Below are 144,179 nucleotides of genomic sequence, written 5' to 3' on the forward strand. Positions count from 1 at the left end.
TAATTATCTCAATGACAAGTTATGCCGCCAACTTTCAATTGAGAGACGAGTTACAACTGCCTACCATCCCCAAGCAAATGGATTGACAAAACCCTGCGCCATGCTATCGTGAAATATGTCAACAACACACAGGAAGAATGTAAGTACATATTTACAGCAAACTGCGTTTGCAACAAGGACTTGTGTTCAAGCTTCTACAAAGGAAACTCCTTTCCAACTGAGATATGGCAGGAACGCAGTCCTCCAAGTACAACTTTACCATCAGAACCAGCGGGGACTACTTATTAACGACAGAAATGCCTCATTTGCCGAACTGATGGATCTTCAGCACATTGCAAAAGAACGGATAAAGGAAGCTCAAATCAAACAGAAAGATCATTATGATAAGAAAAACAGTGGGAAAGAGCATGTAGTTGGAGACAGCGCCCTCATCCTGAACAAGAAACGGATAAATAGGAAACGGGACAAGTTCCAGTCCAAATGGGTAACCCATACATAAATTGTAGAATTAAACTATAGCAATCAAGCTTTTACTATGTTGTTCAGCATGACACAAAAAACCCGATGGGATGATATCAGGGAGTTCACCAAACTTGGCAGAAAATAAGCTCCAGATATCGCCGGCCTTCAATGCAGAAGGATGTGAAACAGTTTGTAGAAGAATGCGATCCATGCCAACGACAAAGCAGGCTAGCCATCGATCCTACATCCCATACTTCTGAAGGACAAAGCATTCACTGTGCTAGGAATGGATCTGGTTGGTCCACTTAGAATGACATCCAAGGGAAATGTTTATATAGCTGTTCTGATAGACTACATGACAAAGTGGCCGAAAGTGAAGGCAATTCCAACAATGGAAGCTTTCGAAATTGCAACTTTCATAATAGAAACTGTTTGAAGGCATGGATGTCTGGGGATGATCCTCACAGACAAAGGGATCGAATTGTGTAATGATCTCAATGACAAGTTATGACGCCAACTTTCAATTGAGAGACGAGTTACAACTTCCTACCATCCCCAAACAATATGTCAACAACATACAGGATGACTGCGATACGTATTTACAGCAAATAGCGTTTGCAACAAGGACTTGTGTCCAAGCTTCTACAAAGGAAACCCCAACAGACATATGGCAGAAAAACAGACCGTTCTCCTGGTATAACCAGATATACCGACGACATTACCATCAGAACCAGCCCTTAATGAGGAGAATTACCAAGAGCTTATTAACGACAGAGGTGCCTCCTTTGCCGAACTGATGAGCCTTCAGCACATTGCAAAAGAGCGGATAAAGAAAGCTCAAGTCGAGATCATTATGATAAGAAAAACAGAAAGAGCACGAAGTTGCAGACCCCAAAATTGTCTAATTACAGACCAATCTCGATATTGCCTGTTTAATCCAAGTTAGAAAAACACATACATGTTCATTTTTGTAAGTTTTTGACTGTAAACAATTTGATTACAGTCTGGTTTCAGACCTGAACATTCATGTCAGTCTGCACTTACCAACATTACAAATTCTTGGTTTGATGCAATAGATAAAGGAAAGCTAATTGGTGTACTATTTTTAGATTTCCGTAAGGCTTCCGATCTTGTTAATCATCAGATTTTGCTTTCAAAACTTGAATTGTATGGATGTTCATCCAGAACAGTACATGTTTTAAAAAGTTATTTGAGCGGGGGATTTCAAGTTCTAAATTTTAGTGATTATCTCCCCCTTTCAGTTAGGGTCCCTCAGGGATCAATATTGGGGCCATTGTTGTTTATTCTGTGTGTAAATGATCTCCCCCTAGTTAATAATCAGAGTGTATGCAGATGACACTGCAGCTCAGACCCATGCAAAATCTATTGATGATGTAAATAAAAACCTCAACGAGGATGCCAAGTCAGTTTCATCATGGTGTGATGTTAACAAAATGTGTATTGATACTGACAAAACTAAAGCTGTGCTTGTTTCTACCTCACAGTGGAAATGTAAATTAAAAAGTGAAACTATCTGTCGTCACCCACAATGTCAATATTGAAACTATAAAACATGAAAAGCTGTTAGGAGTATCAGTTGATGATTGTATATCTTGGGATTACTAGTTCTCAAATGTATGTAGAAAAATATCATGTCAAATTTTTCAGATGAAAAAGCTAAGATCATTTTTAAGCGGACTTCCTGTATTACGTTTATAACTGTTTCATCAATCCTCATATTGACTAACTGTGCTTCTGTCTGGGGAAATAGTACCAAAAGAATATTGTTAAGTTGGGGCGCCTTCAGAAGAAAGCATCCAAATTATTTTAAATTGTGACTTTTTAACTCCATCTAATAACATGTTTAAATCACTTAGATGGCTGCCTTTTAGCAAAAGGATTTTATATAGTCAGTCTATTTTTTATGTACGAGATACTTAACAATCAAACTCATCATCCGGAACAAGAAACAGATAAATAGGAAAGGGGACAAGCTCCAGTCCAAATGGGAAGGACCGTTAACTGTATCGCTCAACATAGGAAAAGGTGTCTACGAGGTAGAGGGAAGGAAAGCTAAAGTGAATATCAAATATACCGACATCCGACGTTAACCCAACAAAAGATTCGTGGAGATTCTACTGATGAGACAAAGACTGCAACCACAAAATCAAAGACAAAGACAGTAACAAAAAGGAATGCCAGCCACAAGATTCTCAGACAAACAACAAAAACACCCAAACTCATACCATCAAAAAAGAAAAAGACCAACAAAGTTAAGAAAAAAGGACCATTTACCAACTGCTGTGCAGGATAGGTGACCATGTGAGGAAAATGGACAGCAATATCAAGAGGAAGGTTTTCAGTGTATGCAGCAATACAACCATACAACAGCCAACCAACCCAACAAAGGCTGCAATAGGGAGCTCGCCGACACTATCCATTATCATGGAAGCTGACAGAAGATTTGGAAATGACGTGGAAATTTGCACCAAGGATTTTCGTTCATAGTACATGACAGCAGGGCTCGAAGTTCAACTGGTTGTGGCAGTGGATGTATTCGTGTTGGCTTCATCCCTTGTTACCACGTCAATCCATGACAACAACTCGATAGAAGAAATCTTTTAGACTATAAGGAATGTGCCAATTTCATCAATGAGTGCTGATTCACCATGTAAGATCCTCAGGACAACAGCAAAGATGACAATAGGGAGCACAACCATTGATAGAAAAGATCTCTGAATTTAATTAGATTGTATATGTTAGGTCAGTTATTCGCTACCGGCCAGGAGTAATTTGCAACGCGCATGTCTTTTCATGTGATTACACGCGAGAAATAAATAATCGTGCGCGTGCACGACGTGCTCGCCACGTTGCCTTACTGGGGAAAAATGAAAAATAATAAAGGTAATATTCGTCAAAGAAAAACTGAAAGTTAGAATTCACTATTTTTTGTTTTTTCCCAACGACACATTTGATCGCGTAGAAATTGACAGCAGACTGGAACAAGAGGTGATGGTTCTTCGTCAACAGATGGACGATTTAAAGATTCTACTTAAGCAGCAAAAGATCGATAAGCAGCGATTCACTGGCCAATGCTATAACTGCGGAAAGCGCGGTCATATCAGCTGAGATTGCAGAGCTGAAAGGAAACGGCAACAGTCAAAGCAAGAGGATGAGCGGTCTTACAAAACCGCGGAAAACTAGATGGTATAGTCAATGGGGGTCGTTTGATTACAACGACTGAAGGACCAAAAACGAACACGTGTTATGAAGAGTGTTTTATTCCATCAACCGTCATGGACACCGGAGGTGATTTTTTAATCGATACGGGTGCAAGTATCTCCATTTTATCCACAAAAGTTTTAGAAAGAATGTGTCACAAGCTTCTAGATCTGGACCCTTTATCTATGATAATCTCAGGAGGACTGCTTTCAAGAAGGGTAAGAATTGTACCTGCTTCCCCCATTGCATGATCGTAAGAGGCGACTAAATTTGGGATCTTATATTTTCTCTTCTTTCTGAACAACTTTCTTCTTCCTAATGTCTCCCTTGACAATTCCTCACTTTTGGCCTTTAATTGAGCGTTCGCCCCTGTGAGGAAGGCTTTGGGTTCTGTCCCCTCGCCGAGACATACCACAGTCATTAAAAATGGTAGTTGCTGCTCCTGCTTAGCGCTCAGCATTTGGGAGTGGGACGCCTGGTTGGCCCGTTGTCAGTATAATGTGAACGGGTGGGGTTTCCTGCTGAGTGTCTTCGGCAGTATGCTTCAGTGAGGTAGCACTATAAATCGGCAAAAGTTCCGGCCTATCACAAGGAGACATAACACCTACATACCGCAGCCTCCCAAAACACAAACGCACCCACCACACGCATGCATGTCGCACGCACGGGAGGCCGTCCTTAAATGACCTTAGCTGTTAATAGGACGTTAAACAAAATAAACCAAACCAAATTATGCTTAAAAACAAGTATAGCCGTACAAAAACACCCTCAAACTCGGAAGCCTATCGAAAGCAACGTAATTATGTTGAAAAACTTCGTAGACAATCTCTCAGACAGTATTTTCAGGAACGCTGTGATGGTTGCCCAGCCTCTAAAGGTTTTTGGCCCACAGTCAAACCATTTTTATCCAACAAGTGTAAAAATAACCAGAACATTACATCAATAATATATATAAGATAAAAGAGCTGTGTCAAATCAAAATTAAGTTTGCAATGTTTTTTTAAATATTTTTTCTCAAATTCTGCGAATAATATAGGAAATGACCTTGAGGGGGTATCCTCATTTACAGAACACCCCAGTGTAGTCAATATCAAAACATCCATCTGTCCTCGTGATGAGGAAAATGAGAATTTTACTTTAAAACGTGTGACAGAGAAAGACGTTAAGAAACTTTTTTCGAAGTTGAATATTAAAAAAGCAACAGGCTTTGATGGTATTTCTGTTAGGATTTTAAAAGCGAGTACAGAAGTTTTTACTCCTGTTTTTACCTCACTTTATAATCACTGTGCTACTGTATAACATTTCCCTGATGCTTAAAAAAAAGCACAGGTTATACCAATTTTTAAGAAAAATAAACCAATGGACAAAGGCAATTTCAAACCTGTTAGCATTTTACCGTCGTTGTCAAAAATCTTTGAACGCAATATGCATGACCAGCTCAGTGAATGTTTAGACCATTGTTTAATCCTTCTTTAACTGCGTTCAGGAGTGGTTAAAGACTGTCTTGCTGCGAGCTCTTGAAGACTGGAGGAAGGCCTTGGACAAGTGTCAAAATGTTGGAGCTGTTCTGATGGACCTGTCCAAGGCCTTCCACACATTTCCTCATAATCTGCTGCTTGGGAAGCTGCGAGCCTACGGACTAGGTGAGTCGGCAATAGAATAGGCTGCAGAGGCCCGAGACCAGCGAATGGGCCAAAATAAAGAAAGGTGTTCCCCAGGGTTCTATTATGGGACCGCTGATTTTTAATATTTTTATTAATATTTTTACCTTTGAAAAGCAATGTGATCTCTATAATTATGCAGACGACAATACTCTCTCAAAAATTTGTGATAATTTTGAAGCTTAAAAAAATTGTTTAGAAGAAGAGAGTACAATTTTAATAAATTGGTTTAGTTTTAATGGCATGAAGGCCAATCCAGAAAAAAATTCCAGGCAATGAGTATTGGCAAAAAAACAAACCATAGTATAAAATCTTTTCCATAGACAATTTCGAAGGTGTAGATATTGACTTTATACTCAAATTTAATTTACATATATCTCGTATATGTAGAAATGCCTCTAAACAACTGGCTGTCTTAAAAAGATTAATAACCTGACAAAAAAGGAAAACTTAATTACTGCCCTTTAACCTGGCATTTTTGTACTTTATCAAATACAAGGAACATGGAGAAGGTGCAGGAACCAGCGTTGCATTTTATTGAAAATTATTGTGTCCCCAGTTCAAGATATTTTAGGATGACATTTATGGCCTCAGAAGTTTTTAATATCTTAAATGATATTTCTCCCTCTCTTTTACAGAATCTTATCGAGAGAAAAGAAGTTTTTTTATAACCTGAGGCATGACTCCAAAGGTAAATACCTCGACATATGGTAAAAAAAAATCTTAAGATTTGAGACGTCCCGGGTGTGGAATTGTCTGCCAAACGAATTAAGGTTGGCAGAAAATTATGGTTCGTTTCGCAGGTTGATCCGCTCCTGGGAGTGTCAGATATGCTCATGTACCATATGCACCACCAGTAAGTGCGAATTGCCCTCCCCCCTCCCCCCTTTGACATTTCATTATTATAGACTTATATGTATGTATGTTATTTGCTGTAAGTAATAAATATGTATGAAACTTTGTGTACGGGTCGTGGGACGAGATGTGTGTGCCCTGTAGGAAGGGGATGCCCAATCACCTGTGCACACGTATCTCGTTCAGCGACTTTGACACTGTGGTATGCAACATATTTCTCTTAAACTGCTTGTTTTTCTCTATATTTAATTTACACTGTGATACTCAATTGTTATATGATCATGTATATTAAAATCATAAAATATTTCTTGTACCTTTGTATTTCTATGTAATAATAATGTCTGTGATATTTGTTGATCATTTCCTGTTTTTATACTTATGTTTGTCGCAAGAATAGCACTACAGTGCTCAGGTTTTCAGGTTTTTGTAATATGCGACGTTAAATAAAGCTTCTTAAATCTTGAGCCCTCCACTTCTGGGTTACCAGTTCAAAACCTACACGGGGCAGTTGCCAGGTACTGACCGTAGGCCGGTGGTTTTTCTCCGGGTACTCCGGCTTTCCTCCACCTCCACCCTGGCTGTTAATAGGACATTAAACAAAAACAAACCAAACTAAACCTAAAAACAGCGAAACTTTGAAACGGCTTTTGTCACCAGGCGGGGACTCTTCCAGTTTAATGTGATGCTGTTTGGTCTTTCGAATAGCGGCAGCACTTTTGAACGTCTCTAGCGGGATTTCACTAGTCACCTCCTCGATGATATATCATTATCTTTGGCAAAATAGTCCAGTCATTTTATAGTAAAAATATGGCTAACCTCAAACTAATTGCAAAAGAATTTATTTTTGAGTTTCTATTATCTGTAACATGTCTTGCTTAATATTTAAAAAGTCTAAAGCCATCACCGAAAGGGAAAAGTTATTTTTTCACCTTTTTTTATACCTTACTTGAATACAAATCATTTAAAGAAAATATGGGGGGTAGGTGTATAATTTTCGAAATAAAAAATAAAGTCTTTCAGATAGAACAACTATATATACATTAGAATAAGCACAGATAGTGCACCTTTCAGGACATATCACACTATATTGATTTAGATAAATCATGACGTCATAAAGACCCGATAATTACCTCCCCTTATAAAAAAAAATCAAAAATTCAAAGTGGAAATGATTTCATTGATTTTTTTCTGTCTCTTTCAAATTTGTATTGCTTTAAAATTAAAGATTAAGCAACGGACGAGAAATGTTACAACTCTTTGTTAAATCTTTCAAGCAAATTTCGGAAATTTATACCATATTTTTTGATAATCGTGATTTAGGTTAAGTAAAGATAATAGAGTATAGAGGTAAACTTTTGGTTATCAAAAGAAAATCCCTTATGGTAGAACAACTGATTGTATATTAAAGTTAGAAGTGATAATGCTGATCAAATTGAGTGTCATTGCATATTATTTTGCATGTCTATTGACGTCACAGCCTTAGAATTATCTCCACTTGTAAATAATCTCATCATTTCAAGAAATGTGAGTATAAAAATGATTTCCCTGTGTTTTGCATGTTGTTTTTATCATATATAATCTCAAACCTACTACATATATATAAAGAAACCAATTCAGGGCAGTTATTAAGCATGCTTTTGTCATTTAAGCATAATGATTGACCTTTGGGGGCTCACATGTAGCAAGGAAATGGGGGCTAAACGTATTTTTATACAAGTCTATTGCAGGTTAACCATATATTTGTATTTGCATATACAGTTATATTTAGTGTCTTTTAAAAGCATGGTAATGTTCATTTATAAGTTTTTGGGATATTACAGTAATGAAGTACAAACCAGTCATTTACAAGTCCTCGTTCAAATCTGCATGCGTCACTGGTAATGAATTCGAACAGCTTGTACCCCTACACTCGCCGCAACCCACAGAACACGACAAACCGTTTTTACGGCACGTGCATCTTTTCGTGTCGCAATTCAATTTGCATCCACATTTAACCACTTTAAGCAGCTGTTCTGGAGCTGGAGGCATTGTACATTTCACGGGTAATAGGTAGTTCTCTTTGACAAACCATCCCCAGTTTTGTGGAACAAAGTTACACCCATTACCAATCCAACACTGACACTGAAGAAACGACCGCATACAGTGGAACCTGGCCGCATTTGAAGTTGGAGGCAAGGTGTGTACTTTTACAGATGTGACGCCTGTGTGCGTTTTAGCTGCAAATCTTCTGAAACGCAGGAGATCTAAGGTCTCAAATGGTTGTCCGCCATACCAGGCCGTGAGAATCTCTTCTCCTGCCGATGCAACTGCATCTACATCAGATGTACTATCCAGGAAGACACGAGCATGGACTTGGAGGACGTCAGATGATTGTAGCTTCTTGAACGCTGGCCCTTTGCCGATACCAAAGATTCGAGATGTTGTATCACATCCGCTCAAAGCATGTAACACGGGTAACAGGCTGCATTGATTTCCAAGAACCTCTTTTGTCTTACCGATGTCCCATATCTTAATTTCTTTCCCAAGAGATCTTTTACAATCGGATTTGAAGTAAATTGCATGATTCTGACGACCTGCGTGATAGCAGAGCAGAACAAGAAGATCTGTGTCCTCTCCAACTACAACAACATCTTTAATTGCGGCACAATTGACAGCAGTCTGTGTGATAAGAAGATCTGCATCTTCATCTGAGTGCACAGTCGTACAACCACTTTGCTGCAGTTTAGAACCTAACAGGTCTATGAAGTGCTGCTTATTTTCTATGTTGGACAGGAATCGTTCTTTCTTCATTCGACAGGGCATTTCCTCGGTGAAGTCTACTTTCTGTGCTGTTGCACCATTTGAGCGCCTGATATGGGTAACATCCTTCGTTGACAATTTACTGGTATAACCATCGAAGACAACAACAGAATCTGCGTACTTCATTGTAACGTGTTGTACGTACGTTTGACAAATGTTCGCAAATGAATCACCAACATTCCATGGGATTCTTTGCAACAGGGAACCACCGTCTAGTACAGTTAGTAAGTCGTCTGGAAGTTTTGCAATTCCACAATCCCCCATACTCCAAATGCAATCTGCTAGAGATGCTTTCTGTGCTGCCCTAGGGAGACCCGATGCCTCAAACAATGATGAAGGGTAGCTACACAGCTCATACTTAAACACCGTAGGAAGGTCTTCTAAGAGTCCCGTAGCGGCAATCGTGAGGCGCTGGAAAAGGAGTTGAGGGTCAATTAGCACACTCTCCCCATCTACCTTGACACAGGATTTATCCCCTTGGGTTTGGACTTGATTGGATCGTTTGAATGAGAATTCAAGAACCCTTTTCCCTTCCATGGATGCTATAATACGTTCACCCACCTCCTTTGCGTGGTCTTGGTTTACGCTATCATCCGCTACCTCGCCTGTTTCAATGTTCCGTAAAGACACAGAACCTGAAAAGGGATTTCGGTCGCTCAAGAAACCCAGGACTTTTGTTATATCCTTATGGTCTCGTTCCTTCCTTGCAGCAGTGGCCTCCTTATGTTGGTCGCTAGTTTGAAATCCCACGCCTGTCAAAACTTGCAGAGCGTTATTCATGTCTGCACATGCAGGCATTGACAATAGCCACTGACTCCTCTGGACATCACCCATTCCACGACCTCTGGTTAGTCCTCCTGATGTCTTTACACTTCTCATAAGTTCTTGCTCTATAACAAGGTCGCATGATAGACCAGCCCAGAAACGATCACTCCTTCGAAAGACATGATATCCAGACAGAAACTGTTGGTAAACATCTGGATGTTCAGTTTCCAGGTTCTGCATCTGTGTGAGGTAAGTATATCCAGACTTCGTGTAAAGATTGTGCCCTGCAGCGGCGAAGTATGGTAGCATATCCCGTATACATTTCAAATGCATTTCCCAATCACCTGTTCTCTCGGCCTTTATGAATGATCTGAGAATTTGTATCATTTCAGAATACTGAATCCAAAGCCTTGCTGTGCGCATTTGTTCATATCTCTTTGAGTTCTCAGCAAGCAAGTCAAATGCTTCAGTTAAAACCGAGTTGTTACACAGTGTTTCAATAGAAATGTCTCCAGCTACGAGCTGATCATACAAGTTTGCTGCTTGAGATAAGATGTGAGATCCATGATTCGAAAACGTTGGCGCATCTTCATCTTGAAGATTCTCTTCTGTCTCCATGTTCTCCGCTACGTCGACTGGAAGCTTTACTCCAAACACTTCAGACACAAGAAGAGCATGAAGAGCAACGTCAACTAGCATGTGACCTCGAAGTGCTCTTGCAACGGCTTTCCCTGTGATCATATGAGAAACTGCATTGGGGGAATACACTGTCTCTAAAAGCTGATGTAGACCCGATCCACACATAAGATGGCCAACAGCTCCAAGAAAGCTCATTTCTAAGTGAAATCCTCCTAAGCGTAGGACGATTGATTTGAGGTTGCTCCCTGGCTCATCATTGGATATGATGGTAAATGCTTTCCAGTAGAGTGGTTGGTCAAATGTGATGATCGGGGTTTTGTTGTAGAGTCTGGCCTGCTCACTTATAAATCTCAGTGTTGAAAAAACGCATGATAGATCACTTGGGTTTAGATCAATCATTGGTAGAAATGTAAATGATGATTTACCTGGATGTGACCCTGATGCAATCATTTGCATAAGACCTGACCATCCTGGCGTAGGCGATCTTAAAGGCCATACAATCTGAGTCAATGCATCCAGTTTCCAGGTGGAATCCATCTTCTGCATCTGTTTGAGCGACGCGAATGTCATGCTTCCCATCTTATTGGTAGGTTGCCTGTAGTTATGGATCTCTATCTTTCCAAGTTCAATCAGGTCATTGGTTGTCACAAGAGTTCTGGAAACAGGTCTAGCAGTGAACATGCCAGGAGTTACCCCGGCGATGATTCCAATACCATGAAATGTATTGTAGCCATCCAAAGTTCGGATGTTGTGGTCGACGTTGTCGGCAACAAACTGGATACAGCTATGGGGAGAAATACCATAGACAGACGTACCTTGTGACGCAGCAGCACAGGACGCATACCTCTGCACTTCTGCATAGGACGAACAAAATCCCAAGCTATGGCATGTATCTATTAGAAATTTGGAACCAAAATGATGGTGGAGCTGCACACCTAGGCCAATCTGAAGAGGTGGAAGCAGAGATCGAGGTCTACTGGCCTGCATGATGGCTTGTCCAATTGATACCGTTTTCAAAGCACTATTCTTTTCACTGAAGACAGAAGTCAGCAACGTTAAAAGACTGCCAGGAACATATCTCTTGTTGGATTCAATATCAGATATATCCGATGATGACGGGTAGAACTCCCTACTGAAATTTAAGGACTTTATGTCAGCTCTTATGAGTTTCGCTGCCGTGTCAAGTATAGCTGTTTTTTGTTCCTCTGAGTTTTTTTTAGGTGTACAGTAAAATTCCTGAAGGATGGATTCGGCTGTTCGACGCAGAGTCACGACATTTGATCTCCCGTTAATTTCAGTAATCAAAACACTATCCCCAAAATGTTCCAGCAGTCTCTTTTTCATATACACGGTACTATATGCTAATTCGCCACATGATTCGGTCATCTTTCTCACAAGGTCAGAAACTGTTAATTGTTCATCCTCATTGCTGATTAAATAGTTAATAACCTCCTGGAAGTAATCTGTGGTAATACTCGGCCTGCCTTTTTTCTTTTGTTTTGTGCCGCTCTGTGGTTCAAATGAAAAAGCATGTGGAATGAATTTCCCAGTCCTGAAATTGACATTACAGGACTGGTGATAAACCGCATCTGCTGCATGCAAATCGTTCACCGATTCTATACGACCACGGACGTCAGCTGCCCAATTATCATCCCTTTCAGCACAAATCTGAATCACCCTCGTCTGGAAATCGTCCGTCCGCACTGGGAATACATCGTTTCCACGTTTTTTACTTTGTGATTTTGCAGTTTGTCCGCAAAAGAGGCAATGACATGAAAAGTTGAAGACATGATGTGATCGTAATACAGGTATTTGGTCTGTGGTTTTTACGGTTTCAGCTTCATTTTCCTTTTTCACTTTGTTTATGACATTTGGATTGGTATATACTTTCCGGCAATGGATGTGGACGAAGTCACCCGATTTGGATCGCAGGGTATCACCCCTTTCAATACTAGCTTCGTTAATACGTTGGCTTCCTTTGTCTTGTATGTGTACCCCTTTCTCATTAATTTCGCCTTGACACAGCAGACAGTTCCGTACTTGATTATTCATTATTTCTGAAAAAAGAATTGTGCCCCTGTTTCAGACGCGTTATAGGCAAATACCGTAGAAATCATAGTAAAAAAAACAACAACAAAAAAACAAAAACAAAAAAAACCAAAAAAAAAACCAAAGAAAAACAAATATAAGGCACTAGAAGTTTAATTTATTAACTTATAGGAAAACAAATTACAATTTCCCAAACATAAAAAAAAACAAATAAGTGAAACACAAATAAAAGGTAACTATTCACCAAACTTAACTAGTAGAATATTTGATCTGCTATTCTTTTCAACTGAAATTAAGAAAAATACATGTATAATAAAGTAAAATAATAAAAGAAATAAATAAAACCTAAAAATCAACGCAATATTAAAAAAAGATAGCAGTATTTTATTAAATAAGCACAAACAAACAAATATTCAATTCATGTATTAATGCATTTAAAAACTGAGGAGTAGAAGAATGAGAAGAATCCATCAATGATTAAAAAATACGTCCACACTAGGAAATACTCGTGTGTGAAATTGGTTTACGATGTATTATAATCTCCGTTTTTGTAGCACTACACGGCTTCCATACTTTGAATTTTTTATCGAGGCCGTCTTCCGTTATTTTAGCATAAAAAATTAAAAAGGGTAGCCTTAGCACATCTATATTCAAGACATTATACACAATATGGAAAAATCAATGTAATTTGTAAGACGTTAGTCTGAAATACAAGAAATATGCGCCCGGTGAAAGCAGACGTCGTCGTACGTAGAATGTAAACAAACCCGAACTCACTTCACTTTACGCTGTCCGACATTCAGAAATGGCATAACATTATCATTCTTGTATGAAAAGACCACAATTTTACATACAACATTTCATTTTCAAACTGGAATTATAACTTACTTGCGAATATATTTGTATATAATGATGTATTCTGCTTCGTAACATCGCGGTACCGGTGGGGCGAATCGTCTCAAATCTCACTACGGCGGCCCATACTCGCAAAACACCGTATTGACAATATTTGACTATTTCAATGCCATTATTTTTCATTTTCCCCAACTTAGATTTTTCTAGACTTTTGGTATGATTTAAAGGGTGTCGTATTCTATTTAAAACCAATAAAGTTAATTCTTTTGCAATTAGTTTGAGGTCAAATCTTTAAATGACTGGACTAGTCCAGTCATTTTATAGTAAAAATATGGCTAACCTCAAACTAATTGCAAAAGAATTTATTTTTGAGTTTCTATTATCTGTAACATGTCTTGCTTAATATTTAAAAAGTCTAAAGCCATCACCGAAAGGGAAAAGTTATTTTTTCACCTTTTTTATACCTTACTTGAATACAAATCATTTAAAGAAAATATGGGGGGTAGGTGTATAATTTTCGAAATAAAAAATAAAGTCTTTCAGATAGAACAACTATATATACATTAGAATAAGCACAGATAGTGCACCTTTCAGGACATATCACACTATATTGATTTAGATAAATCATGACGTCATAAAGACCCGATAATTACCTCCCCTTATAAAAAAAAATCAAAAATTCAAAGTGGAAATGATTTCATTGATTTTTTTCTGTCTCTTTCAAATTTGTATTGCTTTAAAATTAAAGATTAAGCAACGGACGAGAAATGTTACAACTCTTTGTTAAATCTTTCAAGCAAATTTCGGAAATTTATACCATATTTTTTGATAATCGTGATTTAGGTTAAGTAAAGATAATAGAGTATAGAGGTAAACTTTTGGTTATCAAAAGAAAATCCCTTATGGTAGAACAACTGATTGTATATTAAAGTTAGAAGTGATAATGCTGATCAAATTGAGTGTCATTGCATATTATTTTGCATGTCTATTGACGTCACAGCCTTAGAATTATCTCCACTTGTAAATAATCTCATCATTTCAAGAAATGTGAGTATAAAAATGATTTCCCTGTGTTTTGCATGTTGTTTTTATCATATATAATCTCAAACCTACTACATATATATAAAGAAACCAATTCAGGGCAGTTATTAAGCATGCTTTTGTCATTTAAGCATAATGATTGACCTTTGGGGGCTCACATGTAGCAAGGAAATGGGGGCTAAACGTATTTTTATACAAGTCTATTGCAGGTTAACCATATATTTGTATTTGCATATACAGTTATATTTAGTGTCTTTTAAAAGCATGGTAATGTTCATTTATAAGTTTTTGGGATATTACAGTAATGAAGTACAAACCAGTCATTTACAAGTCCTCGTTCAAATCTGCATGCGTCACTGGTAATGAATTCGAACAGCTTGTACCCCTACACTCGCCGCAACCCACAGAACACGACAAACCGTTTTTACGGCACGTGCATCTTTTCGTGTCGCAATTCAATTTGCATCCACATTTAACCACTTTAAGCAGCTGTTCTGGAGCTGGAGGCATTGTACATTTCACGGGTAATAGGTAGTTCTCTTTGACAAACCATCCCCAGTTTTGTGGAACAAAGTTACACCCATTACCAATCCAACACTGACACTGAAGAAACGACCGCATACAGTGGAACCTGGCCGCATTTGAAGTTGGAGGCAAGGTGTGTACTTTTACAGATGTGACGCCTGTGTGCGTTTTAGCTGCAAATCTTCTGAAACGCAGGAGATCTAAGGTCTCAAATGGTTGTCCGCCATACCAGGCCGTGAGAATCTCTTCTCCTGCCGATGCAACTGCATCTACATCAGATGTACTATCCAGGAAGACACGAGCATGGACTTGGAGGACGTCAGATGATTGTAGCTTCTTGAACGCTGGCCCTTTGCCGATACCAAAGATTCGAGATGTTGTATCACATCCGCTCAAAGCATGTAACACGGGTAACAGGCTGCATTGATTTCCAAGAACCTCTTTTGTCTTACCGATGTCCCATATCTTAATTTCTTTCCCAAGAGATCTTTTACAATCGGATTTGAAGTAAATTGCATGATTCTGACGACCTGCGTGATAGCAGAGCAGAACAAGAAGATCTGTGTCCTCTCCAACTACAACAACATCTTTAATTGCGGCACAATTGACAGCAGTCTGTGTGATAAGAAGATCTGCATCTTCATCTGAGTGCACAGTCGTACAACCACTTTGCTGCAGTTTAGAACCTAACAGGTCTATGAAGTGCTGCTTATTTTCTATGTTGGACAGGAATCGTTCTTTCTTCATTCGACAGGGCATTTCCTCGGTGAAGTCTACTTTCTGTGCTGTTGCACCATTTGAGCGCCTGATATGGGTAACATCCTTCGTTGACAATTTACTGGTATAACCATCGAAGACAACAACAGAATCTGCGTACTTCATTGTAACGTGTTGTACGTACGTTTGACAAATGTTCGCAAATGAATCACCAACATTCCATGGGATTCTTTGCAACAGGGAACCACCGTCTAGTACAGTTAGTAAGTCGTCTGGAAGTTTTGCAATTCCACAATCCCCCATACTCCAAATGCAATCTGCTAGAGATGCTTTCTGTGCTGCCCTAGGGAGACCCGATGCCTCAAACAATGATGAAGGGTAGCTACACAGCTCATACTTAAACACCGTAGGAAGGTCTTCTAAGAGTCCCGTAGCGGCAATCGTGAGGCGCTGGAAAAGGAGTTGAGGGTCAATTAGCACACTCTCCCCATCTACCTTGACACAGGATTTATCCCCTTGGGTTTGGACTTGATTGGATCGTTTGAATGAGAATTCAAGAACCCTTTTCCCTTCCATGGATGCTATAATACGTTCACCCACCTCCTTTGCGTGGTCTTGGTTTACGCTATCATCCGCTACCTCGCCTGTTTCAATGTTCCGTAAAGACACAGAACCTGAAAAGGGATTTCGGTCGCTCAAGAAACCCAGGACTTTTGTTATATCCTTATGGTCTCGTTCCTTCCTTGCAGCAGTGGCCTCCTTATGTTGGTCGCTAGTTTGAAATCCCACGCCTGTCAAAACTTGCAGAGCGTTATTCATGTCTGCACATGCAGGCATTGACAATAGCCACTGACTCCTCTGGACATCACCCATTCCACGACCTCTGGTTAGTCCTCCTGATGTCTTTACACTTCTCATAAGTTCTTGCTCTATAACAAGGTCGCATGATAGACCAGCCCAGAAACGATCACTCCTTCGAAAGACATGATATCCAGACAGAAACTGTTGGTAAACATCTGGATGTTCAGTTTCCAGGTTCTGCATCTGTGTGAGGTAAGTATATCCAGACTTCGTGTAAAGATTGTGCCCTGCAGCGGCGAAGTATGGTAGCATATCCCGTATACATTTCAAATGCATTTCCCAATCACCTGTTCTCTCGGCCTTTATGAATGATCTGAGAATTTGTATCATTTCAGAATACTGAATCCAAAGCCTTGCTGTGCGCATTTGTTCATATCTCTTTGAGTTCTCAGCAAGCAAGTCAAATGCTTCAGTTAAAACCGAGTTGTTACACAGTGTTTCAATAGAAATGTCTCCAGCTACGAGCTGATCATACAAGTTTGCTGCTTGAGATAAGATGTGAGATCCATGATTCGAAAACGTTGGCGCATCTTCATCTTGAAGATTCTCTTCTGTCTCCATGTTCTCCGCTACGTCGACTGGAAGCTTTACTCCAAACACTTCAGACACAAGAAGAGCATGAAGAGCAACGTCAACTAGCATGTGACCTCGAAGTGCTCTTGCAACGGCTTTCCCTGTGATCATATGAGAAACTGCATTGGGGGAATACACTGTCTCTAAAAGCTGATGTAGACCCGATCCACACATAAGATGGCCAACAGCTCCAAGAAAGCTCATTTCTAAGTGAAATCCTCCTAAGCGTAGGACGATTGATTTGAGGTTGCTCCCTGGCTCATCATTGGATATGATGGTAAATGCTTTCCAGTAGAGTGGTTGGTCAAATGTGATGATCGGGGTTTTGTTGTAGAGTCTGGCCTGCTCACTTATAAATCTCAGTGTTGAAAAAACGCATGATAGATCACTTGGGTTTAGATCAATCATTGGTAGAAATGTAAATGATGATTTACCTGGATGTGACCCTGATGCAATCATTTGCATAAGACCTGACCATCCTGGCGTAGGCGATCTTAAAGGCCATACAATCTGAGTCAATGCATCCAGTTTCCAGGTGGAATCCATCTTCTGCATCTGTTTGAGCGACGCGAATGTCATGCTTCCCATCTTATTGGTAGGTTGCCTGTAGTTATGGATCTCTATCTTTCCAAGTTCAATCAGGTCATTGGTTGTCACAAGAGTTCTGGAAACAGGTCTAGCAGTGAACATGCCAGGAGTTACCCCGGCGATGATTCCAATACCATGAAATGTATTGTAGCCATCCAAAGTTCGGATGTTGTGGTCGACGTTGTCGGCAACAAACTGGATACAGCTATGGGGAGAAATACCATAGACAGACGTACCTTGTGACGCAGCAGCACAGGACGCATACCTCTGCACTTCTGCATAGGACGAACAAAATCCCAAGCTATGGCATGTATCTATTAGAAATTTGGAACCAAAATGATGGTGGAGCTGCACACCTAGGCCAATCTGAAGAGGTGGAAGCAGAGATCGAGGTCTACTGGCCTGCATGATGGCTTGTCCAATTGATACCGTTTTCAAAGCACTATTCTTTTCACTGAAGACAGAAGTCAGCAACGTTAAAAGACTGCCAGGAACATATCTCTTGTTGGATTCAATATCAGATATATCCGATGATGACGGGTAGAACTCCCTACTGAAATTTAAGGACTTTATGTCAGCTCTTATGAGTTTCGCTGCCGTGTCAAGTATAGCTGTTTTTTGTTCCTCTGAGTTTTTTTTAGGTGTACAGTAAAATTCCTGAAGGATGGATTCGGCTGTTCGACGCAGAGTCACGACATTTGATCTCCCGTTAATTTCAGTAATCAAAACACTATCCCCAAAATGTTCCAGCAGTCTCTTTTTCATATACACGGTACTATATGCTAATTCGCCACATGATTCGGTCATCTTTCTCACAAGGTCAGAAACTGTTAATTGTTCATCCTCATTGCTGATTAAATAGTTAATAACCTCCTGGAAGTAATCTGTGGTAATACTCGGCCTGCCTTTTTTCTTTTGTTTTGTGCCGCTCTGTGGTTCAAATGAAAAAGCATGTGGAATGAATTTCCCAGTCCTGAAATTGACATTACAGGACTGGTGATAAACCGCATCTGCTGCATGCAAATCGTTCACCGATTCTATACGACCACGGACGTCAGCTGCCCAATTATCATCCCTTTCAGCACAAATCTGAATCACCCTCGTCTGGAAATCGTCCGTCCGCACTGGGAATACATCGTTTCCACGTTTTTTACTTTGTGATTTTGCAGTTTGTCCGCAAAAGAGGCAATGACATGAAAAGTTGAAGACATGATGTGATCGTAATACAGGTATTTGGTCTGTGGTTTTTACGGTTTCAGCTTCATTTTCCTTTTTCACTTTGTTTATGACATTTGGATTGGTATATACTTTCCGGCAATGGATGTGGACGAAGTCACCCGATTTGGATCGCAGGGTATCACCCCTTTCAATACTAGCTTCGTTAATACGTTGGCTTCCTTTGTCTTGTATGTGTACCCCTTTCTCATTAATTTCGCCTTGACACAGCAGACAGTTCCGTACTTGATTATTCATTATTTCTGAAAAAAGAATTGTGCCCCTGTTTCAGACGCGTTATAGGCAAATACCGTAGAAATCATAGTAAAAAAACAACAACAAAAAAACAAAAACAAAAAAACCAAAAAAAAAACCAAAGAAAAATAAATATAAGGCACTAGAAGTTTAATTTATTAACTTATAGGAAAACAAATTACAATTTCCCAAACATAAAAAAAAACAAATAAGTGAAACACAAATAAAAGGTAACTATTCACCAAACTTAACTAGTAGAATATTTGATCTGCTATTCTTTTCAACTGAAATTAAGAAAAATACATGTATAATAAAGTAAAATAATAAAAGAAATAAATAAAACCTAAAAATCAACGCAATATTAAAAAAAGATAGCAGTATTTTATTAAATAAGCACAAACAAACAAATATTCAATTCATGTATTAATGCATTTAAAAACTGAGGAGTAGAAGAATGAGAAGAATCCATCAATGATTAAAAAATACGTCCACACTAGGAAATACTCGTGTGTGAAATTGGTTTACGATGTATTATAATCTCCGTTTTTGTAGCACTACACGGCTTCCATACTTTGAATTTTTTATCGAGGCCGTCTTCCGTTATTTTAGCATAAAAAATTAAAAAGGGTAGCCTTAGCACATCTATATTCAAGACATTATACACAATATGGAAAAATCAATGTAATTTGTAAGACGTTAGTCTGAAATACAAGAAATATGCGCCCGGTGAAAGCAGACGTCGTCGTACGTAGAATGTAAACAAACCCGAACTCACTTCACTTTACGCTGTCCGACATTCAGAAATGGCATAACATTATCATTCTTGTATGAAAAGACCACAATTTTACATACAACATTTCATTTTCAAACTGGAATTATAACTTACTTGCGAATATATTTGTATATAATGATGTATTCTGCTTCGTAACATCGCGGTACCGGTGGGGCGAATCGTCTCAAATCTCACTACGGCGGCCCATACTCGCAAAACACCGTATTGACAATATTTGACTATTTCAATGCCATTATTTTTCATTTTCCCCAACTTAGATTTTTCTAGACTTTTGGTATGATTTAAAGGGTGTCGTATTCTATTTAAAACCAATAAAGTTAATTCTTTTGCAATTAGTTTGAGGTCAAATCTTTAAATGACTGGACTAAAACGTTTCAGGAGCACATTGACAGACCGAGACAGGTATATGAGAATTTCTGTCTTAGTCTGTAAAATACCGTGGTCATTTTGTATCGGAGCATGGTGCCATTACCGATCCGGACAAAACGAAAGCAGTATCCGACCGGCCGACACCAAATGATGTCAAGGAACTTCGTAGTTCCCTAGGTCTTTGTTCTTATTATCGGCGGTTTGTGAAAAGATGTTCAGCGATAGCCGGTTGCTTCTTTCAGCTTACAGAGTCAAACCGACCACTTTTGTGGACTGAGGATCGTGATCCAGAGTTTTTGCAATTAAAGACAAAACTCACGAGCTCAGAGACTTTTTGGTATCCGGATCCACAATGATCATTCATACTTGTTACTGACGCTAACAACACGGCGATTGGCGCGGTTTTGTCGCAACATCAGTTGTACAACGGCAAACTTATGGAGCGACCGATAGCAGGACTTTGACAAAACCTGAACGTAAATACTGCGTTACGCGAAGAGAACTGCTTGCTGATGTTTACTTTATAAAACATTTTCGTCACTACCTTTGTGGTAGAACGTTCAAGCTACGAGTTGATCACTCGGCGCTCAGGTGGCTTCTTTCCACACGTGATCCTGAAGGTCAAATCGCCCGTTGGATAGATACTTTGGTTTGGTTTGGTTTATTTTATTTAACGTCCTATTAACAGCTAAGGTCATTTAAGGACGGCCTCCCGTGCGTGCGACATGTATGCGTGTGGTAAGTGCGTATGTGTGTTTTGGGAGGCTGCGGTATGTTCGTGTTAAGTCTCCTTGTGATAGGCCGGAACTTTTGCCGATTTAGAGTGCTACCTCACTGAAGCATACTGCCGAAGACACCCAGCAGCACACCCCACCCGGTCACATTATACTGACAATGGGTCAACCAGTCGTTTGGTTTGGTTTGGTTTATTTTGTTAAACGTCCTATTAACAGCTAAGGTCATAATATGCTGAGCGCTAAGCAGGAGTAGCAACTACCGTTTTTTAAAGACTCTGGTATGTCTCGGCTAGGGGACAGAACCCAAAACTTTCCTCACAGCGGCGAACGCTCAACTAAAGGCCAAAAGTGAGGCATTGTCAAGGGAGACATTAGGAAGAAGAAAGTTGTTCAGAAAGAAGAAAAAAGATAAGATCCCAAATTTAGTCGCCTCTTACGATCATGCAATGGTGGCAGCAGGTACAATTCTTACGCCCTACCTGCAGGGCAGTGGATAGATACACTGAATACGTAACAGCTCACAATTGAACACCGGGCAGGGAAGGCATTCAAACGCAGACACATTCACGACATGCAAGCAGTGGGGCTGCAAGAAAACAGACAACATGATGGTGATGGCTTAAACAACAATAGTCGCGTTAATCAAGGTAAAAGATTTGGGTTTTGAACATTTACATCCTGTAAACCAGAGTGCGTGTTGCTGTGATCATCGGTCCATATTGTTTATCCGGGGTATTCTCGTTGGGGAATCCCTTCCGGTTGTATTTGTCGACGTTTCTGATTGGCTTATGTTCGGGGTATGTGTTTATTTATAATCATCTTGCCTGTACATTACTCTACGCTCAGGTATGGTCTATCTATAGTCTTAGGACAAACTGTACGTGTATTTCGAGGCATACAATTAAATTTAGCTATATAGCTGGGAATTTTAGTATAATACGACAGTCTGGCAGAGGCTTACATGTTGCTGGCTGGCTCGTCTTTCTCTTTCATAGAGTCAGGTATGTAGTATATTTCGGACTTAGACCTCTAAATTATCCAGGGTTGGGTGGTATTTTTCTCTCAATTATAGGCATGATATAGTCAGTAATTCCGTTGTTATTTCTGGTGGTCATTTCCCGTTGTAGGCATGTTATAGTCGTTGTATTTTTGTGTACATTTATCCCCAGGGAGGGACAGGGGTGGATATTTTTCATACGAGATATTGGCCGGACGCACGGTTAGGTTACGTGAGCATTGTGTAAATATTCACTCATCATGTTTCATCACTTCTACATTCTTCATATGATAAAATGTTGAACTTTATAAACTGGGTTGCCATTTCATTGATCTGTAGCCAGCCATTAAAGTCGAGACAGAACCACAGAGTTGACGAACTAAAAATCACTATACGAGGATACACTGGTCTTAGGAGCCAGAACATTTACATTGGTGCCGTGACTCCTTTGAACTTTTACACAAGAATATCTTTATTGTCCCAAAATCACTCCGTAAAGCAATTCTTTGGGAGTTGCATGACGCGAAAACTGCAGTTCATTTAGGATACAAAAAGACCGTCAGGAAAATGACGTCGCAAAATGTCCCATTTGTGCTGCTATGAGCCTGTATCTGAGCGGGGAACCAATGGAAATTGTGGCTGATGATATTTTGGGTCCGTTACCTGCAACTGACACAGGAAATCGTTATGTGTTGGTCGTTTCTGACTGTTTTACAAAGTTGGTAGAAGTGTACGTGATCCCGAACAAGGCAGCAAGTAAGGAATGCAGTTGGAGTTCCATCCTGATCAGGGTAGAAATATATATAACCAGAGGAATACTACAAGGAAGTGTTTTAGGCCCAATATTGTTTGTTATTCATATAAATGATTTACCAGAGCACACAACATCTACAACATTTTTATTTGCGGACGATATACAGTAATATCAAATGTGAAAATGATAAGGAATTATTTCTAAAAGATCTAAATATACTAAAACCTTGGTCTGATTTATGGCTGTTAAAGTTACATCCACAAAAATGCAAAGTACTTTCAGTCAATGGCAAAAACACGAGGAGTTATTTAGTACTTCATGGAAGGATCTGGTGAGGAGAAGATTTACATGAAAAAAATATAACACAAGGAAAAGACATCGGTATGCTGGTAGACGGAGATCTTACTTTCGCCGCTCACATTCAACAAGCAGTAAATAAAGCGAAAAGTATACTTGGGCTTATTCGCAGATCGTTCGTGTACTGAGATCAGACAACATTTAAGAATTTATTCAAGGGGTTAGTTAGACCACATATCGAATGCGGCGCTATTGTATGGTGCCCCTATAAAATAAAAGATATCGAAATGTTGGAAAATATGCAAAGAAGAGTGAATAAGTTAATTCCAGGAGTAAATGAGTTACCATACAGCGATAGACTAAAAAAGTTTGGACTCTCAACGTTGGCCTATCAGCGAGATTCAGGGGACATCATAAATGTATTTAAAATTACATACAAGGGACACGACCACAGGGTGACAAATGGAATTTTTGAAATTGATGAATCAAACCGAACAAGAGGACATACATTGAATATTAAGAAGAAATACTGCAAGCGCGAGGTCAGAAAACATTCATTCAGCTTTAGAATCGTGGACATCTGGAACAGTCTTCCCTAACGTGTTGTTGTTTCTACAACGATAAACGGCTTTGAAATCAACCTTGATAACCACTGGAAGGACCTTGAACTATAATACAACCTTTTGGCGGGTTATAACACAATATCCGGAAGAGACACTAACATTTTAATCCAATAATAGGGATATGGATAAAGAGGCTTATTATCTGCATCCACTAATTATCATAGCATATCATCATTGGGGTATCAAAAGTAAATATGAATAGGCCCTTGGGTCTTTCCTCACCCCTGAAGACTTTGTTATATCTTTGAAACCGTTTAGATTCCCACCCAATAACCATATGCAGCATTGCCGGTCATCAAGGAATAAACACAATCCTGATGTAAAAATAGGCCCAGGGATCTTTCCCCACCCTAAAGGACTTAAGATTCTTTATGCATAAACATGTTAAGTCTGGACTTCATTTCTAGGATATATCTTAAAAGCAGTTGAGATCCTCGCCCCATACTATATATAGTATTGTTAGACATCAACAATTAACTCTTAATGAATTGAACATGAACATTATTAACATTTAGTCAAATCAACCAGGTCAGCGATAAAGTGTTGGAGTGGTATACTTAAAACGTTTGACATTAGTCAATGGTTAGTATGTGTATATTTGTTCTTTTTTGCCACTGACGGTGTAGGCTTTTGGCGCAGGGCTGTGAGGTAGAGGGAAATATTTTGAAAATAGTTCAGATAAGGCATCGAAAGAAAGAAAGTCGATTGTATTTTTTGTTTCTTTATAGCCTCTTTGTCTGACAGAATTTCTGGACAATCTTGTTAGGTCATCTGACCATAGGTGACTTATTGCGATAGCATTCTGTTCGTCGTCGTTCGTCGTGCATTAAGTTTTCCTTGTGAACACAATAACTTGGGTAAAAGTTAACTGAGATATATGAAACTTGGTATGCAGTCTTATATCAGTACGACATGTACATGTGAACACGATAACTGGAGTAAATTATCAACCAAATTCAATGGAACTTGTATGAAGCCATACATATTATATATCGACACGATCTCAGACGAGTTCGAAAATGGAAATTATTCAAATGTAACTTACAGAGTTATTGCCCTTTGTAATAATATTATTATTGAAATTTGTGAACACGATAACTGGAGCAAATATCAACCAAATTTAATGGACCTTTGTGTGCAGCCAAATATTAACAAGATCTCGCATGAGTTCGAAAAGTTCGACAGTTTGATTTATGCACATATTTGTCATAGTTGACTGACCCTCGGGGCTGATGGGCGGGGCCAAAAACGAAATGAAATGTAAAAGATGATCAATTCATTTAGCGTCAATGAAAACACATTTAGAAGAACAGTAAAGGAAATAGAAGATAAATATATACCGACAAATATAAGCACTGTTTGTAGGAACAACAGGCACAGCTTTCTAGCAGACCAGGTAAGGTTGGACGTCATTAAAAAGAAACACTCATTTGTTTAGAAAAGCTTCAAGAAGCACATACATGGAAGTAAGAAATCAATATAATAAGGCGAGAAACAAAGTAAGAAAAATAACTCGTAAAACAAGGAAAAAGGTACGAACACAGCATTGCAGTTAAAGCCAAAACTGACCCTAAATCCGTTAGGAATTTTATAAAATCTAAATCAACATCAAAGTCAGACATCGGAGACCTTCATTCAAATCCAAAAGATAAAGACTCACCAAAATACTCCTCAGATACAGGAAAAGCTAATGTACCCTCAAAGTTTTTCGGTAGCGTGTTTGTGAAGGAAGAGACAGGGGAAACACCTCAACGAAAACAAGAGGAGATAATCGAGGAAATGCCAATGCTTAAAGTCAACGTCGATATGGTGTTTAAATTGCTTACTAGCCTGAAACCATGAAAGTCATCTGGATTGGACGAACTCCATCCAATGTTTCTCATAAACACTGCTGCATATTCAACCAATCACTTTCAACAGGAACACTACCAGACGATTGGAAGGCTCGAGTCTCTGTTATCTTATGAAGGGAGGTAAAAGTGCAGCAGGTAACTACAGGCCAGTTAGCCTTACGTCTGTGGTATGTAAAGTTCTGGAGTCTTTAGGACGGGAACATATAGCTAAATTCATGAGGAATAACAAATACTTCTCGGACAAGCAATACGGTTTTATATCAGGGAGATCAACATGTCTACAGCTATTAGAAGAATTGGATAAATGGACAGAAGCGTTGCATGGTTAGCACGGACCTTGTGAAATCCTTGATTTTCACCTTGGGTCTTGAAAAGCCTTGAATTTCATTCTGGGCCTTGAAAAGCCTTAAAAATGGGTCTACAGCCTTGAAAAATCCTTGAATATTAGGATAAATGAAACACTGGCCACTGATCATTTGGATTCAACTTTGTCTTTACTGCCTTCCCTACAGACGTTACTGTTTTAATAAATGTTTGATACGAATAATTACCAAGTCAAGTTGTATTTTGATCAAGTGGACAGTTATATGTTGCTTTTTTGTTCTCTTGTTCCCTCACAAGCTGACTTAGATCACGGGTAAAATAGGGCTTGGATATTTAATTAAGACATTGAAAAAGCCTTGAATTTTGTTTGACATAATTCGTATGAACCCTGCTTTGGATAATTAAAAGGACAACTCATAGATTGTATTTACATGGACTACCAAAAAGCCTTTGATACGGTTCCACACAACAGACTCATCAATAAATTATGTTCATATATCTTTTTAAGCCAAATGTTTCCTTGGATATCATCATTCTTGATAGGCCGACAACAAAACGTAACTGTAAATGGTGCAGATTCCGAATAGTTCAACGTTACATCAGGAATCCCACAAGGCTCAGTATTATGACCTCTGATGTTTGTAATTTACGTAAATGACCAACCAGGGGCGGTTAACTCTGATGTGTACTTATTTGCAGACGATACAAAACTATTTAGAATAATAGAAAGCAAATAAGACAGTTTAGTTAACGGAAAAAAGTGTTCAGAGGTCAAACCAAGAAAAAGACATCGGTGTAATTATCGACTCATATCTTACATTTGATGAGCATATTTCAGAAAATTTAAAAAGCAAAATCTATATTTGCATTTCTTAGAAGAACATTTCAGTTCGTGAACATAAAGTCCTTCATTCCAATTTTTAAATGTTTAGTAAGATCGCAGCTCGACTATGCTAGTTCTGTGAGGACACCACACCTACAAAAACAATCTGATAAAATAGAGGGTGTTCAGAGAACGACAAAGTGTCTACCAGGAATGAAGAACCTGACCTTGAGTCAGAGGCTGGAGAAACTAAAGCTACCAACTCTGGCCTTTAGGAGGACTAGAGGAGATATGATAAAACTATACGAAATAACAAGTCAGATTTATGAGGAATGTTTTACTGCCATATCACTTTAGAAAGATGCATCCGATCGCCACCGCTGTAGAGGACACACAAAAAGAATATTCGCTAAACGAGCAACAATGATGCTAAGAAAAAAACTATTTTTCGATCAGAACAGTAATGATTTGGAATGAACTGCCAGAACATGTAGTGTAAGCAATAAATATTAATTCTTTTAAAAATAAGTTTGACAACTACTTGAAAAATCAAGAATTTTATTTCGTTTATAAAGCTACAATCAGAACATAGATAACAATATACATGCAACCAGATAAAGTATCTAATATATTAATTTATTATCTATCTGTTGTGAGTCTGGTATAGAGGACTTTATGTAATCCTGAATCAGAATAAACTGATCTTATATTATTTATCTTATCTTAAAAAAGGTCTAATTAACTGAAATTTCAAAAATCTCCTTCTCGAGGCCAAAATAATGTAGAATCAAATACTCTTCATAGATGGAAGGATCTTAAAGGTGCTTTACCACAATTGTGAATTTCATGACCTGGTGTCTCCCATTTGTCCCAGAGGAGGGGGTAAACTTTTCTATTTAGGGTAACCACATTTTCGACTATCATTTGTTGGATTTCTTTTGGAATTAACTCTAACTTGGTTAGAATTAGCAGTTTAGGAAGGCACTTTAATGGTTCGCAAATGTTGGCCCCGACTGACTCCCCAGGGCTGATGGGCGGGGTCAAAAAGAGTCAAATTGACAGAAATATTTCAAAACTCAAGTGATCGTTATGGCCCATGGGCTTCTTGTCAAGGTATACCAAACACCTTGAGGGAATCAAAGAAATTTCTAAGACTTCGATATGTGCCATATTCCGTAATTAATTTGCAAGTTCGTGATTACTCGTCATTTTCACACAACATGTACGTGAAACTTCATCATTTGAGAAAAATCAAGATAAATTGTATTTTAAGTCTATTTTTACAATTTATGTCTTATCATTTGGTGACTATTGAACAAGTTTGAATATGTACTCTAACTTATTCAGGCAGTACTTGGTGTCAAAGCAAGTTTTTGTCGTGGGAAATACAAAAAATCGCATGAAAATATCGGCAATAGCTGAAGTTTGTAGAAGTATTTGGGAAAATGAAGGGGAGTTGTATAGTAATTCAAAAATCAAAAGATACAGAAACAGTGTCCGGAAGACATGGCTATCTCTAGATTTGAGATGTTGTATTTTACCTGCGTTTTCTCTGCTTTCCCCCCTCGAATTGACCATTGACTCTATCTTGGACTATCGTGTACCACCAACTTATGTCACGTGATATTCTAACGTGATTTTGCGGTTTCATTTCAATTTTCCTTGCGTGTAATTTGGATTTTCAAAGGTCAAAAGCTGCCGTTAGAGCAAACATCGTATGTTGACTTTATTATCTGTGATATGGATGGAATTTTTGCAAATGTTTATCTTTCCGCACAAATATTACTGGTATTCGGTGCATAATTTTGAAGAAGTCGTTAATATTAAGATAGCCAAATTGCCCAATTTTGGCCTCACCTCTCAGCTCCCTGGTTGGTCAGTCCCACCATATTTACAATTTTGAATCCTCACCACCAAAAGTGCGCCCACTTATATCAGGTTAAATCCAAATTAGCGGTGGAAGAAGAGGTTAGAATAAATTGTTCACGTACAAATCGAAGACGGCTGGACGATACGATATGCCATAAAACTTCAAATATTACTATTGGGCACGTGCACAGGGGCCGCGAGTGAAATATCGACCTTAACATTACCTGTCATGTAATGTCGGTAATTCCCTTTTATTGGCACCTGTGGGCACGTGCCTCCATGGTTACCCACATATTCTGACTGGAGTTTGTTCCATTTTGGTTGTTCAAGATTGCAGACGAACAGAAACACAAACGTCGAAGGAGCAGTCAGATAAAATAATGCTGAACGGAATACTCCGAGCACAAAAATATCACAAATGTACTGGTCAACTGTTTCTGAGAGTTTCTTAAGGTGCTTCAGAATACTTGTGCCAAGTAAGATTTGAAAAATAACCAAACAGTTAGTAGTCAATGATGAATCCCTCCACCAATGTTTTAATGTGGTATATTTGTTAAGAGATAGTTACAGAAATATTAAAAACAGAACTTTCAATACAAAATTATTTGGATTATATAAAATGACCTGGCTTATAAATTCAGAGGGGTCATCTAAAATATTTTTTGTGAAACAGTTACAATAATATCATTGTATTAGTGTTTGTCTATGTCGTGTCAGCCTTTTTTTGTTCAAATGATCAAACTGGTGATGTATTGATAATTTTCATAATAAAAATGTTTTTTTATATTCATGTTAAATCATAAAAACTGTCTAATTTGAGCTTTTTCACATTTTTTTACAATGCCTGGCACGACATAGATACTCACTAATACAATTGTATTATTATATTCTTTAGTTTTACATTACACGCACAAAAAAGATGTGTAAGTTAACCAGACATAGGTTAGCGTGTGGCTAACACCTTGGATAAGTGTGTCTCGACACAGACGACCCGGTTACCTGTGCACGTGCGTTGCCATTCAGACCAAACGTTCGTCGGCTAGTCAACTTTTCTCAAATGCCATAAAAAAGTTTTTGACCAATTACTGATCAGCACCAGCCATTTATTGATATTAACTAGTTGGCATTTATATAATTATATACTCTTTTATGATTTTGTTACTATATTTGATGATATTAAATATTTATGATGACGTAATATGGGGAGTACAAGTGTCATGATCCACCTTAAGTAAACTTGTTATAATACCTGTACCTCGAATGCTATCGATCGACTTTAAATAAAAGTTATAACTTATGTATCGAACCTATCTTTTAGTATCGTCAATTTTTATTGTTTTTCGGTTTAATAAACAATTTATGACCCTGGTTGCTGAGTTATACACAGGTTTTCTATCCCAAGCTAGGTGGCATATGTGTATTTCTTTCAGGTAATTCCTCGGGAAATATGATACCTTTGGATAAATAAACCTTCATATCATCTTGCAACCATCACAGCCATAAAAAGTGGAATGAACTCATTTCACTGGATGTCGAAAATATATAAATGTTGTCACATGTTTTTATTGGGGCATCGAACGATCCAAATCACCTCGCGTGTCAAGTCCAGCATGCATAGCGCAAATCACAGGGGCCCTGTGGCGCAAATGCCATGCAATGATCCCAGAGGGGCAATACTAAAATGCTATGTGCCAATAAGGTTGAGATTAGTTGTCATTTTCACTGAACTGCAAATGGGTTGGCTTATTTCCAGGCAAACGCTTATTGCCCGATAAATACAGGTATATCTTGCTGTCCATACTAAAGTATATTATGATACATCACTCAAGCTACTTAATTTTTATGAGTACATGTAATATAACTGAAAGAAAAATATAATAGAAAGATGTCAAGGATGTTCCCTATACCTATACACTATCATAAATGTGACCTTCACCATGCCAACTTGAAACACGACCTAGTTCGAGGTACACTCCATCCTCGATACTCTGTGTGCAATAAGCAAAATTGAACGTTACCCATGGAGTGTCGAGGACGAGCATTCTTATACAAACTGATATGTTAAGTAAGCCAATTCATACATAGTTCATATATAGTACTTTCTTTTCAATAAACTCAAACACGAAGCTTCACAAAATAACTCCTGTTGACAGTAAAGGAATCGTTTTCCCTGCAGAACTACGTGGGTGAGGGATTTTAATTTTGATAAAATTTAAGAAAATTTAATGTAAAAATTCGCCGCAAGCACTGTGACAGTGTGATACCTAAGTAGAAACTTTAAACGAGGGTAAAATAACAAATCCGTTTAGCGGCATGTTACATGTGGTTGCCGTCAGTTCATTTTCAAGTTGTTTTTTTATTTCATAAAATAGACTTAATTTAGTGTGAAACCTTTATGTTGCGGTTGATGCAACTTGAAAGTGCTAGTTGGTGATTATCTGATAACCGCAAACAAAAAAAACAAAACAAAAAAACAAAAAAACAAAAAAAAAACTACTTCTTTACTGTTACTAATTATATTATTCAGCCGCAATAAACTTCACGCAAAACTGTCACAACATCTGTGATATATAATCAATTAACACTGTTGTCAAAATTCTGAAAACTGTGCTATATAACTGTGGTATTTTTTATATGAATTGGTCGTCTGTGTTTACCAAACGATATACGAAAAAACCGAGAGAGAAAAACTGTTGAGAAAGAATACTTGCACGTGCATGTAAAACTGTTTCTTTCAGGTTATGCAAATGTATAAATTCCAAAGCAAAACGCCCACAGAAACACATTAAATTCAAGATCATGTCTGACCTTTTGAGAATTTTGCACAACATTTCTCAACCGCTAATTAATTACTCAACCGCACATGTTACACAAAAAGTGTACATAATAATATCCTGTCTGCATGCCAACTAATGTAAGGGAAGTAACTCCCAAACAAGATTTGATCACTTCTGTCATTCAAACTCAACTCCGTAAACTGTTTTTTTTTCTAATCCGACAACGAGCTGGTGTACAATCCATTGTGAACAGGGCGTCGGTTTAGACAGGCTTTAATATGATTGATAGGTTTTGTACGTGTATGCAAGAATGGAAACGGCACTATCGACAATGGGATGACCGATAAATATGTATTAACAGTAACAGAGAATTCAACATCAGCATTTACATCGTCAGATTTCTCATGCTCTTTTATTATTTATTTATTCGGAAGGTTTGATTCACGGAAAACACTTTTTAAAAACTTTACAGAGACTGACATTTCCAGCATTGATAGAAATTTCCTTTGAAATCATATTTTTGGCAATAACATATTTTAAGCTGCTGTTGAAATCCTGCATTTCCCCAACAATTCGTCTGTTTTTTCCCTAGTTTTCGTTCCAGGAAAGATTCCTGTGTAATCCCAGATCTTTGATGAGACATTTCGGAGGAGTTGGTTGAAATCTTGCTTTTCACAATTTCATTGTTAAATATCTGCCGATTCATTCTCTCTTAGATTTATGTTATCCCAGAAATAAATGATAATCAATTTCTTGAAACAGATACATCAAATTATTCAAATTGAATTAATTTCAGTATTGAATGCTGATGCTCAAAATGTACATGGAATATGAAACACACTTTTAGTAAGATAAATCCCAACCTGCCTATGATGTAAAATATACTCAGACTGTTCAATATTTTACGGTAATAAATAGTTTCAGGTTTATATCGTTTTTATCTATTGAGGTTTTCGCGAAATATTTAATTAGTTCGTACAATTTTATTGGAAAAATGGTTAAACGTGACGTTTGATGACCAGCAGAATCAGATGAGATGAAGAAAGATCTGTCGTGGGGGTTCTCGGGATATGTCGGGATGCAGTACGGGCCACTAACAGGATGCGGGGGAAAAAAAGAAGAAAAAAACCTGCCTTCAACTAAACCACACAGAATTATTGGTTCAAATCCTCGTCCCCCGGGGTCGGGTTACTGTAACTGTAGACAAAAGTTTGTTTCTATTTTTTTTATTATAATATATGTACCTTTGGGCTTTTGCATAGCTACTCTGACCCCCATAGGAGATTTAAAAGCAAATCCATCAAATCGAAAGATTTTGCATAAATGGTGAATCTGGACACACTGGGGCCAGAGGGGCGGGGCCCAATAGGGGAAATGTGAAAATAAGTTAAATCGCTACATGTCATGAAGTACTGAATGGATATGAACCGAATAGGGTCAGAAACTTTTTTGGGGAAGGGAAACAGATTTTGCTTACATGGTGACACTGACTTATAACAGCCTCATCTGGAGACCAAAGAAGATATGATCATAACTTATAAGCTTCATGCAGAAAGATTTCAGCAGATAAAAGTGAAAAGCTGTGGCATTCAGTTTTTGTTTTTAATTTTATAAATTTTCTCTTTGGACGATGCTGTTCCATACAGCACTGAAGCCTACATTTGCCAAAATATATCTATAAATTAAGCCCCCTTCCTGATCACATGGGTTTTCTCTGGGTACTCTGGGTTTCCTCCTGCAGTAAGACACCTCGCACACTCCCATCCGAGCCAACAGGGTAATTAATATCAGTAAATATAACTTGTTTCACAATTAAATCAAGTATGTATTCTATATTTTTATTGTAAAAGTCTCCTATCAAAGTTTAGATAGGGCTTATTTGTGATCTACAGGTAGCTTGCTATTTTCAAATTTATGATTCTGCAAACTGAAGAAGGGGCTGATTTGTGGTGGGCATGACCTTAATTGCAGATAGATATAGTAAGATCAAATTCAGTTGAACTTCTTCATTTAGTTTTTTAAAAGTAGTGGAAAGAAAATATAGCAATGGATGAAAATGAACACATTACTAATGAGCATTTGGCTTGGACGGTTTTTAACTCACAAGCTTGGACGATTTTTAACTCACAAGCTTGGACAATTTTTAACTCACAAACAACACAACACACTATAGAAGTTGTACCTCTTTTACTTTTTGTAACCTCACATCTAAGCAAAATAACATTAGCATCATACTCAACATACTAGTTAGCACTGTGGACAAAACCGCTGGTCACTACTGCATGGCCAGGCACTCGAGACAAAATTGCTCGTCTCTTAACTGCTGGCCAGGCACTCCGGACAAAACCGCCTGGACAAGGAAGTCGGAACAAAACTGTTAGTTCCGAATACCTGGACCAGGCAAGCTAAAGCTACAGTTCAACAGGCATCCATTGCAAGTATGAATTATCAAACAATACAGGGAATCAACTGGCCACATTTACTGTTGGGGAAATACCAAGATCTTTTGAACACATCTGGATTATCATGATCTCGTTTCAAATATCAATGAAAAATGACATTTTATGAAATCTGAAGAAGTAGTGAAAAAGTTAAAAAAAATTGTCAATGATTGAACGCTTTCTCACAACGATTCCTCCCTCAGTACTTTGTACTATCAGGTCAGCTTAAAAATGTACATCAGACTTAATGAGCTTGAAAATATGCATCAGATTTAAAATATTAACTTAATTCTTAAAATTTCTTGTCGCTGGCTGCCTGTTGAACTGCTTTAAGAGGAGACGCCACAATCTAGTAACATATGGCATATATATATATATGTATATATCAGTAAAAACATTAGTTTTTCTTATAATCGTAAATTCTTTACATTATTCTACATATTAATAACATGTTAATAATCATCATTAATCTAGCCATGAATAAATATAGATTCTCAAAATGGATGACAACAGGTAGGTCTAACAGCCAAGCTTAATTCTAGGAAGACAAAGCAAGAAATTGTTGGTATTTTACCTCTGATAAGCCCAGACGCCTACCCCTAAAATATGGGGTATGTTGGGTCATTCTCAAATTCAAAATATGGGGTATGTTGGGTCATTCTCAAATTCAAAATATGGGGTATGTGGGCTCATTCTCAAATTCAAAATATGGGGTATGTGGGCTCATTCTCAAATTCAAAATATGGGATATATGTGCTCATTCTCAAATTAAATCATTTCTATTATATTTGAAGACATAATTCCCACCGACGTCCAGTTAAACAATTGGTGTGGGCTTATCACAGATGAAATATGTACCTACCTTGGTAGGTAATGAAAAATAGCAACAGTAAAAAATAACTACATTTTAACAGATAAAATAGAGTTATAATAAAAATAGTAAACTCTACCAGCAGACAAAAACTGCAGATATATGAACCTAATCAGATTATATTGAGTATTGATATCATGTCGTGGTTGTGTTTGGTTTAATTTCATTGCAAGATCATTAACATAATCCATTTCTTGAAATTGATTTCGTGATACAGTAAAAATCCTTTCTCACTTCACCTTCAATTTTATTGTTTGTAGCATGTTCATTCATATATAAACCTTGTTATGAATAAATTTATTCCAAATTTGCATAATCAAACAGAATCTACAACATCAAAACAGCAGTTTCAAAGTAAGGAAGAGATTTTTTTCAGAAACAGGAAGAGTGAGTATTGGACTAAACAGGATAACGATATCACAACAGCTTTGTTTGTCTCCAATTAAGAGTACTAATTACCTCCCTAATTTGTACGCATTACCTCCCTTTATTGGCCTGGTTACTTCCCCTTATTGTCCTGGTTACCTCCCTTTATTGTACGGATTACCTCCCTTTATTGTCCTGGTTACTTCCTTTATTGTCCTGGTTACCTCCCTTTATTGTCCTGGTTACCTCCCTTTATTGTCCTGGTTACCTCCCTTTTTTGTCCTGGTTATTTCCCTTTATTGTCCTGGTTACCTCCCTTTATTGTCCTGGTTACTTCCCTTTATCTTTATTGGTTACCTCCCTTTATCTTTATTGGTTACCTCCCTAAATAGCTGAACTTAAACACAAGTGATCCAATAGATTGGATGTTTGATTTTTTGACGAACAGTGTCATTAATTTCCAGAAACAGAGACAATGCCCTGAGTTGAGAATTTACCTTCATAAGCTATCTTGATAAAGGTTGTTATACAATCTGGAACACAAGATTCTGGTTGGTGGCCATTAATGTCAAATATATCCCGACAGTGCTAGAAGGATGTCAAAAGGAATAGCTTTAAATTGCAGTTTTTTTCCAAAAAAAAAAAAAGTTTAGTATTCATTGTGTGCATTTCATTTAAAGTTTGGTGTCTGCAGATAAAAAAAAAAAAAAAAACAGAAGAAAAAAAGATTTTCTGACAAATAGTATAAAAATTGAAGGAAGCCAAGCAGAGCTACCGGCCATTTGAGTACAACATGTTCACAACACAGCTAGCAGCATCTATTAATATTGGAATATTATAAAAGATTTAAATACATGCGACACAAAACCACAAACTGGACATATAAATAACAAATAAGTTGGCTGTCTTTTAAGTCGTTACACAATAAAACGTTATAGTCGCTTCAGACACCACAGAGGAATATCAATCACATAAAATGCTTTTTATCTATTATCTATCAAAATAAATAATTCACTTAATTTTGGTTAAAGATAAATATAGAATATAAAAATTATTTTAAGTGCTTTCATTTATTTCAACATTTCCTTTTTCTTTATTTGAATTGATTAAAGATTTAAATGAAATATTGTAAAAGTAAAGTGATGTATACTGAAACACAACGAAAGGGAGAATTGGTTGATGGTAGTATTCCTAGCTCTTGTGATTGTAATATCACTCTAGTTTGGTGTTAATGACATTTTCAGCAATATGGCTAAGTGTAATAGGCAATTCTATTTTTATCAGTGCTCATTAAAAGCCGTAAATGTTTTAACCTCGGATGATACAACCACAATTGTTTAATATAACTGTGCATGAGAACATTTTGGAAAGTTAAAAGGATCCAAGATGACTTGGTACACTTACAGCGAAAAACTTCGACAGCAATTAAAAAAAAAAATAATCTACCACATTATTAAATGTTATAGAAACTGGATTTAGCATAACATTTAATTCCAGTAATACAAAGAAACTTTGGTTAAGAAAATACATAGAAAAAAATTTGTGAAAAATTTAAGGAAATAATGATTTTTAAGTAAAGACTGTGTATTTTATGACAATATGGGGATAAAGGAGGACTATCAACAGGATCACCCTAAACATGTTGTACATACATAATTAGTCTAGTTATTTAACAACAATATAGATATATAATACCTATCATCAAAGTCTCCGTAGTTATAACTGTACAAGTTACCTCCCTTCCTTACAAGACATGTTTCAACAGATCAAATTCAATTCCAGGATAAATCATATTTAAGCTTCGGAACCTGGATTTGTAATTCAGTCTAACTGAACTTAATTAATGTTAACTTTGGCCCTAAAACCAAGACGGATGCAGCCAAGAGAAAATTTCAAAATCATAACAAGGGTTGGTTTTTGTTTCTAATAAAACACTTTTTTTTTTAAAAAATCAATTTAAAGTGATTTTCATATATGTGGTTTGATCTGAAATACAGGATTATTAAATACTGATTTCTATGATTCATCTGAAATTGACAAAAAAAAACCCTTTGTTCAAAAGGAAAGTAACTTGTAAAGGCCAACATTGATTTTACTACAATGGCAATGATATCATGAATTGAGATATCAAAATTTACAAAATTAATTAAAAATGAATAAATTGATGTACAGATGTAGTCACCGACATTTTCAATCTTCCTAAACAATTTTAGTGAAGTCTCCGCTGAATTACTCAGTTCCAACACTGACAAAGAACACTAGAGTTATCCCCCTTGATGACAGGCCAGACTTAGATATATATTTATTAAAGACACGGAAAATATCAATATTTATTGGAAAAGAAAAGACAGGACAGAAATATTCAAGGGTGATGATTATACAAGGCACAATATCATACAGCAAGTGTCTCCCTATGTACCAAGTCAATGAAGATATGATACCTCTGTACAGAATTATTTCAAAAATTCTTATAATCAATATATTTTTTTTTTTGAAAATACCAGTTTTGAAGCAATATATATATGGAATCCAGTGATTCTATTGTGAATATTCAGGACATATTTTAACAGTGCTACTTGGTTCATCAATAAAATGCGTTATTTCTGAGTCGTCAGTACACAGGGAACACCCACCAGGTAAAGTAAAGTTTTACTGTAGCGTTACCACATAACTAACACACTGTAAATGCTCCGTAATTATGATAATATTATGTTATTCCCTATGGAATAATTTTTCACAATGTGGCCATCCTTGAAATTTCCATGGGTTACATTCATATATGGTATATAGATAACTTACCCTACGCTACCCTTGAATCTCATAGATGCAATGTATGTGTGCAAATTTGAATTTTGTGCATAAGATGATATTATTAGCAATTTATGTAAAATATTCAGCCACGAAAAAAAATACAGATTGATTACAACACTTTTATTAAGGTTTCTATATATATACTGGTGCATGAACATCAAATATAGATGAAAACATTTTCTATATCTTTGATCTATAAGCTAACATTTTAAATATCAAGAAAATTTAATATCATCATTATTCAAGGACATTTACCACACTATAATGCTATACAAACTCACAAACACAGATGATGTTTCTGTCTGGACCAGGAGACTTTCTGGTAGGTATTGGTTTGTTGTGTATCAATATACAAAGATGATACCAATACAATGTACCATGGTATTACACCATTACAACAACATCGTATTATAAATTACAGCTAATCCTGTTATTTATTCTTACCCAAACTCTCCTGCAAACATAAACTCTCACCCAAACTCTCATGCAAACATAAACTCTCACCCAAACTCTCATGCAAACCACGTAAACCTTTTGTCTTGCAATCTCTCATGCAAACATAAGTTATCGCGTAAACTTGACCCAAATCTTACTTCTTGCGCAAACTTTCATGCAAACCCAACCTCTTGCTCAAAATGTATACTATATGTACAATTATTCAATATGTACAAGGGTTAACTGAAACAAATTCATCAATATTTCAATAAATAAGTGTTATATATATCTGTACTCAGAAGCTTGTGTGTCCACCAACAACACTTTCTCACAACATTCCTCAGACAACTAAACTTACTAAAACAGTAAAAATGCTATATTTTATATCAAATCACTTATATTTTATATTCTATTAATGCACACTGAAATATGAAAATTTTCCATAGTAATTTATTTTCCGATCAAACAATCATAACTAATTATTTTGATCAGACTGCATTCTGGTATTTAAAATGTTGCCATTTTAAATTTCATGACAGAAAATTCTCCATAGATATACAGTATTTCTGCAAGTTTAAAAACAGTGAAACCCTGTAAGTAATGTTTTCGAAACAAATCATGAACAACATTAAGCTATTTTCCATTCCTTCATTCCAGGATTATAAAATGCTTGATTTTTTTTCAAGGGTAATATACATTTTACACATGTCCAGCAATATTCAGATTCTGTTTTAAAAGAGGTTCCACTTTGAAATATGCACGTAAAACACAAACATGCTACTGTTAAAAAAGGTTATTTTTGGTTGAGAAGTTCATTTTTAGTGTTGAAGTTGAATTCTTCATTTGATGCTCCGATGATTTTGTTAAAAATATTCATGCATAAAATCATTGAAAAATAATTTTCACTCTCCCTGGTCATCGAAACTGTACACAACACTTAGCAAATATGAACATAGCTACAATGATCGTGTCCTTTGATAACTATTGAGCATAAGGGACGAAATTATGCATAAAAGATTGATAAAAACCAGACACATTAAAAAAATTTAAGAAGATATCTACATCATTTGTACATATCAATTTCATGTCTACTGGAGTCATATTATACTTTACGGTGAAGACAACCAGCCATGCGAGTTTTCTGATTTTACCAACACACATATACACTGTACATATATGTTGTACCAATACTGACCCAAATGTTCCAGAAAACCAATCAGTTTTCTCATTTCATCAACACATGTATATCAATTATTTTTTATTGTTTTGCTGAAAATTGCTTAAATTTTCGTTTGTTTCTTCACAGATATTAGCAATGTATGAACTTTGACCTTATCTGAAAATACAGGGTCAACACAAAACAGTACATTGTATAAGTTTATTATCATTACGTACTGAGCTATTTTTAAAGTCAAAATATCTTAAATAATGCCATAAAAAGCTTTAATGAATTTTTTAAATCTGTTCTAGAGACAAAGCTTGAGAAAAATTTACTAGCCGGTATCCCACAAATGTCAATGATAATCACTTTAAAATAATTTTTGAGAAAAAAGACAATATTTCATTAAAAAATATTAACAACAGTATATTGTCCTAAATTTCAACCAGTCATTTATATTCACAGTGTAACCTGTCTAGAGTAGACCCTGTGTAATCTGGACAGTTGTAACCACTAGACAAGTCAAGGTAATTAAATGAACCTGTATAATCAGGAAACCTGTCTATTACCTTAAGTCTTGGCCCCAGTAGTTTTAGATTAAACCGTAACCCAGAAAGATATCAATATTGAACGTCAAAAAAAATTCCAAAAATAATTTGCTGTTAATTGAATGAAGAACAGCTATGCTAAATCCTTACGTTGGCTAGCTAAATCAGTAGGAGATACATTTTACAAATCTATGGCTGTCGATGCATAATGTACAAACTAGATTTTGATGATCATGGTACCGGTTAGGTAACTGCGTTTTATCATCACTGCGCAGGTTAAGATGAGATCACAATATCCAGCATGGATCGATTTTGAAAATCTGTCGGCCGTTCCGGGGAAGGTAATACTTTCTACAACCAATGTTACAGAAACACCTCACCACAGAGGTAAATCTGGGTTAAACAAATTACTGTATCCCTCTCCTGCTAGATAATAACTGAACTCCATAAACAGACAAGGGAAATAACTCCAACGACGATCACCTGTACAAAGAACTCCCAAGGGAGATAACTCCAGCATAGATAATTTGTACTCCCCAAGATTTATCTGCAGGGCTGCTTAGAGTGGCAAAATAAAATCAATTTTAAGATTCTGCGGCTACTGTCATGGAAAAAGTAGTGCTGCCATTTTATTTTTCTTATCTTTTTTTTTCTATATTTCTTTATTTTTTTTTCAATTTCTAAAAAAAAAAGTTTTTGTTATGCATGGATTCTGAATTTATTATTGTCAACATAAGTTTCAGAAATACAAAGCTAAAGGTTCTTCAGGCTCTTCAGACTAATTCCCTGTTACTTTGAGACTATTTCCAATTTCTTAGAGGCTAATACCCCGTCACTTGGAGACTATTTGCAGACAATGTTAGATCACTTTTGGGGATGTGCTTGTCTGATGGACAAAACTAAAATACATGAAATAAAAGTGACAATCCGGAATTTCGATACAGCAATCAAACTTTTGGCAAATTTGACAATGAAATGATGTTGGGCAAAATGGCAGTGCCTTTATAAAACTAAAAATTAACTTTATTTGCCTAAATGCAGTCTTTTGAACTAGGAATTCCAGAGGTTCCAGCATTAACTCCATTCAGCACCTGGCTTTTTGCCAACTAACAGGTACGTTTTCATATCTCCTTTTCCCTTCACCGGAATCGTACCACGATACTCAAAATCGTACATCTCTCCGAGCAGGTTCGCTGTCGCCTCAGGAACTTGAATTCTATCTTTGACCCCAGTGGAGTACATTCGACTGGAGATGTTCACTGTATCCCCCCAGATGTCATATAACAACTTGGTGGTACCGATGACACCGGCGGTAACTTCACCAAAGTTAAACCCAATGTTCAATTCGAATGCAAAGTTAAATATACTCTCATTAAATCTTTGCACCACTCCTTGCATTTCAACACAAAAGTCCATAAGTGCGAATAAATGAGCATGAGGGTGCTTGTTTTTTGCCCGATTAGATTCATTCAGCCCGGAGGCCGCCATAAAGGTACTTGTTATAGTCTTGATTTTTTCTACATCTTTGAAACGGTATTCGTCCAGCAGATCCTCGTAGTCGCTGACGAGTTCGTTCAGCACACGCAGGTACTCTTTTCCCCCTTGATATGCCTCATCATAAAATTCGTTGAAGTTGACTAGTGTTGCAAATATCACACCAACGTCTTTGTGATTTTTGGAGTATTTCGTCACACCCATTTTATTTATCTGTTTCGATACATGCTCCGGTATGATATTGTGAAGCAGCCAATCAGCTTGATCCATGGTTCGCTGCATCTGCTGCTTATTGGCTGACGCCTGTGCATCTCCATTAAAACTCAACCTGTAGTTAATTTCAAATTCGCGGTTGAGGAACCAAACCAGAAATAGAAGTAGAACCATGTCGAGTAAGATCTCGTACCGTCGGTAGTTGCTCCCGGAGAATAGGTAGTCAAACTTGTTTGTGTCATTTGACAGCGGGGTCTGAACATCGTAATTTGTAGAGACATTACCCATTAAGGTAGAGGTATTCCCCATAAAGGTGACTTCTTTTGTGTCCGAGTTGAACATACAGATATTCACACTCCACAAAATTATCAACACGACTCCAGCTAAAGCAGCCAGAGTTGACTTGAGCCAGGAACTGAGCATGGTGAAGTTACAGTAGTGAAGTAGCGACACCATGATGCAGTAAGAGAAAAAACGAAACTGCCAAATTTTTTCTGTTAGTACGTCACATGAAATATTGGAATAAACCGCAACCACTGGGATACTTGCAACGATCGCTCCAAGGATATTGCGGAAATACCATCCAGATATGAAATCAACAAACTTTTTGCACGATTCCATTTTCTGCTTCCTACATTTGATATCAGTTACCGCGTGGACTAGGACCAGAATCTCCAAGACCAAGGATACCAGGAAAACGAGTATCCATGGCAACTCGCAGTCGAACATGATAAATGCAGCGATTGCGATTATGGTAAATACGACGAAGGATATGATGATCTCCACCAGGGCGTGATATCGTGGCGACGACAAGGTGTTCTCGCTCTGATTGTCCTGGATATAGTGGTCCCGATAGTCCTCCTCCAGGTCCTTGTTCTGGAAGCTGAGCGTGAGCTTAGAGATCGGAGGTTTGTAGAAGAACTCCTTGTTTTTAACATCTTCCTTCATACACTTGAGAATGTAAAGATCGTTTTGGGCACTGTCTTGATTATGGTGCATCAGGGTGTCGTTGATCGGACTCGTGATATCTGAAATGATGGAAAAAATAATTATAAATCTGACTAATAGCAAATTTGATGATATTTATGTAACCCTGGTAAATACTAGCCACAATACCGCTCAGCCTGAGAGATCTTCTCTTTAATTCGATCGGTTGAGCGTAAGACTATTAAGTCAGAGGTCCTGGGTTCGAACACTAGTGGAGGCATTATTCACAGTTAGGACAAAATATAATGATGTTCAGTAATTTTGGTTTTGTAATTACTAAACCAGCGGTTTGTAGACGGGAAGATGCAAGTTAGACATTTTTATGTGAGTTTAATGATCTTGCAGAGGAAACAATGGAAAGAAAGAAAGACAGGACCAGAAAGCAAGAAAGAAAGAAATGACCGGACAGAAAGAAAGAAAGAAAGAAAGAAAGAAAGAAAGAAATGACCAGAAAGAAAGCAAGAAAGAAAGAAATGACCGGACAGAAAGAAAGAAAGAAAGAAAGAAAGAAAGAAATGACCAGAAAGGACCAGAAAGAAAGAAAGAAAGGACCGGAAAGCAAAAAAGAAGAAATGACCAGAAAGAAAGAAAGAAAGAAAGAAAGAAAGAAAGAAAGGGGGATGAGAATAGAAGGCATACTAGTAAAAGTGACGTTTACCACATGTTTATATTTAATGCAGTGACATCAGTTTAGTAAGTTTAGTAAAAAGGTTAAACATCATAATCCATATTATTTTGAAAAGATCAGACTGAGAAAATAATACAAGGTCATGTTATCAGCCACCTTTCTGCTGTTTATGAATTCCAACAGTAGCCTTCTCATCAACATCAATGACAGCCTTGTTGTCAAGTTCTACAGAATTGACCTTGAGGGTCGTTGCTATGTTGCCATTGACCTGTTGACCTTGTGACCCCATGTAAGGTCGTGGTGGAGAGTTAGAGAGAGGGTTTTGTGACACAGTAGGAACGCTTTCCATCTTACCTAAATGTGCACAAAATTAGTAATAAATTATAAAAAACTAAGAATTATTCTAAAAACATTAAAAGCTATTGAAAACAAAGAATAATTCTAAAATATATTAAAAGCTATTGAAAACAAAGAAGAATTCTAAAAATATCAAAAGCTATTGAAAACAAAGAATGGTTCTAAAAATATTAAAAGCTATTGAAAACAAAGAATTCTAAAAATATCAAAAGCTATTGAAAAAAAAGAATTCTAAGAATAACAAGAGTCCCATTGGGCCTTCGATTGCTCACTTGATAACGTATATATCTCTGTTCACTACCCCTGTAATAAACCATAGTAATTGACTTTCCCAGTGTCATATGCAGTAGCATTGTGTAATATATCACCGTGAAGTACCTAGGACATGCATACCCCTAGTTAGATGAAGCATGTATTAAGATATTTCTTTATCATATTGGCATTTTATTTTTTCCTCCAATCTGCAGTAATTACAATGACTATTATAGCTATCATAGAACTAATAAGTCCAAGAGTCCAATTACCAAGCTCCTACAGGACATCCATTTTATTACATAAACAAATTAATTTTGAAGCTGCCTCCTTCCTTCAGAAAATGTCTTGTCACATTTATCAATCTATTACATGGACTTCCATGTTCCCCTCCCAAACAAATATTTCCAAGCCTATCCCTTCCTAACAAGTATCTTAATACATTGTTTCCCAATAACATTTGAACACACATATGTGCAGTTTAAGATATACTTTTAAGTTTGTTTTGACAGATAGCCAGAAGATACACCACGGCATTAACTAACTTTGTAAAACAAAACCAGTATAATAATTATTTGTACCAGGTTACCTCCCTTTGTTATATTTTCAGCAATGTTTAATCTGATGACTAATTGTTATTTCAGAAATTAACTTCACTAGGACCCAAGTTTCTAATACCAACCAAAAGTTCGCATAACTTAAAGAAACGATTCTTGATGTAAGATGTATTTAAGTTTTTACTGACATGAAACTAAAGACAACAATTTAGCTGGGAGTAACTTTGCCCCAAGATATATATATCTGTTGCCATCAAGTTGTTGGAAGCCGAACATAAGGGAGGTAACTTGGTAATCTCTAGAGATTTTGTCTTAAAATCAAAATAATTACTAATTAATGGTTAATGCAATAATTATCATGCTTACTAATTATTGGTAAATGCAATAATTATCATACTATGTATATCAAAAATTAAATATTACAAAACTCAGAAGTTTGCATCTATAGCAATAGCTAATATCTAATAGTAGTTTATATCTGATAGCAATCACATCTTAGTCTAATGATAGCAGCTAACGTCTAAAAGCTATCACACCCTAGTCTGCTAATAATAGCTATAACATCTAAAAGCTATCACACCCTAGTCTGCTAATAATAGCTATAACATCTAAAAGCTATCACACCCAAGTCTAGTAATAGAAAAATTGCAGAGTTATGAACAGAAAGACAGATGTTAATTGTAGAAAAAATGTGAATTTACTGGAATTGAATTTATTAGAATGAAAATGTTATTATGCAGCTATAAATTTAAGAATCAAAAGAGTGATGTCCCTGACCCCCTGCACTATCTATAGATTAAAGCAACGTGTGCACTCTACATCTACTGGACCAGAACAGGTACTTGTCACACTTCAGTAAGAAACAGAAGAAAATTGACCTAACAACTTAATATTAGGTGGAGAACAATGTAATGGACAAATCAAGGGGTTGCCTCCCTTTTCACATCCAGCATCACAGCCAGTAGTTTATAATACTTACCTCATACTATTGTTTATTTACAGTCATGACAGCAGAAGTAATTGTGATATCAGTAAGAGTTGCCAGACTTAAGTCATGGAGAAATGTCAAATGTACAAGTCTGAATGTCAAATGTACAAGTCTCAATGTCAAACGTACAGGTCTCGATGTCAAATGTACAAGTCTGAATGTCAAATGTACAAGTCTGAATGTCAAATGTACAAGTCTGAATGTCAAATGTACAAGTCTCAATGTCAAATGTACAAGTCTCAATGTCAAATGTACAAGTCTCAATGTCAATCGAACAAGTCTCAATGTCAAATGTACAAGTCTGAATGTCAAATGTACAAGTCTCGATGTCAAATGTATGAATCTGAATGTCAAATGTACAAGTCTGAATGTCAAATGCATGAGTCTGAATGTCAAATGTACAAGTCAATGTCAAATGTATGAGTCTGAATGTCAAATGTACAAGTCTGAATGTCAAATGTACAAGTCTGAATGTCAAATGTACAAGTCTGAATGTCAAATGTACAAGTCTGAATGTCAAATGTACGAGTCTGAATGTCAAATGTACAAGTCTCAATGTCAAATGCATGAGTCTGAATGTCAAATGTACAAGTCTCAATGTCAAATGTACAAGTCTGAATGTCAAATGTACAAGTCTGAATGTCAAATGTCAATGTCAAATGTTCAGGTCACAATGTCAAATGTACATGTCGCAATGTCAAATGTAAGTTTCAATGTCAAATGTACAGGTCTCAATGTCAAATTTTCAGCCATGACATATACCAAAGATTGAGAGATGATAGGAATAGTGAGAGTAAAACCCTTGGATTTTGAAGATGAATTAAGAGATATGGAAGATTGGGGATAAGGACGCCCCCCACTCAACACTACTGCAAAGCAAGCCAAGTCCACCTATAGACCTGTTGGTCCTCAATCCTTCTACGTAAGGTAATAGGATAACAGGTGTATATATATATATATGTATACGTAGTCAGGCAACCCTTGGCATGGAGTGTAGGGAATTAGCTGTATGCAAAATTCAGGTTAAAAATTATCAAAATTTATTGGCTGAACTTGGCAGTTAGGGGTGTCGACGGAAATTTTATTGGTCAGAACAGACAATTAAGTATGTCCAATACTTTTCATAATTCATAAATACTGACAGCCCATGATGTCTTGTTTAATCCAGGTTTCTTGTAAATACAGCCAACCAACAAATTTTGTTTTGCTGTAAACCAAATTTCCTTTGCGCTCATTTTCTTTTGATATAAAAGCAGTGTTCAATCCAGAATTAGCACCAATAGGGCCAGTCTGGCCCCTGACCGTGTTTAAAAACAGGGGTCATTTAAGAGGAAAGAGGGCTGCTGAAAGAGAAACTATATATGAAAAAGCTTTAATATGCTAATTAATGGAAATGTAATTATTTAGCACAATAACACACTATTTACTAGTCTGAAAAATGATTCTTTTTGCAGTCTTTCATTTATTTCCTACAACTTTTAGGCATATTAATTTATCTGGATCATGAAAATATTTCACTGTAGGTAAATGTCGTGAGAAATATCCTGCCTCAGTTATCGATACTGTCAATAAAATTCATTGATTGTTTGGTACTGATGAATGCGCCTACCTGGTGCCTCACTCACGTGTCCGGGAGGATTCATCTGATATTTTCTATAATAAAGGAACCCATTCAAGTTCTGATGTTACAACTTTACACGTAAGTATTTATCAACTGCTTTAAACCTTAGAATTCTTTATTAGTCTCCAATTAATTGTTAGGTAAGTATCTTTTCCTCTTACTTTACTGTCACTGACTGGGCAGTCAGTTGTCATTGGTTGAAAGGACACTTTTACTTATTTTGTCTTTCTTAAGGTAAAATCCTGAGAATATTGAAAGTAACAACATCAGAGCCAATCAGAAGTATTACTTTCATTTTCAGGCTTCAACAAGTGGGAATCCCTGAGAGTCGATTGAAAACTCCTGAGTTAAGAAATGGCTTTTGACGCTTGTAACAGTGAGGGCCATTTTCATCAGCCAAGTTTAGCTGTGTATTTAACTAAACCCTTCAGAAGTAGTAATCCCTATGTGCCTCATCTATGCGTAAAAATTGTGCCATTGAATTACAAAGAGGTCATTGACGCATTAGTGAAGCTTGGATTGAACACTGTAGAATTGGGAACCTTTTTTCAGATCTGAGTTCAATTATAAAGTGAAATACTTTACAATCTTTTTGAGCCACTGGACAAAATTGATGAAAGTAATTTGTATGCAAAAGTAATCTGGTTTACCCTGTATCATAGCGTAGATTCTCAATGGTTCTCAACTTGCACAACAAATATATACAGTTTTGTTTATCTATAGATGAAGGAAGTTTGATTTTCATACCAGAATTGAAGAATCCATGTTTTAATACATTATTCTTAGTCTAATAAATACTGCAGGTCTCCTAACATACGAGAGTAGGACCACATCTCCATACAGACGAGAGTAGGACCACATCTCCATACAGACGAGAGTAGGACCACATCTCCATACAGACGAGAGTAGGACCACATCTCCATACAGACGAGAGTAGGACCACATCTCCATACAGACGAGAGTAGGACCACATCTCCATACAGACGAGAGTAGGACCACATCTCCTAACAGATGAGAGTAGGACCACATCTCCTAACATACGAGAGTAGGACCATGTCTCCTAACAGATGAGAGTAGGACCTCGTCTCCAAACAGATGAGAGTAGGATCTCGTCTCCTAACAGACGTGAGTAGGGCCGTGTCTCCTAACAGACGAGAGTAGGACCACGTCTCCTAACATACGAGAGTAGGACCACATCTCCATACAGACGAGAGTAGGACCACATCTCCATACAGACGAGAGTAGGACCACATCTCCATACAGACGAGTAGGACCACATCTCCTAACATACGAGAGTAGGACCACATCTCCTAACATACGAGAGTAGGACCATGTCTCCTAACAGATGAGAGTAGGACCTCGTCTCCAAACAGTTGAGAGTAGGATCTCGTCTCCTAACAGACGTGAGTAGGGCCGTGTCTCCTAACAGACGAGAGTAGGACCATGTCTCCTAACAGACGAGAGCAGGACCATGTCTTCTAACAGATGAGAGTAGGACCATGTCTCCTAACAGACGAGAGCAGGACCATGTCTCCTAACAGACGAGAGTAGGGCCGTGTCTCCTAACATACGAGAGTAGGACCACGTCTCCAAGCAAACATGGGTAGGATCTCGTCTCCTAACAGATGAGAGTAGGATCACGTCTCCTAACAGATGAGAGTAGGACCACGTCTCCTAACATACGAGAGTAGGACCACGTCTCCAAGCAAACATGGGTAGGATCTCGTCTCCTATCAGACACGAGTAGGACAACGTCTCCTAACAGACGAGAGTAGGATGATGTGTCCTAACAGACAAGATTAGGACCATGTCTCCTAACAGACGAGAGTATAACCATTGAGAAGCTAGGACCTGATACAACCAAAGCGAGCAGCAAATGAAATTTACCCGTGCCGTCTAGCGATGTTTCGCTGTGGTGCCGCCCTAAATATGGCGCTGCTGTGACACCATTCACATCCGTTCCCTGTAACACAAAAACAGCATTTATACAGTAGACACAAAGTAATGTTGTCACTTAGATTCAACAAGCTAAAACAAGAGATCCCAGAGGGATCTTGGCGCCCATCATTGATAAATCTAAATCAGACCCATGAAAGACTAATCTTTTCTGTACTTTTCTAATAAGGAACCTATATATGAACTCAGAAAGTTCTAACAAGAACTTTCTGAAACATCAATATACAAGAGATCCCAGAAGGATCTTTGTACCCATCATTGATTGATCTTATTTGGTTATATATAAGATTGATTTTTCCTCTATATTCTTTCATATAAGATTGATTTTCCTCTATATTTTCATTCTTTCTTCTCTTCCCCTTAGTAATATGAAAACAAGACTAAGGGGAAGTAGCTCTAAGGAAACATCTTGTACACCTCATACACACTTACACACAAGAACATACTGTATATAAATACATTATCACTTATTCTGAATAAATATTAGTTTTCTGAAGTTATGAGTGAATTTTAAGGAACCTAAAAAAAAAATGTGACCAACAAATTTAGTGGACATACTAGAAATACTACTATTTGTTTAAATGGGGTACCCCAAAAAGTTAATAATACCAAACCATCAAAATAGCAACAATAAAAACAAAACTTCAATATTTCATATTTCCTAGAAAAACGAAATATCATGAGCATGAATTATCTCCCTTTCTACACTAAATGAAGTCACTATCCTCGAGTCAGAATTCTGGAGAAACACCTTTCTTCTACATTTGAACACCAGAGTTACAATCAAAGTATAGCGGAATTGATGGATTAATAAATCAACAAGAACATTGTGATTATGGCATTATTTTATGGCAACATGACTGTTACTTCATTTTCTTTATTTTTAATATTTTATTTTTCTAAATTGTTTACTGTTAAACTTGAACACAGATATCCTACCTTCCCCTCAGTGTGGTTGGCCTCCATGTCATCCTGGGATTTCGATTCCTGTAATCACAAATGAAATAGCTGTCATTTACAATATTTCAAAATCATTCATCACAAAATCATTAAACAAGATATGAAAGTGAAGTATATTATAACAATAATTTGTATAAAAACACTCTCCTTATCCCTCTGAAGTCATCATAACTCTAGTATACACTCCAGCAGTGTTGTTTGGACCCAATATTAATTTCATGAGCAGACGACAACTCTGACGAACAATTCATAGGCTGTGAATTAAAGTACCTTTCTACTCAAGACAGAAAAAGTTATCCAGACTGGTAAAATGTTACTGAACTTCACTATATACGTAGACCATGCTTAAAATCTTGGTGAAATAACAAGATCCATAAGGTGAGTTATCCTATAGCATCACATCAACTTTGATCCATCAGGCTTATATTGCAGGACAATGAGTTTATTGACATTTTCACAGGCAACATGGGTGGGACTTATTACCAAACTTGTGTTTGTTGTTGGATACATAAATACTAAAATAAATAAAGGGAGCATTGGAGTCCTAGTGACCTACATTTGATATATTGAATCAGTTCTAAAATTTACAATATGTACAAATTTTATGACAGCGTTTAGCTTTTAGTATTAATGTTAATGATCTGAAATTAAAAATGGACTAAGGAGAACCTACATCAGAGGTTTGAGAGATATCCTTCCAGTAATTCTCAAGAAATAGCATAAACAATGATTGCTTGCAAATGGACAGATGATGGACAGATGATGGACAAATAATGGACCAAGAATATGAGGTTATTTGAACAGCTAACTATCTGATAATGGTGGGTTAAAAACCAAAATATAATACTGACAGACGTACAGGGAAAATGTCAAACACTTAATGACCCACTTCTTCTATTGGGCATAACAACCTCAATCTTACATGTATCCATGACACAGCAAGAAAGCTAACAGGGAATCAGTCTCCTATTGGATCAATACACACAAAACACACATGGAAGTGATCCCTATCATTATATACAGGACTACAACCAGAACTGGTATAGAGAGTAACATTGTAGGCCTACAACCAGAACTGGTATAGAGAGTAGCATTGTAGGCCTACAACCAGAACTGGTATAGAAAGTAGCATTGTAGGCCTACAACCAGAACTGGTATATAAAGTAGTATTGTAGGCCTAAAACCAGAACTGGTATAGAAAGTAGTATTGTAGGCCTACAACCAGATCTGATATAGAAAGTAGCATTGTAGGCCTACAACCAGAACTGATATAGAAAGTAGCATTGCAGGCCTACAACCAGAGCTCAGGTATAGAAAGTGTTGTAGGCCTACAACCAGATTTGGTATAGAAAGTAGTATTGTAGGCATACAACCAGAACTGGTATATAATGTTGTATTGTAGGCCTTAAACCAGATCTGGTATAGAAAGTAGTATTGTAGGCCTACAAAATGCAACCAGAACTGATATATAGAAAGTAGCTGCCAAGGAGATTAGTATGGTAGACCCAGAGCTGCCGAGGAGATTAGTATGGTAGACCCAGAGCTGCCGTGGAGATTAGGATGGTAGACCCAGAGCTGCCGAGGAGATTAGTATGGTAGACCCAGAGCTGCCGTGGAGATTAGTATGGTAGACCCAGAGCTGCCGTGGAGATTAGGATGGTAGACCCAGAGCTGCCGAGGAGATTAGTATGGTAGACCCAGAGCTGCCGTGGAGATTAGTATGGTAGACCCAGAGCTGCCAAGGAGATTAGTATGGTAGACCCAGAGCTGCCGTGGAGATTAGTATGGTAGACCCAGAGCTGCCAAGGAGATTAGTATGGTAGACCCAGAGCTGCCAAGGAGATTAGTATGGTAGACCCAGAGCTGCCGAGGAGATTGGTATGGTAGACCCAGAGCTGCCGAGGAGATTGGTATGGTAGACCCAGAGCTGTCTAGGAGATTAGTATGGTAGACCCAGAGCTGCCGTGGAGATTAGTATGGTAGACCCAGAGCTACCGTGGAGATTAGTATGGTAGACCCAGAGCTGCCAAGGAGATTAGTATGGTAGACCCAGAGCTGCCGTGGAGATTAGTATAGTAGACCCAGAGCTGCCGTGGAGATTAGTATGGTAGACCCAGAGCTGCCGTGGAGATTAGTATGGTAGACCTAGAGCTACCAAGGAGATTAGTATGGTAGACCTAGAGCTGCCAAGGAGATTAGCATTGTAATGGTTGTGTACCTCCCATTACACAGTATTGATATCAAACTGACTCGTATAATCTATTATAGGGAGCCTTTGAAAATCAATATATGACAGAAGTTTAGTAAGATTCACCAAGATATGGCCAGTACAGGCATGACAAGTTCCCTACAGAAAATCTATTATCATGTTGAATTTAAAATCAATATTTAAATCTGACATCAAAACTAGACATTATTAATTTTTATTGGTTTTTGTTGTTGTTTTTTATATATACATGTGTATATATTTATATTTTTTTTTTTCATCTTTTTAAAAAAATTCTCCTGTATGCTTCTGCTTGGATGAAGATAAGCTTAGTGAAGCTAAAGATATTGGTCACAGTGACCTACATCTGATCTCTTGAAGCAGTTTTGAAAGGTATGATACATCAGAAATTAGGGATAACTTAGTTAAGTGCTCTACAAACAATGACTGGACTGTTCCACACAATCAATTTGGCGTCCTCATGGTAACTAAGGTCATATGAAGTGTTTCTTCATGAAGATAATCGGCTTTTGACTGATGGCCAAATATACAGAAATATTACCAAGAGTTTCAGTACATGGACACTAAACATCACACAACAACACAAGATGCATTTGATAAACACCCTGTGTGTCTCAAGAAACAGGACCCCTCCAGGGAACACCGCTTTCCTGACTTCAAAACAATTCAGCCTCACTATGGTCCCAAACTGCAACAAACCTAGATTTCTCCATCAAAACCTAACAACATTGATCAACCTCACACACATTTCAGTAAGCTTAATCTTTTCTTTGACAAATAGGAACACAATAATCCCCGGGAGACAGGAAATATAAAGTTATATTGACAGCCACGGAAAACTTCCCATCTCCCATAAAATGTCAAATATAAATTGATCTTGCGGATGTTCCTCTGGGAATCTACAGTAAAAACACTGCACATCTGAAGGATTACTATTGACTTACAAATCCATCCAATTCCCTGTGGACCTGTCCAACTGATACCATTAGTGAAAATTATGTTCCCGTACACATTACCTAACGATAAATTACATTCAATTAGAATTGGATTTCTATCCTTTATTACTGTCTATATTGGGGAGTTTTACCCATAATTCTCATTTCTATTGCTGTTTTAATCTCATTTGATTAAATGTCATTATTTTGACATACTATGACCACTCTCTATTAGTAAGAACAATTTGCGAAGAAATTGTAATTAACTTTTCGGATGATTGTCTTAATGTACATGTCAGTTAATGTATAAATGCCGAATTCTATATCACCTTTTTTGGCAAAAATCAAATCTCTGGCCATCTGTTTTTTTGGGAAGTAGATGTATATATATGCTGATAGATGCAGCAGACAATTAATGACTTTGAGACGCATTCCAAACCAGATTCATATCATTACACACTTAATGTCGGAGATTAAAGAGAGTGTGTATTTCACTTCTGTCTTAATCTGTGTCTTTATGAATACAATGAGGCAAGTTTAATTAACATACAAAATCTCTTATGTTTGGTTTATTTTGTTTAAAGTCCTATTAACAGCCAGGGTCATTTAAGGACGTGCCAGGTTTGGAGGTGGAGGAAAGCCATAGTACCCTTGAAAAAAAACCACCGGCCTACGGTCAGTACAAGGCTACTACTCCACCTAGGTTTCGAACTCGCAACCCAGAGGTGGGGGGCTAGTGATAAAATGTTGGGGACACCTTAACCACTCGGCCACCGCGGTCTCCAATCTCTTAAGATATATCTTAACTGGGCAGTAATAATGGACATGATGAAAGTTCAGCATCACCAGCTTTTGGCTCAGGTGTCCAGAAAATTCTAGGAAATGATATCATTATTGCAATCTATTCTGATCTGCTTTCACCGATTCAAAACTCTTCAAAAATATTTCATCTTATAGCTACAAATACAAATTAATCAGGACAATTACATCTTTGCCATTTTTATCCTCCGCAGGGCCAATACATCAAATGTGATTCATAGGCAGGGTTGGCCTTATTGGAGGGCAATGAATCACAGATGTTACCAGGCAGGATCTTGTTGTTAAATCCCCAGCTAAAAGTAAAACCCCTCTAATAAGGCCACTCAGGTGAGAAAAGTGGCTGTTAGAAAGAGGGTTATTTACTATGAATTGTGTTACATTGGGAGAGGTGGCCTCAATAGACAGATATTCTTAACTGTGCAGAAGTAGGGTGCCAATGGACATGGAACAGATTTATACAACAATTTATCTGGGAACTGACCCAAAACATGGAACAGATTTATACACCAATTTATCTGAGAACTGACCCAAAACATGGAACAGATTTATACACCAATTTGTCTGAGAACTGACCCAAAACATGGAACAGATTTATACACCAATTTATCTGAGAACTGACCCAAAACATGGAACAGATTTATACACCAATTTGTCTGAGAACTGACCCAAAACATGGAACAGATTTATACACCAATTTATCTGAGAACTGACACGTAAACACGGAACAGATTTATACACCAATTTGTCTGAGAACTGACCCAAAACATGGAACAGATTTATACACCAATTTGTCTGAGAACTGACCCAAAACATGGAACAGATTTATACACCAATTTATCTGAGAACTGACACGTAAACACGGAACAGATTTATACACCAATTTGTCTGAGAACTGACACATAAACATAGAACAGATTTGTACACCAATTAATCGGAGAACAGATTAATGTGTTTTTTGACTTGTTTAATCAAAAATAGAAATACCAGAAAAATCAGATTTCTTTTCCAAAAAACAAATGTTGTCGTCAGTTTATCAAGAGAAATATCTGACATGAATCTTTGCCCTGAATCACTGATGTCACACAACCAGAGACATTAGCTGTGATCATGCTCCGTGTTATTAAGAACCAGGCTGTTAGAATGTTTAATGTTTTCTGATTACATGCCACACGGTAATAATACAAGTCTCTATAACAGGAACTGAAGAGAAAAGTTCGTGTCAATCTGACACATGATCAGCTCGGGGAAAACAAAATGTCTTGATGTTACAGGACCATAAATATGATTTCAAAATGCCACAGGTTCCCGACGATCGTATCAAAATGCCAACGGTCTCTGTCAAACAAATCAACAGGTATGAAATGCTATTTTTTTCACAAATAATGAGTTTGTAGCCATATTTCTGGTATATGCGTCGGTTCGGTAAAGGGCAAGGTGGAAGAAAACAGTGAAATCATACACAAGTCCTTGAAGACTTGGTTTTGTAATCTGTGATTTCCACCTCATAAACTCATGTTACAGTAGATGAAAGGGACATGTCTATGGATTTTAATTTGCTATAGACACGATTTCCGATAATACAGGTCGTAATGGAGTAATCTTCGAACGGATGAGATAATCAACATAAAGAAGACAGCTGAGGCCATACCAATTTGATTTGTTGTTCGTCGGATTTACCGCTCGTGTTTTGAAAAATTGAAATTGAAATAAAATTAAAAATTTACCGCTCCTATTTTTGTGTCAACAAAAAATGACGAATCCGGAAATTTATTCCGCAAAGTCAAAATTTAGAGAGTCCCTTTCCGGATCAATTGAGCGTTTGAAACGAAGGCATAAAAACGTGTTAAGACAGAGATCTTAAGCGTTTGTTTGACATAGACACTTCTGTCAGAGCACGAAGAAACCACGAGGTATTTACATCAATTTCAATGTGTCAAAATGGGTATTTTAGTCATATCTGTCACTACAGAGTCAGGTCGTCATAATGTATTGGACAATACGGCAATGGAGCTTGAAGGCGATTTATCGTTCCTAGATTTGTATAATAGGGTGAACGAAACACAGTACTTGTTATCAGAAATTCGGATCTCGGACAATCGTCATTTCGTCCGCAGAAATGTCCATATCGGTATGTCAAGATTTAGAGATGAGATTTGTTGAATTCTTACTGAAACCACAACACGAGAAAGAGAAACATTCTACCAGTGACCCGGTTAAAATGTCAGCATTTTCTGTGCTAATGGAATCCCAAAAAACGCTTTCTCTTCCACCCAAACCAAAAGACTCCGCCAAACTTGTCAGTCCTCAAAAACTGTGTTGTGATTTTCAATGGTAAATTTTAGTTTTCATTTTTTATTGGTTGGGACCATGCTTTTGTTCTCATTAATTAATATTGTTAGATTTAATAGTCCATGTTACCAATTTTTTGTAGTTGTTTTATTAGTTTGAGATTGGGGAGGGGACCATGTTTTTGTTCTCTTTCCAAAATATTGCTAGATTTTATAGCCAATGTTGCCAAAATATTGTAGTTTATTGGTTTCAGATTCTAGTCATTTTGAGACCTGTTGTTTGATACTTTGACATGCCAATCAAAGATGACTTTGTTAATGTTATCTAATTTCAAATACTATCAATGTTTAAACTTAATATTTAATAAAACACTGTTGATTTTGTTTGAGCAATGTGTTTGTTTTGTAATGGTCATCCCTTGATATTTGGATTTTTATTTTTTATAGATGCACTAGCCAAAATATTTCCTTTTGGATATTTTTTCATTGGTATCCATAAAAGAACATGCATTGCATACAGTTTTTGAATTCAAGCTTAAGCATTTCATCATTCATGGAGTGACCAATCATTGACTTCGGGTATTTTAGACAAATGTTCTACTACATTACATTGTTTGTAACTTCTGTTGTTGATGTTCTTCTATTCACCTTTTGCTCCTGAGCAGATCCATATATGTAGTAATAATTCAGCAACATCAAATAACTAGTTTGAATGATTTAAACATTTGGTGTTGCTGTATTTAAAGAGGAAAAGGCATTGTTCTAATATTGCGTCTGTGAAAATTACGCGCTCGCTCCAAAATGTTAGGATTTCAGTTTTTTTTTTAAATAAAAATTTTTTCGCTCGCTCGCTCCAATTTTAAAATGTCAAAATCCGAAGAACAATTTATCAAATTGGTATGGCCTGAGGGCTAATATCTCAAAGCAATATGCAAACGAGATCCCGGAAGGACTGTGACATCCACCATTAAGCCAAAATATGAACTTTACTGATTTTAAAGTTTGACATTTTCTGGTCTATTTTCAAAACTGCTGTATCCTCAAAACATTTTTTTATTCTTTCGATCAATTCCAAAACTGGACATGCGCAACTATAGACAAAGAGGAACTCTGAAAAACCCATCAGTTGTTTATGAAAAATATTAACAACAATAGTTAACTGTCATAATCCAAGATGGCTGTCTGTTGGCCAGTTTTTGTTTTTGTTTTCTATCAGGACCAGCCATGCATTACAATACCATGGTGTACATACACAGTGTATGGATTGGGAGGAATTCCTAATGTTCAAACTCTTTATGTGAATCTGCTAAGTAATGTGTCAATTCTATTTCACTAGAAATCAATAAATCGTGGATTTTATTTAATTGTCAAAAGTCAATTGATTGTGAATTTGATCCCTTCAATTATATATCAACTGATAATTGTGGGTTGTACTCCTAGTACCACAGAAATCAATGAATCGCGGATCGTCTTCCCTCCATTAAAAACAATCGATAATTGTGTATTTCATTGACAAATTAAAATGAGTGGTTGATTTGTCGGTTACAAAACTCCGACACATTGACCCCAGAGATAAAAGATTGATGACCAACTTAGATTCCTGAAGATAAATTACACCCAACACAGAACGGACGGCACAATCACTTGATTAAGTGAAAACCCTTTGATATTTGAGAAAATCAATTCTTTACGATGTATCCCGGAGCTTGTAGTATAAATATTGACCTTTGATATTTAGAAATCAATGTCTAAATCAAAGATTTGTTTTGCGAGTCGTTAATTTCCAGATTAACATGTATTAAGTGGTTTATTTGTCTGTATGTTAGAAATGTCTGGTTGAATACCCAGAACAATATCTACTCTACATAAATGTATTATATCGAAATCTACATCAGACTGAAATGGATTTCTTCGGAGCTAAGAAACCGCCCGAAAGAAGTTACCGTCTGTTTCTTTGAAGAGGATGTGAATATATTTCCAGCTAATGCAATTGGTCAGAAAAATATGAACTTATTTTGTGTAAACTGTCTAGGCATACAATCAGATATCGACTACACCACAGGAAGAAACGGATTTTTGATGAGTTGTCCGCAAATGTTTACGTTATAAGATGTTGAGGCTGACACTTGTCTGCTTGTGACGACTACCCACACCGTGTGATAAAAAGTGTTTTAATTCTTGTGTCAGATTCAGACCTAACAGCCGAAAGAGATTAATAATATGTGTTTTATCTGGAGAGATTTTATCGAATTCTCATCCTCAGACGGTTACATGACACCTAGTTATGTCAAAATTGATGCATCAACGCATGAAGATTTCTGACAGTTCAAAGTTTTTTCTTTCCAATATTCATCTCTTTTCCAGCACAGTTTTTCTATTTTCCTTGACCAAGTATTCAGGGGAAAAGAGAGTAAAAATAATCTTACTTGGTAATTTTATATTAAATCAAAATTAATACAGGACTTTACATGAGTGACTTTATCATATGGAGTTTGATAAACAAGTTCAGTAATTTGTTGTGTCGTGGGCCTTTAGGCAAGTGGTATATACAATTATTTAACAAGTGTAATCAATTCTGTATCACATGATAACAAGTTTATGATTCTATTTATCACATAACCTGTATTGAAAAGAATGTAAATGAAAATTTTCAAATTCATTTCTATGTAAGACAGACGATTTTCGACTCAGACGGTACTTTTTCTCTAAAGAAACAATCGTGCAACGTACGTCACATATTCATTGTGATGTCATAAAGTATTTGTGATGTCACATTAGTGTTAGTGCAGGTGTCTTAGGATATTGATGACATGGTAGAATGGGCCGGTTTTGTAATAAATGTGTTTTCAAATAATCAATAAACATGTTATTAAACGGTGACTGAAATTTGCTTAAAACTTGAGAATCCAAACTGAGCCGGTAGGAGCACAAGAAACAGATATATCTATATGTTTGGCCTTTTTCATTCTAAGACGGCCATCTTTGAATCTGGACTGACCCAAACAGTAAAATCACTTTGATCCTTACAAAAAGACTGAACGAAGTAAGATCTGTAAAAAGTTTGAAATATCGGTAAATATTCAATATAAAATGATCCCCAGGAAATAAGGCTTCAGTTTGGTCTAAGTGCACCTCCTGAAGCCAATTATGTCAGTTGTGCTAGTAACATTGGCTCTGTAGAACTTCGGTTCGAGTTATATAGATTGATGTCATAGAATGTTGAATTTCAGATCAACAAAACAACAATGATTCATCATGAACATCAGTAAATGATCTGAATAGAAAATCAGCATCATAGAACTTGGATTTCATATCAAATCTATAACTAGCAACATTTAGCCAGCAACGTGTCAGAACAATAGAATTTGTTCAACAGTAACTTTACTAATTGTGTTTTAAATGTGAACGAAAAATGGATGGAGATGGATGATGAGAATTTAGCATTGCCAGCTATCGGCTCAGGTGTCCTAAAAATCCTAGGAAATGATATCATTATTCCAATCTATTCTCATCTGCTTTCACCGATTCAAGACTCTTCAAAAATATTTCATCGAGCTACGAATATAAATTAATCAGGACAATTACATCTTAGCCATTTTTATCCTCCGCAGGGCCAATACATCAAATGTGATTCATAGGTAGGGTTGGCCTTATGTTACCAGGCAGGATCTTGTTGTTAAATCTCCAGCTAAAATTAAAACCTGTCTATGAGGCCACTCAGGTGAGAAAAGTGGCTGTTAGAGAGAGGGTTATTTACTATGAATTGTGTAACATAAGGAGAGGTGGCTGCAGAAGACAAGTTTTTGTTATATAGAGGTGGCCTTAATAGATAAGGTTATGTTATATAGAGTTGGCCTTGATAGACAAGGTTTTGTTATATAGAGGTGGCCTTGATAGACAAGGTTATGTTATATAGAGGTGGCCTTAATAGACAAGGTTTTGTTATATAGAGGTGGCCTTAATAGATAAGGTTATGTTATATAGAGGTGGCCTTGATAGACAAGGTTTTGTTATATAGAGGTGGCCTTGATAGACAAGGTTATGTTATATAGAGGTGGCCTTAATAGACAAGGTTTTGTTATAAAGAGGTGGCCTTAATAGATAAGGTTTTGTTATATAGAGGTGGCCTTAATAGATAAGGTTTTGTTATATAGAGGTGGCCTTAATAGATAAGGTTTTGTTATATAGAGGTGGCCTTAATAGACAAGGTTTTGTTATATAGAGTTGGCCTTAATAGACAAGGTTATGTTATATAGAGGTGGCCTTAATAGACAAGGTTATGTTATATAGAGGTGGCCTTGATAGACAAGGTTATGTTATAAAGAGGTGGCCTTAATAGACAAGGTTTTGTTATATAGAGGTGGCCTTAATAGACAAGGTTTTGTTATATAGAGGTGGCCTTAATAGACAAGGTTTTGTTATATAGAGGTGGCCTTGATAGACAAGGTTATGTTATATAGAGGTGGCCTTAATAGATAAGGTTATGTTATATAGAGGTGGCCTTAATAGACAAGGTTTTGTTATATAGAGGTGGCCTTAATAGACAAGGTTTTGTTATATAGAGGTGGCCTTGATAGACAAGGTTATGTTATATAGAGGTGGCCTTAATAGACAAGGTTATGTTATATAGAGGTGGCCTTAATAGATAAGGTTATGTTATATAGAGGTGGCCTTAATATACAGGTTTTGTTATATAGAGGTGGCCTTAATAGACAAGGTTTTGTTATATAGAGGTGGCCTTAATAGACAAGGTTATGTTATATAGAGGTGGCCTTAATAGACAAGGTTTGATATATAGAGGTGGCCTTAATATACAGGTTTTGATATATACAGATGACCTTAACATTAAAGTTTTGTTATATGTGTAAAAGTACAGAGTATAAGGTCACTTTACTAGCTCAAACAAGCAGGAATTGTAAGATGTTTGCCGTGGGAGGGAGAGGTCGCTAGTTTGAAGCCCCGCACAGGCAGGTTGTTTTTCATTTCTCTTCCTATTACAGATTTGGTGCCGTTGACCACTCCAAGTGAAAGCTAAATGAGATTGAGAGGCTTCCCTGGAGATATAGAACCTGGATTGTGGCTGTCTTCGGGGGCAAAGACTTTGTGAAGGAGGGAGTGGTGTAAAAGTAGAGAGTATAAGGTCACCTTGCTAGCTCACACTAGTGGGAATTTCCCTTTAGCCTAGTGGTAGGATATGGAGAGTATAAGGTCACCTTACTACCTCAGACTAGTGGCAATTTCCCTTTAGCCTAGTGGTACGATGTTTGCCTTGAGAGCGAAGGGTCGCTAGTTCGAAGCCCGGCACAGGCAGGTTGTCACTACTCATTCCTATTACATATACAGGTGACCTTAATAGACAGGTTTTTTCTATACACAGGTTGCCTCAATAGACTGGGTTTTGCTATATTAAATTGGCCTTTATAGACAAGGTTTTTCTATATATACCAGTAGGTGGCCTCTAAGGCAGGTTTGATTGTACTTTGTAAAAGCTAGGGAGAGAACTGAGAAGGATTTTTTAACCCACCTTTTCTGAGGCCAGAAGCTCAGTAGCAGCATTATCAGCATCCCCAGTTTGACCAGAAGTTGTCTCCCCTTCAACAGTGATCGCCACATTATCCGGGGACGCTGTAGGTGAGGCTGCCAATGTTTTGATCTTCGGGCCCTTTGTACAGTTTTCGTTGCGGCCGACGATAAAGTAGGTTTTTATTACTGTGGAATAAACACACACTTCACAGATCTGGAGAGACATCAAAATCTTAAAATATTATGTAATATTTTTAACTCATAATTAAAATGAAATCTAGTTCAATTTAACCTTGACCTTGCTAAATGGATATAAAGTTTATATTTCATATTAAACTGACTGGTTTTCAGTAAATAAATATTTTTTTCAGTTCTTACAGATATCGGTGTATCAAATTCAAGGCCCTTCATGTAGTTCCAGACCTTTTGGCACTAGAGAAGTTGTTGTGGGCGAGACAAATCATAAACCAGGATAAATTTGTGTTGACTGGAGATTTTTGTGTTTTTTTTCTCCATTTTTGTGTTCGTTTATAGCAGCTATGTCCATTTATATTTGTGTATTAATTAATTGACTCCAAAGAATATTTTTAAAGGGCTTCAGTTGATCAGTATTGTATTTTGATACAACTTTCAAACAATAACTATTAATGATAAAAATTGATATTTTTACAGACTGTTGAGTTAGAATATCACAATTCAAGGCCAGAAATACTATTTAAGGCCTGAATAGTGTTCCTGTGGCTTTTCAAGACCAAAGACAGAATCCAAGGTTTTTTAAGGCACAGTTAAAGGATCTTTAAACCTTCAAGGTTTTTTTTTCAAGTTTGTCTGATGACCTATTCAACTGTTTCTACTTCATTTACACCAGTAACTTTTCCGACTCCTCCACCCCCTAAACCATCAATATTAAAACTACACCAGCAGCTGTTCCAAATACTTATTCCCTCCCACCAATGTACATGTGGCTGTTCCAACCTTTCTCATCCTCCCTGTGTTTGACCTGGTACAGTCCTGTCGCCACATTGTAGTCTTCCACCAACACCTTGTGTGTCCTGTTGTCTGTAAAATACAAAATATATAAACATTGTAACACATTGTATACAAAATATATAAACATTGTAACACATTGTTAACAAAATATATAAACATTGTAACACATTGTATACAAAATATATAAACATTGTAACACATTGTATACAAAATATATAAACATTGTAACACATTGGTGGAGACAGTAATTAGTGGGGACAGTGAGACAGTAATTAGTTGAGACAGTGAGACAGTTAATAGTGGAGACAGTAATTAGTGGAGACAGTAATTAGTGGGGACAGTGAGACAGTAATTAGTGGGGACAGTGAGACAGTAATTAGTGGAGACAGTAATTAGTGGGGACAGTGAGACAGTAATTAGTGGAGACAGTGAGACAGTAATTAGTGGAGACAGTGAGACAGTAATTAGTGGAGACAGTGATTAGTGGGGACAGTGAGACAGTAATTAGTGGGGACAGTGAGACAGTAATTAGTGGAGACAGTAATTAGCGGGGACAGTGAGACAGTAATTAGTGGGGACAGTGAGACAGTAATTAGTGGAGACAGCGAGACAGTAATTAGTGGAGACAGTGATTAGTGGAGACAGTGAGACAGTAATTAGTGGAGACAGTAATTAGCGGGGACAGTGAGACAGTAATTAGTGGGGACACTGAGACAGTAATTAGTGGGGACAGTGAGACAGTAATTAGTGGAGACAGTGAGACAGTAATTAGTGGGGACAGTGAGACAGTAATTAGTGGAGACAGTGAGACAGTTAATAGTGGGGACAGTGAGAGTAATTAGTGGGGACAGTGAGACAGTAATTAGTGGGGACAGTGAGACAGTAATTAGTGGGGACAGTGAGACAGTAATTAGTGGGGACAGTGAGACAGTAATTAGTGGAGACAGTAATTAGTGGAGACAGTGAGACAGTTAATAGTGGAGACAGTGAGACAGTAATTAGTGGGGACAGTGAGACAGTAATTAGTGGGGACAGTGAGACAGTAATTAGTGGGGACAGTGAGACAGTAATTAGTGGGGACAGTGAGACAGTTAATAGTGGGGACAGTGAGACAGTAATTAGTGGGGACAGTGAGACAGTTAATAGTGGAGACAGTGAGACAGTAATTAGTGGGGACAGTAAGACAGTAATTAGTGGGGACAGTGAGACAGTAATTAGTGGGGACAGTGAGACAGTAATTAGTGGAGACAGTAATTAGTGGGGACAGTGAGACAGTAATTAGTGGAGACAGTGAGACAGTAATTAGTGGAGACAGTGAGACAGTAATTAGTGGAGACAGTGAGACAGTAATTAGTGGGGACAGTGAGACAGTAATTAGTGGAGACAGTAATTAGCGGGGACAGTGAGACAGTAATTAGTGGGGACAGTGAGACAGTAATTAGTGGAGACAGCGAGACAGTAATTAGTGGAGACAGTGATTAGTGGAGACAGTGAGACAGTAATTAGTGGAGACAGTAATTAGCGGGGACAGTGAGACAGTAATTAGTGGGGACACTGAGACAGTAATTAGTGGGGACAGTGAGACAGTAATTAGTGGAGACAGTGAGACAGTAATTAGTGGGGACAGTGAGACAGTAATTAGTGGGGACAGTGAGACAGTAATTAGTGGAGACAGTGAGACAGTTAATAGTGGGGACAGTGAGTAATTAGTGGGGACAGTGAGACAGTAATTAGTGGGGACAGTGAGACAGTAATTAGTGGGGACAGTGAGACAGTAATTAGTGGGGACAGTGAGACAGTAATTAGTGGAGACAGTAATTAGTGGAGACAGTGAGACAGTTAATAGTGGAGACAGTGAGACAGTAATTAGTGGGGACAGTGAGACAGTAATTAGTGGGGACAGTGAGACAGTAATTAGTGGGGACAGTGAGACAGTAATTAGTGGAGACAGTGAGACAGTTAATAGTGGAGACAGTGAGACAGTTAATAGTGGGGACAGTGAGACAGTTAATAGTGGGGACAGTGAGACAGTAATTAGTGGGGACAGTGAGACAGTAATTAGTGGGGACAGTGAGACAGTAATTAGTGGGGACAGTGAGACAGTAATTAGTGGGGACAGTGAGACAGTAATTAGTGGGGACAGTGAGACAGTAATTAGTGGGGACAGTGAGACAGTAATTAGTGGGGACAGTGAGACAGTAATTAGTGGGGACAGTGAGACAGTAATTAGTGGAGACAGTGGTCATGGAGACAATGAGACAGTGGAGACAGGCCTCTTGTGTTTAGTTTTTTCTGATGTGTTTTGTAACATAATGTCCCTCCACTACCAGAACAAAGTTCATAAAACGATCTGGGTTATTTCCACCAACAACGGACAAACAGGAATGAACATCAATCAATTCAAGAGTGTATAGCACACAGATCAATTAATACAAGAGTATAGTGAAGATGACACCAATTAATACAAGAGTACTGAGGAAACAGATCAATTAGATAAAAGTCCTGTCCACACATGAAGTCTAACACGATCAATGACTATCATTACTGATACAAACAAAAGACTTCTGAGTCACAGCTTTATAATCTTGATCTGTAATCCACTTCTAATTACTCTCAAATGCATTTTGCAAGGATTCAATTGAAAGTCTTTCTTTGAAAACTGATGTACATGCCCAGGAAGTAATTTTCAAAGTTGTAAGAATGCAGGAGAAAAAGATGTCTTTTTACTAATTTTGAAAACTGTGAAAAGCAGGGCTTCTGGAAAAGAGGCATAAAGGTCCTGCACCATTGGACTATGAGTAAAAATGCTAAAGTCCTACAGGACCCTGGTCAGAGTTTTCTGACCAGGAGTTGTCAATGCTAATTTTGTATATATTTTTAGCAAGATAGTACATGTAATGCAAATATCAATATCATATTTTTTTTAGGAAATCTGATTTTCTAGCTTTTGAAAGAGTTATTTCCCTTTTTATAAGCAGCTGGGACTACCCAATTTTATTTGCAGAAATGTGTCTAATATTACCGATGCTGGTGACCATTCGAAAAACAGGATTTTGTTTTAAAACAAAGTACTGTAATAAAGACACTATTTTCACAATGATGCAACATATATCTTCAATAATTCCATTTTTCAGAACAAGTTTTAAAATCTAAACATCATCATCGTGTCTTCTTAACATGATCTAATTTTTGATTTCATGATCATGAAGCATGCCAGTGTTTTGTGTCTCGTACACATGTATAAAGTGTTTTGTCTTCCAGTGACGTGGTTCCAACACTACAACTATTCTTGGAAGGAGAAGAAAACAAATCTGCAACTTGAAGATGTACACGTAAATATGTAGCTTTCCCCATGAATTCCCCATGAACCTGACGAATGTGTAGAAGCCGTGTCAATTTTAGGAATAACTTGCATGATAATGACAGAATCAGGATATCTGATGAAAGGAAAGCCTCCACAGCAATGGTATATCACTCGAGAGGCAGATCTTATCCCGTTTGTGCACAACTTGCAAGAAAAGTAGCATATGAATTTTACAAGGAGGGCGTTTATTGTAGAAACACATGTACGAGGAACATTCCGGGAATTACACACAAATTCGAGCTGCAGCAGTCGTTGTATATCAGTTAAAGCAGAAAGAAGCTTTTACAATGCCTCGCCCTCAAATAACATCCACTTGTTACAAGAAATTATTGTGTAAATAGTTTTTAACTTCTGTAATGTATTGCTGTACATGAACTATCACATGCATTCTGTCAGATTTTTATTTCTGGCCATCAACAATATATAAGTGTTGAATTTACCCACAAATTGTTTCTTGTATTGCTTGCTCAAGGGTGAAATTGTGGAGAAATGACAGACAAAATATAGTTCTCATTTATATAATTATAGGATTATATCATTCCTGTACTTTAAAACAAAAAGAAATACCCTTAATATATTTTCCTGGTTCATGCAGATTGTATTTGCATGTATAATAATTAGAAATAAACTTCAGAAATATAAACAATTAAAAATCAATTTGATTCTACAAAGTTTCGTGATCTTTATATATTTGAACCTTAACCTCTGTTTGGCATTTAAATGCACATTCTAAACTTACAGTGACAAGAAAATTTAAGGATGCATTATATAAACATACTTCACCATATACCTAACTTAAGGCTGTATGCTACCTTACTGTGACATGGAGACTTAAGGCTATATGCTACCTTACTCCAACAAAAAGACTAAGTCTGTACTTCAGAAATTACTATATATGCCATGGATACTTAAGGCTGTATGCTACCTTTCTGTGACATGGAGACTTAAATCTGTATGCTAACTTGCTGTGACATGGAGACTTAAGGCTGTATGCAACCTTACTCTGACTAGGTATAAGTATTCTTTCACATAAAATTTTTCAGTATGCTACCTTAATGTTTTTAAATTAACTTTTAAATTCTGGCATAGAAACAATTGAGTTTTGGTGGCATTTAAAGACAGTCACAGTCAGGAAACTTTAAAATACATACTCTTTAATGTCGCACATTGTAATTTTACGTAAGTGATAGTTTTGTGGTAAATGTAATCTGCCTCTCTGCCTAGCAGGACAGAATCCTAGTTATAGGAAGTGAAGTCTTAACACAAACTGACATAGTAACACACAGGCATGTGTATAATTATACATTCCAGTATGAATCTTGTTCGTGAGTTTATGCCTCTCCATTTCTGTGTAAGTGGCAAATGAAATGAACAACAAAGGGTGTTGGGGACTTGTCATCATGACTGCTTTTCCTTTTGACTCCATTTCTTCCCTTTCCATTACTTAATCACTCATTCCTTTTTTCTTCTTCCCCCATTGATTCCCTCCGAACTCCTATATCCTCCCAGGGCAATCGTCCTATACCGAGTCTGAGGACTGTCCCCATTAGACCCCTACTCACCCTGTATCCCCCCTCCCCACCTCTCTACCCTCCCCAGTAGACCCCTACTCACCCTGTACCCCCTCTCCCACCTCTCTACCCTCCCCAGTAGACCCCTACTCACCCTGTATCCCCCTCCCCACCTCTCTTCTCTCCCCAGTAGACCCTTACTCACCCTGTACCCCCCTCCCCCACCTCTCTTCTCTCCCCAGTAGACCCCTACTCACCCTGTTCCCCCTCTCCACCTCTCTTCCCTCCCCACAGTAGACCCTTACTCACCCTGTACCCCCCTCCCCCACCTCTCTTCTCTCCCCAGTAGACCCCTACTCACCCTGTATCCCCCTCCCCCACCTCTCTTCTCTCCCCAGTAGACCCCTACTCACCCTGTATCCCCCTCCCCACCTCTCTTCTCTCCCCAGTAGACCCCTACTCACCCTGTATCCCCCTCCCCCACCTCTCTTCTCTCCCCAGTAGACCCCTACTCACCCTGTACCCCCCTCCCCACCTCTCTACCCTCCCCAGTAGACCCCTACTCACCCTGTATTCCCCCTCCCCCCCTCTCTTCTCTCCCCAGTAGACCCCTACTCACCCTGTTCCCCCTCTCCACCTCTCTTTCTCCCCCAGTAGACCCTTACTTACCCTGTATCCCCCTCCCCCACCTCTCTTCCCTCCCCAGTAGACCCCTACTCACCCTGTACCCCCTCCCCCACCTCTCTTCCCTCCCCAGTAGACCCCTACTCACCCTGTACCCCCTCTCCACCTCTCTTCCCTCCCCAGTAGACCCCTACTCACCCTGTACCCCCCTCTCCACCTCTCTTCTCTCCCCAGTAGACCCCTACTCACCCTGTACCCCCCTCCCCCACCTCTCTTCCCTCCCCAGTAGACCCCTACTCACCCTGTACCCCCCTCTCCACCTCTCTTCCCTCCCCAGTAGACCCTTACTCACCCTGTACCCCCCTCCCCACCTCTCGTCTCTCCCCAGTAGACCCCTACTCACCCTGTACCCCTCTCCACCTCTCTTCTCTCCCCAGTAGACCCTTACTCACCCTGTATCCCCCCTCCCCCACCTCTCTTCCCTATTGACTCAGATATTATGTGTATACATATTCATTCCTGCTGTTGTTACTAAATTTAGCTCTATGATTCTGTAGTACACACAGACTGCTCCCTGGCAGGTTATTTATAGCTCCCCTGTAGTATTTATACAACTAGGTCAGGCCATATACACATGGGAATTACTATATCTTCCTTACCAATCATTGTCAAATTTCACAAAATATCAGAATACACAAGTCTATAAAGTGCATCACAGTACAGAGTGAGATTTGAGAAATAATGCAAAATCTGCATTTATTATCAAACTGATGTGAATTATATATTTGTTGAGCAGCTTAAATTTTGAATTATTGTTCTTAAATAAATTTCTACATTTAAATATTTTAAGAGGAAGCAATCTAGAATGGTACTCAAAACAGAAAATTTTATCTAATTAACCTGCTGTTTGATATATGTGTAAGCTAATCTCCCACACAGAAGAACTCCAAATTGTTCCAAGTTCTGAATTATCATTGATGCTTACTTACAACAAAGAGTAATTTACTAAAGAAATATATGCATCCTCTTAAAAATTTCCTTCACAAAATATCTCTAACTTGGATTTGATGTTAAAACTTCTAGATTATACTGAAGGAAGTTTAGATACGTAAACACTCAAAATATTTCTCTCATATTAATGATGTTTACAATATCACTAAGAATAATTTAATTTACAAAAACAATATAGATATGATATATAGGGCCCTATATAAGCTAAATACAACTTATACACATCTAAAAACTACCCTCTTTGTAAGTTCTATGTAACAAGATTTTTAAATATCTGTTAACATAATTCTGATTTTTTTTTTTCATGAGAAAAGTGCAACACTTGCAATATCGATAACAAACTATGACCCTGTTATTTGTAGCTTATAAATTATATAACCATGCACGTGCATGTGTGATTTTAATGTACAGGGAAGTCTCGGAACATTGGGAGCAAATTGCATGCATGTGATCGGCTTAACAAGGCAAAGTCGCGACAGTTTAGATGGGAAACATATATAAGATTGTGATCTTTCGTCTGCAGCGAGTGAAAGGTCTAAAGGCCGTAATAGTGGATGTTAATAGAAATAATTGTGACCGAATTGTTCCAGGGATCATACGTTGACTTCCAGATTGAAATTCCTTATCATACGTTGACTTCCAGATTGAAATTCCTTATCATACGTTGACTTCCAGATTGAAATTCGTTGTCACCCTTTAATTAAACAATGTCACCAATACTATCATCACCAGGATAACGCCTTGTGATAAAAACAATGAAAAACGATTTATGACAATTACCATAAGGAAATAAACAACAAGAAAAGAAATACCTCAAATGTTTACATGATTGTCACGGCTCAAAATTACAAAATCTACGATTTAGTTCCATGCATGCCACCAACACAATGGCCACATGAACGATCGAGACAATGGCTGCCTTGGCTGTTGACGCAGTTACTATACTGTAACTGACATTCACCCGAACTAAGCATCATATCGTGTCACAAAATAGATAAATCTGGTCAGTGTTCTTCCGTAAATCATATGCATGAAGTGTTTATTTCCCAAGGGCAGGAAGACAATAACCAGTCATGTCATACTTCAAATGCCACAATGCGTGTGTGAATTGCGCCGTAGATTCAGGTTCCAAGGATTATCAATTATCAGTTTCTGGATATTTAATACCCGTTACAGAACTCCGTCAGACATGTCGTCACATCTAAACAATGACGAATGTCAACACATTTAACCATGACCTCTATGACAAACATCAACAAAACAACAACAAATGATGACGTACGTCAACATATTTAACCATGACCTCTATAACGAACATCAACAAAACAATAACATCAATTAAACATCCACGAACAAACATGACTATCGTGGTTGATCCTTTTAAAGAATAATGTCATGAAGCATGCAAGTTATCATTACAACATCTTACCATTAGCCTTGACATCAAAAATGAAGAAAACGTCAAAAATAATTCAATAAAGAACGTAGCCACTTATGAAAGCTGTCAGCAGGTTATATATAATTACAGTATATACAAGAGATATGCATTTTCCTGGTGAAATTATATATAATTACGGATTATGAGATACATATTTTCCTGATAAAGCCAGGTATGAACGGATCTGACTGTTGGAATATATACAATCCAGGCCCCATCAGTTAGACAGATAGGGAAATAATATTTACAGAATGTAACAAAAGCCAGAAAGACAATTAAGCAAAGACCATAATTATATAATACAGGAAGTTTCTATCAGGTGAAATTCAGGAAGGCTGTCAAAATCAATCACCTTTCGAGTTACACCGTAAATACATTTTTTTTTCAAGATCGATGTTAGTTTAACTCTGGGTATTCTTTGCTTCTGACTTAATATGGCAACTTATGTCATCATTTCCTTCTGTCCCAATGCCTAAAGACTGTGTGACCTTTTCAGTGTTCATTCCAACAGTAATTTTCAGGTGTCAAGCTCCACCCCACAGCAGCTTAAGTGGATTCACCCATTCGAATGAAAATGAAAAAAATGTACTTCCGTGTTGGAAGTGGCACCTGTAGTTATAACGATTTGATACCAAATGGAAACCTGTGCGGACTGGAATCAATCGAGCCACACTCTTCCTTTTCCAGCTTCCTGACAAAATATTGATTGTTTGAAGCCCTTACTTTCATCCCCAGCATTTACAATCTTCCATGGAATTCATAGCCGTACAAAACGAAAAATTTAATTTACCTCCTACTGTGGGTGCCCTTAGAAAAAAGATATTGAATAAACTGAATAGTCACACGACAACGAGACAGTATGATCGGACAGAAAGAACCAAATTTTATTTACAGCACTAATCCTAGAATTCATGGCCTGCATTTACTTGATTTTTAGCATTACCCCCGATTTAAAGTCTTTTGCTTCTTATAAGAACCTCCCTCGATCTTCGAGCCTGTTTACATCTATTTAAATTCTTCTGTGCCAACCCAGGTGTTCAATAAACATAGTTGAATGTGAATACTGTAAACGTGGAAATTTACGCGAGGGAGAAATTTATGTCAATTACGTGGAGTCCTTTTGATTGCGAAAATATCCCCCATGCGTATTATTTGGATATCAGTTGGCATAATCTCAAACTACAAACGAAGGTGGATCGATCGCGAAAATTATCCCATACGCGTATAGTTTGCATATCGAAATCGCAAAATTAACCCTCCGCGAAAATAACCTAGTTTACAATATCTGTTTCCATAAAATATAATAAACACTAAAATCAATGAAGTCCTATATACTGCTTATTGTCTTAAACTTCGTACATCACAAAATTGCGTTCAGATTTCACTAAATTAGGGAAAGTTACTGATGAATAACGATTGTTATCATATATAATCCTAATATCTCACCGATCACTCACCAGAATTTACTGTGAATTATAGATTTATTTGTATGTAAAATAAATTCAACTGGCGGCCTATTATTATGACTGCGAGACCTGAAGGTAATAGAGGATTACATACAGTCTGTTGTACTCAATACATTAATCTGCAACAGCTGTATATGCAACATTTATGTAATATAGAATGATTTCAACATACACTTTACAAAGTATTTCCCCTAGAACATTTTTAAGGGGAGATAACTTCGTTGTAAGTGTACTTTAAGTAAGAATGCATCTTCTTACCACTGAGTTTGTTAGATAAATGTACTGAGAGGGGTGTTAAACAGTATTATGCTCGGCAAAGTCTATTTTTAGGGTTCATCATATTAAGAGGATTTTATGCGTTTAAAATATTCAAATGAGGTATACAGGGGATTTCAATTAGGTTTTTGAAGGGATTCCAAGTGGTTATCATAAGGGGGTTTCCAGTAGTTTTAAGGGAATTCCAAGTGGGGAGTTTACGTACATATAGACATCTAAGGAGAATTTAATGGACTATTTAATTGAGTTGTAAGTGGTTATCATAAGGGGGTTTCCAGTGGTTATTTTAAGGGAATTCCAAGTGGGGAGTTTACGTACATATAGACATCTAAGGAGAATTTAATGGACTATTTGATTGAGTTGTAAGTGGTTATCATGAGGGGATTCCAATGGTCATCTAAGGGGAATTTAAGTACATAAGTTATCTAAGGGGTATTTAATGGACTATTTGAGAGAGAAGTAAGTGGTCATTAAAAGGGATATTTACCTGGAGTCCTCTAGTGGGGTGGGGGGTGGGGGGGGGGGGGGGGGGGGGGGTAATTTACTGGAACACCCTTAACAGCCAGTACCAGTGTCTCTGAACAAAGAAGGAGTGCTAATTTGGCTCTTCTTCCGGCTCACAGGGATTCTGCAGGAAGATACTTTAAGGTCAGCTGCATATGGTATATATGCTATTCAAACATCAGATTTTATCTGGGCTCATAGAAATTCCTTGAATTTCTTGAGTCTTGAATAGCATACCATATGAATACCTCCTTTGAAGGAGTCTTTCCGCTAAAAAACAACAACAAAAAACACAAAAATAACACCATAAGTGTCGAAAGAAGGAAATTAGAATGTTTTGTCAATATTTTTTATCTCTGGTTTTGAATAAGACTTTTGTTCTTCAATTTTTTCCAATTCTCTCAATGTCAATTTTTGTTTTATAAGTGATCAATTTTTCCTACTAATGATCACTGTGTTAATGTGGGGGCTGTCTACACTAGCAATTAGTGTTTGCTATTGCAGAAACTCTGATCAAAGCCTTCAGTAACCTTGTAAAGTCAAATTGTATGTTTAATAAATGATGATTCCAGCGATTACTCCATGTAAAAATGATGTTTCAAAGTGCTGAACTCTACTATTAGGTCATTCAATTTTACACACACCAAAAATGTCTAATCAATTTCAAAAGCATTGCATCATTGCTGGAAAACGCTATGTCACCCGTTTACAGAGCAGGCCAGTCAAATCCTAAATTATACACATTTTATCCATTTCGTGTATATGTTGGAGCTGATGATTTTGGTTTCTGGCTGAAGATGACGTCGATTTGGAGGATAATCTGGTATCTAGGCAGAAGTGACAAAGTGAAGATCGGGGCTTTTTATCTAGCACCAAAACATAGGGTGAAATTCTGCATGAAGGCCAATTAATAGACTCCGACTTCTTAAACAAAAACATTCCTAAACAAACTTAGTAATCCTAGAAATTCTATTAAATTTTAAAGGTTCTATACACTTTTTTTATCTATAAATATTCTCCAGATATTTTACTTTCGTACCATATTTAAATACCATGAATACAACAAAATTGAATCTCCAGCGAACATTACCAGCTATACAGTAAATTGTATGACTATGATCAACGCAGAGTCCCGGCCGGCCCCAAAATCAACATCCTCTGTATTAATTCAGAGTTGTCTTAATCAGCCGCCCCCAAAATCAACATCCTCTGTATTAATGCATAGTTGTCTTAATCAGCCGCCCTCAAAATCAACATCCTCTGTATTAATGCATAGTTGTCTTAATCAGCCGGCCCCAAAATCAACATCCTCTGTATTAATGCATAGTTGTCTTAATCAGCCGGCCCCAAAATCAACATCCACTGTATTAATTCATAGTTGTCTTAATCAGCCACCCCCAAAATCAACATCCACTGTATTAATTCATAGTTGTCTTAATCAGCCGCCCCCAAAATCAACATCCTCTGTATTAATTCATAGTTGTCTTAATCAGCCGCCCCCAAAATCAACATCCTCTGTATTAATTCCTAGTTGTCTTAATCAGCCGGCCCCAAAATCAACATCCTTTGAATTAATTCCTAGTTGTCTTAATCAGCCACCCCCAAAATCAACATCCTTTGAATTAATTCCTAGTTGTCTTAATCAATCATTTACTCCCTTGATCTTTAATTAACTCCTGATCTTCATCACAAAAACCTTTTAGCTCGATGTCTGAACTAGTACCTCCCAATTAGCTAACTCTGAGAAATCATCCTCCATTATAACAAGATGTACTGGCCTTTTGTCCTGTACTGACAATTTCATATGTCGTCCATATACAATCATTACAAGAAAATGTTACACCTGATCAGACTGAGAATATCTGAGGCTAATAAATAGACAGTATCGACTGCCACTGACAGTCTCAGACAAAGCCCCTGGGTCAAGTCTGTCCCCGGGGAGGGGGCCAAACTCTGCACTGTCAGCCACAGAATCCTGATCAGGAACAAGCTCTCTCTAATGACATCAAACCAGCTCTACAGACCAAAGAAAAACAAAATGCCATTCGCTTTCAATCCCCAGTTGACACAGCGATCCTACAATAATCAATGACTTCAAGTCAAATGACTTTTCCGCAAACAAATCCTGGTGACAGTACCGGTCACTGAGGGAGGTCTGCTTTATGGTCAATCATACAATTCAATTATTACAGACTCAATGACACTGGCCAGACATATTGCAATCTCTCCTGGTCACATGACTCTGTTTTCTCAATCCCTATCACACCATCTCTTCCTCCCCTCTCACTTTATCTACCTCCCTCCCCCCCCCCTTCTCCACTTCTCCAGTTCTCTTTCTCCCCTCTCAATTTATCTACCCCCCCCCCCACACTAACCCCACATCTCCTTTTATCTTCCTCCCCTCTCACTTTATCTTCCTCCCCTCTCACTTTATCTTCCTCCCCTCTCACTTTATCTTCCTCCCCTCTCACTTTATCTTCCTCCCCTCTCACTTTATCTTCCTCCCCTCTCACTTTATCTTCCTCCCCTCTCACTTTATCTTCCTCCCCTCTCACTTTATCTTCCTCCCACCTCACTTTATCTTCCTCTCCTCTCACTTTATCTTACTCCCCTCTCACTTTATCTTCCTCCCCTCTCATTTTATCTTCCTCTCCTCTCACTTTATCTTCCTCCCCTCTCAATTTATCTACCCCCCCCCCCCCACACACTAACCCCACATCTCCTTTTATCTTCCTCCCCTCTCACTTTATCTGCCTCCCCTCTCACTTTATCTTCCTCCCCTCTCAATTTATCTTACTCCCCTCTCACTTTATCTTCCTCCCCTCTCACTTTATCTTCCTCCCACCTCACTTTATCTTCCTCTCCTCTCACTTTATCTTACTCCCCTCTCACTTTATCTTCCTCTCCTCTCACTTTATCTTCCTCCCCTCTCACCTTATCTTCCTCCCATCTTTACCCCACCCCATCTTCCTCCCCACCCTAATTCACTTCTCCACGAGTTCCTATTCTCCCTCTCATTCCATCTACCACCACATCCCTCCACCCCTCCCATCCCAATCTACCTAAATACCCTTCAACCCTTCTTATCACATCCTATTTACCTCCACACCACTCCTTCCCATCCCCACCCTCCTTCCTGTTTTATCACCCATCCCCACCCCTGTCCCTACCCCTTATCTATCTCCTTTCCAGGCCCTACCTCTCCTTCACCACTTCCTCCCCGCCCCTTATCTTGACCTTCCTGCCCCATCTCATTCCTCTTTCATTTCCCACTCTCCCTCTCATTCCTCTTTCATTTCCCACTCTCCCTCTCATTCCTCTTTCATTTCCCACTCTCCCTCTCATTCCTCTTTCATTTCCCACTCCCCCTCTCATTCCTCTTTCATTTCCCACTCTCTCTCTCATTCTCTCTCATTTCCCACTCCCCCTCTCATTCCTCTTTCATTTCCCACTCTCCCTCTCATTCATCTCTCATTTCCCACTCCCCCTCTCATTCCTCTTTCATTTCCCATTCTCCCACTCATTCTTCTTTCATTTCCCACTCTCCCTCTCATTCCTCTTTCATTTCCCAATCCTCCTCTCATTCCTCTTTCATTTCCCACTCTCTCTCTCATTCTCTCTCATTTCCCACTCCCCCTCTCATTCCTCTTTCATTTCCCACTCTCTCTCTCATTCTCTCTCATTTCCCACTCCCCCTCTCATTCCTCTTTCATTTCCCATTCTCCCACTCATTCTTCTTTCATTTCCCACTCTCCCTCTCATTCCTCTTTCATTTCCCACTCCTCCTCTCATTCATCTTTCATTTCCCACTCCCCCTTTCAATCCCCTCCTAGTAATTCCTTATACATCCATACTTCCCTTGTTCATAGCCCCCATATCTTGACATTTTTTCCATAAATTTGGTTTTGGTATTTGACATAATTTTTTGACTGTCATATCTACCAGTCTGTACTTTCATGAAGACTTAATTGTTTTTGTTTATATTTATCATGATCTATAGAATCATTACTCCAGAACAAAATTCAGAACCAGTATTAGTAGATCGCTGGGCAAGACATTTGATTAAAAGATATTTCACACTGACAAAATCGTATGTCTATAAACCATTTTATTGTCCAGAAAATCCATTACAAAAACATTTTCTTATCCTGTTGATTATAGCATTGGTTCAAATCAAACATTGGCCATCTACACCCCCTAATCATACAGTAGACTCATCCAAATCAGAGAATGGGAAAGTCTATTACAAATCAAAAGGGGTTTCAGAGTTCAAGCCAATAATTCTGAAATAATTTGTCATCTTGTACCGAAGAAAAGCCTTTCTTTTCAGAACCAACAATCTGTTTCCCTGGTCTGATACTGACTGTATAAACATTTTGATATCTTAGCCATGATAAGGTGTTGGAATTCAGAGTTTCATTGAATCGTGTTGATACCAGGGTTTTATGGACAAATACAATATGTGTTTGTGTGTGCCCCTTGATCATAAGCAGCCTTCTTGTACAACTGTTATCTTCATATCAATGTCCTAGTCTGCAATCATTATTCTACTGGACAATGAAGACTTCAAAAAATTCAAAATCAGATTTCACTAAAAATATTTAATACATTATCTCATTTCTTAAAGTCTACTTTATCAACTTGATTGAACATCCCCAGAACCTCCGTGTGAGTGTGTATACCTGATCACTGTTGCCTTTCAGTTTGTTCAGTATACATATTAACTTGGACATATCCCCAACACCTGAGTATGTTGCCTTTGATTTCTACTTTTATTCTGTATTGAATTCAGGTCCAATTACCATTATAAAGAGGTTGTTTACCTCCAGTTCAAATGTCTGTAATGAAGTATATAGTAACTTATGATACACACGGAAACCCAGAATGTACATGCACTTACCAAACCAGAGTGTACACGCACTAACCAAACCCAGCGTACACACACTAACCAAACCCACAGTGTACACACACTAACCAAACCACAGTGTACACACACTAACCAAACACACAGTGTACACACTAACCAAACCTACAGTGTACACACACTAACCAAACACACAGTGTACACACACTAACCAAACCCACAGTGTACACACACTAACCAAACACACAGTGTACACACACTAACCAAACCCACAGTGTACACACACTAACCAAACCCACAGTGTACACACACTAACCAAACCCAGTGTACACACACTAACCAAACCCACAGTGTACACACACTAACCAAACCACAGTGTACACACACTAACCAAACCACAGTGTACACACACTAACCAAACCCACAGTGTACACACACTAACCAAACCCACAGTGTACACACACTAACCAAACCCACAGTGTACACACACTAACCAAACCTACAGTGTACACACACTAACCAAACCTACAGTGTACACACACTAACCAAACCACATTGTGTACACACACTAACCAAACCCACAGTGTACACACACTAACCAAACCCACAGTGTACACACACTAACCAAACCTACAGTGTACACACACTAACCAAACCCACAGTGTACACACACTAACCAAACCCACAATGTACACACACTAACCAAACCCACAGTGTACACACACTAACCAAACCCACAGTGTACACACACTAACCAAACCTACAGTGTACACACACTAACCAAACCCACAGTGTACACACACTAACCAAACCCACAGTGTACACACACTAACCAAACCCACAGTGTACACGCACTAACCAAACCTACAGTGTACACACACTAACCAAACCCAGTGTACACACACTAACCAAACCCAGTGTACACACACTAACCAAACCCACAGTGTACACACACTAACCAAACCTACAGTGTTAACACACTAACCAAACCCAGTGTACACACACTAACCAAACCCACAGTGTACACACACTAACCAAACCCACAGTGTACACACACTAACCAAACCCACAGTGTACACACACTAACCAAACCCACAGTGTACACACACTAACCAAACCTACAGTGTACACACACTAACCAAACACACAGTGTACACACACTAACCAAACCCAGTGTACACACACTAACCAAACCCACAGTGTACACACACTAACCAAACCACAGTGTACACACACTAACCAAACCACAGTGTACACACACTAACCAAACCCACAGTGTACACACACTAACCAAACCCACAGTGTACACACACTAACCAAACCTACAGTGTACACACACTAACCAAACCTACAGTGTACACACACTAACCAAACCACATTGTGTACACACACTAACCAAACCCACAGTGTACACACACTAACCAAACCACATTGTGTACACACACTAACCAAACCCACAGTGTACACACACTAACCAAACCACATTGTGTACACACACTAACCAAACCCACAGTTTACACACACTAACCAAACCCACAGTGTACACACACTAACCAAACCCACAGTTTACACACACTAACCAAACCCACAGTTTACACACACTAACCAAACCCACAGTGTACACACACTAACCAAACCTACAGTGTACACACACTAACCAAACCCACAGTGTACACACACTAACCAAACCCACAGTGTATACACACTAACCAAACCACATTGTGTACACACACTAACCAAACCCACAGTGTACACACACTAACCAAACCCACAGTGTACACACACTAACCAAACCACATTGTGTACACACACTAACCAAACCCACAGTGTATACACACTAACCAAACCCAGTGTACACACACTAACCAAACCCACAGTGTACACACACTAACCAAACCCACAGTGTACACACACTAACCAAACCACAGTGTACACACACTAACCAAACCCACAGTTTACACACACTAACCAAACCCACAATGTACACACACTAACCAAACCCAGTGTACACACACTAACCAAACCCACAGTGTATACACACTAACCAAACCTACAGTGTACACACACTAACCAAACCTACAGTGTACACACACTAACCAAACCACATTGTGTACACACACTAACCAAACCCACAGTGTACACACACTAACCAAACCACATTGTGTACACACACTAACCAAACCCACAGTGTACACACACTAACCAAACCCACAGTGTACACATACTAACCAAACCTACAGTGTACACACACTAACCAAACCCACAGTGTATACACACTAACCAAACCCACTATGTACACACACTAACCAAACCCACAGTGTACACACACTAACCAAACCTACAGTGTACACACACTAACCAAACCCAGTGTACACACACTAACCAAACCCACAGTGTACACACACTAACTAAACCCACAGTGTACACACACTAACCAAACCCACAGTGTACACACACTAACCAAACCACAGTGTACATACACTAACCAAACCCACAGTGTACACACACTAACCAAACCCAGTGTACACACACTAACCAAACCCAGTGTACACACACTAACCAAACCCACAGTTTACACACACTAACCAAACCCACAATGTACACACACTAACCAAACCCAGTGTACACACACTAACCAAACCCACAGTGTACACACACTAACCAAACCCACAGTGTACACACACTAACCAAACCCACAGTGTATACACACTAACCAAACCTACAGTGTACACACACTAACCAAACCTACAGTGTACACACACTAACCAAACCACATTGTGTACACACACTAACCAAACCCACAGTGTACACACACTAACCAAACCACATTGTGTACACACACTAACCAAACCCACAGTGTACACACACTAACCAAACCCACAGTGTACACATACTAACCAAACCTACAGTGTACACACACTAACCAAACCCACAGTGTATACACACTAACCAAACCCACTATGTACACACACTAACCAAACCCACAGTGTACACACACTAACCAAACCTACAGTGTACACACACTAACCAAACCCAGTGTACACACACTAACCAAACCCACAGTGTACACACACTAACTAAACCCACAGTGTACACACACTAACCAAACCCACAGTGTACACACACTAACCAAACCACAGTGTACATACACTAACCAAACCCACAGTGTACACACACTAACCAAACCCAGTGTACACACACTAACCAAACCCAGTGTACACACACTAACCAAACCCACAGTGTACACACACTAACCAAACCCAGTGTACACACACTAACCAAACCCACAGTGTACACACACTAACTAAACCCAGTGTACACACACTAACCAAACCCACAGTGTACACACACTAACCAAACCAGTGTACATACACTAACCAAACCTACAGTGTACACACACTAACCAAACCCAGTGTACACAAACTAACCAAACCCAGTGTACACACACTAACCAACCCAGTGTACACACACTAAGCAAACCTAGTGTACACACACTAACCAAACCTAGTGTACACACACTAACCAAACCCAGTGTACACACACTAACTAAACCCACAGTGTACACACACTAACCAAACCTACAGTGTACACACACACTAACCAAACCCACAATGTACACACACTAACCAAACCCACAGTGTACACACACTAACCAAACCCACAGTGTACACACACTAACCAAACACACAGTGTACACACACTAACCAACCCAGTGTACACACTAACCAAACCTACAGTGTACACACACTAACCAAACCCAGTGTACACACACTAACTAAACCCACAGTGTACACACACTAACCAAACCCAGTGTACACACACTAACTAAACCCACAGTGTACACACACTAACCAAACCTACAGTGTACACACACACTAACCAAACCCACAGTGTACACACACTAACCAAACCCACAGTGTACACACACACTAACCAAACCCAGTGTACACACACTAACCAAACCCACAGTGTACACACACTAACCAACCCACAGTGTACACACACTAACCAACCCAGTGTACACACACTAACCAAACCTAGTGTACACACACTAACCAAACCTAGTGTACACACACTAACCAAACCCAGTGTACACACACTAACTAAACCCACAGTGTACACACACTAACCAAACCCACAGTGTACACATACTAACCAAACCTACAGTGTACACACACTAACCAAACCCACAGTGTACACACACTAACCAAACCCACAGTGTACACGCACTAACTAAACCTACAGTGTACACACACTAACCAAACCACAGTGTGTACACACTAACCAAACCCAGTGTTCACACACTAACCAAACCCACAGTGTACACACACTAACCAAACCCACAGTGTACACACACTAACCAAACCTACAGTGTACACACACTAACCAAACCCACAATGTACACACACTAACCAAACCCAGTGTACACACACTAACCAAACCCACAATGTACACACACTAACCAAACCACAGTGTACACACACTAACAAAGCCCACAGTGTACACACACTAACCAAACCCACAATGTACACACACTAACCAAACCACAGTGTTCACACACTAACCAAGCCCACAGTGTACACACACTAACCAAACCCACAGTGTACACACACTAACCATCAGACATCAAGTACTTATAAATGGAAGGGACAAATGGGCCAGAAATGGGACATCAGGTACTTAAAAGGTAGGGGACAATAGGGAATAAATTCCTGATCAGTTGATCATTCAAAGTCTTTGGCCTTTCCACAGTGTTCCAGTGTAAAATTACCCTTTACCCTGAATGACCACGAATAATTGAACATCCTGATTTAAATCACCAGTACACTGGCTAAATGGGGTCAAGGTCAGACATACGTTTACACTAATTAGCAGGCCATTAACTATCCGAGTACACACTAACTACCTGTTTTTAGTTCACTGTTACTTGACAGGGAAAATTTGTAGTTTTTAGCCGATACCAGTAATTTACAGATCAATAGATCAGAATAGAAATAAAGTCGTGTCGTCGAAAGACCAGCAACTACAGATCAATATACACAAGGCTTACCGAACAACACCTAAACATGTCAACTTTCCATATTCAACTTATTTAAAATAGCAAAAAAATTGTATAAGGAAATGATATTATGCATTGAGTTTTACTTGATTAAGTCAACATACAAGACATATCACATCAAAATACTCCTTTCCATGCAAATCTTTTTACATTGGATTTATACTTACAAAGAAAATGTCGAGAAGAAAATTTATAAAACCAATTTGGTGTAAGGTGATTTTCACTTGAGCAGTAACTTTAAAATCCTACCAGCTCAGACAAATGTCGCTCATATCTGCGATGAATACCATTGCCTGGTGGTTTTATCATGACATCATCATATTATTTTTATCATTATCAAAACTTTCTGAAATGAACATTTTCTGATCAATGTGATATCAATAATTGACCTTCTCTCATTTGGCCTTCACATTGGCACCAGTTCAGTGTAAGGTCAAGGACACAAACCTTTGAACTCCATCACAATCGTCCATTTGTAAACTTTATCTATTTTACAATAATTGCGAAACAAAGTTTAATCACGCTTGTGGCCCGCATGGAAGTGCAAGAGGGGTCTTACTGTGGGAGGAAACTGGAAAACCCATGTCATCAGACAGGTGACCCTTAACCTTTTCAGATACGATCAGGGAATCGAACCTTGGCCGGCGGCCTATATAGGTGAAAGGCAAGTGTACATGTTACCAGTGTGCCAAATGACCATCCTAATCCCCCATTTGTACCACACCTGCTGGGTATCCCTATAAAACTGACCCATTTTAGATCTATTCTGTCCTTTCAGCTCATCCCACTTTGAAATTTATTGAGCTATATCCATTTCCATTAACTGCTAAACACACTTTCTTTTACTACTTCTGAATTAAAAGCTTCTCTCTCGATGTCGTTCCTGGTTCCTCGGAAGCTTTTAAAGGATTGTTCTTCTGAAAATTATCTACCAATATTGTTTTATTTCTAGCTGTGTTCACTTAACATTTTCCCACATTTTCCATGTTCTTCCTCAATTTTCACACCGCTCTCTTATCATAGTGTGGGTTTAAAGCGATCCTTTTTTCAATTAGATCCTTTTTCAATTAAACAACTTGATTTATATAAATTCTTTTTCATTGTGAACAAATTACCGGTGATTTTGAAAGTTGTACATGCATTTGTAATTTGTTTGTAACAGTAAATATAATTTTTTTTTTAAATATGTCAGGGATTATTAAGCTTTTTTATTTAATCTATGTGTTACTTGACAATGTATCTGCCAACAATGCCTTAAAATCCAAGATATTTACATCACACACTGTATTATAGATATTATACTGTATTTTAAATCATCAGCAATCTACAACTTTTTATAAATGTAACTACTTATATTATAAGAATTTAAATTCATTGTATAGGAAATTAAAACAAGGAGACAAGGGCAGAGTCTTGGGTTTCTGACTATACACTTAAGTTGTGCCCTAGTAAAACTGCGTTTCAGTTTCTCGTCATTTCAAATCCTATATCCATGCATATTCGTAGATTAAATGCATAGTGATGAGTTGAGTTTTACATGCAAAATTTTTGTATTACGTCAAGTAAGACGTCTTTCGTCTCTAACCCGTAAACAAACTTTAGAAATACTGTATTCAGGGCTTTTTCTGGAGGCATTTTGGGGCCGTAAATGGGCCCCATTCTCAACTGAAATTATTTCAGATTTAAGCCAAATTCCCAAAATTTGCAGTTTAATCCTGAAAAAATCTTTCCCAATTCACCAATATTCTTCTGAAAATGAGACAAAAAGACCCTTTCCCAAACCAGTGAGAAAAAGCCCTGGTATTACTCTAATACACCTTTTCTACAACTGAGGACACGACTCTGTGAGACCAGCGACAAGTTTCTGATACATCAGATCAATAATATGCATTAGATGTATATAGAGATGACCTAACATGGAAAAGTGAAGAAAATATGTCTCTAAGAATGAAATGCCTCCACTGTGACACTTGACACTCTGAAACACAGTTTGGGGAGGATCGCATCAACAGTTCCTGAGATTAGCTAGCGCTATAGGTACACATTACCAATACCTCACAGATCTACATATTGTACAGTGACATATATATACATTTACATCAATGTTAGAAAATTGATCTCAAAGCACTCGTTTGGCTCAACCCTAGGTCTCCTAGACAACAGAGTCCACACCAGCTGTCCGAGGGTTCAGGTCATTACGGTGATATCTATAAAATCTACTAATCTGTCTGCCTTCTATATGTACTTGACATCCCGCCTTGTATTTACACTGTCACAAACAGCCTGGTAACATCTTGTAATACAAATTTGCGCCTCGGTGTATATATAACTAGAAACCGGTTTCCATAAATATCTATAAACTCGGTGGTTCTCCTCTTAACTTTATGCGTAATTGTGTTTCGTTAATCGCCCAATGAGTGTCCAGGACTACTGAAATGGTATACATGGGACACATTGATCTATTTATAGCTAACATAAAAGCCTTGTTAATTATCTATTAATCACTTTGTCCAGGATTACCATTATCGACCCATTAGTTGGGATGACACACTGACCTACAAACCTCGTTAATTATCCATTAAGCAGCTTATATGATATATCTCGGGACTGCCACATTCTACAAACATCCCAGTACTTAATCCCACCAATCTCTTTAATTTGATCATTTTTTTCTGAAAGTGAAGGTGGTCGGATTATCCTAATCCAAGGAAAGAGTTATCTCCCTTTCTTGTAAGAGTTATCTCCCATAGATAGCTGCTTTCCCATTAAATAGGCAATGGATCATTTTAAAGGTCATCAACAGGGTTTCTGAAGTACTCTTTTGTGGGATTCTCTTAAAAGGAGAATAATGTCACAGTAGGGTAGTTACACCCTTTTAGAGCCTTTTGATGAAATCTTACATATACTGTCCATGCAACTTTTTAGGGGCCGCGGTGGCCGAGTGGTTAAGGTGTCCCGACAATCTGTCACTAGCCCTCCACCTCTGGGTTGCGAGTTCGAAACCTACGTGGGGCAGTTGCCAGGTACTGACTGTAGGCCGGTGGTACTCCGGCTTGCCTCCACCTCCAAAACCTGGCATGTCCTTAAATGACCATGGCTGTTAATAGGACGTTAATAAAAAACTAACCAAACCAAACCATGCAACTTAAAAGGAACTGTTCAAACACCATGACTCTGTAACGATTTTTGAAAGGGGCTGTGCTTTACTTTTAAGACACTGTTACATGGTTTCTCTGGAAAAATCCTGGAAAACAGCTGTGCATTTATTACTTTTAAGACACTACTACACTGCAACTCTGTAGCAACCTTGAAAAACAGCTGTGTAGTATTTTTAAGACAATGCCATACCATGACTTTGTATACGTAGTGACCTTGGAAAACTTTGGTTGTATGAGATTTGTCAAATCTAGTGTCATTACATGGGAGAGGCTATATTCTGCTTAAAACATGTTCCTTGACCCCAGTTCCATTTGACAGAAAGGAAGCACCATTTTTTGTGTTTGATGTCAAAACTCCCAGCTGACTGATCATGAGTGTACATGTTCTGATGTCAAACTCCCAGCTGCCTGAGTGTTCTGATGTCAAACTCCCAGCTGCCTGAGTGTTCTGATGTCAAACTCCCAGCTGCCTGAGTGTTCTGATGTCAAACTCCCAGCTGCCTGAGTGTTCTGATGTCAAACTCCCAGCTGCCTGAGTGTTCTGATGTCAAACTCCCAGCTGCCTGAGTGTTCTGATGTCAAACTCCCAGCTGATTGAGTGTTCTGATGTCAAACTCCCAGCTGATTGAGTGTTCTGAGGAAAATGAAATATATTCCAACTCCCTTCTAACTGAATTAAGTGTAAAAAAAAATGTAAATTATGTATAGCAAAATAATTTTGGGTTTCTTAAGATAGATTCCAAAGATGGAAAAACAAGTTATGACTTTAATCTATGTTGAGAATATTGGTTTCAACTCCCAGACATCTTAATTAAGAGACCGTCTGGCCCCTGTACAAGAAGCATTGGTGATGTTGTCTGGACTATATTGGATCACTTGTACCCAGCTAAGTGTGCCGATCAAATACATATTGGGAATAAAACAACATAACACCAGTACTTAAGCCACAACACCTGCTATGGTATAAAAATGTCTCCGTAACAAACTGTTCGTGTACACTTCCAAGGCCCTTGGTGGAAATCCAAACGGTAATTCAAGGAACTAGAAATATACAGTGCTACAATAAACTCCGACAAGGTTCTAAGCCCCACGGTCTGGTGCCTGGCCGACTGTGCTGGGAACATGCTCCAACAGATTCATCACTCACAGAACCCAGGGTTGTAACAAATCATCATCAACAGAATTACAGAGCAGCCTCAAGAAACTTTAGATCATTAGCTGTTCTGAAGATGTCTGAAGATTTATACATCTTTGAAGCTGCTTTGAAGAAGAACACTACAAAATGACCACTTCATATTCCAGCATATCCCATCTGACAGTACATTCCTGTGAATTTTTTTTTTTTTTCATAATGTATATATTGTAGTTTGTTATAAAGATGTCTTATCATTATAGCTATCTTGTTACTTTCATATTACAGCCACAATTTAACAATTTATCCTGTATACCTTTTACTTTGGACTACTATATATATACCGCCCATTTGTGTGCGTGTTATATGTAAATTTCCCCATTGAGAACCCTTCCGATAATGTGCATATTTCCATTCTCCACACCTGCCCTTTTCGTGTTAACGATTGCATGCAGCTTTCATGCAGTCTCATTTTCAACAACAATTTCCATAAAATGTAATAAAATATCACTTGTAATGTCTGATATAATCAGATAACTGTAAAAATTCACAATTGCAGGTTTTTTATTTAAAGGGAATTTTTTTTTTTTCCATGTTGCATTATTACATTTTAACTGATGAAATCTGACAAGATTTCCTTTATAATTCAATTTTACCAGTCTACCCAGCTGTATAATTGGGCATTGTACCTTAGGGGAAATATGTACAGTTCACTCAACTCTATAAAGTGTGATGTTCCAGAGGATAAATTGCCAGAGGATATTATTGCCATATTCATCTTCACCATTTTATAAAAAGTAAGAATCCAGATTTTATCTATAATTTTGACACCAGCTGCTGCACTTAATGCTTGTGCAGAAAACTGTATTATTTGAGCCATGGTATAGCCACAAAATGAGCCATGGTATAGCCACAAAATGAGCCATGGCATAGCCACAAAATGAGCCATGGTATAGCCACAAAATGAGCCATGGTATAGCCACAAAATGAGCCATGGCATAGCCACAAAATGAGCCATGGTATAGCCACAAAATGAGCCATGGTATAGCCACAAAATGAGCCATGGCATAGCCACAAAATGAGCCATGGTATAGTCACAAAATGAGCCATGGTATAGCCACAAAATGAGCCATGGCATAGCCACAAAATGAGCCATGGTATAGCCACAAAATGAGCCATGGCATAGCCACAAAATGAGCCATGGTATAGCCACAAAATGAGCGATGACATAGCCACAAAATGAGCCATGGTATAGCCACAAAATGAAACAGATATAGTTATATAGAAACAGAAAAGAACAATTCAAAATATTAACTTTCAGTATATGTTCTATCCCATATATGGGTGATTCACCCAAATACGGGATAGAACATTCCACATATTATCACATTGTTTTATATCACATCTCACTTAATATCATGATCAGAGATATGAGTCATGATATAAAGTGGAATGTTCTACAGATGGATATGATTTGAATTTTAATCTAATTTGATACACAAAAAAATTGTTAATCAATTAGAGCAGAATTCATACCAGGACCACGACATGCTGTTGGAATTTTAACAAATACTGAATTAAATGTGACCTAATTTAATCTGGGTATTGATTTTTGTCTGTTTTGAATCAATTAAATCTGCTGTCAATGTCATTTTTCATTTGCTTATCAATTTCCAGCTAACAGCGAATCACAAATCTCAGGTTTTGCTGAATCCAGCAAGCTCATATCCTGACTTTGAGCATGGAGAGTAGCTATGGGGCAAACCAATTACTTGACAGCTTTTAGTTTAATAAGTTATTAAACCGATACACACATCATTATCTGCGAGGTCATCTTAAATCCAGTTCAAAAGAGCTCCATAAAGGGAAGCAATTATGTCATGGAATTCTAGAAGTCAATTTATAGAGACACAAATTATATTCCTTTCAATAGATTTAAACCCTTAAATTAACACATACTTAAATGTTTGCTTTAGAACTAAAACTCAATTTTATCACAATCTTGATACATAGTATTTTCTATTCTAAAACGCTGAATTAACACAATATTGTAATGAATCCCTTGACTATACAATATTTCTATATACATTGTGCAAAAATGTCTTTGAATCAGATAGTATTTCAAAAGATGTTTCATTTACAGTCTACACATTGCAACCAAAAGCTAAAAATACATTATATTTATACAATACTTAAATACAAATAATACCTCTCCCCTGACAAGCAGATGAAATATGTTTTCTCATTTACGAACTTTCTCACTGGAAAAGAAATCTTCGTACATGTGACCGCTAAAATGCTGCTATCAATCTCAAGTGCTAGATACCAAACATATTGGTATATTAATCAAAATCTCATGAGAATTCCTGTCAGTGTGGTAATGTTTTGCTGAAATTAATATCTATATGATACTAAAACAGGAAAAAACTCTTCATTTAGAGCAGATATATGTTTTGTGGATATTAATCACCACAAACATTTATAAGGAACATCTAACTAGTCTACTGTATTTGAATTTTGGCAGCCCCGAATTTATGACATACAATATATGTGAACATATACATGTTTTTATCATATAATCTGCCTACATGTTGTCTAGTGAATTCGCCTGCATGTTAGTAGCATAATATACCCTAGAGCATTCTTCATTAGCTTGTATGTCCAATGTGACGTCACCATATGGAGAAGTGACCTGATGTCATGAATTGTGAATGGCGCAACAAAATGCTTTTGTCCGCTTGATCAAGTCCTCCACATTTTACTTTAAAACCCAACTAAGTTTTCTGATAAAAATTATCAAATTTGTTTTCATTTCAAATGAGATTTTATGAATTTTATCTCAAAAGTTTTGATAAAAACTTCTAAGACTCTTCATATGAAATGAAAGCTCATCATATTGTATGTTTAGCAAATACAGCTATCTCCAACTTCAGAAAGAATATGACATCTCTTATATAGACTAATTACTTTAACTTGAATACCGTGGTAGTTGATCATGATCCTGCATGAGTTTGTATTGGTAAAACTGGACATTGGTCACCTGTACATACACAACTTGACCAATAGGTAGCTATCTCGTAATAGGTTCAGTTACTTTGACCAAACAACTGCATTAGTGTGTAACTGATACGACTACGAGACATAAAATTCTATCTTCTGTTACTTGTTGTGTTCTAACCACTCTTCTAGATCAGAATAAGCAGACTCGGAATATATGTCACATTTAAAACCCATATACCATATATATCCAAAAATATGCCCCTGTAGTCTGCAAATGATCTTATGTTCTTCCTCAAATTTTGTAGAACAATCAAATTTGAAATAGTAAGCTAAAAGTCATGGTTCACAATTTAGCCCTCCCCAAAACTTCAACACTGATCTTTTACTGAATTGGAGGGTCCCGGGCTTATTTGAGGATAAATTTGTATATTACAGTTCTTTAAAAATTCTAACAAATCTTATTTTATTATCCTCCAATAATGGGGCTGCGGTGGGCTGAGTGGTTAAGGTGTCTCGACACTTTATCACTAGTCCTCCACCTCTGGGTAACGAGTTCGAAACCTACGTGGGGCAGTTGCCAGGTACTGACCGTAGGTTGATTATTTTTCTCCGGGTACTCCGGCAAATTCCGGAGGTGGACCTCCAAAACCTGGCACGTCCTTAAATGACTCTGGCTGTTAATAGGACGTTAAACGAAATAAACCAACAAAATCCTCTAATAAGCCCACCCATCATAGGTTTGAGGCAAAGTTTGTGTGTTGTCCCAGCATGGGCTCGTTACAGGATGTGTACGGTACTGGCACTATAAACGATTGTTAAGATGTTAAAAAAACGTGATACACCTGTTAATGTACACCAAGCAATTCTTTACTCTTTTACTCAGAACATATATATCACAGGTTAATCTTTGATCAAATTCCTTTTTCCAATCATGTACATGATGAAACTGCATGTTCCGAATTAGAACGCAACTTATTTCCATGGCAACAGCTGCTTTATGGAATTCATTAATAAAAACTTTCTTCTAATGAAAAAATGATAGATTCTGTTTGCCTGATATGTCTGTAGCAGTATTTCTCGATTCCTTGTGTACATATGATATCTCTTCACTACTTGTATGGGGGAAAAAATTGATCTATAATTATAATGAAATATATATTTATACATACGGTATATGTGATTATGTGTATATCCTATTTGGTGTAGAAAATAAATTTGCATGTTTTGATCAACTGTGGCACAGATGTTTGAGGAAGTTTCCTATATTAACATATGATATTTATCTAATTATCTGTAAATATTAAATACACAGAAATATATTGCCAGGAAAAATCCAAACAAAGGTAAAAATTTTCATTTTCAAGTTGTTTTCAAGATCAGTTCCATATATATTTCAAAACCTGCTGACAGTTTCAAATTCATATAATGTACAAATTGTAAACTATATTCAAATATTGACAGGCCAGCCATGGAAAATCATCATTAAGATTTAGGCAGATGATCCAGATAGAACGGAAAATATGTAAATGATGTATTAGATATATATATTTTGTATGTAATATTTAAATTTTCAATTTTCAATTTTATGAATAATACTCGGAGTACCTGGTAAAACCTGGAGGACTTAAATATCTATATATTGTCAAAAACATTTTCTGTTTCTCTTATAACTCCAATTTTATGGAACAGTTCCTTGCAATCTGAATATATACCATTAATAATTTTCTCATGAGTAGGAATACAATTACACTCTAATTAAATTGTCACAATTATATTATTTTTTATTTAAACAAAATTGGTTCTTTATATAATGTAACACATTTCTTATATCAATTTTTTATCCTACCAACTCCAAGATGTGACATTTCAGTAAGGTAAAAACTGTTTCTTGAACTGAATAACCTGACCCACTGCCTTTAAATTCATTAAATGTCAGGGTCATCAATTCCGTTTTTACAATTCATTTCTATATATGTCTCAGCCTACTGCTCTATACATTTCATTATCACAACAAAAACCCTGCATAACAAAAATAGTTGTAATGTAAAGATGTCGCATACTGATAGCTTAACAAAAACTCATAAATATATTTTCTTTTATCTTCGTGTGTTAGACATTCTGATCAATATATGGTACGTCGATAAAACTATACAACTGATAAAAACTCCATCTTTATTTATCAGTTCATCTATAAATATAGACCTAATCGTCTTTAATATTTAAAATTAAGTTCACACTTTATAAATTACATATGTCCATGTTCATATTCTTTGCTATTTATAACAAATATTATACACAAGTGGATTTGTTGCCTGTGTCGGCTTAATTAGGTATAAATTGTTATAACAATGACGAGAGGATGTCAAATTTTCAAACCTCACATAATAGATTATTGTGTATACATTAGTACTGCAGTACCAAAGTATATATACAAGATTAATGGAATTATCAAAATACTTTAAGTGTGATCAAATTTCAAGATGCTTCAACTAGAATAACAAAATTTAACTGAAATATATTTATTGAAATCAGATAAAAATTATATCATAATATCATATTGTAACTTCAGTTTTAATTTCTGTCATGTACAAATTAAATGTATAAGATTTCAAATTTTACCTTTAATAGTTAATATAACATCTCAAACTTGAAACAACAAATTGAATTAATTTACTCCTAATTCTATGAAAATATTTAAAAAGCATCATCATCATCTTCATAATCAAATTAGCTAGACTAACCATATTATTGTACATGTAACAGTCGCCAGTACTACCAATTCAAGCTTTGTACATGTAACAGTCGCCAGTACTACCAATGCAAGCTTTGTACATGTAACAGTCGCCAGTACTACCAATTCAAGCTTTGTACATGTAACAGTCGCCAGTACTACCAATACAAGCTTTGTACATGTAACAGTCGCCAGTACTACCAATACAAGCTTTGTACATGTAACAGTCGCCAGTACTACCAATACAAGCTTTGTACATGTAACAGTCGCCAGTACTACCAATTCAAGCTTTGTACATGTAACAGTCGCCAGTACTACCAATACAAGCTTTGTACATGTAACAGTCGCCAGTACTACCAATGCAAGCTTTGTACATGTAACAGTCGCCAGTACTACCAATGCAAGCTTTGTACATGTAACAGTCGCCAGTACTACCAATGCAAGCTGATCAATTTGTGCTGAACTGGGACATCATAGAACTTACGGTAAATTCAAATTATTCATTTGATTCGGATAAAGGTCAAAAGGTTATAACAATAGACGCAAAGCCAGTTACATGAAGAAAGCTCCCTGAATTGAGTAGGTCAGTTTTGTTTACATTTATATAAGAAAGTTTAGCGTTTTCAACAGTCATCTATTTGAACAACATATGTACATATACATATGTATATTTAATTAACTGTAAATAATGTATTTCACTCTTTAGAAATTCATATCTATTCATCAAAATTTAAAATTCTTATAACATATAGCAGGAACTCATTAACAATAAAAGAAAATTGTAGAAACAGTTCCTCATAAGATATTAATAAGCTAGGAACCATCAGCCAATCAAATCGCAGCAGCTATTAAAAAAATAAGGTAAAAAGCTTGATACATGAGCTTTAAATTTGAATATGAAAATCACAGCAGGAAATTTCCGTCAAAATCCAAAAACACTTTCAGCCAGATGCTATCAACCAATTAGATCACAGCTGCCCCATTAAATGCAAACAAATATAAAACATGATCGAGGATTGAACATTGGCGACATATTAATGCATGTTGAACTGTTATGCACTTAACTTATCTATATATATATATTTACATAGGGTCTAGTAAGTAATAACGACGGTATAAACCAATATAGGTACTGGATCCTAACAAACAAATGTTGGATGCGTATTACTAGAAATAGATATATGTCAAGTAGTAATAACGACAGTGTTAATAACCCCCACATGGGGGTTTTCCCGTCCGTTGTAAGGTCCTTTGATAACACATGTGCTCCTATATGCTATGAACCTGTGCACAATATCTGTTGTGTGTGGCGAGAATAGATATTTCCCGCCTTTTTTCCACCTGTAGTCCTACGCCATCCTATTTTTAGTAGGGATGTATATGTTTGTTCTTCAAACCTTATTCCAATAATCTCTATTCTCGCTTATATTTATAGGAATTAAGTACCCACTCCATATGTTAATTAATCAGACCAACCCCTACAGGCCCCACAAACACACTTTCCTTAGGGACTTGGTTTACATGAAACAGCAGCTGATTGGCTGAATAAGTTGTGTGAGTACGTGTTGTCGGTTTGTGACGAGTCGTCATGACACTCGGTTTTCGTCACGATAATAGGATCTTTCGACCACCTTTTTGTTTGGTTTCTAATGCCTAAATTTTACCTTTCTACACAATTACATCTATATGATTTTGATATTTGTTCCATTTCGTTTAAACGAACTAATTTTAATATGGGATTGGCCACCCGATATTGTCACTGCAACCCGCTGTTTGGGCCGAGTTTTGCGGGACGAAATGTACATATCGAGAAAAAAAACATTAACAAAAACATTCATGACATAACACGCGCTGCCATCACATCGAATCGACCCGCGATGCTTTTCTGTTAAACCTTTAAGTTATATTATTTATTTATTTCATTCATTCATTCATTCATTCATTTACTTTTAGCATCTGTACACCACCAAAGAGATGTTTCCTTATTAATCATAATAGGCCCTCTGCGAATTAAGTATCGGCCGAGGGGGATCATTTTTACAACATTACGATATTTTTTGTTGTTTATACCTACTATATTTGTGTAACTGTTCCATGTTCTATGTCTATATGTGATCGTATGTAATTTACCTGTGTCTTGATAAAGGGGCAGATTGCCTCGAAAATTCGACAATTTACTTGTCTGTACTGTCGTTATTACTACTTGACATATATATATATATATACATATATATTTTGTAAGTTATATAAAGATCAGTTTTTTCTTCCAGAAGATATCGCCTGGAAATTTAAATTAGATACAGATCTATATACATTTTACATGCCTTCAACCTTTACAGTTGACCAGCAAATTCATATTCAAATTTTTTTTTAATACTCCATGCAAACATGAAAATTTAGAAACTCGAAGGTTATGAGTTTTTAAAAATGAAAGATTATACAGATTGCATTTTTATAAGGCAATAATTAAATTAATTGAAGAGATATCAATTTCGCCTCAATTCAAACAGAAATTGAATTATGCGTATACATGTATTACATTTTACATTCCTGACTTTTTAAGCATGTATGCTCATGATCACTTCCCAGTTAAGAAAAATAAGGTTCACTGCAAAACTTTGAAAAGTTTCCAAAATCTAGCTAAGATTGAACTTATTACTTATTTTTTCAAAAACATCCGAAATCACTGCGGGACATTGGTCCAAAATCATTGTAGAGGTTGCTTACAAAGTGTTTTCTATATATTTGGTTTATTGGTTTATTTTGTTTAACGTCCTATTAACAGCCAGGGTCATTTAAGGATGTGCCAGGTTTGGAGGTGGAGGAAAGCTGGAGTACCCAGAGAAAAACCACCGGCCTACAGTCAGTACCTGGCAACTGTTCATGCCCCACGTAGGTTTCGAACTCGCAACCCAGAGGTGGAGGGCTAGTGATAAAGTGTTGGGACACCTTAACCACTCGGCCACCGCGGCCCTAGCTATATATTATACCTAGACCAAATAAAATAATGAGTGAATTTGAAATTGATACTAAAAGATATTAAATGTGAGCTTTTACATTTATGAAGAATGTATGAAAAAATGTCATAACTACAATTTGTAATCACAATGAATTGATCTCTAACTTTTAAAAGCACTGCATGCGAAAAAAAACCCAATAAAATTGTAAAACCTAAAACATTTGAACTGGTTAGTCATACAAAGTGTCGTAATTTTTACATCCTTAAAAAACAGAATTTTTATTTTCCAATCATACTCGGAGCAAATTCCTGTACAGCCAGCTAATAACAACGGACACAATTATTACGTAAAACCAAAATATCTTCCGATACTTATCGGACAGAAAAGTAAGAGAGCTTAATTAAAACAAGACATTACTACATAAAAATCAATTCTTCCTGCTTGTAGCTATTTTGAGGAAAGGACCTTGGCCAAAATTAGGAAAACATTTTGACATAATTGCAAAATATGGGACTTATATTTAGAGTAAGTTGAAAAAACAAAACAGATGGTGTTATTTCCTGTTTTTTCTCTTGTAATTGGTCTCTAAAGCAGCTAACCTGAACTAATTCTGAAGCATGAGTGATCTCGACATTTCTCATAATTTCCTTTTTTCATATATTTAGATCATGAAATTATCTCAGATTGTTAGGAAATCAGTATGTTTTGCTGTTTTTTGGGTTTGTTTTTTTTTACAAAACACCTTATTATTAAATTAAATGCATGGTTTTTTTTGTTTTGTTTTTGCTTTTCATATACTGTGGTATATCTATATAAAGATCTTGTGCTGTATTTATAAATACATGTAGAAAAATACTATCAAGTGCTAATCATTGATGTTTTTACAATCTTAGAAAGTAATCATTCAATTTTGTTTTGACTTTAAAAATATCATATGTGTACATGTACCTGATCATATCTACTGGCAAATTATTGACCAAACTACAGTAATGATAATTCTAATTTAATACCAGGTGGATATATATATGGTTGAAACATTTAGGTGGTAGACATATGGTTAAACTTTTTGTATTATAAATCCATTCTTCTGAAAACAAAGTCCAATGCTGATTATAATGGGAGAAAGGTCAGACTGGGCCAATGCCCTCAGGTTAAGGCCGTAGATTAATTTTAAAGCTTCGCATAAAAACATCAGATTACATATGTATGCAAGCATTATTTCACAATTGGTAAGATCATCTGTTGTGGGTAGGAATAGTTTTCTAGGAAACAATATCAGGACTTCATCTCTACTCTCATTAAGTTCATGTTTTCTAATAATCTGGTGAACAAGATCAAGACGTTCACCAGTTCTAGTTTTCTTATGAATAAGATCACGACTTTCACCAGTTCTAGTTTTCTGGTGAACAAGATCAAGACTTTCACAAGTTCTAGTTTTCTGGTGAACGAGATCAAGACTTTCACCAGTTCATGTTTTCTGGTGAATAAGATCACGACTTTCACCAGTTCTAGTTTTCTGGTGAACAAGATCAAGACTTTCACAAGTTCTAGTTTTCTAGTGAACGAGATCAAGACTTTCACAAGTTCTAGTTTTCTGGTGAACGAGATCAAGACTTTCACAAGTTCATGTTTTCTAGTGAAGAGATCAAGGCTTTCACCAGTTCTAGTTTTCTGGTGAACAAGATCAAGACTTTCACAAGTTCTAGTTTTCTGGTGAACGAGATCAAGACTTTCACAAGTTCTAGTTTTCTGGTGAACAAGATCAAGACTTCCACAAGTTCTAGTTTTCCAGTGAACGAGATCAAGACTTTCACAAGTTCTAGTTTTCTGGTGAACGAGATCAAGACTTTCACAAGTTCTAGTTTTCTGGTGAACAAGATCAAGACTTTCACAAGTTCTAGTTTTCCAGTGAACGAGATCAAGACGTTCACCAGTTCTAGTTTTCTAGTGAATGAGATCAAGACGTTCACCAGTTCTAGTTTTCTGGTGAACAAGATCAAGGCTTTCACCAGTTCTAGTTTTCTAGTGAACGAGATCAAGGCTTTCATCAGTACCAGTTCTAGTTTTCTAGTGAACGAGATCAAGACGTTCACCAGTTCTAGTTTTCTAGTGAACGAGATCAAGGCTTTCATCAGTTCTAGTTTTCTAGAGAAGAGATCAAGGCTTTCATCAGTTCTAGTTTTCTAGTGAACGAGATCAAGACTTTCACTGTTTCTAGTTTTTGAGTGAACAAGATCAATGTTTTCAGTGAATTCGAACAAGATCAAGATTTCACCAGTTCAGGTTTTCTAGTGACGAGATCAAGGCTTTCACCGGTTTTAGTTTTTTAGTGACGAGATCAAGGCTTTCACCGGTTTTAGTTTTCTAGTGACGAGATCAAGGCTTTCACCGGTTTTAGTTTTCTAGTGACGAGATCAAGGCTTTCATCAGTTCTAGTTTTCTAGTGAACGAGATCAAGGCTTTCACCGGTTTTAGTTTTCTAGTGACGAGATCAAGGCTTTCACCGGTTTTAGTTTTCTAGTGACGAGATCAAGGCTTTCACCGGTTTTAGTTTTCTAGTGACGAGATCAAGGCTTTCACCGGTTTTAGTTTTCTAGTGACGAGATCAAGGCTTTCACCGGTTTTAGTTTTCTAGTGACGAGATAAAGACCTTCACCAGTTCTAGTTTTTGTCTGAATGAGATCAATACTTTCACCAGTCCCAGTTTTTAACTATTATTTATTATACCATATTGCATGTCTCCTGGAGTTCTGACAAATCTTTCGCCCTAATTAACCCCAACCTAACAGAATATTGCCATTTCCAGCCAGATTCATCTTGCACGATAATGCAGTAGCATGATTGCATGCTTCTCTGACACGCAATACCACTGTAGTAGGACATACACTGCAAATTAATAAGATTTTACAAGTTTTAACGAAAACATGTAAAATACATCGTAAAACTGGCTTGTTCCATATTAAATTCCATGCAATTATTTTTCAAGTAACTATCACATATACCAACAGAAAGACATGAATAATGATCAGATATATTCAAACAATCCTTGAATCATGTATATAAATCATAGGAGAAGAAACTGTTGGAATATTAAATATGGAAATCCATGTATGTATGTACTTTTGTATTGATTTCCAAATCCTTTCATATTAAAAGTTGTATTTCAGGCCCAGTTGGAAATAAGCCAAAATCATTGGACTTCACAAAGCAAGGTTTACAACCATAAAGCATTGAAATAGTGCTGGATATGTTTTTGATATCAACTCAAAATTACTGTACCAGCGAAAAATCATATATATCTTTTCACGCAAATATATATGTATCACAACGTAGGCTTGCATGCATATATATATGTTTTAAATATTTTAACAAAGCTATCGTTCTGAATTCTATGGAATTATTTTCAGAAATCTCTCTTCGTCATCATGACGTCATGATGAAATCCTGGATGTCCGCATGTTGAAAGATAGTTCTTATATTCACAATGGCACTTAACTGACTTACACAACTGGTCGATTACCGGTTATTTTTTTAACATGATAAATTCTATAATTAATCAGGTATGCCAGACCTAAATGATGAAACCAAATATTTCTTTTTAATAAATTTCTTGTCTATCATTAATTAGGTTTAATTTCAACACATATTATGATGATCTTTCAATTAATTTTAACCGAGACCTACATACCTGCGATTTCTTCGCCTTGTTCCACCTCGTACTCGCCGTCCAGGAAATGAAGAGATGACTCGGAAATGTGCACCTTCCCTGGAAGTCCAGAGGATTCCATGGTGTTTGCAAGGGTGACGTCGTTTGACCAGACGTCAAATTTAAATCTCCGAGTCCCAACAATGCCGCAAAGTACTTTGCCTGTATGTACTCCGACCCTCATGCCAACAGATTCATTGTTGTCTTCGTCAAACTGTTGTATAGCCGTGATCATCCCCATACCCATTTCGACACAACATTTCGCATGATCATCTCTCTCTTCCGGACAGCCAGAAACACAATAATAACAGTCGCCCAGAGTACTGATCTTTTCACAGCCATTTTCCTGACAAAGTTTATCAAATCTACCAAACAAATCGTTCAGCAATCCCACCAAATGTTCGGCAGTTTTGTTGGAACTCATCTTCGTAAAACCCACAATGTCTGCAAACAGAATACTGACGTTGTCCATACTATTCATGTTGAAGGGTCGAAACACAATCACGCCCTTCTCTTTCTTGGTTTTGGAATTCCGTTTTCCTTGACCGGGATCCATTTCGTCCTCCGTCTTATCCTCTCGTGTGGCCATAACCTCGTCCGCCACTTTCTTCGGCATGAGAGAATGGATCATTTGCTCCTGGACCTGTCTTTCCTTGTGCAACTCTCGTCTTGCCATCACGGACTGGCCAATTTTCCAAAACGTGCTTCGTCTACGAACTTGTAACATAATGAAAATATGAATGCCTATTAAATGCATGCAAAGATGCAGAAGAATTTTACCGATTATAAACGTAGCCACCTGTGCTTCCGGGTGTTGCAGGGTTATGAAAACTTCGTAAATTATGGAATGCATCACACCAATTCCGACTGCGACAAATAGCGGCATTGGTATGACTGTATACATCATGAGAATGAATTCTATCGAAGCTGTGAACATCGCAACAGTTGTCAACTCCATCTGGGAAAGCACAAAATGTAAAAGAATTCCGATACATAATGTAGCCGACACTAAAATTGACGTCTGAAAGTAAAATCGTTCGTAGAATTTAGTGAAGGTAAACCAAAGGACCACTGCGACTAAAGCTAAAATCACCAGAGTTCCCGCAAGTAACTGCAACCAGTGATGGACTTTGCTCGTTCCAAAGAATATGCACCATGCGACACAGGCAACAATGATATAACACAGAGCGTATTGGAACCTTCTTCGTGTCTGGGGGAAGTAACTTTTCCACTGTTCAGATTCTAGAGCTTCTGAATCAAATTTGGGGTTCCACCAGCTTCCAGATGCTCGTTCAAATAAACTTGGCATCCCTCCTTTAGGGGGATTTTCGCCGGAACATTTGATCGCCCCCATTTCAACCTGACCCTCGGATTCTTGCTTATCGGAGCCACCGGCACCATAGTGGACACTAACTTCCATGTTTTGTGATTTACCGTTACTTGACATACTCCGGGGCAGAAGTTAATTGGAAAACAACGTGCTTCCCGGCAGGTACCCGGTAGGCTTTAAAACTTCAAACTGGAGTCGACATGACGCCCTGATTCCTGAAGTAAATAAGAGAAAGCATACCTGTTCATGGCTTCACAGATTCCTGTAAAAACAGACAAGGAAACATCCACATACGTGAAGTAACGTGCGAGTGTTGTGTATTTGATGGTCCGTTTCCACTTCCTTCACACACACATGCACAATACACAAGTCCCTTTTTTAACGTGGAGCAAGGCCTCCGATTAATCCACAAACACCCGGTTGGTCTACACATCAACTTCTGAACAACGATCTTAAGCCCACTTCATTCCATTAATTAATTATTAATCCCACTTCGTTCTGTACACACTGACGACTTTGAAAGCCCCGACAAACATTACGCTATCGTTGTATTTTCTACTCCGGGTCGGCAGACTGCTGTGTGTGTTGTTTTGTGTTGGAATAAGGTCAGATAGCGGGAGTGAGGACAGCCGATGGAACAGCCATACACACAACTCGCTATAATGAACGCTCCCTCAATAACCATCGCCTAGCTTGTTCCATGTTTGTAAAATATAGCATTACATTATACATGATAAGTAGTTCTTAAAAATAATAATATGCACTTAAATATGATCATTTAATAAGATATTTTGTAGAAAATACACACACGGTAGATTTGTCGGTTATAATATTTCCCCAGTGATTGGCTGTTGCTAGCTTTATCTATTACATGTTTCTATTTTGGAAAATCGCACGCGCTCAACATGTGATTTACATGTTTTGTATGATTAAACCAGAGATATATACATCTGTATATATGTCTCTGATTAAACACATAGAACGTTTCTTAGTTTGCTGAACTATAAGGACATATAATTATATACGAAAAAAAACTACGATACTAAGGTGTCAGAATAATAGCGGGGTTTTTTCGTCGCTAAATAAAGTATATATCGTAGTATATCGATCCGATTTTTGTTTGAGTCTTAAACTTGTTTCGACTGAGACTCGTCATTCTTCTTCTTCTTCTTTTAATCACTGACATAATTATAAAGATTTTGTGGTGGACGTGTGCTTGTGCGCATCAGAGATTTTAAACATGCAAGTTGTGTCTATCTTTATATCACTGTTTTTAAACTTTGACTTTGTAAATGTCTATGTCATCAATTGTGTAAAATGTTTTGTTGATAGGAGATGGCTTCATAAGTTGTCATAACTTGTGCCAAATCATTTGTGTCTATTTTGGACAATAAATAATATGTTTAAAGTCAAAGTACGCATTAAATGAAAATTGGTGAGAATTGGTGATTTTCTTTTTTTGTTATCGCTATTTACATCAGTTTTTGGCGATTATGCATTTTACATAATACTACAAACGCGTTTGGTACAGGATTAAAAGTAGATTTTCTTTACTGAAAACCAGAGATCTAAATACATACATTTGTACCACAGGTACCATAGGTAAAAATAATGAAATCAAATAAGTCACTCAAATTTGTCTACACTAGAGAAATATTTTAACTGTGATATTTTATTACATTTTTACCAGTGAAATATCAAAAACTATTCATTCTATAAAAGTGATATTTTTCACTATATTTTTTTCACTCGTGCTGCGCACTCGTGAAAAATATCAAAATATTAGCCCCACTCGTGAAATATATTTGGTATTACTGAAGACACTGTTAGATATCCTCTATGTCTCTATTCTACACTTAAATGACAGAAATCCAGGTTTAACTCATGACGGGTTTTAAATCCTTACTCAAACAAGGCGGCCGTTTTGGACAGAGGGTTATCGAAAACGAGCACCGCTGATTTCTTTATTGAACCATTGAAAACAATTCTAAGATAGTCTACCGTACAGGACTCTTTTTTTCTCTCGCCAACTATCATTAAGTGACTCCCAATTACAGAGAATAAATAAAATCTCTCTTCTTTAACTTACGAGCATATATTTGTTTAGCTATTTAAAAGAATCAAATAACGAAGTCTTGAAACTAGTTCACCCTTTATAGAAATCGACAATGTCTTGGTATGTGACCTTGCCAATCACGTGACTTTTCGAGTGACATGTCAACATTAAATGTCGACAATAATTAAGTCCCCGGTACAGGGAAGTCACACACGGGAGAAAAACAAACAAGAAACACTATTTAATCGTTGTTGTACACAGTACGAGAAGTAATTTTTATTTATTGATTAATTCATTTCTCATTTAAACAAAAATCGGAACTTAAGTACAGATGTTTGTGAAACATAGCGCGTTTTACCAAGCTCTTGATGATTTGAGGGTAAAAAATATTTCATAAAAAAAAAAATAAGTACATGAGTTACGAGGTATAATAGTAGTGTCGTTTACGATCTAAGAACCTCGTTAAGCACATTGCTCTGATTGGCTGAAAAACACACTACCAATGTATCGCACTCGCTTATACCTCGAGTGACACGTAGGCTTCAGAAGCAATCGTATTGTTATTTTGTAATTATGTTTAAGAGCGATTTTTTTTGTAGATCAGAAACCAGATTCTGTATTGTTTTAAACATGACAATGACAATGACAATGACAATATTTTATTCTCATAAACATATAAAGTGTAGCGAATTATATACATACAAAATTTGTACAGGACATATGATATAATACATCGATACATTTGTTAAGCAAGAGATTATCTTAAATATTTTGAGTCAGATCATATTATATTTCGTCAATAAAAATGTCTAACAGGGTGAAATGCAAGAATTGTTTTACATGACAAGATGGCAGTCGATATAGAAGTATAACAATTTTAGATATTTTAAGATACAAAAATATCCATAAAATAACTGTTTTTAAGAATGTTCTATGATCATTAAATAGACAAGTGTCATCTTCATTTTATTACAACTCCGGCAACTTCTCTCACGATTGCAAGAAACTCCAAAATTACAAAATACTCTGAAATTTGTACTATACTAACACACTATCTACAAAGACCTCAGGTAAGCATGCCCTAACATGTTTTTGGTATTTTTACAAATATTGACGAAATGTCAATAAATGAAGTACTTATCTACGAGATAATTCACACCCCGGTCGGTGTGAATTTGTCCGACGTGGTATATAGTTAACTTAGATATATTGTGTTTGACGAACGAAACCCTCTCAATATGTACATAGAACATTTTTAATTAAAAGTAAACATGGGGGAAATGGCATGTCGGAACATTTCATTCTTTCGCCGACCTTGTATTCAATTTTACAAGATAAATTACAAAAGCCATATTACTCTGCTTCATTGGAAGCCAGGACAGGAGATCCCGGAGGAGACATGTTAAGATGTAGTAAATCTACGATTTTTTTTTTGTGTGTTATCGTGTCTGTAAATGGATTTGAAGACGAGGATTGTCGATACAATATTTTCGATAAACAGAGCACACATGTTAATGGAATTTGCTGACTGTCCACTTCGGTCGAGAAAAATACCTTCCGGGATCGATGCCCTCGTAACGCAAACATTTTTACAATCATTGCGATCGAGATCTTTCGGCACTTTCCGTAAACTAGAATTTTCTCGTTAACGAAAAATGCCGAAAGTTCCCGATTGACATTCTACAATGACGAGTGACCCATAAGCTCTGTTACGTCCTCAAAATGTATTTTAAAAAATCCCGCGTTCGGTGCCACGTTACTATACGACATCTCAAAACAAGTGCAGTGATATTTAAATGAACTAAAATAACCATTGGCAAAACTACGCTCGACTAACAAAGGGCAATAACTCTGATTATAATTTATCAGGTGGCCACCGTATTCAGTACGCGACTCTCCGAGATATCATGAGGCTGGTAATTTTGGAAGTCAGAGTAAAAATACTGATGCATACAATTGACAATTTGACTCACGTGCGAAATAAATAATACAAATCTATTTTGTCCCTCGTGGTAGTATACTATGCTGCCTTGTTGGCTGTGAGAGAAAAGAGGGGCACTTTTTTCGCAGTAGACAAACTCTGTTGATCAAGCAATTCTTTAAAATGCGGTAATGTCCATTGCAGATGACAAGAAACGTATTATTATGAAGATTTCATTCATGTAGATATTGTATATAAACATGTATTATATATCCTTGTACAAGTACACAAGTGTTATGATTTAACCTTGACCCACATGTCGACAATGGACTCGTCTAAAAGGTCTGTTTTACTGTAATTGTGTGCAGTGCGACAAGCCCAGACTGCCTTTTAATTATAAATGGGTGGGTGAGGGCCAAAGTTTTCTCCCTTTCCCACGGAACATTTCTGGACCAACACTTTCAATCCTTACCAGATTTATAATAAATGAGACTGTCAAACTACTTCATCAAATTTGTATGCCCGATCTCGGTATAACATCGTTAACGATGATTTATCACATAGCTTACTAGTACATGTTTTACACGAATATTACAAAGATATTATCAGATAACTATGTACCAACACTGTGTTTAGCACATATATCAATTATCATACAACACATACAACATATATCATACAACACATATCATGCAACACATATCATACAACACACAACATACAACATACAACACACAACATACAACACACATCACACAACACATATCATACAACACATATCATACAACACATATCATACAACACATAACATACAACACATATCATACAACATATCATACAACACATATCATACAACACATATCATACAACACATATCATACAACACATATCATACAACACATATACAACACATCATACAACACATATCATACAACACATATCATACAACACACAACATATCATACAACATATCATACAACACATATCATACAACACACATCATACATATCATACAACACACAATGGCATCATACAACACATATCATACAACACATACCATACAACACATCATACAACACACACACACATACACAAACAAACATCATACAACACATCATACAACACACAGACAATACAACAGCATACAACACAAGACATCATACACACAGCAGTACAACAATCAGACCATAGACAAACATGACAGACAACAACAAGCAAGACAACACAGAGCGGACAAAACAGCTAGCAACACATAGCAGACAACACAGAGCAGTACAACACACAGGACAGACACTAAAACAAGACAAACACAGAGCAGACAACACATGAGCAGACAACAAAACAGACAACACAGACAGACAACACAGAGATACAACAACAAACAACAGACAGAACACATACAAACAGACAAACAAGAGCAGACACAAGCAGACAACAAGGCAGACAACACAAGCAACAACAGCAGACAACACAGAGAGACAACACAAGGACAACACGGACACAAAGCAGCAACATACAACACAAGCAGACAACACAGAGCAGACAACACACAGCAGACAACAGCACAAAGGCACCACAGAGCAGACAACACAGAGCAGACAACACACAACACACACCACAACACACAGCAGACAACACAAGCAGACAAACACAGAGCAGACACCATACAACACCAGAGCAGACAACAGCACAGCGAACACAGAGCAACAACACACAGACAACACACAGCAACAACCACAGACATACAACACACACATACAACACATACATACAACACAATCAACAACACAGAGCATAAAACAATCATACCAACACAAATACAACAAGCACAACACACTACAAAACATACAAACAACAAATCAGACAACACAACAGACAACACACCACAACAACACAACAGCATACAACACAGACAGACAACACAGACAGCAACCAACACAAGATCATACAACACACCACATACAACACACAGCAGACAACACATATCAGAAAAATACAACACACAATCAACAACACAACACACAACAGCACTACAACACATACGACAACACATACAACACAACATAAAACACAACACACATACAACACATATCATACAACACACATCATACAACACACATCATACAACACATATCATACAACACATCATACAACACATATCATACAACACATATCATACAACATATCATACAACACACCACATACATCACATACCATACAACACATACCATACAACACATATCATACAACACACATCTTTCAACACACAGCATACAACACACAATGACATCATACAACACATATCATACAACACATCATACAACACATATCATACAACACATATCATACAACACACATCATACAACACATACCATACAACACATATACAACACATATCATAAAACACACATCATACAACACATACCATACAACACATATCATACAACATATATCATACAACACATAACATACAACACATATACAACGCATCATACAACACATATCATACAACATATATCATACAACACATATACAACACATATTATACAACACATACCATACAACACATATCATACAACACATATCGTACAAAACATCATACAACACATGTCATACAAAACATCATGCAACACATACCATACAACACACATCATACAACACATATCATACAACACATATCGTACAAAACATCATACAACACATATCATACAACACATATCATGCAACACATATCGTACAAAACATCATACAACACATATCATACAACACATATCATACAAAACAACATACAACACATATCATACAACACATATAGATATTTACTGGTGTATATCTAGTAATATGATAAAGTTTAGGCATTTATCTAATTACCTTTAATAATTCTTTGTTTTAAAACATGTGAAAAATTAAACCGTTTTAATAATACTCTGCTTGTGTACTTTTTTTAATGTTAGACAACTTTCATATCAACCTCCTTCAATGTCAGTGAATGTATTAACACTCTAACACACAAAAACCGACCTCTAGTCTTAACTTCCCGTCGGTGTTAAATCTGCCCTGTCCTTAACCCAAGATTTAAAGCATATGAACTATATTTAGATATTTATATGCTACATTTAGAATGTGCTTTGTTGTACTGCTGTTTTGAGTAAAGTACATTTTTAGCCAGTCAGCTTTCCTGAAAAATTAACATTGGCGCTATGCCTCTGTTATTGTCATAAATGAAAACCAAAATGAGTTTTCCATGTGAAGGCACTAAACTTCTTTGTTTAGACGGAGAATGAAAACGTTTTTTTAATATATTGAGGAAGTATTGCAATTTAGAAATGCTAGTGTTAAGCTTACATTTTTTTGTTTAAAAACTCACACTTGACATTTCTATAGCTATAGATGTAACAACATACCTCTGATAAAATCTAGTTCGTGTATTTGTGCAGACTGTGTAAAAGTCACGGCTTATCACGTGACTTGAATAGGATTAAGCTCTATTAAACTTACAAATGAAAGGTATCCATGACACGGAGTAAATGAAACCAGTACCCCCTGCAATGATTTGAGTCCACCCTTGTGTCTCGTAAAGCTATATTACTTTCAGTTTAATTAAGTTTTTAATCCCCATTTGTTATTACATAGTAACTTGACTAAACATTGCCGTATATTGAGCAACAACTTTAACTTTAGTTCAAATGATTATTCATCAGATTGGTTTGATAATATTTCGAATTACATTAACACAGTAAGGTCAGTTATGGCCTGCGTCCGATAGGACCAATGACGAATGATTTTATAGTGCAATCACACTGAATTACCACACCTGGATACGGTAGTGACATGTAGCGCGACATCACGCCTGGTCGTGTTGTAAATAAGCACAAGCACCAGTCCTTCTGCCAACTTCAAAACTGAACTTCAAGGATATATCTTTATGCAATGATGATAATGATGATGCTGCTGCTGCTGCTGATGATGATGATGACGACGACGACGACGACGACGATGACGACGACGATGACGACGATGATGATGATGATGATGATGATGATGATGGCTAGCATGCTTGCCTGTAATTGATTATATTAATAAGGAGGAAGATTTAGGGATGACGGCCAGTATGTGTCCAATAATGATGGGATACATTACTGATATTTCGTGTTACATAATTAATCCGATAACCTAAACGATATAATTTACCGTTAGAAGTGAGACGTTTATTGTGTAATGCTATTTTGGTGACCAACATTAGCTCATTCCTCATTTTACAGAATGTTTGTAACTGTATAAACAGTATTGTGGGGAGCGCCTTTGTAAAGCTGTAAATACGTACACCTAATCTTCTTAAGATGGCGCCAATTAAATTGTGACGTCACACTAACGCTTGTTTAATACCTATGTCGGGTTAGTACTGAAAAGAGGTTTTACCGTAATCGATAGGCTGTGTCTTATACAGTACAGACATACATGTTTGGAAAAATGCACTTTTGATAATTTCTATACGAGTAGCGGTTTAAAAATCGCTTGTAAGGTTTGGGATAATTGCAACGAAGAAGACACAGAGAAATACAATATGAAGCCCCAGAATTATTACAGGTTTGCCAATTTACATGCAAATTTTGTCTATATCAATAATTAAACTCGTAACCCTTTAAAGAACGTAGAAAGTTCAGAGCATTTTGTCTTTTTATACTATCCTGTGTCTTGTGCCCCCGAAAGTGTCTGACTTTTCTTATCATCTCAGAAAGCTCAGAAATAGATGACATTATCGGCTTAGCCTAACTATCTTATTTTATTATTGTTTATTATTTTATGATGATGATGGTAAATAATTGTCGTTCCTGATGATGATGATGATGATGATGATGATGATGATGTTGAGGAGGAGGAGGAGGAGGAGGAGGAGGAGGAGGAGGAGGTTTGCTTATGTGGTTTTATGTATTTACGCAATAAAATGTGTTTGGAAAATATGAAAAATTAAAAATTAAAAAAAAAAAAAAAAAAAGTGTTAATATCGCTTGTAACAGGTCAGATTGATATCATTTTCAAATATAAATCGCCTAACATAAAAAAAAATCTTATTTTACACCAAACACCTGTAATTTATGAAATAACCTGTCACTGGAAAAAAATACTGTCGATGTGGACATAATATATAGGACGGAAAACATTTTATTTTCCATTGCCAAATATATAATGTTCGAAGGAATACAAGGTCAAGTTCAAGTTCATTTGTTTATTAAAGTGTTAAACACCTTACAACATATAAAATACATCATAAAATATTTCTCTCAAAGTAAGCTATGTCCAGCCATTTATGACTTATTTAGACACTATAAAACAAAATAAAGTATCAAATTTCCCATGCTAAAAGTTAATAAGGTAAGGTTATCCCAAGCTATTAAAAATGGTACAGTACGTAGCCACGTTATGTTACAAGAATAAAAAGTTACGAAAAGTTGCTTCTTCTCCTCCACATAGCATAAAATTGATTGGCGAGAAGATTTGGGGGAGATTTATCTACTAGATATTTGAACTGATTAAAACTGTCCATACTATTAAAATCAACATGTTTGTTAGCGTCAACTAAAAAGGCAATGCTTAGACATTTAGATATAAAATTAAACTAAGTTATTTGCAATCATGTTAAAAATCTGAAAAAAAAAGTTAATGGAGATTTACGTAAGTAAATGAACTATACAATACAGTAGTCCCCCGGTATACCGCCCCCGTTTGTAATGCCACACCATATACCGCCATATTTGTGCAAGGAACATATTTCTCTGCTATATAAAACCCCATTGATATTGCCATACCCCGCATACTGCCATCCGCCAACAATTTTTTAAACAAAAACCCATCACCCGGAAGTATCGTCATCGTTTACGTTTTTGCCGTCGACCACATGCCCGTCGAGGCTATTCAAAGTGTACCTAGCTACTAAATCATAGATTGTATTCTCATTTCGTCTGTCACTATCCTACTTCCTTTCTGTTTCTCTTACCTTCTTTAACTTCCTGGTCTTTTCTTATACTTGTAACCTACGTCGGACGCATTATTCACCTTCGAGATCAATAATTTTTAAATGATCAATATGATGCAGTTAACATCTCGGTACCAAGATTTATTAGCACAACTCCAGTTGTCAATGACATAAAAGTTTTTGATTATCCAATGATTTGGCACATTTCTATATGACCCCACCAATAGTCGAGATGCACAAACGTAGAAATTATCAAATAAATAGATAAAAATGAATGAATACATAACAAAAAAAACAAGAAAAAAAAAGAAGAAAAAAACAAGAAAAGAGGTAAAAATCCCAGGTACGCCAAATTGAGGATGTGATATAAACGTCATTATCACAAAAATCGATGACGTCACTCTCACAGCTTCAACTGTCATTGTCATAACGAGAAATCTGTAATAAAGATTAATAAACATATTTAATATTTAATGGGAAATTGAATATATCATCACCACCACCACCACCATCACCACTTATACGTACCTAGCGAGGGACGGGGTACCAGTTGTTAATCTGGCGTTGGATGCATCATGGGAAAAGAACCATGTGCTCTTCCTCAAAATGACCACACATCTTCCTCTTCCAGTAAAGGTCGTCTTGGGGTAGTTCCTTGGTCAACACTACGGACAGCTCCTGTCCATGCATAAGCAAATCATTGCATTCGACCATTCTGGGAAGTTATATTTGTCTTTTTGCGAGATCTCTCGTTTCACCTGGCATGGGGCAGTTCCGCAGAGGCGACAGCGGGCAGGGCCTGTACCAACATATAATGTATGTCAATCCATATCTTTGGAATATAAGGGTTTCGCCCAGACATACTTAATTTCTCTACCTACTCGAATTAACGCGAATGATATGGAAGGCGAATTCAATCTATTGTGATTTAGAAAGTGTTGTAGTTATCACTAACGAGCTCTCCATTCCTGGAACATGGACACCATGGCGGCCCATCTCTTTTTCACACTGTTTCCAATCAACGACGTATAACCCAACAGTAGGGTTAGGATGCACATGAGGTTACAATATTCCCTATTTTCAATTCACTGAAGTGAATTAATTTATGATAGTTTCAGGATGATTTCTTTAATGAAGTGTAGCAGTTAATATTCGAGCCACACAGCAGATTCTCAAAACAGGTTTAGCAGGAAAATATAGCAGTTTATCATGAATCTTAATTCTTATTTGATTTGCTTTCATTTTCCCCTTTATAACCTTACTAAGATGATTTTATGTATGATGCTCCATTTTATTACTCTGAAACTAAAATACATACGTGTAATTTTTAGGAGCCTTCAAACACAATGGTACGACAGCTAATGTTATATACATGCATATATATTTCAACGCCAATTTCATCTTCGTTGATGTGCAACATCGCCAACACTGAAACCACGCCCCGAAATAGGTGTTACTTGTCAATCACCATAGCACGAGATTTTATGTCATGCGCGGAATTGTATTTCATTTTCAAAATAGTGTCGTGTGCACAAAAAAAGCAGCCATGTTTAAAGTTTAGAATTATTGAAGTTTGAAAGAGAAAGAGGACAAATATGGCCCATTGAAAAATACCCAAACAACGTTTCTGACAACGGAACAAACGAACAGGTATGGTTTTTAAACTAATGAAAGCATGTATAACAACTCAACGTCAGTTTTGAGCTGACAATCCTATATATCAAACGATATCATCTTATTTCAAAAAGGTTTGATTCACAAGACATGTAACCCGCCAATGCCCAACATATCGACACATTGGGGTTCGTTCCCAATGACGATGTCGTTTCACAATAGGGATGCTTGTCTTGTGACCCAAACTTCACTGTAGTAGTGTTTTAGTACCATTGACTTAAACGCAATTTTATAAGTTTATTTCATATTTAGCGTAAGAATTTGAAAAGTATGGTTTTTGTTTTGTTTTTTTCCTTTTTTGTTTGTTTGTTTGTTTGTTTAGGTTTTTTTCTTTTTCTTTTTTTTTCAATTGAAGATATGAATAATTGTGCATACGGCAAATAGGTATCACTATGTCGGTGTTGACGGCGTCGTCCGCACAGAGGTTTCCATGCGATAACTCGAGTTCTCTTGGGAGGATCTTTACCAAAAGTGCTTCCCTGGCATTGCAGTTCAGATCCGAAGGTGTAACCAGGTTGGAGAAAGATAATCAAAATGAAGAGAATTCTGGCCTTCCTACGCAACGAACTGCTTAGATTTGTGCTGAAGTCAAATTAGTTATAGTTGTTATAGAAAACCTATTTCTTCCGAATCTGATTGCAGTTTTGTGACAGTCGGTTGAATTCTTGACGTTTCAAGGACAGAGGGCTGAGAAAATTGATGTTGGCGACACCACTTCAAAACGCAGTGACCTGGGTTTTGCAGTCTACTAAAATATCCAATGAACAATAATCAAGTTAGTTAATAACACGTAATGTTTAAGGACATAGCATTGAAAAGAAATTTGGGTTTCTCAACTAAAATAGGATTTTCCTTGTAAACCCTAACATTTACAGAGAATCGTAGAATGTTTGCATCCTTATTTTGAAATAATCACCTTTTTTGGGAAACTTTCTTCAAAAAGTGTATACCCGTATTGATATATAAGAAAAAGTACTCGTCAATTTCCGTGACAGTCGGTTCATTATTTTCTCACCTTGTCATTCCCACTAAATAGAAGCACAAATCAAAAATGCATGATATCAAGGATTACACGAAGACCTTTCCTGTACCGCTTTTAACTGAGTGTTACGCTTACCAAGCAGAAAAAATGGAGAGCATTTTCTGTAAAATGTTTACATTTCTGACGTAGCAGTATTATACGGGAAAGGGAGAATGTTGGGAGAATGTTTGTCAGTACTTATAAAATACGGCGCTTAAAAACACACTGTTGACGGTTATATTTGCTTCCGGATAGTAACTAAACTTTATAGCTGAAATGGGATATAAACCACAACACGATATCCACACTTTTCCTCGCCTTCCGATGAAAATTACATTTTTACGGTCGTTTTAATACAATCTCTTATCGATAGAATTTCAAACAGTTGTAGTATAGAACGCATGCACCATTCTCCGTTTTTACGTATCTTTGTGATACCTTGGTTATACAAGCACGAAGCTAATGCAATAACAATCGAATGTCTGAGGGGTGTTGTCAGTTCGATTCCAAACACGGGGAAGTGTGGGGTTTTTCCCGGAAGATGAGAGCGCAGACCGTCATCTGATGTCCTGATTTCATGTTGCGTGACTCCTGTATACCGAGTTGATAGGTTACGTAGCCACCGACTACTACAAGTAGGCCCCGCCTCAAAATGACTTAGGCTGTTGAAAGAACAATGAACAAACAACCCTCCATCGTAGTCCGTGTTTCCTCGCACCGCTTATAGACAGACAATTTAGACTGCGACAGAGTTTAAACATATTTTATTTGAAGAAAATTCAAATGGAATTGGACATAAGTTAAATAAGTTAGGAACGCCCTCTTCTTTTTCGCGGTTATTTAGAGCATTCTCCGTTTTTTATGTTATGTCTCCCTAACGTTATATATAATTATATATATATATGTGTGTGTGTGTGTGTGTGTGTGTGTGTGTGTGTGTGTGTTAATCCTCAGTAATAAAACATTATGAACAGGTACAACTAAATGTTGGAATCATTTTTTGCGTGTAAACAGCGATTTTCTACTTAACATTTCATTTGATTGATAGCAGTGATATGTCTCTACTATTTGATTATGAACCAGATTACATTTGTGTGTCTTGGCCATTTCTTGAATTATGTTTGATCTTTTGGGTGTAGTGTCGTTTAGGTAAGAAGGAACTGTATCATGGTGCACTTTTTATAATATCAACTTTTTTTTTTTGTCTTCAGGTTTTCCACAGCCAGTTTCATTATAGGCAAACTTGTATCTATTCTTGCTGTTTTTTGCCGGACTTTTCCTTTTTTCGTTTTTTTTTAATAAGAGTCTGTATTGTTACAATCATTCCACACATCACTCGCATATTTTCAGAACAGGCATGACGAACGAATACAATGTATCATTTAGGAAAATCTCAATTTTCGTATAACAGACAAATAGAGGCTGATATGACAATATTCGAGCGATTTGTTTCCCACTTTGATTTAATGTTACCCCTAAGTGTCTGTAAGTACTACAATGTTGAGCTATACAAATTCAAATGAAAATCAAGCCTTTCTAAAATACCAGATAAAAATCTGTGTCTGATTTATTCGGACTAAAATTTACATTCCTTTTCTCCGACCAATGAAACTGCTAAATAACTGTACAACAGTATAACTGCTAAATCTTGGTTTAGATAATAATCGGTTTCTTATTATTTTAAGAATATGCAAGCGAAGTGTCATTAGCAAACATTCTTGACATTGAAAATAATTTTTTTACAAATATTATTTTTATATAACAGAAATAGAAATGGCCCTAAAACAGAACCTTGTGGTACGCCAGCATTCACATATCCCGTTTAAGAAGATCTAAAGTTTAGATGATCCCTCAACTAAACACAAATGTTGCTTTTAAAACCACGTACAAAGAATGCCATATATGTTCGGCGCGTATTTTCTAATGATGCCATACATGCTTGGCACTTATTTTCTAATTTACCTGGTAATTCAATAGCAACATCAGTGGCAGAGTGGCTACTTACTCCATTTTCAACAGAATATTCTAGAAGATGAGCAGTATCACTCACAAATATAGGATGAATCAATGTATTCGAGGTAACACGGGTAGAATCATTTACTTTGTACTACATTGGTTAAATTGAAATATCATTAAGTCTTTATACAGCAATAATAGATCCTCTAGGACGGTACACAGTGCTGATAGTAACAATCAGTATAAATCAGTTAAATCTACATGATTCTCACCTGTTAAATCATAAATCTGGTCGACGTTTAAAGTTTCGGCTATATAGATAATTAATCCTCCACCAAAACAATGTCTATCCAGCCGAGGTTGCTCCGAGAAACCTTCAGTCAAAAGATCAGAGTTGGGTTTTATCATCGTCGAAATACGTTTCAGTAAATGTAGAACTATACTAGCTATACTCGTGGGCTAAGGATTCGATATCAGAATTGTCATTAGTGATACTTACAAAACTTACAAAAAGATAGATGGAAGAAAGAAAACCCTTTCTTTTCTAATTCAGGATTGGTTTCGATATCGTTGCGAAAAAGCAATATCAATGCAATACAAAAATGTTAAGTATATTTTTATTACAATGTAAGACAGTTGAACTTGTTAAAACAGGGTAGAGGTTGAGAGCAGGCGATTGGGAGAGCCCCGTACAGGGAACCGATGGAACTGTGACCTTGCGTTGTGTCCGTCCGTCATTCTGCAAATTATTTTGTCCCAACTCTTTCTCCTACACTCAAATTAGGTCACTTTGACCTCAGTTTGACCTTTGACTACATCAAAAAAAAAAATGTCAGAGCTCTTATCTCATACTCTCATACATTGGAACTCCATAGTAGAAGCATTGGTTCACCAAGGTGAGGCTGTGTGTCATGCGTAAACATTAAGATACTTTGACCTACATTTTGAACTTTGACCTAAATCAACCAAAAAGTTGTCCATGATGTCTTCCTCAATATTTTGCCACTGGAACTACATGCTTATGGCTTGGGTTCAATGAGGTGAGGCGATGTGTTATGTGTCAAAAGTATTTCACTCTCACCTACATTTTGACCTTTGACCTACACCAAAGAACAGTTTGTCCTACACTACTTGAAACTGTCACGTCAGTACTGTACCCACAACGCTGACAGGCAAAACTGTGATTTACGGCGATAAACCCTATTCAGGAATAAGCCCGGTTTGTCGTACGTGATTGACAGACGATCAATTTATTTTTGATTTTAGCTTGTCACTCGTAGACAATCACCACATTCTCAACACAGTACAAATGACCTGTGGATCTAAGTTTACCAAAATAGGATGAGGCTCGTTTCCAGTTTTATCCAATAAGTAATAGCAACTGAGAGCATTCCGTTCAACCCTGATACTTTAAAGCCAAACGTCACATATGTGGATTCTTATTCAAACTCTCATTTTATCACTTACAAAAGGGATAAAATTCGATTTACAGATCTTAAACTAGACACGATCCTGCTTCTATTGGCCAGACGGGTCCAATAAAGTCATTATACAGAGCGCCGGTCGAGGAGTTTGACTGAAGTCGATCACAGACATATTGTATTGTCAAGTACGACTGTTCTCAGAATTCCGACTATGGTGCGCATGAGAACCCTATTCAACGAGTTTCTATTATTTCTTACACTTACAGAAACGCGACAATTATCTGGCTGTGATTCTGACACCGACACAATATCAAGGCTACACTACACAATAATCCTATGACACTCCCATCGGGGCAAGGCGGAAACCATATCAAATAAGTAAAATCTGAGAGAAAGATGTTTTGTCCAATTTGAAGATAAACGATCAATATATTATGACAGATATCTAATATCACCAAAGTAGCCCCTAAATAGGGCACAATTTAGTAATGTGGGGTACGAGGTTATCAGTAATGGTGGGGTACGAAGTTATCAGTAATGGCGGGGTACGAGGTTATCAGTAATGGCGGGGTACGAGGTTATTAGTAATGGTGGTGTACGAGGTTATTTTTTTTTTTTTTTTTTTTTTGTGCTCAGACTGTTGGGCTCATCATTTCAATTTTGCTGGATTTTTTCCCTTACATTCTCATTTCTAACTATTGCACACTCCATACTCCAATATATACTATGCGCATCATCCTGCACCTTATGCCAAATTATACACGCACTCACATACGCCCACATAGGATTACGCACACACACACGGTATCATGCACTCGCACAACACATTCACCTATACAGTCCACACCTGCTCAATCAACAATCTCAGTCACACACAGAGAACGTGCACGCATACAAAATATATTCACACAATATGCATTTTACATACTAACCCGAACCAACAATCTCAGCCACACACAGAGGACGCGCACGCATATAAAACATATTCACACAATATGCACTTTACATATTTAACCCTCTTCCAAAAATAACCACACGTACAATACACATACAAACAAATACACAAAAGCACATGCTACATAATCAATTGCATTCCCATATATTGTTCACATGCATTTTGTAATTTATCATAATGTTATTTATTATAGGTGCGTAGCACCAAGAGCCTCCAGGGTTATCATCATAGCACTTTTTTCTTTATCTTATTTTTTTTAATTACTTTAATTTTTTAATGATAATTTATACATTTATTTTTTGTATTACTTGCATTCATTCATTCATTCATTCATTCGTTCATTCATTCATTCTATAGTTCAATTGTTGTTTCTATAATAAAGCATTTAAAACATTCTGAACATAGTTTATCGTCACTATTTTCTTTTTCTTCGATTTAATGTACATTTCTAAATTACTTACTAATAATGCTTTTACCTTTTCAAAGATGGAAGCGTCAGTCAATATATTTCTATTGTATTTTATATCGTTTCGACATTTCCAAATAGTCCATTTGTATGCAATTAAAGCAGTATTAAGGAGTATAGACAGATTATTATTCTCTTCGTATCCCAAAATTACAATTTCTACCGTTAACATTTCTTCTCTAAATTCTGGGATATGTTTTAATATTTGTGATGAACACATGTTCAGAATATTTTTTACAGTGTTACATTCATAAAAAAGGTGTACAATATCTTCGATATGTGTTTTATAGAAATGGCATTTGCCATTTGAAGGACTAAACATGCTAATTTTTGATTCAGTGTAAAGTACATTGTGGACACATTTCCATTGAAACTCTTTCATTTGCATCGTAATAATAGTATTTGTGATATTTTGCCATAATAACTCCCAATTAAATTGTTTTTCAAATTCAAATTCCCATTTATCTTTACATCTTGGAATTTCGTCGGCTTTTATTTTACTTGTAATCATTTTTGGTTTAAGGTTTTTACATGCTATTGGCTTCCCATCTTTTCCAATTATATCTAGATTAGTGTCTATTATAGGATATACACATTCTATCACTCTAGTATCATTTCTTTTCAATATATTTAACCATTCTATAGGGAAAGCAATTTTGAATTTTGCCAATTCTGATATACAGTTTCTTTTATCTGTTAACATATTAAAAATTTCGAGATCGCCTTTAAAATTATTTTTACGCTCGTCCCATAAATCTTTGATTGCAAAAATGTTAGTCTTTAGAAAGGAATTGAAAAATATAGCCTTCCTTTTATACTGAATGAAATGATTTCCAAATATAGGCTGTTCTAAAATTTTATTTCTACTAAAATCAGATATGCTAGATTTTTGAAATTTTGCCCACACTTCTATAAGTGTTCTGTAAAAACTTGGAATTTTTGATAAGTCCATAACTCGAACGTCAGAGAGTTTGCATAAAAAATTCTGTATTCCGTATGTTGTATCCTTGTACCCAATCCAATATTTACCAATGGCATTCCATGTGCTATTTTCACATTTTATTATTTTATATAATGTTTTTATATGTCTACTATAAATGTAATCGGTAATATTAATAATTTCCATTCCACCATCTTTATATTGGTTAGATATGACCCTACGATTGACTAAATCTCTCTTTTCATTCCATACAAAGCCCCATATTAATGCATCTATTTCTTTAGCATATCTCTCTGGAATACCGCGAGCTTCTATTTCGTAATCTATAAGCGATATGATTAAGGATTTTATAACCAGACTCTTACCGTATAGTGTTAAGTTTCTGCTTTTCCATACCTGCACACATGCTTTGATTTTTTTAATTTTCTCCTCCCAAATTGCTTTGTCATCGATAATGTAACCATGATGTACCCCAAGTGTTTTAACAGAAGTTCTTGACCATGCAATGTTTGTATAAATTGGATTTTTATCTTTCCATCTACCTAAATATATGCCTGTAGTTTTGTCTAAATTGATTTTAGAGCCTGATGCTAGTTGAAAGGTATCTAATACGTGGAATATTTCCACTACAGATGGTTCGTCCCTAACGAAGAGCTGAGTATCATCAGCAAACATGTTTATTTTTGTTTCGGTTTGATTAGGAAGTTCGATACCTTTAATGTTCTCATTCCTCCTTATTGTACAAGCTAATGGTTCCGCTTGTAAGATGTACAAAATCGGAGCTATCGGACAGCCTTGTCTCGCTGATCTCGATATTTGGAAATATTTACTGATATAACCATTGGTTTTAATACATGTTTTTGAATCCTTCAAAAGCATTGTAATCCAATTTTTAAATTTCGCGCCAAAATTGAAATAATCCAAGCATTCATTCACCCATGACCATTCTATTCTATCAAATGCTTTACTTTGATCTAGAAAAATCACTGCTCCCTCTGATTGTTTGCGATCTGTAAATTCAAAAATATCTTGAATTAGCCTATTGGCATCTGATATGTTTCGACCAGGTACGAATCCTTTCTGATCTGGATGTATGATATATTTTAAATACTTTTTTATTCTGTTAGCAAGAGTCTTTGCTATAATTTTGTAGTCAACATTTAACAAAGTCAATGGCCTCCAATTTTGAATCATTTCCCTTTCTCCCTTTTTATATAATAAAGTGAGTATGCCTTTTGTTTGTGATTCAGATAATTTGTTTGATGCAAATATTTCTCTTAAAACCGCTAAAAATTCTTCTTTAATTAGATACCAGTAATGTTGATAAAATTCAGAAACAATACCATCCTCACCCGGAGACTTATTCTTTTTCATTTGATTAATACTATTGTGTATTTCCATTTCAGTTATATCAAGCTCTAATTCTTCTTTCTGTTGGTCAGTTAATTTAGCATCTACATTTTCAAGGAGTGAATTCGCAGCTTCTCTATCCCACCCTTCCGATGAGAATAATTTTTTGTAAAATTTCATTTGCTCATCTAAAATTGCAGAGATACCATCTTTATAATTACCATCTTCTGCTTTTATTCTGTACCATAGCTTTTCTTTTGCCTTTGTTTTCTCCAAATTAAAAAAGTATCGTGAAGACGTTTCATTTTCCTCGAATTGTTTAATTCTAGACCTTATTCTATGTCCCTCAGCTTTGTGTTTGTAATATGAATTTATTTCGCTAGTTAGGGACACAATTCGCTCTTTATGACTATCGCATGATTTGACCATTTGTTCAAGTTCGTGTTCTTTCCTTCTTATTTCGCTATCTTTCCTATTCAGTATTTTTGACACATGTATTGTAAGTTCCTTTATCTTTATTTTTGTTATTTCCCACCACTCCATAATGTTACTAAACTTAACTTGTTCTGTTTTCCAATGCAACCAAAAAGTTTCGAACAAGTTTTTGAATAGGTCTGATTCAATAACAGAGGTATTCATTTTCCATGTACCAGGGCCAACTTTTACCTTTTCGATTTTGAATTCGGAAGTTATCATATTATGATCACTGAAACTGCAAGGAATTATCTTTGCATTCACTATTTCATTATACATATCATTTGATACCAAGATGAAATCTATTCTTGATTTTGAATTCCCTCTCATAAATGTAAATTCCTTGTTTTTTGGGTTTCGTTCACGCCATAAATCTCTCAGTACGAGGTTATTAGTAATGGTGGGGTATCGAGGTTATTAGTAATGATGGGGTACGAGGTTATTAGTAATGGTGGGGTACGATGTTATTAGTAATGGTGAGGTACGAGGTTATTAGTAATGGTGGGGTACGATGTTATTAGTAATGGTGGGGTACGAGGTTATTAGTAATGGTGGGGTACGAGGTTATTAGTAATGGTGGGGTACGAGGTTATTAGTAATGGTGGGGTATGAGGTTATTAGTAATGGTGGGGTACGAGGTTATTAGTAATGGTTGGGGTACGATGTTATTAGTAATGGTGGGGTACAAGGTTATTAGTAATGGTGGGGTATGAGGTTATTAGTAATGGTGGGGTACGAGGTTATTAGTAATGGTGGGGTACGAGGTTATTAGTAATGGTGGGGTACGAGGTTATTAGTAATGGTGGGGTACGAGGTTATTAGTAATGGTGGGGTACGAGGTTATTAGTAATGGTGGGGTACGAGGTTATTAGTAATGGTGGGGTACGAGGTTATTAGTATGGTGGGGTACGATGTTATTAGTAATGGTGGGGTACGAGGTTATTAGTAATGGTGGGGTACGAGGTTATTAGTAATGGTGGGGTACGAGGTTATTAGTAATGGTGGGGTACGAGGTTATTAGTAATGGTGGGGTACGAGGTTATTTAGTAATGGTGGGGTACGAGGTTATTAGTAATGGTGGGGTACGAGGTTATTAGTAATGGTGGGGTACGAGGTTATTAGTAATGGTGGGGTACGAGGTATTAGTATGGTAGGGTACGAGGGTATTAGTAATGGTGGGGTACGAGGTTATTAGTAATGGTGGGGTACGAGGTTATTAGTAATGGTGGGGTACGAGGTTATTAGAATAGGTGGGGTACGAGGTTATTAGTAATGGTGGGTAGGCTTGTATGGTAGATGGTGGGGGGATGTATTAGTATGTGTGGGTAAAGCGTTATTGTAAGGTGGGTGTATGAGGTGGTGTATGAGGTTATAATGGTGGGGTAGAGGTTATTAGTAATGGGTCGGGTATTAGTAAGGGGGTATGAGGTTATTAGTCATGGGGGTATTTGGTGTCTTGTAAGGGGTCGGTATGTTGTTTTGTATGGTGGGTGAATTATGTAATGGCGGGTACGGTATGTATGGGGTCGAGGTTGATGTGGTACGAGGTAATTAGTAAAGGTGGGGTATGAGGTTATTAGTAATGGCGGGGTACGAGGTTATTAGTAATGATGGGGTACGTGGTTACTAGTAATGGTGGGGTAGGAGGTTATTAGTAATAGTGAGGTACGAAGTTATTAGTAATGGTGGTGTACGAGGTTATTAGTAATGGTGGGGAACGAGGTTATTTGTAATGCTGGGGTAAATACACATTAAGGTCACCTATCATGGCGACCACACATTTAGGTCATTTATCATGGCGACCTCACATTCACCGCACCCATCAATGCGACCGCAAATTTTACGCACCCATCAAACCGACCACAAATTTAGCGCATCCATCAAATCGACCTCACATTTAGGTCACCTATCAAAGCGACCACACATTTAGGTCACCTATCATGTCGACCACACAGTAAGGTCACCCATCATGGCGACCACACATTAAGGTCACCTATCATGGCGACCACACAGTAAGGTCACCCATCATGGCGACCACACAGTAAGGTCACCTATCATGGCGACCACACAGTAAGGTCACCCATCATGGCGACCACACATTTAGGTCACCTATCATGGCGACCACACATTTAGGTCGCCTATCATGGCGACCACACATTTAGGTCACCTATCATGGCGACCACACATTTAGGTCACCTATCATGGCGACCACACATTTAGGTCGCCTATCATGGCGACCACACATTTAGGTCACCTATCATGGCGACCACACATTTAGTTCATCCATCATGGCGACCACACATTTAGGTCACCCATCAAAGCGACCGCAGATTAAGCGCACCCATCGTAACGTATCGCAGATTTTTATTAACATTTTCATAATGAGTGTTCCTGTTAGCGAGCTGAAGATTAGCGACACTAGGGTATGCTGCCATTGTGATATTAGAGCAAGATTAGTTGAATTCTCCATAGCAACTTAGATTTATAATGCCCAGGATTGTACGTCCGCTCGTAGGGGTTCTGTGAGGCCTCGATACATAATAGAAATGTCAGTATAAATGATGTGTCGGTGGAAACATGTTTATGATATTCGTGTTCTGAACTGAATCAAGTTTATATATAATTATAAAGCTTGCATGTACATGATGTATGTATAGAACGGAATCTGATTATGATTGGGCCGCCTGCAACGGCCTGTGTGCGTAACGACATCCCTGGTAGACAGCTTATGGAACGATGCCGTCTGCTCGTCGCCCATCGCCATACAACTCGTGGAACATTGGTGTCGTCTGCTCGTCGCCCATCGCCATACAACTCGTGGAACATTGGTGTCGTCTGCTCGTCGCCCATCGCCATACAACTCGTGGAACATTGGTGTCGTCTGCTCGTCGCCCATCGCCATACAACTCGTGGAACATTGGTGTCGTCTGCTCGTCGCCCATCGCCATACAACTCGTGGAACATTGGTGTCGTCTGCTCGTCGCCCATCGCCATACAACTCGTGGAACATTGGTGTCGTCTGCTCGTCGCCCATCGCCATACAACTTGTGGAACATTGGTGTCGTCTGCTTGTCGCCTTTCGCAATACAGCGAGATGGCGAGTCTTGCCTAGCCAAAACTGAACTTCATGTCAGTGGAATTTCCTCACGGGAAATAATTGGATTTGTAGCTCCAAGATACCGTTTTAATTTGATAAAGAGGACAGTGACATATAGGCCATTATACAGTGCTCTGGTGCTTAAGTAAAATACCGGTTATACAACACACGGACGAGAAAAAACATGGCTGAACCTAGCATGAGCTGACTGTCTTGAAATTAGTTTCCAAGAACATTATCTACTGGGAATGCCGCAGTTTTGGTGCCTACCCAGTATTCCGAAGGCCAAATAATCCGAAGGCCCGATAATCCGAAGGCCCATAAGTCCGAAGGCCCAATAGTCCGAAACCCCGATATATAAATCAAGGTCACCAATACTAAGCATGGAAATATCATAATATAAGAAGTTGGACCAAGAATGGTGGGGTACGAGGTTATTAGTAATGGTTGGGGTACGAGGTTATTAGTAATGGTGGTGTATGAGGTTATTAGTAATGGTGGAGTATGAGGTTATTAGTAATAGTGGGGTACGAAGTTATTAGTAATGGTGGGGTACGAGGTTATTAGTAATGGTGGGGTACGAGGTTATTAGTAATGGTGGTGTACGAGGTTATTAGTAATGGTAGGGTACGAGGTTATTAGTAATGGTGGGGTACGAGGTTATTAGTAATGGTGGGGTACGAGGTTATTAGTAATGGTGGGGTACGAGGTTATTAGTAATGGTGGTGTACGAGGTTATTAGTAATGGTGGGGTACGAGGTTATTAGTAATGGTGGGGTACGAGGTTATTAGTAATGGTGGGGTACGAGGTTATTAGTAATGGTGGGGTACGAGGTTATTAGTAATGGTGGGGTACGAGGTTATTAGTAATGGTGGAGTACGAGGTTATTAGTAATGGTGGGGTACGAGGTTATTAGTAATGGTGGTGTATGAGGTTATTAGTAATGGTGGTGTATGAGGTTATTAGTAATGGTGGTGTATGAGGTTATTAGTAATGGTGGGGTACGAGGTTATTAGTAATGGTTGGGTACGAGGTTATTAGTAATGGTGGTGTATGAGGTTATTAGTAATGGTGGGGAACGAGGTTATTTGTAATGCTGGGGTAAATACACATTAAGGTCACCTATCATGGCGACCACACATTTAGGTCATTTATCATGGCGACCTCACATTCACCGCACCCATCAATGCGACCGCAAATTTTACGCACCCATCAAACCGACCACAAATTTAGCGCATCCATCAAATCGACCTCACATTTAGGTCACCTATCAAAGCGACCACACATTTAGGTCACCTATCATGTCGACCACACAGTAAGGTCACCCATCATGGCGACCACACATTAAGGTCACCTATCATGGCGACCACACAGTAAGGTCACCCATCATGGCGACCACACATTAAGGTCACCTATCATGGCGACCACACAGTAAGGTCACCCATCATGGCGACCACACATTTAGGTCACCTATCATGGCGACCACACATTTAGGTCGCCTATCATGGCGACCACACATTTAGGTCACCTATCATGGCGACCACACATTTAGGTCACCTATCATGGCGACCACACATTTAGGTCGCCTATCATGGCGACCACACATTTAGGTCACCTATCATGGCGACCACACATTTAGTTCATCCATCATGGCGACCACACATTTAGGTCACCCATCAAAGCGACCGCAGATTAAGCGCACCCATCGTAACGTATCGCAGATTTTTATTAACATTTTCATAATGAGTGTTCCTGTTAGCGAGCTGAAGATTAGCGACACTAGGGTATGCTGCCATTGTGATATTAGAGCAAGATTAGTTGAATTCTCCATAGCAACTTAGATTTATAATGCCCAGGATTGTACGTCCGCTCGTAGGGGTTCTGTGAGGCCTCGATACATAATAGAAATGTCAGTATAAATGATGTGCCGGTGAAAACATGTTGATGATATTCGTGTTCTGAACTTAATCAAGTTTATATATAATTATAAAGCTTGCATGTACCTGATGTATGTATAGAACGGAATCTGATTATGATTGGGCCGCCTGCAACGGCCTGTGTGCGTAACGACATCCCTGGTAGACAGCTTATGGAACGATGCCGTCTGCTCGTCGCCCATCGCCATACAACTCGTGGAACATTGGTGTCGTCTGCTCGTCGCCCATCGCCATACAACTCGTGGAACATTGGTGTCGTCTGCTCGTCGCCCATCGCCATACAACTCGTGGAACATTGGTGTCGTCTGCTCGTCGCCCATCGCCATACAACTCGTGGAACATTGGTGTCGTCTGCTCGTCGCCCATCGCCATACAACTCGTGGAACATTGGTGTCGTCTGCTTGTCGCCTTTCGCAATACAGCGAGATGGTTTGTCTTGCCTAGCCAAAATTGAACTTCATGACAGTGGAATTTCCTCACGGGAAATAATTGGATTTGTAGCTCCAAGATACCGTTTTAATTTGATAAAGAGGACAGTGACATATAGGCCATTATACAGTGCTCTGGTGCTTAAGTAAAATACCAGTTATACAACACACGGACGAGAAAAAACATGGCTGAACCTAGCATGAGCTGACTGTCTTGAAATTAGTTTCCAAGAACATTATCTACTGGGAATGCCGCAGTTTTGGTGCCTACCCAGTATTCCGAAGGCCAAATAATCCGAAGGCCCGATAATCCGAAGGCCCATAAGTCCGAAGGCCCAATAGTCCGAAACCCCGATATATAAATCAAGGTCACCAATACTAAGCATGGAAATATCATAATATAAGAAGTTGGACCAAGAATCCCCCCCCCCCCCCCCCCCCCCCCCCCAGTTTTAATGAAGGTTTATATATGTACCAGGAATGTTTTGCCTTTATCTAGTTGGTTGAATGTTTGTTTCATAATTATGATTCATATAACGTTTTCTTGTTAATAGCTATAATTTTAGAAACCTGAAATTATTAACAAAGAATACGACAATTTAAAAACTGTATAACTTTTATCTAACACCATGCAACAATCTCTAAAAAATTTGTTGCCAAGAAAGACAGAATACTGCTAAAATCACAAAACACCTAGTCCGGAGGGTTCTAATTATCTGATCCGCTTAATATTGTGTTATGGCCACAAAACAATATAGAATAGATCAGATAGTTACAACCCTACAGACAACGAGACACCTTGAATCATTGTCTATCGTAATTTCTCTTTTAATATTACTTCACATGTTGGCTGAATTTTCTTTAACTTGACTTGGCCTATTAACAGCAATGAAAGAACTGTTTGATAAACTGAAATTATCAAAATACATCACATGTAATCCGAAATGCCAGAAAAAACCGGGTAAATCATGATAAACGTTACTCTCAGAGTATTCCAATTATAGTCATTCGGACTATCGGACCTTCGGAGTAACGGATCTTCGGACTATCGGGCCTTCGGAGTAACGGATCTTCGGACTATCGGGCCTTCGGACTATCGGGCCTTCGGACTATCGGATCTTCGGAGTAACGGATCTTCGGACTATCGGACCTTCGGAGTAACGGATCTTCGGACTATCGGGCCTTCGGAGTAACGGATCTTCGGACTATCGGATTTTCGGACTATCGGGCCTTCGGAGTATCGGATCTTCGGACTATCGGGCCTTCGGACTATCGAACTTTCGGACTATCGGACCTTCGGAGTAACAGGCCTTCGGAATACTGGGCGAACACCGCATTTTCTGCATAACCGTGTTTGAAACTCTCCAAAGTGCATTTTTGCCATCTGGAGTTACAGTGAATCTGTGCTTTATTACTATATCATGTAATATAAAAGCTTATTGTTCCCGCTTTCTAAATCTGTCTGAAAACGACTTAATAATTTCCGTCATATGTAGGACTTCCTCATTGAGATTTTTTTTTTCTACATAAAACTACTGTGAATGCATATTGGACAGGGCCTACGTTTAAAATCAAAGCTGAATTACAAAATTTGAATACTATTTGGTTTAAAACCGGAAGCTTATCTTGGACATGAAACCTGTTTCCATTAAAAAGGATTATTTAAGAAAAAAACTTAAACATACGAAACTGATTAAGAATAATTATACCAAGCCACATGTCAATGAAGGTTTTTCGGTCACTGCCTAATCTTATCGAGAAAGAGGCGATGCTATTATCCGGGAAATTACCAAGATATAATATCTGCAACAAGTGAACAATATTGTGTACGTTGCTAAGCAGCAAATTCCATAAAAGGACATAATCATCATTAATTGGAAACGAACCATGTTTTCTATAGACTGAACAACGACCATTAATATTATGCAACATGGAAACACAAGACGGCTCAGAAACGGGAATCAATTAGTGGTATAATTGGAATTGGCATCACGAAATGTTACAATATGTTCGTTCATTTGGTGGCCTATTGAAATGTACATCGAATTTTATTCCAGTACACTCTTCTCATTGTCCTATGTACATCATTGCCAGTATTTAATTAAAGGGACAATTTCGGAAATTTTTGGATTTTTATCTCGTTACAAAAAGCTTCATAAAAGTTTAGTTCGACACACCAAATATAACAGATACAGTCTGCAGTTCTAAAAATATTGGCTAACGCGACTAAAAACTATTAAAACTAAATAAATGGAAATCAATTCGAGTCCTGGTCTTCTTTAACGAATTAACTTATCATACATTGCTCTTATAAATATAACTATGATCACAACACTATATGACATGTTGTACTTTGCATCTATGAAACAAAATGCATGTTATGATGAAATATCATGCAAGTTTGTGTCGTCATAGTTTTGGCCCCGGATGTATCACCATCGGATGTGGGTTTTATTACCGCGGTGTTCTTTGTTATATAAACTTTCATTATGGGTGATACTTTTACACTTCCTGACTGATTATATGAAAAAATGTTAGCCGACTGAATTGCTCCTTTAACGGAGGAATGCGCTTTAGAATAATGGTGAAATATGTTCATAAATGACTTGATGAATTGACGATGGTATTCTACGTATTACCTGTATGGATAGATTAAAGAGACAAGAAAGGAACAACCAATAATCTCACCTGTCCAGGTAGTTGAAGGCCGTCGTTTAGAGGACGTGATCATAGAAACTGTAATTATACTCAACATCTGCAATAGTCACATTTCTCAAGAGATGCAGTCCCATATGGTGACAGAATGGCGAGATATTTTTTATAAAGTGCGAGAATTCTAAGGTTCATATATATAGCAAATCAAGTGATAGTTAAAAAGTAGGTAAATCACTTCTCTGGCGCAATTGAATAGACGTATCTTGACCAATTGTTAGCATTCTTTCAGAAAACAATTAGCTTATGCAGATCACATATATTGCTCAAAATAACCATGCCGTCATGCTCACATGTGCCTCTAGCGGGTTGTAGGGATTTGTTTGATCTTTATAAAAGCATAAACATTAATTGATTCTCGTTTGACTTTGAAATGCAAATGGCGGCGACGAATGGCATCACACAAAAAATGACATACAGGAAGGCATTCTGAAAGTTGAAATTTTCGCGTGTTTTGCTGAAATTACAGATTGAATTATCAACAACAAGGCCCGTGATTAGTCATAATACATACGTACAATAAACAGAGTTACTTTTGTTCTATTATAACACAAAGTTGTGATTTAAATGTTTGTAAAATATCACTGGATTTGCTATTTACATACAGTAACAGTCATAGTTGTTTTCCGTGACTTTCGCAACACAAACGAATGTCGGACTGTGTCAGGGTAACTGTTCTGTACCTAGACAGTACAAACGAATGTCGGACTGTGTCAGGGTAACTGTTCTGTATCTAGACAGTACAAACTAATGTCGGACTGTGTCAGGGTAACTGTTCTGTATCTAGACAGTACAAACGAATGTCGGACTGTGTCAGGGTAACTGTTCTGTATCCAGACAGTACAAACGAATGTCGGACTATGTCAGGGTAACTGTTCTGTATGCAGACAGTACAAACGAATGTCGGACTGTGTCAGGGTAACTGTTCTGTACCTAGACAGTACAAACGAATGTCGGACTATGTCAGGGTAACTGTTCTGTATCAGTACAAACGAATGTCGGACTATGTAAGGGTAACTGTTCTGTATGCAGACAGTACAAACGAATGTCGGACTATGTCAGGGTATCTGTTCTGTACCTAGTCAGTACAAACGAATGTCGGACTGTGTCAGGGTAACTGTTCTGTATCTAGTCAGTACAAACGAATGTCGGACTATGTCAGGGTAACTGTTCTGTATCTAGACAGTACAAACGAATGTCGGACTATGTCAGGGTAACTGTTCTGTATCTAGACAGTACAAACGAATGTCGGACTATGTCAGGGTAACTGTTCTGTATCAGTACAAACGAATGTCGGACTATGTCAGGGTAACTGTTCTGTACCTAGACAGTACAAACGAATGTCGGACTATGTCAGGGTAACTGTTCTGTATCAGTACAAACGAATGTCGGACTATGTCAGGGTAACTGTTCTGTATGCAGACAGTACAAACGAATGTCGGACTATGTCAGGGTATCTGTTCTGTATCTAGACAGTACAAACGAATGTCGGACTATGTCAGGGTAACTGTTCTGTATCTAGACAGTACAAACGAATGTCGGACTGTGTCAGGGTAACTGTTCTGTATGCAGACAGTACAAACGAATGTCGGACTATGTCAGGGTATCTGTTCTGTATCTAGACAGTACAAACGAACGTCGGACTATGTCAGGGTAACTGTTCTGTATCTAGACAGTACAAACGAACGTCGGACTATGTCAGGGTAACTGTTCTGTATCTAGTCAGTACAAACCAATGTCGGACTGTGTCAGGGTAACTGTTCTGTACCTAGACAGTACAAACGAATGTCGGACTATGTCAGGGTAACTGTTCTGTATCTAGACAGTACAAACTAATGTCGGACTGTGTCAGGGTAACTGTTCTGTACCTAGACAGTACAAACGAACGTCGGACTGTGTCAGGGTAACTGTTCTGTACCTAGACAGTACAAACGAATGTCGGACTGTGTCAGGGTAACTGTTCTGTATCTAGACAGTACAAACGAACGTCGGACTGTGTCAGGGTAACTGTTCTGTATCAAGACAGTACAAACGAACGTCGGACTGTGTCAGGGTAACTGTTCTGTACCTAGACAGTACAAACGAACGTCGGACTGTGTCAGGGTAACTGTTCTGTACCTAGACAGTACAAACCAATGTCGGACTGTGTCAGGGTAACTGTTCTGTATCTAGACAGTACAAACCAATGTCGGACTGTGTCAGGGTAACTGTTCTGTATCTAGACAGTACAAACGAACGTCGGACTGTGTCAGGGTAACTGTTCTGTATTTAGACAGTACAAACGAACGTCGGACTGTGTCAGGGTAACTGTTCTGTACCTAGACAGTACAAACCAATGTCGGACTGTGTCAGGGTAACTGTTCTGTATCTAGACAGTACAAACCAATGTCGGACTGTGTCAGGGTAACTGTTCTATATCTAGACAGTACAAACGAACGTCGGACTGTGTCAGGGTAACTGTTCTGTATCTAGTCAGTACAAACGAATGTCTGACTGTGTCAGGGTAACTGTTCTGTATCTAGTTAGTACAAACGAATGTCTGACTGTGTCAGGGTAACTGTTCTGTATCTAGACAGTACAAACGAATGTCGGACTATGTCAGGGTAACTGTTCTGTATCTAGACAGTACAAACTAATGTCGGACAGTGTCAAGGTAACTGTTCTGTATCTAGACAGTACAAACGAACGTCGGACTATGTCAGGGAAACTGTTCTGTATCTAGAAAGTACAAACTAATGTCGGACAGTGTCAAGGTAACTGTTCTGTATCTAGTCAGTACAAACGAATGTCTGACTGTGTCAGGGTAACTGTTCTGTATCTAGTCAGTACAAACGAATGTCTGACTGTGTCAGGGTAACTGTTCTGTATCTAGACAGTACAAACGAACGTCGGACTGTGTCAGGGTAACTGTTCTGTATCTAGACAGTACAAACGAACGTCGGACTGTGTCAGGGTAACTGTTCTGTATCTAGAAAGTACAAACGAATGTCGGACTATGTCAGGGTAACTGTTCTGTATCTAGTCAGTACAAACCAATGTCGGACTGTGTCAGGGTAACTGTTCTGTATCTAGTCAGTACAAACGAACGTCGGACTGTGTCAGGGTAACTGTTCTGTATCTAGACAGTACAAACGAATGTCGGACTATGTCTGGGTAACTGTTCTATATCTAGACAGTACAAACGAATGTCGGACTGTGTCAGGGTAACTGTTCTGTATCTAGACAGTACAAACGAATGTCGGACTATGTCAGGGTAACTGTTCTGTATCTAGACAGTACAAACGAATGTCGGACTGTGTCAGGGTAACTGTTCTGTATCTAGACAGTACAAACGAATGTCGGACTGTGTCAGGGTAACTGTTCTGTATCTAGACAGTACAAACGAATGTCGGACTGTGTCAGGGTATTTGTTCTATATCTAGACAGTACAAACGAACGTCGGACTGTGTCAGGGTAACTGTTCTGTATCTAGACAGTACAAACCAATGTCGGACTGTGTCAGGATAACTGTTCTGTATCTAGTCAGTACAAACGAACGTCGGACTGTGTCAGGGTAACTGTTCTGTATCTAGTCAGTACAAACCAATGTCGGACTATGTCAGGGTAACTGTTCTGTATCTAGACAGTACAAACGAATGTCGGACTGTGTCAGGGTAACTGTTCTGTATCTAGACAGTACAAACGAATGTCGGACTGTGACAGGGTAACTGTTCTGTATCTAGACAGTACAAACCAATGTCGGACTGTGTCAGGGTAACTGTTCTGTATGGAGACAGTACAAACCAATGTCGGACTATGTCAGGGTAACTGTTCTGTATCTAGTCAGTACAAACCAATGTCGGACTATGTCAGGGTAACTGTTCTGTATCTAGACAGTACAAACCAATGTCGGACTGTGTCAGGGTAACTGTTCTGTATCAAGACAGTACAAACGAATGTCGGACTGTGACAGGGTAACTGTTCTGTATCTAGACAGTACAAACCAATGTCGGACTGTGTCAGGGTAACTGTTCTGTATGGAGACAGTACAAACCAATGTCGGACTATGTCAGGGTAACTGTTCTGTATGGAGACAGTACAAACCAATGTCGGACTATGTCAGGGTAACTGTTCTGTATCTAGTCAGTACAAACCAATGTCGGACTATGTCAGGGTAACTGTTCTGTATCTAGACAGTAAAAACCAATGTCGGACTGTGTCAGGGTAACTGTTCTGTATCAAGACAGTACAAACGAATGTCGGACTGTGTCAGGGTAACTGTTCTGTATCTAGACAGTACAAACCAATGTCAGACTATGTCAGGGTAACTGTTCTGTATCTAGACAGTACAAACGAATGTCGGACTGTGTCAGGGTAACTGTTCTGTATCTAGACAGTACAAACCAATGTCGGACTGTGTCAGGGTAACTGTTCTGTATCAAGACAGTACAAACGAATGTCGGACTGTGTCAGGGTAACTGTTCTGTATCTAGACAGTACAAACGAATGTCAGACTATGTCAGGGTAACTGTGCTGTATCTAGACAGTACAAACCAATGTCGGACTGTGTCAGGGTAACTGTTCTATATCTAGACAGTACAAACCAATGTCGGACTGTGTCAGGGTAACTGTTCTGTATCTAGACAGTACAAACCAATGTCGGACTGTGTCAGGGTAACTGTTCTGTATCTAGACAGTACAAACCAATGTCGGACTGTGTCAGGGTAACTGTTCTGTATCTAGTCAGTACAAACGAATGTCGGACTATGTCAGGGTAACTGTTCTGTATCTAGACAGTACAAACGAATGTCAGACTATGTCAGGGTAACTGTTCTGTATCTAGACAGTACAAACGAATGTCGGACTGTGTCAGGGTAACTGTTCTGTATCTAGACAGTACAAACCAATGTCGGACTGTGTCAGGGTAACTGTTCTGTATCTAGACAGTACAAACGAACGTCGGACTGTGTCAGGGTAACTGTTCTGTATCTAGACAGTACAAACGAATGTCAGACTATTTCAGGGTAACTGTTCTGTATGTAGACAGTACAAACGAATGTCGGACTGTGTCAGGGTAACTGTTCTGTATCTAGACAGTACAAACCAATGTCAGACTATGTCAGGGTAACTGTTCTGTATCTAGACAGTACAAACGAATGTCAGACTATGTCAGGGTAACTGTTCTGTATCTAGACAGTACAAACGAACGTGGGACTGTGTCAGGGTAACTGTTCTGTATCTAGACAGTACAAACGAACGTCGGACTGTGTCAGGGTAACTGTTCTGTATCTAGACAGTACAAACGAATGTCGGGCTGTGTCAGGGTAACTGTTCTGTATCTAGACAGTACAAACCAATGTCGGACTATGTCAGGGTAACTGTTCTGTATCTAGACAGTACAAACCAATGTCGGACTATGTCAGGATAACTGTTCTGTATCTAGACAGTACAAACGAATGTCGGACTATGTCAGGATAACTGTTCTGTATCTAGACAGTACAAACGAACGTCGGACTGTGTCAGGGTAACTCTTCTATATCTAGACAGTACAAACGAATGTCGGACTGTGTCAGGGTAACTGTTCTGTATCTAGACAGTACAAACGAATGTCGGGCTATGTCAGGGTAACTGTTCTGTATCTAGACAGTACAAACCAATGTCGGACTATGTCAGGGTAACTGTTCTGTATCTAGACAGTACAAACGAATGTCGGGCTATGTCAGGGTAACTGTTCTGTATCTAGACAGTACAAACGAATGTCGGACTGTGTCAGGGTAACTGTTCTGTATCTAGACAGTACAAACCAATGTCAGACTGTGTCAGGGTAACTGTTCTGTATCTAGACAGTACAAACGAATGTCGGACTGTGTCAGGGTAACTGTTCTGTATCTAGACAGTACAAACCAATGTCAGACTGTGTCAGGGTAACTGTTCTGTATCTAGACAGTACAAACCAATGTCGGACTGTGTCAGGGTAACTGTTCTGTATCTAGACAGTACAAACGAACGTCGGACTGTGTCAGGGTAACTGTTCTGTATCTAGACAGTACAAACCAATGTCGGACTATGTCAGGGTAACTGTTCTGTATCTAGACAGTACAAACGAACGTCGGACTATGTCAGGGTAACTGTTCTGTATCTAGACAGTACAAACGAACGTCGGACTGTGTCAGGGTAACTGTTCTGTACCTAGACAGTACAAACCAATGTCGGACTGTGTCAGGGTAACTGTTCTGTATCTAGACAGTACAAACCAATGTCGGACTGTGTCAGGGTAACTGTTCTGTATCTAGACAGTACAAACGAATGTCGGACTGTGTCAGGGTAACTGTTCTGTATCTAGACAGTACAAACCAATGTCGGACTGTGTCAGGGTAACTGTTCTGTATCTAGACAGTACAAACCAATGTCGGACTGTGTCAGGGTAACTGTTCTGTATGTAGACAGTACAAACGAATGTCGGACTATGTCAGGGTAACTGTTCTGTATCTAGACAGCACAAACGAACGTCGGACTGTGTCAGGGTAACTGTTCTGTACCTAGACAGTACAAACCAATGTCTGTCTATGTCAGGGTAACTGTTCTGTATCTAGACAGTACAAACGAATGTCGGACTGTGTCAGGGTAACTGTTCTGTACCTAGACAGTACAAACGAATGTCGGACTATGTCAGGGTAACTGTTCTGTATCTAGACAGTACAAACCAATGTCGGACTATGTCAGGGTAACTGTTCTGTATCTAGACAGTACAAACCAATGTCGGACTATGTCAGGGTAACTGTTCTGTATCTAGACAGTACAAACGAATGTCGGACTATGTCAGGGTAACTGTTCTGTACCTAGACAGTACAAACCAATGTCGGACTATGTCAGGGTAACTGTTCTGTATCTAGACAGTACAAACGAACGTCGGACTATGTCAGGGTAACTGTTCTGTATCTAGACAGTACAAACGAATGTCGGACTGTGTCAGGGTAACTGTTCTGTATCTAGACAGTACAAACGAATGTCGGACTGTGTCAGGGTAACTGTTCTGTATCTAGTCAGTACAAACGAACGTCGGACTGTGTCAGGGTAACTGTTCTGTATCCAGACAATACAAACCAATGTCGGACTGTGTCAGGATAACTGTTCTGTATCTAGACAGTACAAACGAATGTCGGACTGTGTCAGGGTAACTGTTCTGTATCTAGACAGTACAAACGAATGTCGGACTGTGTCAGGGTAACTGTTCTGTATCTAGTCAGTACAAACCAATGTCGGACTATGTCAGGGTAACTGTTCTGTATCTAGACAGTACAAACCAATGTCGGACTGTGTCAGGGTAACTGTTCTGTATCAAGACAGTACAAACGAATGTCGGACTGTGACAGGGTAACTGTTCTGTATCTAGACAGTACAAACCAATGTCGGACTGTGTCAGGGTAACTGTTCTGTATGGAGACAGTACAAACCAATGTCGGACTATGTCAGGGTAACTGTTCTGTATGGAGACAGTACAAACCAATGTCGGACTATGTCAGGGTAACTGTTCTGTATCTAGTCAGTACAAACCAATGTCGGACTATGTCAGGGTAACTGTTCTGTATCTAGACAGTACAAACCAATGTCGGACTGTGTCAGGGTAACTGTTCTGTATCAAGACAGTACAAACGAATGTCGGACTGTGTCAGGGTAACTGTTCTGTATCTAGACAGTACAAACCAATGTCAGACTATGTCAGGGTAACTGTTCTGTATCTAGACAGTACAAACGAATGTCGGACTGTGTCAGGGTAACTGTTCTGTATCTAGACAGTACAAACCAATGTCGGACTGTGTCAGGGTAACTGTTCTGTATCAAGACAGTACAAACGAATGTCGGACTGTGTCAGGGTAACTGTTCTGTATCTAGACAGTACAAACGAATGTCAGACTATGTCAGGGTAACTGTGCTGTATCTAGACAGTACAAACCAATGTCGGACTGTGTCAGGGTAACTGTTCTATATCTAGACAGTACAAACCAATGTCGGACTGTGTCAGGGTAACTGTTCTGTATCTAGACAGTACAAACCAATGTCGGACTGTGTCAGGGTAACTGTTCTGTATCTAGACAGTACAAACCAATGTCGGACTGTGTCAGGGTAACTGTTCTGTATCTAGTCAGTACAAACGAATGTCGGACTATGTCAGGGTAACTGTTCTGTATCTAGACAGTACAAACGAATGTCAGACTATGTCAGGGTAACTGTTCTGTATCTAGACAGTACAAACGAATGTCGGACTGTGTCAGGGTAACTGTTCTGTATCTAGACAGTACAAACCAATGTCGGACTGTGTCAGGGTAACTGTTCTGTATCTAGACAGTACAAACGAACGTCGGACTGTGTCAGGGTAACTGTTCTGTATCTAGACAGTACAAACGAATGTCAGACTATTTCAGGGTAACTGTTCTGTATGTAGACAGTACAAACGAATGTCGGACTGTGTCAGGGTAACTGTTCTGTATCTAGACAGTACAAACCAATGTCAGACTATGTCAGGGTAACTGTTCTGTATCTAGACAGTACAAACGAATGTCAGACTATGTCAGGGTAACTGTTCTGTATCTAGACAGTACAAACGAACGTGGGACTGTGTCAGGGTAACTGTTCTGTATCTAGACAGTACAAACGAACGTCGGACTGTGTCAGGGTAACTGTTCTGTATCTAGACAGTACAAACGAATGTCGGGCTGTGTCAGGGTAACTGTTCTGTATCTAGACAGTACAAACCAATGTCGGACTATGTCAGGGTAACTGTTCTGTATCTAGACAGTACAAACCAATGTCGGACTATGTCAGGATAACTGTTCTGTATCTAGACAGTACAAACGAATGTCGGACTATGTCAGGATAACTGTTCTGTATCTAGACAGTACAAACGAACGTCGGACTGTGTCAGGGTAACTCTTCTATATCTAGACAGTACAAACGAATGTCGGACTGTGTCAGGGTAACTGTTCTGTATCTAGACAGTACAAACGAATGTCGGGCTATGTCAGGGTAACTGTTCTGTATCTAGACAGTACAAACCAATGTCGGACTATGTCAGGGTAACTGTTCTGTATCTAGACAGTACAAACGAATGTCGGGCTATGTCAGGGTAACTGTTCTGTATCTAGACAGTACAAACGAATGTCGGACTGTGTCAGGGTAACTGTTCTGTATCTAGACAGTACAAACCAATGTCAGACTGTGTCAGGGTAACTGTTCTGTATCTAGACAGTACAAACGAATGTCGGACTGTGTCAGGGTAACTGTTCTGTATCTAGACAGTACAAACCAATGTCAGACTGTGTCAGGGTAACTGTTCTGTATCTAGACAGTACAAACCAATGTCGGACTGTGTCAGGGTAACTGTTCTGTATCTAGACAGTACAAACGAACGTCGGACTGTGTCAGGGTAACTGTTCTGTATCTAGACAGTACAAACGAATGTCGGACTATGTCAGGGTAACTGTTCTGTATCTAGACAGTACAAACGAACGTCGGACTATGTCAGGGTAACTGTTCTGTATCTAGACAGTACAAACGAACGTCGGACTGTGTCAGGGTAACTGTTCTGTACCTAGACAGTACAAACCAATGTCGGACTGTGTCAGGGTAACTGTTCTGTATCTAGACAGTACAAACCAATGTCGGACTGTGTCAGGGTAACTGTTCTGTATCTAGACAGTACAAACGAATGTCGGACTGTGTCAGGGTAACTGTTCTGTATCTAGACAGTACAAACCAATGTCGGACTGTGTCAGGGTAACTGTTCTGTATCTAGACAGTACAAACCAATGTCGGACTGTGTCAGGGTAACTGTTCTGTATGTAGACAGTACAAACGAATGTCGGACTATGTCAGGGTAACTGTTCTGTATCTAGACAGCACAAACGAACGTCGGACTGTGTCAGGGTAACTGTTCTGTACCTAGACAGTACAAACCAATGTCTGTCTATGTCAGGGTAACTGTTCTGTATCTAGACAGTACAAACGAATGTCGGACTGTGTCAGGGTAACTGTTCTGTACCTAGACAGTACAAACGAATGTCGGACTATGTCAGGGTAACTGTTCTGTATCTAGACAGTACAAACCAATGTCGGACTATGTCAGGGTAACTGTTCTGTATCTAGACAGTACAAACCAATGTCGGACTATGTCAGGGTTACTGTTCTGTATCTAGACAGTACAAACGAATGTCGGACTATGTCAGGGTAACTGTTCTGTACCTAGACAGTACAAACCAATGTCGGACTATGTCAGGGTAACTGTTCTGTATCTAGACAGTACAAACGAACGTCGGACTATGTCAGGGTAACTGTTCTGTATCTAGACAGTACAAACGAATGTCGGACTGTGTCAGGGTAACTGTTCTGTATCTAGACAGTACAAACGAATGTCGGACTGTGTCAGGGTAACTGTTCTGTATCTAGTCAGTACAAACGAACGTCGGACTGTGTCAGGGTAACTGTTCTGTATCCAGACAATACAAACCAATGTCGGACTGTGTCAGGATAACTGTTCTGTATCTAGACAGTACAAACGAATGTCGGACTGTGTCAGGGTAACTGTTCTGTATCTAGACAGTACAAACGAATGTCGGACTGTGTCAGGGTAACTGTTCTGTATCTAGACAGTACAAACGAATGTCGGACTGTGTCAGGGTAACTGTTCTGTATCTAGACAGTACAAACGAACGTCGGACTGTGTCAGGGTAACTGTTCTGTATCCAGACAATACAAACCAATGTCGGACTGTGTCAGGATAACTGTTCTGTATCCAGACAGTACAAACGAATGTCGGACTATGTCAGGGTAACTGTTCTCTATCTAGACAGTACAAACGAATGTCGGACTGTGTCAGGGTAACTGTTCTGTATCTAGTCAGTACAAACGAACGTCGGACTATGTCAGGGTAACTGTTCTGTATCCAGACAGTACAAACGAACGTCGGACTATGTCAGGGTAACTGTTCTGTATCTAGACAGTACAAACGAACGTCGGACTGTGTCAGGGTAACTGTTCTGTATCTAGTCAGTACAAACGAATGTCGGACTATTTCAGGGTAACTGTTCTGTATCAGTACAAACGAATGTCGGACTATGTCAGGGTAACTGTTCTGTATCTAGATAGTACAAACGAATGTCAGACTATGTCAGGGTAACTGTTCTGTATCTAGACAGTACAAACGAATGTCGGACTGTGTCAGGGTAACTGTTCTGTATCTAGACAGTACAAACCAATGTCAGACTATGTCAGGGTAACTGTTCTGTATGTAGACAGTACAAACGAATGTCGGACTATGTCAGGGTAACTGTTCTGTATCTAGACAGTACAAACGAACGTCGGACTGTGTCAGGGTAACTGTTCTGTACCTAGACAGTACAAACCAATATCTGTCTATGTCAGGGTAACTGTTCTGTACCTAGACAGTACAAACGAATGTCGGACTATGTCAGGGTAACTGTTCTGTATCTAGACAGTACAAACCAATGTCGGACTATGTCAGGGTAACTGTTCTGTATCTAGACAGTACAAACCAATGTCGGACTATGTCAGGGTTACTGTTCTGTATCTAGACAGTACAAACGAATGTCGGACTATGTCAGGGTAACTGTTCTGTACCTAGACAGTACAAACCAATGTCGGACTATGTCAGGGTAACTGTTCTGTATCTAGACAGTAGAAACGAATGTCGGACTATGTCAGGGTAACTGTTCTGTATCTAGACAGTACAAACGAATGTCGGACTATGTCAGGGTAACTGTTCTGTATCTAGACAGTACAAACGAATGTCGGACTATGTCAGGGTAACTGTTCTGTATCTAGTCAGTACAAACGAATGTCGGACTGTGTCAGGGTAACTGTTCTGTATCTAGTCAGTACAAACGAACGTCGGACTGTGTCAGGGTAACTGTTCTGTATCCAGACAGTACAAACCAATGTCGGACTGTGTCAGGATAGCTGTTCTGTATCCAGACAGTACAAACGAATGTCGGACTGTGTCAGGGTAACTGTTCTGTATCTAGACAGTACAAACGAACGTCGGACTATGTCAGGGTAACTGTTCTGTATCTAGACAGTACAAACGAACGTCGGACTGTGTCAGGGTAACTGTTCTGTATCCAGACAATACAAACCAATGTCGGACTGTGTCAGGATAACTGTTCTGTATCCAGACAGTACAAACGAATGTCGGACTATGTCAGGGTAACTGTTCTCTATCTAGACAGTACAAACGAATGTCGGACTGTGTCAGGGTAACTGTTCTGTATCTAGTCAGTACAAACGAACGTCGGACTATGTCAGGGTAACTGTTCTGTATCCAGACAGTACAAACGAACGTCGGACTATGTCAGGGTAACTGTTCTGTATCTAGACAGTACAAACGAACGTCGGACTGTGTCAGGGTAACTGTTCTGTATCTAGTCAGTACAAACGAATGTCGGACTATTTCAGGGTAACTGTTCTGTATCAGTACAAACGAATGTCGGACTATGTCAGGGTAACTGTTCTGTATCTAGATAGTACAAACGAATGTCAGACTATGTCAGGGTAACTGTTCTGTATCTAGACAGTACAAACGAATGTCGGACTGTGTCAGGGTAACTGTTCTGTATCTAGACAGTACAAACCAATGTCAGACTATGTCAGGGTAACTGTTCTGTATGTAGACAGTACAAACGAATGTCGGACTATGTCAGGGTAACTGTTCTGTATCTAGACAGTACAAACGAACGTCGGACTGTGTCAGGGTAACTGTTCTGTACCTAGACAGTACAAACCAATATCTGTCTATGTCAGGGTAACTGTTCTGTACCTAGACAGTACAAACGAATGTCGGACTATGTCAGGGTAACTGTTCTGTATCTAGACAGTACAAACCAATGTCGGACTATGTCAGGGTAACTGTTCTGTATCTAGACAGTACAAACCAATGTCGGACTATGTCAGGGTTACTGTTCTGTATCTAGACAGTACAAACGAATGTCGGACTATGTCAGGGTAACTGTTCTGTACCTAGACAGTACAAACCAATGTCGGACTATGTCAGGGTAACTGTTCTGTATCTAGACAGTAGAAACGAATGTCGGACTATGTCAGGGTAACTGTTCTGTATCTAGACAGTACAAACGAATGTCGGACTATGTCAGGGTAACTGTTCTGTATCTAGACAGTACAAACGAATGTCGGACTATGTCAGGGTAACTGTTCTGTATCTAGTCAGTACAAACGAATGTCGGACTGTGTCAGGGTAACTGTTCTGTATCTAGTCAGTACAAACGAACGTCGGACTGTGTCAGGGTAACTGTTCTGTATCCAGACAGTACAAACCAATGTCGGACTGTGTCAGGATAGCTGTTCTGTATCCAGACAGTACAAACGAATGTCGGACTGTGTCAGGGTAACTGTTCTGTATCTAGACAGTACAAACGAACGTCGGACTATGTCAGGGTAACTGTTCTGTATCTAGACAGTACAAACGAATGTCGGACTGTGTCAGGGTAACTGTTCTGTATCTAGTCAGTACAAACGAACGTCGGACTATGTCAGGGTAACTGTTCTGTATCCAGACAGTACAAACGAACGTCGGACTATTTCAGGGTAACTGTTCTGTATCAGTACAAACGAATGTCGGACTATGTCAGGGTAACTGTTCTGTATCTAGATAGTACAAACGAATGTCAGACTATGTCAGGGTAACTGTTCTGTATCAAGACAGTACAAACGAACGTCGGACTGTGTCAGGGTAACTGTTCTGTATCTAGTCAGTACAAACGAATGTTGGACTGTGTCAGGGTAACTGTTCTGTATCCAGTCAGTACAAACGAACGTCGGACTGTGTCAGGGTAACTGTTCTGTATCTAGACAGTACAAACGAATGTCGGACTGTGTCAGGGTAACTGTTCTGTATCTAGACAGTACAAACGAACGTCGGACTGTGTCAGGGTAACTGTTCTGTACCTAGACAGTACAAACCAATGTCTGTCTATGTCAGGGTAACTGTTCTGTATCTAGACAGTACAAACGAATGTCGGACTGTGTCAGGGTAACTGTTCTGTACCTAGACAGTACAAACGAATGTCGGACTATGTCAGGGTAACTGTTCTGTATCTAGACAGTACAAACCAATGTCGGACTATGTCAGGGTAACTGTTCTGTATCTAGACAGTACAAACCAATGTCGGACTATGTCAGGGTTACTGTTCTGTATCTAGACAGTACAAACGAATGTCGGACTATGTCAGGGTAACTGTTCTGTACCTAGACAGTACAAACCAATGTCGGACTATGTCAGGGTAACTGTTCTGTATCTAGACAGTACAAACGAACGTCGGACTATGTCAGGGTAACTGTTCTGTATCTAGACAGTACAAACGAATGTCGGACTGTGTCAGGGTAACTGTTCTGTATCTAGACAGTACAAACGAATGTCGGACTGTGTCAGGGTAACTGTTCTGTATCTAGTCAGTACAAACGAACGTCGGACTGTGTCAGGGTAACTGTTCTGTATCCAGACAATACAAACCAATGTCGGACTGTGTCAGGATAACTGTTCTGTATCTAGACAGTACAAACGAATGTCGGACTGTGTCAGGGTAACTGTTCTGTATCTAGACAGTACAAACGAATGTCGGACTGTGTCAGGGTAACTGTTCTGTATCTAGACAGTACAAACGAATGTCGGACTGTGTCAGGGTAACTGTTCTGTATCTAGTCAGTACAAACGAACGTCGGACTGTGTCAGGGTAACTGTTCTGTATCCAGACAATACAAACCAATGTCGGACTGTGTCAGGATAACTGTTCTGTATCCAGACAGTACAAACGAATGTCGGACTATGTCAGGGTAACTGTTCTCTATCTAGACAGTACAAACGAATGTCGGACTATGTCAGGGTAACTGTTCTGTATCTAGACAGTACAAACGAACGTCGGACTGTGTC

General features: G+C 37.9%; 1 protein-coding gene across 1 annotated transcript; it reads right to left on the reverse strand.

The window, feature by feature from the left end:
- Positions 1-37,892: 37,892 nt before the first annotated feature.
- Positions 37,893-101,447, reverse strand: LOC117329864 (adenylate cyclase type 9-like). The gene is made up of 6 exons (XM_033888055.1): positions 99,511-101,447; positions 62,710-62,793; positions 61,736-61,920; positions 49,922-49,969; positions 48,914-48,989; positions 37,893-42,664 (listed from the first exon to the last, which is right to left on the reverse strand). The coding sequence occupies exons 1-6, from the start codon at positions 100,973-100,975 to the stop codon at positions 41,004-41,006; spliced, it is 3,519 nt and encodes a 1,172-aa protein (XP_033743946.1). The 5' UTR covers positions 100,976-101,447; the 3' UTR covers positions 37,893-41,003.
- Between the last annotated feature and the right edge of the window lie 42,732 nt (positions 101,448-144,179).

This window comes from Pecten maximus, chromosome 6 (genome assembly GCF_902652985.1).
Source record: "Pecten maximus chromosome 6, xPecMax1.1, whole genome shotgun sequence".
NCBI classification, from domain to species: domain Eukaryota; kingdom Metazoa; phylum Mollusca; class Bivalvia; order Pectinida; family Pectinidae; genus Pecten; species Pecten maximus.

What these genes read in the sequence shown, in the direction of transcription:
- LOC117329864 (XM_033888055.1), bottom strand. Translation starts at nt 100,975, where the DNA reads ATGTCAAGTAACGGTAAATCACAAAACATGGAAGTTAGTGTCCACTAT. An exon ending in ACAAGGCGAAGAAATCGCAG is followed by an intron (nt 62,794 to 99,510) that starts GTATGTAGGTCT and finishes TGTATTTTACAG; the next exon opens with ACAACAGGACACACAAGGTG. An exon ending in AGCTTCTGGCCTCAGAAAAG is followed by an intron (nt 49,970 to 61,735) that starts GTGGGTTAAAAA and finishes TTGTGATTACAG; the next exon opens with GAATCGAAATCCCAGGATGA.